The 139,569-nt window shown below is 50.3% G+C and overlaps 6 protein-coding genes, 1 long non-coding RNA gene and 2 other non-coding genes across 20 annotated transcripts in view; 2 read left to right on the forward strand and 7 right to left on the reverse strand.

Annotated features, from left to right (window-relative positions):
• Positions 1-5,936: 5,936 nt before the first annotated feature.
• Positions 5,937-23,084, reverse strand: GMEB1 (glucocorticoid modulatory element binding protein 1). Of its 4 annotated transcripts, none has more exons than XM_050932510.1 (11): positions 22,973-23,084; positions 19,410-19,574; positions 17,595-17,677; positions 16,443-16,567; positions 13,048-13,151; positions 12,414-12,571; positions 10,923-11,051; positions 9,934-10,071; positions 9,203-9,325; positions 7,469-8,136; positions 5,937-7,311 (listed from the first exon to the last, which is right to left on the reverse strand). In XM_050932510.1, exons 2-11 carry the CDS (start codon positions 19,535-19,537, stop codon positions 6,808-6,810), a joined length of 2,160 nt encoding a protein of 719 aa, XP_050788467.1. In that variant the 5' UTR covers positions 19,538-19,574; positions 22,973-23,084; the 3' UTR covers positions 5,937-6,807. The 4 variants fall into 4 exon arrangements, with proteins under 4 accessions (XP_050788467.1, XP_050788466.1, XP_050788469.1 ...); XM_050932509.1 differs by having other exon boundaries at positions 17,595-17,707; XM_050932512.1 differs by lacking the exon at positions 5,937-7,311 and having other exon boundaries at positions 7,355-8,136.
• An 8,588-nt stretch (positions 23,085-31,672) lies between these two features.
• On the forward strand, positions 31,673-96,493 carry LOC127039201 (discoidin, CUB and LCCL domain-containing protein 1-like). 3 transcript variants are annotated; one of them, XM_050932513.1, is made up of 15 exons: positions 31,673-31,768; positions 46,812-47,033; positions 67,253-67,384; positions 72,682-72,733; positions 73,978-74,050; positions 74,703-74,836; positions 77,037-77,074; positions 77,870-78,064; positions 80,661-80,782; positions 84,761-84,929; positions 85,810-85,902; positions 87,608-87,698; positions 89,194-89,231; positions 91,247-91,369; positions 95,508-96,493. In XM_050932513.1, exons 1-15 carry the CDS (start codon positions 31,681-31,683, stop codon positions 96,002-96,004), a joined length of 2,067 nt encoding a protein of 688 aa, XP_050788470.1. In that variant the 5' UTR covers positions 31,673-31,680; the 3' UTR covers positions 96,005-96,493. The 3 variants fall into 3 exon arrangements, with proteins under 3 accessions (XP_050788470.1, XP_050788471.1, XP_050788472.1); XM_050932514.1 differs by lacking the exon at positions 91,247-91,369; XM_050932515.1 differs by lacking the exon at positions 67,253-67,384.
• A 3,305-nt stretch (positions 96,494-99,798) lies between these two features.
• On the reverse strand, positions 99,799-102,463 carry LOC127039216 (uncharacterized). The gene is made up of 2 exons (XR_007770922.1): positions 102,364-102,463; positions 99,799-100,383 (listed from the first exon to the last, which is right to left on the reverse strand). It is a non-coding gene; the product is annotated as an uncharacterized LOC127039216 (long non-coding RNA).
• Positions 102,063-102,204, reverse strand: LOC127039311 (U11 spliceosomal RNA). The gene has a single exon (XR_007770941.1). It is a non-coding gene; the product is annotated as a U11 spliceosomal RNA (small nuclear RNA).
• A 1,278-nt stretch (positions 102,464-103,741) lies between the features above and the next one.
• Positions 103,742-114,663, forward strand: TAF12 (TATA-box binding protein associated factor 12). 5 transcript variants are annotated; one of them, XM_050932536.1, is made up of 7 exons: positions 103,742-103,884; positions 106,466-106,548; positions 109,134-109,385; positions 111,066-111,143; positions 111,550-111,664; positions 112,295-112,383; positions 114,189-114,663. In XM_050932536.1, the coding sequence occupies exons 2-7, from the start codon at positions 106,480-106,482 to the stop codon at positions 114,222-114,224; spliced, it is 639 nt and encodes a 212-aa protein (XP_050788493.1). In that variant the 5' UTR covers positions 103,742-103,884; positions 106,466-106,479; the 3' UTR covers positions 114,225-114,663. The 5 variants fall into 5 exon arrangements, with proteins under 5 accessions (XP_050788493.1, XP_050788489.1, XP_050788490.1 ...); XM_050932532.1 differs by lacking the exon at positions 106,466-106,548 and adding an exon at positions 105,853-106,242 and having other exon boundaries at positions 103,760-103,884; XM_050932533.1 differs by lacking the exon at positions 106,466-106,548 and having other exon boundaries at positions 103,760-103,884.
• A 2,689-nt stretch (positions 114,664-117,352) lies between these two features.
• On the reverse strand, positions 117,353-121,094 carry LOC127039211 (ras-related protein Rab-39B-like). Its single transcript, XM_050932531.1, has 2 exons — positions 120,880-121,094; positions 117,353-117,785 (listed from the first exon to the last, which is right to left on the reverse strand). The coding sequence occupies exons 1-2, from the start codon at positions 121,092-121,094 to the stop codon at positions 117,353-117,355; spliced, it is 648 nt and encodes a 215-aa protein (XP_050788488.1).
• Positions 121,095-125,935: 4,841 nt separating this feature from the next.
• Positions 125,936-131,200, reverse strand: RAB42 (RAB42, member RAS oncogene family). Its single transcript, XM_050932530.1, has 2 exons — positions 130,853-131,200; positions 125,936-128,350 (listed from the first exon to the last, which is right to left on the reverse strand). Exons 1-2 carry the CDS (start codon positions 131,098-131,100, stop codon positions 127,927-127,929), a joined length of 672 nt encoding a protein of 223 aa, XP_050788487.1. The 5' UTR covers positions 131,101-131,200; the 3' UTR covers positions 125,936-127,926.
• A 6,658-nt stretch (positions 131,201-137,858) lies between these two features.
• TRNAU1AP (tRNA selenocysteine 1 associated protein 1) overlaps positions 137,859-139,569 on the reverse strand; it is a 25,337-nt gene continuing 23,626 nt past the window's right edge. For all 3 annotated transcript variants that reach the window (XM_050932527.1, XM_050932526.1, XM_050932529.1), the window contains 2 exons: positions 139,090-139,225; positions 137,859-138,230 (listed from right to left, as the gene is read on the reverse strand). The gene's annotated coding sequence lies outside the window, so the exon portion shown is untranslated. The remainder of the gene's footprint in view (positions 138,231-139,089; positions 139,226-139,569) is intronic.
• On the reverse strand, positions 138,354-138,426 carry LOC127039313 (small nucleolar RNA SNORD99). Its single transcript, XR_007770943.1, has one exon. It is a non-coding gene; the product is annotated as a small nucleolar RNA SNORD99 (small nucleolar RNA).

Genomic DNA, 139,569 nt, shown 5'->3' on the forward strand with positions numbered 1-139,569 from the left:
TTACTAGCCTGAGGTCTTGGCACTGCCAGTTGCCACCTATTCTTCCCCATATGCAGCGGTGTGTACTGTAATCTGTGATGCTGCTGGAAGGAGCTGAAGATTTGCCAGCCATTCCCCTACAGTGGCATACCATTTGGAACCGTCACTTGGACCTTCAAAAGTTCCCTACGTTAAACAATCAAGGGACGGGAAAAGTGGAGGGGGCGCTGTACAGTTGCAATAATTAAATGTGAGGCCATGCGCTAACTTCACCAGCATGCAGTTTTCAGCATTAAAGGTGGACACAGGCCATTAACAGGCTGGATTTCCATCACAGCAGGACCCTGACCCAGGCTGCAGTGTTAAACCCACGTCGTGGTCAGGCTGATCTCATCCCGTTTTAGTGTTTCATGGCAGTATCTGCACACAGCCCTGCTACTTCAGGCTTTTGCCAGTGATCACTGGCTGCCCCTCCACCCCACTGCCTGCCAGTCCTGTCTGCTTTTCTATATGAATGATAAGATTTGGGCCCAGCTGCCCTGCTAAACCCTACTGCCGCTGTTCCTACTTCCCATTCAAATGGGGAGCACTGTAGCTCACAGTGATGCTGGGCAGCTCCAAATCCACCCCCCCGTCATGCCTCAACTCACTCTGCTTACCACTCACTTGTTCTAGTTCCCAGTAATGTCAGTGGAAGCTTTTGCCATTGAATGCAGTGGTAATGCAGCAGGCCCCATTCTCCACTGGATTTAGATCTGGTAAAAACAAGGCTTTAGGCTGGTAAACTGATAGGCCCGCTTCACAGAAGAGAACTTTAGAGTAGCTAGAAAGGTCTCGGGGGAGCACTGTTCTGTGGTTTTCCCTTGTGTGATGCAGTGTCATGGAAGAGCAGTTAATTCCCTGCAGAGAAACAAATCCAGAGACCCTAGGCTCAGAATAGCTCTGAAGTGAGCATCCCAAGTGCACACAGCAGGTCAGACACAACCTTTTATAACAAACCCATAATATGCCTGTCACAATGATCCAGCACCACACCATCCGAAGAGCTGACTGGCCAAGGGAAGCTAGACACAATGGATCTTGAGGAGGTTTCAAACTTTGTTGAGAAGGGAGCAAAGCTTGCCTGGGTCCAGCTCCTTGACCTAGCAGAGCAGATGCTGGTCTTCCTGGGTGGGGCTTCAGGACTGGAGCACAGTATGGCCTAGCCTGGCCTCTCCTCATTGGCCACCTTCCAAAAGAATGGCTGTCACCTTAGTCACCAATTTTCCATCCCAAGCCCTGGGTGGGGGAAAGGGAATTTTTTTTTGAACAATCTGAAAGTCAGAAAGGTCCCTGGTGTGAGCAGCGATCTACATCCAGCTGTTCTCCCATGGAGGCAGAGAATTCTGGGAAAAAGGACCTAAGTCCACCTCTCAAAGCCAATGGTGGTCTGCCTGCACTTTCCCAGAGGAGAAGGGGAAATTCAGTAAAGACTCCTGGACAGGAAAGGGTCTATAGAAGGGGGAAAAAGCAGTATGAGAGAGAAAGGAAATGTGACAGATATTGCAACAGCATGCAGTACATTTGGAGTCTATATGGTATTACATTTACGAATGGTTTATAGAATCATAGGGATGGAAGGGACCTCCAGAAGTCAACTCAGCCCCTGCACTGAGGCAGGACCAAATAAACCTAGACCATCCTTGAAGAAGAGCTCTGTGTAAGATTAAAATTTTGTTTTCCACACCAACAAAAGTTGGTCCAATAGAAGATATTACCTCACCCACCTTCTCTCTAGACCATCCCTGACAGGTGTTTGTCCAACATGTTCTTAAAAACCTGCAATGAAGAAGATTCCACAACCTCCCAGAAGCTTGTTCCAAAGCTTAATTACCATTATAGTAAGAAAGTTTTTCTAGTATCTAATCTAAACCTCCCTTGCTGCAGATTAAGCCCCTTGCTTCTTGTCCCGCCTTCAGCAAACAGTGAACAATTGATCACTGTTCTCTTTATAGCAGCCCTTAACATAGCTGAAGACTATCAAGTCCCCCACTCATTCTTCTTTTCTCCAGACTAGACATTCTGGTTTTTTAAAACATTTCCTCATAGGGCTGGATTTCTAAACCTTTTATCACTTTCTGTTGCTCTCCTCTGGACTCTCTCCAGTTTGTCCACATCCTTCCTAAAGTGTGATGCTCAGAACTGGACAGTTCTCCAGCTGAAGCCTCACCAGTGCCGAGTAAAGCTGAACTGTTATCTCCCATGTCTTACATACAACACTCCTGTTAATGCACCCTGGAATATTAGCCTTTTTTTGCAGCTGCATCACGTTGATGACTCACATTCAATTTGAGATCCACTACAACCCCCAGTGTCTCTTTCAGCAGTACTACCACATAGACAGTTAGTCCTCATTTTGTTATTATGCATTTGATTTTTCCTTCTTAAGTGTAGTACTTTGCACTTGGTCTGAATTCAACAAAATGAAATTCAGCGAAGACAACTCTCCAATTTGTCAAGCTAATTTTGAATTCTAATCCTGGCCTCCAAAGTGCTTTCAGCCCCTCTCAGCTTGGAGTCATCTGCAAATTTTATAAGCATGCCCTCTACTCCATTATCCAAATCATTAATGAAAATATTGAAGAGTGCTGGACCCAGGACTGACCCCTGCAGGACCCCCACTAGATATGCACTCCCCGTTTGATACCTTTATGGTCTTTCAACCACTTCTGCACCCACGCTATAGTAATTCTTTCTAGACCACATTTTCCTAGTTTGCTTATGAGAATGGGAAACCAAGATATGTCATGGCTACTTTTTCTCCTCTAGCCCCCAGGCCAGTAACTCTGTCAAAGAGGAAAATTAGGTTGGTTTGGCATGATTTATTCTTGAAAAATCCATGCTGGCTATTCCTTCTAACTCCATTATCCCCTAGGTTCTTACAAATTGATTAATAGTTTGTTCCAGTATCTGTCCAGGTATTGAACTTAGGCTGACCGGTCTACGATTCCCCAGGTTCTCTTAGTTCCCCTTTTTTAAAGACAGGTTCTATGTTTGCCCTTCTCTAGTCCTCTGGGACCTCATCTGTCCTCCAGGAGTTCTCAAAAATAATTGCTAATGGTTCCAAGATGGCTTCAGCTAGTTCCTGAAGTACCCTAGAATTGATTTCACCAGGACCTGTTTACTTTAATACATTTAACTTATCTCAATATTTTTAACCTGTTCTTTCCCTATGTTAGCTTGCATTCCTTCCCCGTTGTTGTTAATATTTATTGAGTATCTGGTCACCATTAATCTTTTCAGATAAGACTGAAGCAAAATAGACATTGAATGCCTCAGCCTTCTTGATGTCATCAGTTATTAGCTCTCCTTCCCCTAAGTTTATGGACCTTATTCTGTAGCGCTCACTCCTTCTTTTCCTTAGAATCATGAAATCTATCATTTCATGATCACTTTCACCCAAATTACCTTCCACCTTCAGATTCACTACCAATTCCTTCCTCGAATCGAGTCTAAAATGGCTGTCTCCCTAGGGACTTCCTCCATTTTCAGAAACAAAAAGTTGTCCCAAATACATTCCAATAAGTTATTGGAAATTTTGTGTTTTGTGGTATTATTTTTTTCCAACAGATGTTTGAGTAGTTAAAGTTCTCCATTACCACCAGGTCTTGTGTTTTGGATATTTCTGTTATTTGTTCTAGAAATTCCTCATCCACTTCCTTGTCTTCCTGATTTGATGGTCTGTAGTAGACCCCTACCATGTGGTCATCCCTATATTTTTTTAAGCTCTTATCTTTACCTAGAGTCTTTTAATTGGTTTGCCTCCCACCTCCTTCTAGACCTCAGAACAAATGCAGATATTTTGATGTATAATGCAACACCTCCTTCCTTTCTCATTGCCTGTGCTTCCTGATCAAGCTCTACCGCTCTATACCAATCTTCCAGTCATGAGACTTATCCCACCACGTTCTGTGATGCCAATTAACTCACAATTTAGCATATGTACTAAAACTTCCAGTTCTTCCTGTTTATTCCCCATACTATTTGCATTTTTGCACAGATAGCCAAGATGTTGAGCAGATTCCACCCCCGATTTCCCTCTTATTACTCCTAGGATCCTATTGTAATCTTCCAGGCTACCCGCAACATCTAGCTCTCTCTTCACGTTTTCTTTTTTATGCTTACCTGTGGGCTTTTTCTGTATCACTGTGGGCCAGGAATTGTATGGATGGGAGTGAGAGGTTCCCATGGTTCCTCCAGGAACTAAAAACTGGTGATGGGAGGCTGATTAAGGCTGATAGCTGCAACTGTACATAACTGCAGAGAACCACCATGCCCTGGGGTAGTTTGTATGGACTGGTTGAAAGGGGGGTTTCCAGAGGCCAACAGACAAAGGAAGGGCTTTGGGTATAATAAGGCTGAGTTTAAACTGGCACAACAGGACCTTATTGTTGATTCAGAAAACAGACAGGAGCTTTTGTCTTGGGGGTGGGGGGCACATCTTGCACTTAGGGCGGAAGAATCCCATGCACTGCTACAGACTAGGGAACGAATGGCTAGGCAGCAGTTCTGCAGACCTAGGGGTTACAGTGGACGAGAAGCTGGATATGAGTCAATAGTTGTTGCCAAGAAGGCTAATGACATTTTGGGCTGTATAAGTAGGGGCATTGCCAGCAGATCGAGGGATGTGATCATTCCCCTCTATTTGACATGGGTGAGGCCTCATCTGGAGAACTGTGTCCAGTTTTGGGCCCCCCACTACAAGAAAGATGTGGAAAAATTGGAAAGAGTCCAGCAGGGGGCAACAAAAATGATTAGGGGGCTGGAGCACATGACTTATGAGGAGAGGCTGAGGGAACTGGGATCATTTAGCCTGGAGAAGAATGAGGAGGGATTTGATAGCTGCTTTCAACTACCTGAAAGGGGGTTCGATGGATCTAGGCTGTTCTTAGTGGTACCAGATGACAGAACAAGGAGCAATGGTCTCAAGTTGTAGTGGGGGAAGTCTAGGTTGGATATTAGGAAAAACTTTTTCACTAGGAAGGTGGTGAAGCACTGGAATGGGTTACCTAGGGAGGTGGTGGAATCTCCTTCCTTGGAGGTTTTTAAGGTCAGGCTTGACAAAGCCCTGGCTAGGATGATTTAGTTGGGGATGGGTCCTGCTTTGAGCAGGGGGTTGGACTAGATGACCTCCTGAGGTCCCTTCCAACCCTGATATTCTATGATTCTATCTTCTTGCAGAAGGATTGGAAGGATTTTGGCTTGCTAGAGCCCAATAAATGGAGCGATGAGCTCTGGTGAGATTTTAGCATGTGGTTAGGAACTTTGAGGCTTTTTTATCTGTTTTCTCTGCAATTCTTTCTCCCTCACAATAAATGTATTTGGTTTTGTGAAGGCTGGCTATTAACTGGTATACACTGTTGTAGCCCCTGGGGAAAGATTAATCACGGGCGCTGGATACTGGTCAGCACTACTGCTGGGAAAAACACACAGAAGTGCAGACCGACTTCAAGTCTAAACCCCCAGATATGGAGGAAGAGAGACTGGATCTCTGCCCGAGAGAGGTAATAGCTGGGAAGCGTGAAACCTTTAAGACTCAAGAGGCAGAGGTGTGGGGTTAACCCTGAAACTGTGACAAGATGATCTAGTGGTTAAAGCTGTGGTCTGGGACTCAAGAGATGTGGGTTCAATTCAGGGCTTTGGAGCTGTGCCCCGGTTCCACCCCAGCTCCAGGCAAAAACCTGCAGCTCCACTGCTCCAGAGCTGCTCTGCGCTCCAGCTCCGGGATCCGCTCAAAGCCCTGGTTCAATTACCAGCTCTGCCTAAGAACACCTGTGCACACAGGGGCACGTCAAAGGGCCCATTCTCCCTGCCTTGCACCTTGCGTTATTTATATCCGTGCCAAGTGGATATAAAATGCTACCAACCCAGAATGGTAGTATCACACACCCCCCTTTACCCACTGACAAGCTACAGTCGAGTGGAAAATCAGGCCTTTAATGTCTGTCTCTTAATAAATAATATTTCCTTTCTCCCTTCCTTTGTTTACAGTGTAAGTGCTATATTCATGGACTATTTCCTATGTGCAGGCGCAGTGCCTGGCAAAACAGGGCCCCAATCTGGATTGAGGTGCTATTAAAATACAAACAACAAATTCACCGGTCGTCCTTCCCATTAATAATCTAGATGCATTTAAATTTTTCCTTTTAATGCAAAAAAAAAATTTTTTTTTAAATAAAATAACCACACACCTCCTCCTCCCCCCACTCCGGGTCTATTTCTGTTGTTACTGTTTTGCTTAAAATATTTCAACCAAGCAGATTTCCCCCAGCCCTCCCAATTCCCCATAATTCAACAGTTGAACTAAAAATAGATTCCCTCCTTGCCTTCCTCGCCCCACAAAGAAACAAAAGAGCCCCCCCACTAAAGAAGTGGCTGGGGGGGAATGCTGAGGCAGTCACAACGCTAAAATAATATGCCTGTTCTAATCCTGCAAATAGATTAAGGGAAAAAAAGAAAATAACTCACACACCAACATGTAGCAACTAGCAAGTACAGTTTCCAGCGTGCAGCATAAACAGATGGGGCTCCTGCCCCGTGGAGTCCAGCTCTCCCAGGAAGCAACAGCACAACACACGCTTTATATATCCAGGAGGTCAGCGCTATGCTAAAGGGAGGGCTGTGTTTTTACCAGTGCATTGATTCTTCTCCTTTATGCACCAGGCTTAAGCGAGCAGTGTCTTGTAACAGTGTCCTGCGGCAAAGAAACTTACAAGGCCTGGGAGGGAGAAGACCAGGAAGGGAAGAAGCAGGATTTGGGTGACAGAACCCAAAAGCAGCTTAAGCACTTTAGCAGCCAACAGATCTGGAAAGGGGAAGGGAGAGCAAAGCAAAACAAAACAAAACAAAACAAAAAAAACCACAGGGTGTGGGAAAGGGGACAATGAACACTACAGTCAGGGTTGCTGCTTCCTTGCCAAAAGCAAAATACCAGCATAGTTGATAATGAGGAGTTGGACAGAATTCTCTTCCCTGGGAAAAAATAAAAATGAGGTACCTGTTTCCCCCAAAGCAATAATCAACCCCTTCCAGCAGTAAGATCAGTGCTCCAGTGACTGGCCAGAGAGTCTCTCTCAAATAAAATAGTCCTAGCAATGACCAGGCCTGGGCATAAACAAGAATATGGACTGTATCACTGTGCACGCTCAGGAAGGAGAGGTGCTCTCCTCTTCTGGTCTGCAGAATCACTCCTCCTTCCTCCCTGCAGAAATGGTTGATTTTGTCCATCACTCCACAGAGATGGAGCCTTTTCTTGGGCCTCTCCGTGTTTCTCCAGCTTTTTCCGTTTTTGGACTGTAAAAATGAAAAAGATCCACGGCAATGAACAGGATGACTGTCAAAATAAAAAAGTTTTACCAAAAAAAACAAAAAAAACCCCAACAACCCATCCCACCAATGAGATTTGCCTTCCTTGCTAATCCTCCAAGACAACAATCTCTACATTGTGCACCTGGTGCTGATGGTCCTCAACCTCTGCCATCACTTTCTCCTCTGTCCTCAGCTCAGTTTCCAGAATCACAGCTTTGCCCTCTGATTCCTCAGTCTCTGCTTCAGGATCTGGTGCTGGGTCTATCTCTATGATGGTCTGTCCATCTTCTGAGGTGCCCTCAACAGCTTGGATGGTAGAGGTCAGGCCAGACTCCATGGCCACCAGTTCCACAGGGTTCACCACTGTGGCCACGTTAGCCAGGCCACCGCTGTCCTGCATCGCAGCTGAGCTCAGCAGGGCCAAGCTCGAGGACGGATGAAGGGTTACAGTGTCAGATGAACTGGACTTGGAGGAAGACACCACGGTGGCATATCGGAAGAGCTGTGAGGATGGCAAGGTGTGGAGAGTCACTGGGCTGGATCCCTGGCTGATGGTTGCCACCGGAATGTTGCCCACTGAGAACTGCTGTCCCATAGGGGCAATGGCAATGGGTGAGATGACTGTGAACTGAGGCTGCTGGACGGGGGTGGAGGGACTCAAGACTGTGGCTGAGGCTGGGCGCTGCAGACGAGGTCTCTTAGGGGGTTTTGGAGCACTGACTGGCATCAGCACCACGTTCTGGATCGTCTGAGACTTTATCTTCTGATCCCTGGCGAGCTTCTTCTGCTCCTCCAGCTGGCGTTCCAGGTCTGCAAGAAGAATTACAATGCAGCATATTCAGATAAATCTTGAGTCACTGAAAACAGAGGGAGATCCTAAAAGGGACTCCATAGAATCAGCAACATCTGGTGCCACATATTATTTATTTTGCAGTGAGGCATCTCAGATGTCCAATCAGGTGTTTCTCCTCAATCCACTTCGGACAAAACTTTGTTCAAGACCAGGGCCGGACTGACTATGGCCCTGCAGCTTCAGCAACCATTCACACCTGTGCAGAGTGAAGGCAGAACATTCCCTTTCTGATCTGGTAGCTTTTTACACCCACACTGCATTTGTGTAAATGGCTGCACAAGGTGCAACGCAATGGAGAATTAAGGACCAAGGTCCTTGGGATTCCCCTTGTCTCCTCATTCTGGAGTGGTTATCTACCTCTACTTATCTGCTCACAGCCTTGTTTTCACTGCCGAGAAGATGGGTGCCATTGCTGCACATGCCTGTTCCAGCTAGGAGAGACCGCGGCAGCAAGTGCCATCTCCTGAGCTCAGCTGGGTGCCATCTCAGGATGGATGGCATTCATGAGCTGTCGCATGGACTGGGAGTCCCAAGGCCACTCCCGAAGCTGGGTCTCCAGCACAAACAGAGCTCAGATAAGGATCTTTGGGGGATATAACTGAAAATAAGAAGAGGAAGCATCAGCCATAGTGGAGCAGATCAGAAGTCCAGCAAGGCCAGTATCCTTCCCTCAGCAGAGGGCATACCTAATATTAAACACTCCCTAACACCCTGGCCAACGGTTCATTGCTACACAAGGGACTTTGGGGGATTCCTACCTGATCCCTAGAATGGATGGAGATTCAAGTGCACGTGTTTCATGAGCTAGAATGTCAATAATTTGCAGTGAAACGGGATAACACACCAGTTGCATGCTGGTGTATGGAAAAAAAGGCAAATTTAGGTTTTAAATAAAGGGAGCAACATATTGCTTTGCATTTGTTCAATGTCAAATAGGAAAATGCACGAGTCACATCAGCTCTAGAGAGCTGTGATGGGACACCAGGTTTCACTAACAAAGAATTTCCCAGGCATTGACCATACCTGCTAAAGTATAAAGAAACTGCTCTTCTCCCTGCTCTGTTTGGCTTTTCCTGTTGTCCAAAACTTTCTTGACTGTGTCCATCAAGCCAAAAGTGTGGGCCACATTATTCAGGACTGCAGCATCTGCAAGGAAACGCCACATGTGTGAGTGCTTAAAATTCCTTAGACAGCCTGAGCTTCCACTCAAGGAGCCAGACAGGTGAGATTTATTTATTTATGCCTAAAATCCTCTAGTGCTGTCTGTTAAAAGTTCTTAATTTTTCCAGAGTGCAATTCCAGGAGTGCTGGCTGGGGAGGGCATTCTCACCCCCATGGACATCCAATGATGGAAAAACTCTGTTTGGACCAAAATAAATAAAACAAAGACCCGGCGCTCAAGCAGCTCTGAATAGCTGCAAATTAAAGCATCATCTCTATATGCAAATATGCTGTTAGACCACCCCCTACAATTTTTCTGCCCATAATGTTCGCAGTGTCATTAGTGCTTCAGCAATAATGAAGGTTGCACAAGTTTTTCCATTACATACGACTTTCTGAAACTGTCATCCATCTGCCTAAAGGCGAATGAAAAAGACCAAAACAAAACATGGGTGTAAGTAAAAAGAGGATTTGACGCCAGGAGAGGATTTTGTGAGTAGGAAAGGGCCAATTTTCCTTTCCTGTCTCTGACCATAGCCACTTTTTCAGTAATCCTTTAATATCAACACAGAGGCTGCTGGCCTCCCACCCACCTGTGATCTGGAAGGGAGACTGGCCGAGCCTCTGCTGGACACCTTTCAGCACCTCTTCTATCTCTTTCTGGATGTTGCAGACGACCTCTTCCATCAGCCCCACGTCGGCTATTCCTTTCCAGAACATCAGCGTGTCCTCTGGCACAGGAAGAGACAGGAGGGAGAAGAATTCGACACGTACAAGCATTTGGCATTTTCCCGCAAGGCTACATTAAAACCGTTCCAAGAGCAGCGCGCTGTCATGCAGCAGTAACTTTGGAAGCCGGCTTCTAATCTGGCCATCAGGGCGGACATGACATGCAAAAAACAGAAACAAACAAACAAAAAATGGATCTGGGAAGTAAACATCACTAGTGAGGACTTTCATACAGCTTACGACTTTAAGAGCAGTACTTCACTACCTCTGCCTGACTGCACAAGATACAGAGTCTATGGTCTTCACCTGCTGGCCTGGGAAACTCTGCCTAAGCTTCTGGACAGGTAGGAGGAGGGCCAGTGAAGCACCTGTAACAATAGTGCAGGGAGAAAGTGGATGGCTCAGAGAACTGGTAATAAGCTATGGAGGGCTTTGCCTTTGCGTCAGTAGTTTGAATCCAGCCATGCCCAATAGGGACTGAATGTGAAGTTGTTCACTGGCCTGTGGAAAATGAGTGGGTGGCCTCTGCCCAGTTTCTGGTAGGCTGGTGTCTATTTCATAAAGAAAGAGTCACCATATTGTAACAGGCACTAACTGACCTGCTTGGTCATCTCAGCAGAGAGGCCAAGGACTGAATGGGCTTTAGAGACTGAACTCACCCTTACTTACAGTAGGGGGCACCATGTGTGTTTGCAGGGGAGAGGGGAAACTTGCACGACTGCTGCCTATGTCATACCTGTTCTGAGGACATTAGTCTCCCAGGCTGTATATCTGGAACCTTTCATCAGCCTTAAATTCACTCAGAAAATTTGGATGGGTGGTGGAGAATAGCCTAAAGACAGTATGAACTTACCCGAAATCTCCTCTGTGTCCTTCTTGATGCCCTCCTCAGTGGCCATGGTGACAGCAGCTGTCAGAGCAGAGTTCCATTCAATCCCTTCCTCCATGCTCTCCTCGGACAATGCGATTTGGGTGATGCTCCCTGCAAAAGGATCCAGAAATGGAGGCTTCAGCTCTCTCGACAGCATCAGGAATTTCATGCTCCAATCAGCAGTTTTACTTTCCACTCCCCCAGTGTTTTTCACTCTCTGTCAGGCTATTTGTATCTATAAACCAAACTAGCAAAAAGCAGATGTTGTTTGTCATCAGTGGAACCATATCTATGAAATGCACTAGAGTTTGGGGATGGAAAGCCGCTCCCTGTCCAAACAGTTAAACAGAGACCCATCCTGGTGTAAAAGTAGCAGAAGGGATCAGAATAAAGGAGGAAACTTAAGGAGCAAATTGGTCAGTCATTCCCCTGCCTTGTCACATTGGGATCAGAGCACTGGTCTATCCCGACTGGCATCATACCTCACACACTGGCTGTCACTTCGGACTTAGAGGAAAGTAACCTAACCAATTGTATGATAATGTACAAGGGGAGGAAATCTTCTTCCTGACTTCTGCAAAAGATTGGCTTATGTCCCGAAGTATGAGATTTGATCAGCCTTATTTCAGCACTCATAGTTAAAATGCTGTTGGTCATTCAAAGTCTCCACCCAGAGTAATTGCTTCGTTGACTTTCTAAACAACATTAAACTTGGAAGTACTTTTGTTTTTCATTTTTATTCTGAGTAGCAGCCTGAAATGGCAGCACCACTGCAGAAGCCATGCATCATGTATGTAATTGGTACCAAACGCCAAGGTGTAGGGTTACCAACTACTGCATCTAGAAAACAGGACAAACTGGTAAGGCTGCAGGTGGAAATACGCTGCCAGAAGTAGAAGTGGGAGCCAGATCCCGGCTGGCTGGGGTTTTAATATTCCATTTGTTTATTTTTCAGAGTAAAAAAAACCCACCAGAAATCCAATATACTCCCTTTCACATGACCGTCTACTAGGCCTGCAAACAGGACATGCGTCAGGAAAACCACTGCAAGCAGGTGTCTTTCAACTGTTTTTTCATGAGCTCTTTTGTGTTCCACACCCAAGTACTTTAGAACAGAGATTGCCAAAGAGGTCAGTTACCAGCAGTTTTCCGTTGGGTCCCAAAGCACCACCAGTGAATTGCTGGCTGCTCGCCAGCCCATGTACAGTTCATTGCTAGATCCCACTGATCCCCACTTCCAGCCAATACAACAGGAAGCTTCACCCCTCCCAGGAATCTTTTGAAACACCTTGGGTGCAAGTAAAAAGTAATCTGAGATGTGGGACTGCAAAATGAGAAAGGTGGTGGTGCACTGCACTAGGACATTGCACACAGAAAACAAACAGAGACAACTGGACAGTCTCAGGGACCAGGAGGCAGGAGGGAAGTGCTACAGGGTAACACACGGCATTTCTAGCTGGCTTTGTCCCCTACCATCAGCTGATGTGGGCGTCTGCACCACACTTGTCTGCTGCCCTGGCACCGGTGCTCTGGCACTGCTGATCAGGAGATCAAATTTGGTGCTTCGACAGGTGTTGGTGCAAACCTTGTCGTGCTGGTAGAAGTCGATTTGCCCAGAGTCCATCATCTTCCTGTGCACAGAATGGAGAGAGAACTATGCAATGAACTCAGCTTGGGGAACAAGAAACCCGTGTGCCCCCATGACTCCCCCACAAGATCTTAACTGAAAAACAGTGCCCCTCATTGCTCCATTCCCCAACTTTGTATACACAGTTCTGGCCCTGTGACAGTACCCTTATACCCCATTAAATACTATACAACCCTACCTGTATATGTTCACCACATAATCTCTGGGACGTAAGGTGAAATCCTGGTGCCAGTGACAAAACTCCCATTGACTTCAAATGGGGCCAGGATTTCACCCTAAAGGTCCTGCAAGCTGCTGGCCATCCATATTATAAGTGATTTGCTGTTCCATCCACTTTTTCTTGATAAGAGATTTGACAGGCATGTATTGAAGACACAGAGGCAGATGAAATGTCTGCATAGGATTCTATCGTTGCACTGAGGAAGTGCTGAAGCTGGCTACCATGGTGGACAGTCATACCTCAACATGATTCCTCCAAGGCGAATGGCTCTCTTCCAGTCCTTCAGGGTAGACTTGCCAGCCAAATGAACAAAGTGCTTAGGGCTGATCAACTGGTCATTAAACTAAAAAACACAACAACAACAAAGAATTCAGCCAGGCAGAGGACAGATCAACAAAACCAGGAGGGAACGTTACTTTACATTAGGACACTCCACAACCAGAAACCATTGGTCAGTTCTTCTAGCCCAATATCCTGTCTCTAGCAGTAGCTTCAGCTGAAGGAGACTGCCACCTCCCAATAATGTACTTAACCAGCAGTGCAACAGTGGGTGGCTATTGGGAGCGGTTCCTTCCTGAACCCCTTCCTGGAGATCATTTTACACCCTGAAGCATGTGATTTGATACAAATGTAGAAGAAAATCCAGCACATTTACGGGGATGTTCTGACTTCTCAGCAGGTGGCCCAAACAGATCAAGCCCAAAGCACTTTCCCGAGCACTTTTCAATGCTGCCTTAAAGGTAGTTTTACAGTCCATGAACAATATTCCTACCATAAACAGGTGCAATTACTTTTAAAGCCGGTGGTAGTTGCTCCCATTTACTCATAGATTCACAGATTCCATGGCCAGAATGGACCAGTGTGATCATCCAGTTTGACTTCCTGTCTAACGCAGGCCACAGAACTTCCCCAAAATAATTCCTAGAGCAGAGCTTTTAGAAAAACATCCAATCTTGATTTCAAAAAAATTGACAGTGATGAAGAATCCACCATGACCTTTGGTAAATTGCTCCAATGGCTAATTACCCTCACTGTTAAACATTTACACCTTATTTCCACTACGAATTTGTCTAGCTTCAACTTCCAGCCATTGGATCATGTTAGACCTTCCTCTGCGAGACTGAACAACATAACCTTTCATACCAAAATCAGAGAACTCAGATGCGCTGACATACACCTTGGGCTAACTCACTGGCTTTTCTGGGTTGCATGCAACAAAGAATTCGGTTTGGCATATGCTGCATGGTAATAAGACCTGTCCTTGCTCCCACTGAAGTCACTGGAAGTGCTACCATTGAATTCAATGACACAGCATTAGGTTAATAACTAACAATATATTTGAGAGATGAACCACAACCAAAGCTCCATAAACAAACTTCAGATGCAGATATAGGTTTAGATCTGAGTTTGCAGCAGAAATCTCAATCTGTAGTGGCCTGTATCAGAACAACAAACCTAAACACCTGGAACTTTGGAAAAGTTTACACCCCAAGTTCAAGAACATTTAGATTTGGATCTACCTGTAATAAAGATCCAAACCAACTTGGATCTGGATTCAGAGTCTGGAATCAGAGGACTTGCCTCTCTTTAAAATTAAGGTATCTATTCAACATGCAAATTAAAACACTAAAATGGTCAGTGTAAATAAAACCTGATTTAATCGTTTGTTTGACTTTTAGCCCATCTTCTCACCTTCATCCTCCTAGTTATAAAGTGATGAGTGCTTTAAAAGGAATGTTTAAAAAAATAACCCTTTTGGCCACCCTTAAATCATACTTCTAATCCTTTAACTCCCTTAATTAAATACATGGCAGTTTAAAGTGATGCACACATCTTATATACACTAGGCTGAATTAGCTCTATGTGTCAAATGACACTGTACCATCTGTGTGGCGTGAGCATTTTGCTTGGGAAATACCCTCAACTTTACCTCGCACCAATAACTGAGACATGCCCTCCTAAAAGCCAAGCAGTAAAACACTGAAGCCACAAAGTGCACATCAGCTGCAGGAACCAAGAAGCTCTGCACTCATCGTTTCTGGCCTGCAGGATTTGCGTGAACATACAGACGCGCACACTGGCATTAACCTCAATAGCTTATCACATTGCCAGCTGGGGGACCCGACAGCAGGGTTCCCTTTCCCCAGCCAGCATGTCAGGAATGGAATGCTTGCGGGGGGCTTGCACTACTTCAGGAATATTCCCCAATGATAGGTGTGACCCTAAGAACCCTTCAAAGCCAAGCGGCAAAGGGTCCACTGTTGTGTAACAGCAACTCCTATCAGACCTGACAACCTTACTATACCTAACACACGGCTGTCATAGTATGTATCCCAAAAGGGTCATGGAGGTGTCTAATAAAAGCTTATAACATACTGAGCCTCATAAGCACTGTGAGATGTATGTACTGATCATATTTAAGGAGTTGTGTATATGTACCTAAAATACATTTTAGAGCCTTTGTCCCAGGCAGTGTTGACACACAGGTTTTGCCAGACAAAAGGGTGTGTATTCACCTATCTGCCTAGGTTCATATGTAGATTAAGCCAAGACAATGGATGCATGTTTTGCACATGGACAAGGATATGAAGGCAACTTGGAGCCAGTACACCAGGAAAGCAACCACAGGGGTTGTCCTGATTCCGGAGCAAAAAAACAATGAATTTTGGGAAATATAAGGAGAGGCAAAAAAGCATTTTGTTATCCATTCACTAAGGAAAACCCCTGGCAGAGAGGGCTTCATGAATATTTGCATCCTGGTTCGTCTTAAAACTAGCTAGCGCTGCAAAAGACTGACCCACTGGGGGGAAATCGACTTGATTATATAGAAAAGGGAACCATTAACAAGAGTAGACCCAGACTGCGTTTTATTATTTTGTTTTATATGTAATTAGTTCTGTTTCGATTATCCTTACTATCTTCTAAATCTCAGCCTTTGATAACACACTGACTTTTTTCTCTAAAAATATATCTCAGTGCTGTGATGTTATATTGGAGCTGATCCACAGCTGACTCAAACTGGTGTGAGTCCTGTTCCTCTGGGGCCAGATTACCTGGTATTTTCTGTGAGTATCCATAGGCAGGGGCTTTATACTACAGGACATGGTTTCAGAGGGGCTCAGATACACCTCTTGTTAACCTGCAAGGCAAAGTGAGGGCTGGCAGAGCCTGAGGAGATTGTTTGGGCGGCTAACAGACTCTTGGTATCAAGGAGCTGATGCCCACTTAAGTACTAGCAAGTCTCTCTCACACACACAGTCCTGCGCACCCCTAGAAACCATCACAACATGGCTCTAAGGGAATGTGATGGAAGAAAAGAAAGAAAAAGCAGGACTTTAAACAGGGATCTATAGCGACTCAGAAAGAAAATGGGGCTGAGAACCCTCCACCCTGAGATTCTCCCTGAAAATCTGCTCATAGTCTTGCCTCTGACAGAGACAAAAACAACTCCCATGTTTGTGGCCCTGCATGCTGCCTAAGCAAATTTAACAAACTCCAGTGTGGAGAGACAGATGAAATTGAGAGAGAGAGAGAAAAAAAATACCCTGGAAGAAAGAAGATGACCTGCCACAGTCTCAGCTTCAGAGAGGGGATCTGCCAAGGCAATCGGGCTACTCTATAGCAAACAAGTTACCTTGACACACTTGACGTTAATTCCTGGACAGACAAACTTCTTCCAGAGGAGAATGGCTTTGCTCTCCCCACAGGTGATGGGGTAGGCAATCTCAATTTCCTCGTTGGTTTCAATGGTGCTGGGGTCTGCAGGCAGAAGCATGGATAACATGAGATTTTCATTATTGGGAGCTCAAACCACAAAGGCAGAAGTGTGAACGTCCAGTTTTGTCAGTAGGACACTTCCTAATTCAGCAATACACCTCTTATCCTTCCCAGCCCCATAAAGCCATTGCAGCTAAAGGGTCAATTTTCCTGCAGCAGGTGACTTCCTTCTAAATGGCAACACCCAATATCTATGTTTTTCTTTAGCAGAATCTTTTTGAAGCGATCACCAATGCTAGCAAAATGCATCCAACGCAAGCACTAAGAAAGAGCACTAAGGGTCAATAAGTAGAACCACATCCTGTCATGTGGGAAATCTCAGTTTAAATTTAAGACATAGGAGAATGTTCTGCTCTAGTGTCTAAGCAGTGGATCTCTGCTCCAAAAGCCTGTTCTGTGCAGGTGCTGATCTTCTCCTAACGTCAATGGGAGATCCACACACAGAGAAGGGGCAGAATACTAGAGTCAAGATCCATTGTGTGATTCTGAGAGAACTTCCCTCAGGCTCTTGCTCCGTGGGCTGGCAGGGAGCACTGCAGAGCCAGCATGCTCAGCTCATTCTATGTAACCCAAACCCATAACCTGTATCAATGCATACAAAGCAAGAAGCCAGCTGTTTGACAGGGACTGGCGTGGATGTGCAAACAGTTACTGCTGGATTCCCTGCTCGCACAAACACTGTACAACTGCTGTTCTGGTACACAGACACTAGCACCTGTGTATCAAGAAGGCCTCCAAGGTGAATTCCTGGCTCCACTGAAACCAATGCAAGTTTTGCCATTGACTTCACTGGAGCCAGGATTTCACCCCCAGTATCTAGAGTCCTAGTGTCCTAGCACTGGTGATCCAGGTAGGAACACCCCAAGACAATGCACTCCACGTCCTGGGGAAACAACATCCCCAACTGCCGATCCCAGTAGTGAGAGAATCCCAGTGTATTAAAGGTGTAAACCAAACTGTAAGTAATTCTGCAGGAGACATGTTTATGCCCACACAAAGAGAAACTTACCAATCCCTTCTTCTAGTTTGTGTATGGTATGTGTTTCTACAGCCACCACAGCGGCACTGGTCTCAGAGCCCTCTTCGTAAATCCTGTTGTAAAAGTGTCCATCGATAAACAAACTATATAAATCACGGAAAAATTAAGATTCATAGCACAGGGTTAAAAACCTCATTTCATTTTTTGCTTACTTGTCCCTTAGGGACAAAATCTTTTGTTTTACAAACTTTTTTTTTGGGGGGGGGGAGAGGCGGGAAAGGGAAAGGGGGGAGGAGTTCAGCTATAAAAACTGAGTAATAGTCACCACGGATTGAAACATGCATAGCTGTTACCAATGCTACGCTCCCCACCCCCGCACTGCTCCACCAGTAAAACTGTAAATTCTCTGCTTTACGTTTGTACTGCAAATTTGCCTACCACCTCAGATATACATGTGGCATTTTGCATCACTGTATATCCTCCTTGTGATCACAGACCGAAAGATTCAGTTGTCATGCCGACAGGCAAAGGGACAGAGTTATTTGTTTATAAATCTGCACTTTTCATGTTATGAGTTTTATGCACGTAAAATCCCAGTTCATGTTGAACAAATGTGTTTCGCAATATATTTATTGATTAAAAGGCATGTAACTGGTGGAAGTCATCTAGCCCTAGAAAAAGACTGCCAATGCAGGGTACCATAATACACTGCCAACATTTAGCACCCTGGCTTTATTATATTTCACAGTAGGGGATGCCAAAGCAGGAACAGATGTTTGTGTATGTCGATATAGTTACATTATCACATAGGTGATGGTTTCCATGTGATCAGCTGCACTTATCATGCCCCTTTGCCTGGCTCAACTGCATGCAGCTCATTAATCTATCTCCCCAGGCGTTGTTTTAACATTCATACCCCTGAGCAGCCATTAAAAAAAAACCAACGAACTACTAGGGAACGTGGAATTCCTCTGTCCTATAATTACACTGGCCCAAAGCTCAGATACCATAGTGGTGGGCCCAGTATGTGACCCCAAATAGAACAAACTAAAATAGAAGAAGCAGTATTTAGTCCTCGAACAATGACAAGTTTAAGGTCTAATATCTCATGACCCATTAGAGCTAGAAGCAAAAGTATTATAACTTTTTATTTTAAACACAACATAAATTAATCTGTGGAACTCATGGCTACAAGACATCCAATCTGAGAGCTGAGCAGGATTCAAAAAAGGATCAGACATCTATATATGGCTAATGAGAAAATCCAATTACACAGGATAGGATTACAAAATAAGGGATATAGACCATCATGATTCATGGCATAAACCAATCTCTGCTTGGGGTTAGGAAAAGGCTTCCCCTAAGGACAGGCTATTTGGGAATTGCACATTATGGAGATTTCTTGTACCTTCTGCTGAAATATTTGGTACTAACCATTGTTACACAGGATACTGGAGTAGATCTGACCACAAATCTGATCCAGTATGGCAATTCCTAACCATTGCAAAGGAGAGGGATTCTCAGCTTCACTCCGACACACCCAGGGCTTGCTTCGAGCTTGGGAATTCCCAAGATATTGAATCTTAAAGTCACTACCTTACTATGGATGTGAACTACTTTAGGTCATTGTTAGAGGTTAACATTTTAATCAGTTATAATTTCTCTTTTCCTCTAAGGCTTGCAGAACAGAATCAAAGTATAACCCTTTCAGGCATGCTGAAAATGGACATGCCTTGGATCAGATACATGAGATTAGCCACATTGCAAACATAGCCCCTTCCCACACCCATGCACCCACATGCGTGTCAATATTCTAGAATAGGCAAAGCTACATGGATCACTCACCCTTGCTGCACTGGCTGTAGCTGTAGTATCACTTGGGTTTTGGTATCTTCCGGGTTCTCCCCTTCATTTCCTTCGCTTGGTACAACCACCACATCCCCCACAGGGACGCTCACTTCGGCATTTGCCATTTCTCACATGCAGTCAAAGGGCTGGGTGGCCAGTGTGCTGTAGCAGACAAGCAGAGGCAGCTATTTACCCTGGTCTCAGGGGAAGAACAAGAATGCTCTACGGTGTCAAAATGGATGAGCAACTGTCGCCAGCAGTCCTGCCGCAGTTAACAACACGATATTGGACTAGTGGGAGCTGAGACGCTTACAGAAGAACGATTCTCAATCTCTGAGCAGGTGAAGGGGAGCACTAGTTGTTGATAAAACTCCATGCTGCAGAAGCAAACTGAAGTGCAACAGCTGCCATGAAAGAGAAGGGGATATTGGGCTTCTGATGATGGGCATATATAAGCCAGAGAGCGTACCTCTCAGCTTGCAGAGCAGGCAGTTGAGACCATATAGATCTGGTATCAGTGAAACACAAAAAACACGCAACTCCACAGTACCATATTCACAAACATTTTAACAGCAGACAGAATGCAGAGTGGAATTACCTGTACAGTGTAGTTTAAGAACTAAACACTGCAAAATCAGTGCCAGCCAGGTGAGTGTCATCACTAACCCACATGCTTGGCCTTGGCAGCAGACATGAGTGTGCTGGGAGATGAGTTTCTAAGATGAGGCTAATTTCCTCCTTTCCTTAGTTGCAAGATTTCTAGCAGGCATTCTGATGCCATAATCTTTTATTGCCAGACAAATGCATCAGCCAGATCTTTCCCCGCTGCATGCAAGCACAAAATGTAAGACTGTGATCTTAGCGCCAAAGATGAGTTGAGGGGACTAAAGGTCTTCAGAGTGTTTTACTGAAAGCACCTTGAGTATTTGTTGTGCTTTGCTGGAATATTCTCTAGTGCTCACACGGAAAAATACACATGTAATTTTATTACTGGAGGAGTTAATTGCTCTTTTTTATTATCCTTGCCTAAAAAGCATGGAGATGGGATAACACGTTATGTAATTTGTTTGAAGTAATCCAGGCTCCAGTCCAAGATTGTTCTCCTTGGTTTTAAAACCCTCCACAGATTTGCACCAGTCTGTCTCAGAAACCATGTCTATTTCTCTACCTCATCTTGTCTAGCTGGCCTCCTCTCAGCTCTTCTCCAGTCTCACTGTCCTTGACATGACAGCCTTCTCCTCTGCACCTCCTGCCATCTGGAATAGCCTCCATGTATGTGTACAGAGAGCCCAGGTTTACATTATTGGGTTGCTGGAGGCATTGTTCTCAGTGGCAGATCTCCAGCTGTGGCAGACCTTGCTAGATGAGATCAGGCTGAGTCTAAGCCTGATTCTGTTTAGGACCAAATGTAAGGCATAGCTTACCAAGAAAACCTTTGCTTATGCGCTGACCTAAAAAGAAGCACACAACCCTGCTTCAGACAGCTAGACTAGTTATCCTGGTTCAGATATGCAGTGTGTTTTGGGACCAATCAGAACATGGCAGAGAAGTGACCCGGAAGGAAGCAAGGAATAGAAACACGATATGGCCAATGGACAAGTGGCCCAGTAAGGTTGTAGCTGCATGGGATGCACAACTCAGAATTGCTCAAGCAGAATATGGCAGGATCTAGCTATCAAATCAGTTCTCCTTTGTTTTCAATATTTCCTTGGCTTAGGTGGGTCTTGTCCATGTCTAGAGGGAATAAGATCTGCAGTCTCTGTCAGAGGGAACTCTGGGAGCTTCATAGCATATCAAAGCACCTAGTGTCAGATGTTACCAGGAAGATGAATCACTTGGGCTCAGACAAATCTGCTGTGAAGTCTCCTGAGATAGCTGAGTTCAGTTGCTTCTGGACTTGGCCTATGTACAATTGAACTGCATCTGCAGTCCCCATTCAGCACTGTAAATGCCCTAGGACTGGCAGAGTCCTATACGTGATATTTGTTCTCCCGCAACTTGTGTGCCTGAAACACAGGCAGATTTGGTCCCATGGGAACAATACAACTCTCTGTAGTTCACTTACTATACATCAGAGGCTGTATATTCTCGGGTCCAATGTTTAGTGGCATCTAGGGTTGGATTTATGAAACTCAGCACAACATGCCCTCATTAAGTGTTCACACATCCCACTGCAGTCAAGGTCACAGTATTAGAAAAGTCTCATCCTTCACCCCTCCATATGGAGGTGCACAAGCCCTAAAATATTCACCTTTCAGTAGTCAGGCGTTGGAGGGTGAGACCCCACACTCCTTTCATTTTTTGGCTGTTAAGATAACATGGTGCAAGATCCTTCACCTGTGCTGGGTAGGGAGGACATACTCACACTTTTTATCCCCAGTCAGGGTCCCAGAACATGAGACTAGTCACCTTCTCAGCATCAGGACAACACCGGACTCAACCCACCCAGCGAAACACCACTCATCCATCTGTAGTCAAGGTCATAAAGGTAACACCCATGTCTGGGATGAACAGAGCGCTGCATTCACCCACTATACACATACCTTTCACTCTCCAGTCTGGTGTAACCACCAGGGATTCAAAAGGCCCAACCCCCCCACCTTCCCCAAGGCCTCAATAATCTAAACACACAGGTGGTCTGAGGATACCCAGCCCCCTTCACACCTGCACAGCCAGTAGACAACAGGCACATGGCTGTCCCCAAAAACTACCTTCACACTGAAGATCAGATGGGGCAAGCCTCCACCGTAACAACCCCTTACCTGGCTGTCAGGAACTCAGAGAGCATGAGACCCTCCCTCCACCCCGTGTCCCCATCATCCCATAGGGACTGGAGAAAGTGGGATGCCACCTTCAGAGTCAGGTGTCCAAAAGGCCGAGCTGCACTGACCCCTAGTCAGCGGGAGGGGGGGGGGCACTCTATGGCATGCTGGCTGGGAAGGAGAAGCAGAAGGTATTAGCCAGCCATACACAGCCCAGATTTCCTCTTCACCCTGTGTAGTAACAGAGAGGGGGCAGGAGCTTTCTCAGGACTGCCCCACCCACCCCACGGCTAGTGGGGTAGGGCTCAGGCAGCACAAACTCCCTCCCCCCCGTGTGGCCTTGGAGAAGTGAGTGGGGAGGGCACGTGCCAGAGGGCACCAGCTCCCCCCCCAGGTCAGAAAGGGTCAGAGGTCACCAACCCCCTTTACCGACGCGACTCCCGGGGGGAGAAGACCCAAGTCCTCCCCGCCCCACGGGGTGGTCGGGGCCCAGCGCCCCCCGCCCTCCTGTGCCCCCGCGCAGGGCCAGGGGCGGGGCTCCCCTGGGGAGGGGGTGTGGCCTCCCCTCCTCCCGCCCCTCGCTCCAGGCAGGCGGGCGGGCGCCGAGCGGACGCAGCCACTCAGCCCCCCTTCCCCCCCCCCCGCGGCGGCGCGACGTCCCTCTCCCGGCGGCGGCACGTACGGCGGCGGCGCGCTCTGGGGCTTCCCCTCCCCCTGCGGCCGAACCCCCGCTCCCGCACTCCGCGTCCGGGCCTGGCCCCTCCCGGCTCCCGTAGCGCGGCGCCTGCCGTCCCTTACCGTCTCCGAACGGCCGAGTCAGAGGCTGGGGGAGGGGAGGAATGAGCATGCGCAGCAGGCGCGCTCGCGACAGCACTCGGTCGCCAGCACTTCCGGCCGCCGCCTGCCTTAAAGGGGCCGCGGACCATTTACTCCTGTCTACTGCCTAGGCCGGCTGTGCTGTGCTCTGGGGCTGTGGTGCCGCCCCCCCTTCCTCGAAAGGCGCCGGGTCCCCGGGGTGCTGTCCCCTCCAGCTCGGGCCCTGGGCATAGCTCGGGGGGCAGCGCGGCCGGCCCCCTGGGCCGTCAGCTGGGACCCCTGCCTGTGGGGGGGCCACCCTCACCCCACACCTTGCCCCAGGGTGATCACGTGGGAACCGTGCCGGGGGGGGCACCTCCTGGGGGGCCACCCTCACCCCCCACTTGCCCTAGAGCGATCACGTGGGAACCGTGCCGGGGGGGGCACCTCCTGGGGGGCCACCCTCACCCCACACCTTGCCCCAGGGTGATCACGTGGGAACCGTGCCGGGGGGGGCACCTCCTGGGGGGCCACCCTCACCCCCCACTTGCCCTAGAGCGATCACGTGGGAACCCTGCCTGGGAGGGGGGCCACCCTTACCCCACTCCTTGCCCCTAGAGTGATAACGTGGGACCCCTGTCGGGGTGCAGCTCCCCCGGGGCCACCCTCACCCCACACCTTGCCTCTAGGGTGATCACGTGGAACTCTACCTTGGGGGGCCCACTGTCACCCCACACCTTGCCCCTAGGATAATCACGTGGGACCCTGCCTGGGGGGGTGCAGCTCTCCTGGGGCCACCCTCACCCCACACCTTGCCCCTAGGGTGATCACATGGGACCCCTGCCTGGGGGGGGCACCTCCTGGGGGGCCACCCTCACCACCCACCTTGCCCTAGAGCGATCACATGGGAACCCTGCCTGGGGGAGCCACCCTTACCCCACACCTTGCCCCTAGAGTGATCACATGGGACCTCTGTCTGGGTGGGCCACCTTCACCCCCTACCTTGCCCCTAGGGTGATCATATGGGACCCCTGTCGGGGGGGGGCACCCTCACCCCACACCTTGCCTCTAGGACGATCATGTGGGAACCCTGCCTTGGGGCTTCATTCCATCCCTCCATGGGGTCATCCCCATCATCCTGGGGGTCACCCACACCTGAGATCTGTCTTGCCTCTAGGGGGATGGCCTGGGACCCCTGCCCTAGGAAGGCATCAGGGAGGCTGTGAGCAAAGATGCTGCCCTCCTGTTCTCCTCAGCAGAGCATCTCCCCTTCCCTTTCCCCGCCATGTGACTCTGCACGCATGGGTTGCTGGTTCAAGGGCTCTCAGGGAGAGGGTGGGGAGGAAGCAGGTGTCAGCATGACACTGGCCTAGTGCCCATGTGCTCAGCCAGCCTGCACTTGTAGGGGGTTCAGACACCAAAACAGGTGTTGTCCATGGGGATGTCCTCACTATGGCCAACCTGTTCCTCTAAGGCTTTTGGCTTGAGACTCTGGCTTCCCAGGGATTTCTCAGGGCTGCCACTCAAACTCATCATTGCAACCATCTGAGAGTGGCACTGAATGAAGGATGAGGGCAGAGGTCCCATAGGCCTTGGAGAAGTAGCTCTGGTCTGGATTCGCCTCGGGCTGGGAATTAATTGTTTTCCTTGTTTAAAAATAATTAACATGTCTTATCTGTTCTTTAGTCACATTCCCACCCACCAGGAAAACAAACTGGGGTGGAAGACTGCTCAGGTGAGAGCCAGTTATCCAACGTGGGCAGCTCTGCCCCTCGCTCTGCCATGTCTGCTGTCTGGCCAGTCTCCCACCGGCCCATAGGACTATAAGAAGGGGATCCTGGCTATTCTGCCTAAATGCGGGCTTTAGATGAGGACAAGAGGCTCAGATGAATGTGGAAGAAGATGGGAGCCACACAGACTGCAGTTTCACGCAGTCCAGGCATACTTCCTTTCAGCCTTTATATAATTGCGGGCAGGGCCACCCCTACATGGTTTGCTGCTTTAAGCAGCTGAGAAAAAAAAATTGCCTGAGTGACGGATCAAATACACCCACCAACTGGTCAGCTGCACCATGTGGCCACCTCCCTAGATGTTGATTTGGCATCCTAACCCTGCCCTGGGGTAAAGGTGCCAGCATGCAATGCTCCATCTAGGTAGCCTTGGGTTGGCTCCATGTTCCAGCCCAAAATACTTCATCTTGATCCAGGTGCCATCCACTCCGATCAAGATAAACCTTAAGTCTCTGTAGCCTCACCTCACCCCTGCTCCTTGGAATCAAGGAGAATTGCACACTAGGACTTTGGGATTTGTGGCCTGGGCCGAGGCCACTGAAATCATGTCCACACTAGGAAATTACCCCTTTGCTGTTGAGTCTCAATCACACGTTCAGTAACTGCTGCAAATGGTTCATCCCAGTCTGTACTAGCAGTTCAGCTGTTTTCCATTTAAGGAGACCCACTGCTGAGCAGTTTTCAGCCCTGGCTCGATTTCCTAACACACACCGGACTTTTGCATGAGCTGGAGGGTTGCATGCTAGGATTTGTAGCCTTTGTACTTAAGCCTTTCGAATCACGATGGGGAGCATTGCGTGCTGGGCCCCAGAGGCTCTGTGGGCTGCTCCATTTGATGCAAACAGGGCATAGATGTCGGCCTAATGGCTGGTTGCCGCCGCAGACTTCCACTTAGCTAACGTTTGGGCCAGATACCATCAGGGCCGGCTCCAGGTTTTCTGCCGCCCCAAGCAGCAAAAAAAAAAGAAAAAAAACCTGCGGCAGCACAATCGTGCCGCTCCATTCTGGCAGCAATTCACTGGCGAGTCCTTCGCTCCGAGAGGGACTGAGGGACCCGCCGCCGAATTGCCGCCGAAGACCAGGACGTGCTGCCCCCATAGCGGCCGGAGGGCTGCCTCTTGGTATTGGACGCCCTAAGCACCTGCTTCTTTAGCTGGTGCCGGGAGCCGGCCCTGGATACTATTTCCTTATATATTAAGGCATTAATGACCCCTCCCAGAAGAATATGCCTGTTTCATGTTTGGGAGACAGCTGAGCATAGGCTTGATTAGAAACAGGAGCCTAATAACACTTCACATTTCTATGACGCCTTTTCTCCCAAAGCATCTCATCAGCCATGTACAGCACAACTGAAATGCAGCTACCTTTGGGGTGGAGAGCAGTAGCCGCCTGTCTCAGAGCACCCTGCCTGACAGCGAGAGGGCCTCCTGCTCTTACGAGAAGCACCGTCACCCACTCCTTATTGCTTGCACAGAGCAGAAAAGACCTTAGGTTGTAAGGTCTCATCTGAAAGAGCCACATGCAGCAAGCGGCACAGAGCCTGATGTGGGCAAGGATAAAGGGCTGAGTCAACCTGCCCAGCGTTGCCCAGGAGTTTAAGAGTTTCAGAACCGGAGCTGAGTCTTCCAATTCCAGAAGGAAAGATGTAGATCAGGGGCCTGCCCACACACCCCAAATATGCTGAGATTTTGGCCCAAGATTGGGTTCAGTAAGGAATGACAAGACATGAGGTTGGAAGGCCTGTTTTTAAAAACACCCAATGTATGGAAATGAGGCTTGGAAGTATGCAAGGCCCTGACATGGATTTCATAGCACACAGCAGACCTGGTTCTCCTTTCAGGCCAGTGTAAATCAGGAGTGTTTTAGAGCCAGGTTTTCAAAACAGCTCCTTTAGGCACCCAGCTAAGGCCTGGTCCACACTACAGCGTTAAATCGATTTAACACTGTACCCGTCCACACTACAAGGCACTTAAAATCGATTTTAAGGGGTCTTAAAATCGATTTCTGTACTCCTGCTCAACGAGAGGAGTAACCCTAAAATCGATATTACTATATCGATTTAGGGTTAGTGTGGTCGGAAATCGAAGTTATTGGTCCCATTCTTTTACTGAGCTACCCAGAATGCACCGCTCCGGAAATCGATGGTAGCCTGGGACCATGGACGCACACCACCGAAGTAATGTGCCCTAGTGTGGACGCGTAAAATCGATTTTATAAAATCTTTTATAAAATCAATTTTATTAATTTCGATTTTACTCTGTAGTGTGGACGTGGCCTAAGTGGGGATGTTTCTAAAGGCGCACTCTGCAGATGGGTGGTTGAGCACTTTTGAAAATCTGGCCCAGAACTGAAGTCAGTAGCTGTGGTAGCTTCTGCTTGTTGCACCAATATCCTTCAGCCCCGTCCTTGAGAGACTGGGTTTCCCGGCCAGCATGAAGTGGACAGAATGGCTCTGTGCCAGGGCCTCTTGCAGCCCCTAGTGTGGGCGTTGGCGTGTCAGGGGAGGGGGGGTGACTGGAGTGCCTTGGGCTCTGACTAGTCTCAGCTGCCTGTGGCACAGAGGACTCTGGGTCCCTGAGGCTGCTCTAATTTACCCCTTGAAGCAGGCAGGGTCTGGCCTGGCCCAGAACACTAGCAGGTGCAAAGTTAATTTAAAGAGCATCCAGGTGCATCTCAGCCAACATCAGAATCAAGCCCTCTTGTCTTTTAATCCCCTCACAGCCCTTCTCACTCAGCAAGAAGAGAAAACACAGTAATACCAACCTGCTCCACACTGTCAGCATTTATACACCCAGCATCCGACCCCCAGCTTGGACAAAGAAAACCCTGTGAACGTTAGTTTCACTTTGCTCATGCTTGTCTTCAAGTTCAGACAGGGGCTCAGTGCTGCCCCTTCTGGGTTGCAGACACCGCAGGGGCAGGTTTATTTGCTTTAAACCCCTTGTTTCAACTGGATCCTACATGTGTTTACAAATATCATGGGAAACCTTTGCTGAGTGGGTTTGTGGTTTGACAAACTCTAAGACTTGAGTGCAACCTTCTCTTTGATTTTGCGTTGTGTCGCCTCCTTTCGGTGGAGGTGTCGCACATGGTAAAGGCCAGTGCCACACCCTCGGGCCCAGGCAGGCTCTGCAAGCCAGTACATTTGTACCAACTTACCTATGTCAGCGTCAAACTTATCCTGACCACACGATGGCGCCAAGGGGCATCCGTGCCAATGTGTGTCGCACTCATGCCAAGCGTCTGCGGAAGATGTAAAGAAGCCTGCAGTGAATCGCAAATTAACAAGAGCTGCTGCTTCAATAGGCATCAGGCACTAAATGTTCAATCAGAAAGGGTTTCCCTGGAACCTGACTGCCCCACTTCTGATTATTGTTATTTTACAGTGATGGATATAGAGGCATTTATTCTGATTGATATTTTACTGTCTGCTCCTTTGTGCTATCATGTCCCCATGGGTGGATCAGCAAACCGAGGCAGAGGCAGGTTAAAATGAGACACAGAGGAAGAAATTCAGAGGACTGGTGCCTCACTTCGCCCTCCATCGGGACTGTACTAGGGAAGGGCCGTAGGTGAATCAGTTGTGCAGATACCTGCGCTGACCCTGCGTAGGACAAAGGAGATGGCTGGTCAAGGGAGGGGCTGCCCAATCCTCGTTTACATAGATTCAGAGACACCCACCCGGCTCCTGGCACAGAAGCGGAGCCGCAGGAGAGGGGCAGGGCTGTGTGGCGGGTGGTGAATTTCAGTTTACTGTTACAGCACACACATTCTCTTCCGCTGCAGCAATTACTTGGGTTTATGAGGGTGATGTGCATTTTACCCATTATGCACCCACGGAAAATCTAGAAACAAAACCCAGGAGTCCCTGAAGCAGCAAATAACTGGAATCTGCTAGTTGGTTACTGGGATAAACGCTGACTGAAGGGGACGCACGCCAGTAGTGCATTTGTTATTCATTCGTCTAAGTAATGTGCAAGCAGTAATCCCTGCTGTAGGACCAGCCCAGGGCCACACTGTACCACTGACCCCCACCCCGGTGGAGTTTCCATTGACACAAAGTTGGGTTCTAGAGCCCTAGCTGTGCCACAGACTCTGTGTGTGACCTCAGGCAAGTCACTCGGCCAGTGACTTTGGGTGCCCAATCTGAGACTCTTTAGGCCTGGTTTTCATAGACACTGAGCACCCACTGTTCCTAGTTACCTTAAAATAAGTGTGGGTGCTCAGCAACTCTGAAACCCAGGTTCAAGGGGTCTCAGACGCAGCTCCCAAAACCAGAACTATCCTGCACGAGTGGAAACTTTTCCCCATAGTGCCTTGTTCAAGGCCACATAGCGAATTGTAGAGCCAGGATCCAAATTCAGAGCTGCCTGGCTCCCAATCCTGACACAGTCTCATCTGACGGTGGTGAGAACACTCTTTCCATTCTGCTAATATTCACTAGGAGGATGTTAAACAGAAATGACTACAGTTAGACTTTCTAAAATCAGCAGGTAAATGGTCATGGTAACCAGGAAATCTGCCCCCCTCAGCCAGAGCCAGGTTGGGGAGTGCTGCGCTGGCAGCTGTGGGGAGCCTGGGTCCCTCCACCTGCCAACGGCTGCCCACACTCTCTCTTCGACCAGGCTCTGGCAGGGAGATGCCTCAGAGCCTCAGCCTGGCCATGGTAAGTAGAGCCCTGCAAATCCGTGGATAGCCGCAGACAATTTTTGCAGATCGTGGATCAGATGTGGAGACACATTTTTGTATCTGTGCAGGGCTCTACAGAGAAGAGCCACCAGAATGATTAAAGAATGAGAAAACCTGCCTCATAGTGATAGACTCGAAGATCTCAGTCTATTTAACTTACCAAAGAGAAGGTTAAGGGATGGATTGTTCACAGTCTAGAAGTGTCTACACAGGGAATGAATATTTTATAATGGGCTCTTCAATCTAGTGCACAAAGGTATAAAACATCCAACGGCTGACAGCTGACATTAGACAAATTCAGACTGGAAGTAATTCATCCATTTCTAACGGTGAGAATAACTAACAATTAGAACAATTTACCCAGGGTCAAGGTGGATTCTCCATCACTGACCATTTTTAAATCAAGATGGGCTGTTTTTCTAAAAGATCTGCTGGAGGAATTACTGTGGGAGGCTCTCTGGCCTGCGTTATACAGGAGGTCAGATAGAGGATCACACTGGTCCCTACTGGGCTTGGAATCTGCTCCTTCCTCCAGGCCATGGTGTCTCTGGGTTCTCAGGACAAATTTTCTGGTGGCCTCAGAGTGCGGCCACCAACTCTTACTGGTGGCCGCTCTCACACATTCCCCTAAAATACTTACTTAGCTTTAGGAAAAACAAATAAATATGCACATAGACACGTACAAATCCTTGTAATTTATTTATTGCTAGCTAGTAAGTAAGTCTGTGTGAAAAATGATATTAACAAACATACAAGTATCACTTTTCACAGCAGACTTACTCAGCCCTGGCAAGCCTGGGGGCAAATCAAACCCTGGATAGGGATCCAGGGGAGGTGGTCAGAGCCCAAAGCCCCCACGATCAGAGCCCAAAGCCCCCACGATCAGAGCCCAAAGCCCCTACCCCAGGGCTGAAGCCCAAAGCCTCATTCCCACTGCCCCAGGGAAGGTGGGGAACTCACTGGCTGCCTGCTCCTCCAGCATTGTGCCCCACGTGTCTCTAGAGGGGAACAGGGCCCAACCCCTGCTGGGGGTTGCATCCAGGAACAACAGGAAGGAAGAGAGGGTAGGGCCACTACTTTGCCCCAACCCCAATCACTGTCCAGGCAGTTGTGGACACAAGAAAAACTCGTGACGGCCGTCAAATGCGGTCACAGGGGGTGCATTTAAAAAACACTTAATACCATCATGTAAATATTGTTTGGTAGAGATGCTCCCCCATCCCATCCCGGATTTCTGTTCACGTTTGGGGGCTTCTAGATGGAGCGGGTGTGGGGGGGAGGAAGGGGTGTCCCACTCTTATAGAGATAGTGGTTTCAGTTGTGACCTTTGGGTGCAGATCCTGGTTTGGATTCTGATCCTCTCCCAAAGCTGGGGGGAGAGATCGGTTTGGGGAAGGGACCCCTCTCCTTTCAAACTCCATCACTGATGGGCTGCTCTCCTGCTGCAGTTCTCAACCTTTCCCGGCTACTATCCCCATTTCCTTACTCAGAGGCCTGAGTCCCTCCTAACCCTGTCTCGCAGCCCCCAGGGGTAATGGCTCCTCTGGTGAGAAACACTGATCTAGGTAAAAAGAACATGGAGTCCTTGTGGCACCTTAGAGACTAACACATTTGGGCATAAGCTTTCATGGGCTAGAACCCACTTCATCGGATGCATGCAGTGGCAAACACAGTCGGAAGATATACATAAATGTGCTAGTCTCTAAAGTGCCCCAAGGACTCCTCCTTCTTTTTGCTGACACAGACTAACACGGCTGCCACTCACAACCCTGATCTAGGTGTGTGGGTGTGGGAGACACCTCCGGGTGTCCCTGGCGGAGACCCACTGCTCTAGGGTGCAGGTATCTGAGGTTTCTGCCTGACTTTACAGCCCAGCCTGGCAGATCGCCGCCTCCCCCTCCTCACCAGCCGCTCTGGACTCGCTCCCACGTCCCACTCCCCGCGTGACGCGTTCCGGCGCTGGCAGAGCCGAGCTCCCGCACCTGCCCCGGCCCCTGCCCGCCCCTTCGCCCCGCTTCCATAATAGGGCACGGCCGGGGAGAGCCCGGGACCCGCTCTCCGCTGATTGGCAGCGGGGACAGGCCTGTGGCCAGGGCCGGGCCGGCGCCGGCAGCCAATGGCCCAGGAGGGGCGGGGAGACTCCCGCGCGCCGGGATGCAGCGGCCCGGGGCGCTGCAGCGCTGCGGGGCCGGAGTCACTCCGGGCCGGGCTGCTGCTGCGGCTGCCGCTGCGATGCGCTCCCGGCTGCGGGCGCCGCTGCTGCTCCAGCTGTTCCAGCTGCTGCGGCCGCTGGACGTGTCGCCGGCCGGCGCCCAGAGCGGTGAGTCCCCGCGCGGGGTGGGGGGAGAGAAGTTCCCGGCTGCCGAGGAAAAGTTTGCGAGTGGCAGGCGGGGTGGGGCGAAGCGTCCCCCGCCAGGGGCAGCTGGGTCCGGGCTCTGCCCAGCAAGAGCGGTGGAGCGGGGCCGGGATCGCAGAGCCCCCTTCGGGCTAAAGGGGGAGAGCCCACTCCCCGTATCGGACCCATAGCGGCAGGGAAATGCACCGGGTCTGCTGCACGGAATAGCCCTCCCTCCCGCCAGCTGCTTCCACTGCCCTGGCTCCGCGCTGGGCTCCGTGGGGCCACCCGCAACATAACTATAACGTGCGCGCTATTGCCTCTTTTAAAGCGCCTGCGGGAATCAAATGGGTGGCCAGTCCACGCTGGACTGTCACAGGCAGGTAGGCTGACAGCTGATCGCCCCCGTGGGTGCGGAGCACCCCCTATTTTTTTCCCTTGGGTGCTCCAGCTCCGGAGCACCCATGGAGTCAGCGTCTCTGATGTAGAGTGTGCTTTTTCCAGGCGAATCACCCCAATCTTTGGCATGGCGGGTCTCCTTGTATCTGCACTGTTTGGAAACTGATTCACTAACAAAATCTGGTTTCCAGGGATAGCTGTGTTAGCCTGTATCAGCAAAAACACAGAGGAGTCCTTGTGGCACCTTAGAGACTAACACATTTATTTGGGCATAAGCTTTTGCTGGGCTAAAACCCACTTCATCAGATGCATGGAGTGAAAAATACAAAAAGCCATATAACTATTACAGCACATGGAAAGGATGGGAGTTGCCTTACCAAGTGGGGGGTCATTGCTGATGAGGCAAAACCCAGTAAGCTGTGAATTTCAGTGGATCGTAACTGTTACCCCACAGACGTGTGCGCTTGTGCCTGTGTATATGTGTGAGGTATTTGGAGTAGGAGGTCAGAGTACCCGTCTCTGGCTTTTGCATGATTGTTCCTCCAAAACTCTCCCATTGGCGTCAAGGGGAGTTTTGGCAGCTCATGCTGAAGTCCATAGTGTGTGTGTTGCTGTCCATTTTCATGCACATAGAGGACTTGACTGGCTGTTTATACGCTGGTTGCGTATTAATGCCTCTTTCTCAGTCTACATTGATTGGTTTTTAAGATGTGGATATTTCCAGAGGCTCCTCGGTGTGTTGTATGAATGAAAAGTTACAGAACACAGGTTCTCAAACTGGGGGTCAGGACCCCTCAGGGGGTCGCGAAGGTATTACATGGGGAGGTTATGAGCTGTCAGCCTTCCCACCCCAAACCCTGCTTTGCCTCCAGCATTTGTAATGGTGTTAAATATATAAATAAGTGTTTTTAATTTATAAGGGGGGTGGCACTCAGAGGCTTGCTATGCAAAAGGGGTCACCAGTACAAAAGTTTGAAAAGCACTGCTATAGAAGGACACATAGGAATGAAACATGTGACCAATATGTATACCCCATAGTGACTGAGTTGTACAGCAGAAGTTGACCAGATTCAGGCTTGGTCTACCCTTGAAACATACCAGCCTAGTTCTATCAGTCAGTGGCGTGAACACCCTCCCCCCCCCCCCCCCGGTCCCTTGCCATCATAGCTATGCTGAGAAAGTGCCCAGTGCAGACGCAGGTCTGCCGATTTGGCACAGCAGTTGTTGTTCAGGGGGGCAGTGTTCCTATATCAACAGAAAAATTCCTTCTGTCGGTGCATGCCTTGTCTACACTGGGGTGTATCCGGCACAGCTCTTCAGTGTAGACATAGCTTAAGGGTATGGCTACACTTGCAGCCATACAGCGCTGCTGCGGGAGCACTCCCGCGGCAGTGCTTTGAAGTGTGTTTTTTCACACCCCTAAGCGAGAAAGTTGCAGTGCTATAAAGCACCAGTGTAGCCAAAACCTAAGTGTTTCACGGCCCCTTCAGATGGGATCAACCTTCAAAGCCCAGGTACCAGGCCTCGCACTCTCCTCATTCTGCCACCTCCTAAAACCTCACTTCTTCGGAAACTGCGCAAAAGACATCAACACACGCAAGGGAAGCAAAGCGCAAAGTGAACACCCTCCCTGGACCTCCCAGCGTGTCCTGTCTCCTCGGGGGTTGTCTCTTGGATAGCACGTTCCTTGGGGCAGGGACCAGCTCAGCTTTGCGGCTTATACGGCCCGAGCACGTTGTCAAAGCTTCATTCAATGCAGGAAGTGGTTGTGAAGGGTTTTGAGAGCTGCAAGGCAGAGGAGGAGTAGAGCGTAAATGCCATGGGGAACAGTCTGCCAGGTGGCCCTGTAACCCTTCCCTAAAAGGGGAACAAGTGTAACCCACTGGTGAGTGTGCTGCAGAGTGTGTTGTGCCGACCCACTGAGGAGACGAGTCTGTTGCAGCCGCGCGGCAGGCGCTTTTGCTCCGTGTGTGTTCATGGCTCCCCGGTTCGATCCCAAGGGTGCCGGCCAACTTGGTGGCTGTTGCATAACCCCTTTTCTGTTCCCCTTAGCACCCTCCGACTGATCTTGTGAGCAGCTGCTCCTTGCTTGTGGGCCTGATCCGGTGATGTACTGAGTGCTTCCCAACTCACACTAAGTCTTCGAGGGGTGCTGAGCATCTTTCAGGCTAGATCCTCCTGTGAATCCTCCTGCTGTCATGGGTAAGGGTTTTCAGGGTCTGGCCTGGCACTGGTAGGCATGGGTGCCCATCTGCTCCAGTCAATGGCTCAGAGCCTGCTCCAAAGCTCATAGAAGTCAGTGAGAGGCTTTCCATTGGCATGGATCAGGCCCTCCATTCCCTTTGAAGGCCACACGGTTACATAGAAAGGAGCAGCATAAAAGCTGGGTGGCTTCTTTTTTCTGCGGGAGGGGAACTGATTTAGCTTAGCCAAATAACAAGAGAGTTCATGAGACTTAGCATTTCTATACTCAGATAATTAAACCACGGCAACTGTCAATTATTCCAGTCCGAATCTCAAGTCAGGGGCTGTCATGATGTTACTATAAGAAGCCAGTGGGGACACCGGGAGCAGGCTGGATGGAATGGTGGGAAAACACAAGTGTGAAGGAAACGTGTAAGAGAGAAATGAATGAATTAGCTAGAAAATGTGCTTTTCTGCCCCCTCCACTGGACAGATGAAATGATCTCTTCCCCCAGCCCCAATCTCTTACCCTTTCAGGTCCCTACCGTGAAAGCTCATCAGTATCAAACAGCGATATCCCCTCCTCACATATACTGCGTGCGCTGCAGCTGCTCAGTGCTGCTATCTGCTCTTTTAGACTGGGCATCCCGCATTACACATCAATACCTTGTAGTAAAACGGTATCATCTCTGACCCTAGGGCCTCGGAGACGCAAGATGTGGATCTTGCAGACTTTGCTATGGAGCCATGACTGTGGACTGGTAGTGTTATGAGGCCTGATTCTGAATTCAGCGCTAGGAGGATATATACAGCTTATGGTTAACAGCTGGGCAAATCTTAGAGGTTCCAGTTCGCAGCGATTCGTACAAATCCTTTTCCCCCTGTTTGCATCAGTTCACATATGCTTTGCTGACTGTTGAGTTTGGGAGTTGGATGAGCCCAAAAATACTTCCAGTGAAATTCATCTGGTAACTGTGTGAAGCGAGTGAATTTTATGTGATTTCACGCCTACAACCATGCTGATAACAATTTGCACTTTATAGTATTTCTCATTCATAGATATTAAAGCCCTTCACATAAATGGGTATCCTCATCTCATTTTGCAGAGGGGGAAAGTTAGAGAAGGATGGCGACTTGCCCAAGGTTGCACAGAGGATCGGTAGCAGAGGTGGGACGAAAACTCAGGTCTCCTGACTCTGTGCTGTGATCAGTTCACTAGACCGCAGCTTGGTCTCCCATAATCATGAAAAGGTTTGCAAATTTCGTTTAGACTGGTTGGAGTTTGGTATGAAACACATGAGCCAAGCAGGAGATTTCGGCTGTCCATGGCATTTGTGCATGGATTAAGGGTAGAGATCGGCAAGCAATAGATTTTTAGGTTCACCATCAATTCAAAAAAAATCAAGGAAGGCAGGGAAATTAGTTTTGGGATGAACCAACATTTTGCAAAACTTCTGTTCCGCTGAAAAGTCAAAACCAAAAACTCACTTGTGGTCAAATGACACATTCGGTTAACACGCAGAGCATTTTAAGACAGTTTTGACAGGTTTAAAAATAAATTAAAGGACATTTTTAAACAAAAACTCATTTCAAACCAAAAAATGGAAAATTTTAGAAAATGTTAAAATGAAATTTCAATTTTGGGGTATTCCCCCTCCCCACGCCAAACAGTTTGGTGAAATTGACATAAAGTTGCAAAATAGTTCAGGGTCTCCACACCTGCTTTTTTTGTTTGTTTTGTTTTTGGCCAAAACCAGTTTGCCCAGCACTAGTTAAGAGTACGCTGTAGTCCTCTGAACAGGATCAGATTAAGGGAACAGGGCATTTTCTCTTGTAGATTTCCATATAAATTGCATTTGATTTTCTTTTTTAAAGCTGTAAGCTGATTTCAGGGTTAAATATTTGTGGCGCTAACTGATTCCTAGAAAGGAAGCCTTTGGAAGTAAATAAATTAGACATTAACCTATTGATACACATACACACACCGAGGCAATAGACATCTAGCATTGGCCTTACAGAATGCAAGTGCTGCCTGGTTTTGATGCTGTAGCTTGGAACCAAAAGGAAGTGAGATGCAGTGTTGTGTTTTGTCTTTCCTGCATCCTGTAGCAAATATCCTGGCAGGAATCTGCTGAACACTATGAAAGCATTTTCCTGCTGAATATACCCAGGAAGATGCAAGTGTGCCGGGAAAACAAGAAAGTTCAGTTAGAGTTTTTTACATATCAGGAAAAAATAACCCCCAGACCGTGGGAATCGGGATTCTGCAGAAACTGGGAATTCTGCCGGCTTCCTCCATAGCTCCACAGCTTTTGCAGTTTGGGAAGGTATGAGACAGGATCATCAGGGGTGTTGCAGGCAGGTCCTGCAGGTGGGAAGTTGGGGGTGCACATGTTCCTTATGAAAAGGCGGGCTTGCAAGAAGGTTTGACAGGAGCTGGGAAAGTTGGATCCCTTGTATGAATCCTTGGGTGGGAGCCCCCATGGAAGGGGGAAAGGATGAAGATGACTGGATGCTTTGAAAGACTATTGCTCCTTTCTTTTGTTGGATAACAGCTGATGGACTCTTTTCACTGGCTTGCTCCCTTGCAAACCCCAAGAGGCTGATCAAGAAAATTTGCATTCCAGAGGCAGCAGGTAAATGATTAAGCTCTGGTCACCGGGATACAAAGAGCCTTTCCCGCAAATTCCCTCTTTGTGAGGAGAAGAACGTTTGTGTCATTTCTAGTGACCCACTTACAGCAGGAAACAAGGAGCCGAGGTACCAGCACAACAAGGGCACTGGGATATACTCCCCCGCTGAGGCTGCCAGTCCCCAACCTACCCCACCAATATCCATTCATCCCTAACCTGTAGACATAAGAGAAGAGTTCAGTCTCCAGGGCCCATTTGGACTGTGGTCTCTCTGTCACTCTGTGGCAGTGGGTTTGTGTGATGCGGACACTCTCTCTCTAAGAATTGGGTTGAAACCCACCAAACTCATGTCAGTGATGAGCTCTTGTGAAAGCTTTCACTCCTGGCTAACAGTGGCTGCATCTGGTGTCTTATAGGGGAAGAGTAATGGCTTATGAGCCTGTCTCCTGAGCCATCTAGTCCCCGAGAATTCAGATACTGCTGAGCCCAGGCCGTGGTGGGGATGCTGGTGCTGCTCGAGGGGCCCGAGCTGCTGGACAGGAAGCAGCATGGCAAGCGGGTGCTGAACAACCCTGACTCCGACCTGCTGCCCAGCCCCAGCCACTGGCTGTTGGCCCCAAGCATGCTGTGGCCCCCGGGCTGCCCAATCTGGACACCACAGGCCAGGTGCCGCCAGTGAGTAGAGCCCTGCATGGTTGTATCTGCATCTGATCCACTATCCGCAAAAATGGTCCGTGGATATGCAGAGCTCTACCCATTGTGCTAGGAGCTGTACATACACATAGAGAGATGCAGCCCCTGCAAAGAGCTCATGGTCTAAACAGACAAAGAGCAGGACAAGAAACAGAGGGATAGGAAGATGAAGGGACTTACCCAAGGTCACTGAGCAGGTCCGTAGTAGAACCAGGAACAGAAAGCTGGTCTCCCAACTCCCCCAGTTTAGTGTTCTTTTCACTAGCCCGCACCAGTGAAAGGGAAGGGAACTAACTAGCTGTTCAAAGGGGAAGGGCTATTCATGATCGCTGTTCAGCAGCGTTCTCCCTGCTCCAGTTACAACAGGCCCGGAGCCCCAAGGAGAGTGGGGTGTAATTAATCAGCAGGGCTCCACAGGCACCAAGTGTTAAATGCCTTATTAGTTTTCATTTTTCAATTATCAGACACCCGATAGCATCTTCATAAGCAGCAGAGTCCTGAAATTAAATCCCTGGCCACAGGTGTGGAGCTCGGCTTATCTCTGGCATGTGTGCTTAGCATGTGCATTAGGGAGGGTTTGGGTGTTTTTACAGAGGGCTTCATTTCCCAGGCCAATCTCCTCTTGGCCCTCTCTCTCCATCTTCCTCTGAGCTGCAGCAGCAGGATCTTCAGGGGGCAGAGGCGGAGAGGGAGGGGTGATGGCAGCTCTTCTAACTCCATACCTCCATCTCCCATCCCACCACTGCTCTTCCAAAAGCAACCCTGCACCTCTGAAGCCAAGCCAGACAAGGGAGAAACTCCCCCCAGATTAGGAGCTGCCTACTCTGCTGTCTGAACATGGGCAGCAAAGGGGAAGCCGGATCCCTGGCTTAAGGCAAAGCGAGGGCTCCGTGGTTCCATTCCTAAATCTGCCACTGACTTGCTCTAGGACACGGAGCTGCAGTCCATAGGGCGTCCCTGGTATCTGAGGAGGGCCTGGTTAAGGGGATGAAAAAAGTGTGAAGTTGCTTCCCCTTGGCCTGTCTCTGGTCTTCTGCTGAAGTGGGTTTGTTCAACCACTGACAGCCAGGTCCTCTCCAACACCGGTGAATCCCCATTAGCCTGTTCTGACTTCTCCAAGCCAGTGGCTGGGCAGCCCCCACACGGTGCCCACAAACTGGACATCTCTTGCCACCGTTCCTTTGCAGTCTCTCGCCCCCCCCGCATTCTCTTTATTGGATTATAAAGACGCTCCAGGCATTTTGCTCTGGAACAAAAATGCTTCCTGCCATGGGAGTTGGAAGGCAGCAGATAACACAGCCACAGCGGCGCACGGCCAGAATCTACACAGCACGCTTTGGATATACTTCGGCATCATGCTGGCCAAGCAGATTACCCTCGCCTGCTCCCTGAGTCTTGATTAAACTCTAACCTTATGACATTAATCCCATTCGTCTGCGTCTTCAATCTGTGCAGCAGGTCAGCAATTCCCGAAAGTGCCATGCTCCCCGTCAGGAGAAAATTACATTGATTTTTTTTCCAGTTAACTCAAAAAGAAATTGACGGGATGACCTGACAGCTGAGGTTGGGAATGGACCAGGGAGACTTTCCCGTTTAGGGCACTGGGTCTGATTCAGCCTAGTTCCAGTTATAACTAACTCCCTGGTAACATTTCCACCCCCTAAATCAGGTGTAGGCAACCTATGGCACGTCTGCCGAAGGCGGCACATGAACTAATTTTCAGTGGCACTCACACTGCCTGGGTCCTGGCCACCAGTCCGGGGGCTCTTTGCATTTTAATTTAATTTTAAATGAAGCTTCTTAAACATTTTAAAAACCTTATTTACTTTACATACAACAATAGTTTAGTTGTATATTATAGACTTATAGAGACCTTCTAAAAACATTAAAATGTATAGGACTGGCACGTGAAACCTTAAATCGGAGTGAATAAATGAAGACTTGGCACAGCACTTCTGAAAGGTTGCCGACCCCTGCCCTAAATAAAGGGGTGATGGAGGTCACCTCCCTTGCGCTGATGGAATTGTTACCCCCACTCCCTCCCCAAACCTCTGGCTTCCGTTAAGCCCTCCTTGCTAGAGAGGACTTTCCCATACAAATATCAGGTGGGTGGTGGGAATGTCACCGCACCTCCTGCTTTTCCCCCTTATCCAGAAATCTACTGCTGAGAAGCAAATTCCGTGCCGCCGAATTGGCCAAGAGTGCACCAAATAGCAGACAGGAAGAGACTGGCTGGCCACCACCCTGCACCATGTGCTAATCTGTGACATCTGATCAGCATGGGTGTAGAGCGCTGCTCAATCAGAAAGCATTGGTGGTAGCGACTTACCCCTCTGAGCACAGGTGTCGGTGGTGACGCAGGGTGCAACGCAGAGGGGAATCGGGCCCAGTGATTGAGATTTGCAAAGCCCACGAGGGGATTCAGTGACCCCCACTTGCTGGCAAATGGGGGTCATGTGGGGACATCCCGCCATTGGCTTTGAAAAGTTCAACCAATGTTTCTCCTGGGGAAGCATCAAAGTTAAGGGCTACCCTCTCTGTGGTCCAACAAAAACAACCACTCTAGGCTCTTGGCTCCCCAGCTTTCACCCCTCTTGGACGGGGACCCGCGTCTCTCCCTCTGCACTGGGATTTTTCCAGGCTTCACAGCTCCCTGCCTGCACTGTGATATCCGCAGCAAGCCAGACTGCCTAAAAGGCCTGCATCTTCATTCTGCTTTCTCCAAAGGCAATGACCAGGTAATTGCCCAGAGCTCTATGTTACCCCACACCTCTTTCTAAGCAAGCACATTTATTCTTAAGGTAAAAGCATGACAGAGAAGACATATACAAACAATCAAAGAAACGACATGCATGCTAATAAGCTTACCAGAGATCATGCCCAACTGCAGCCTTAAGCTCTGGCAGGTGTCAGTCCTTCCAACCCTTCCCTAAGGATGTGGGACCCTCTTGGACAGAAGGATCTGTCCATTTCCTGCATCAAAAAGAAGGCCCAGCATCAGTTTAAACTCAGGCTGTTCATCCAAAAGTCCTTTCTTTGTCCATTGGTCTCTGGAGAATCCAGTCTGAACCAATATATGCCGGTCTTTCCAGGTGAAGGTGCCTCCGTAGCAGTGTTAGAACCTGAGTGAAATTGTCTGCATTACCCCACACTGTACTTCCTCCCACATGGAATTACAGATAAGCCCCAGCCCACAATGATCCACCATCTTAATACAGTGAGCTCTCCCAAAGATAGTGCAGGAAATTGCCAGATCTGTCACTGTAGGATTCCCCCACAGTGCCCCTTCACTGCAAAACAGGCCAGCTGACTTGATCAGCAATGCAGCTTGAGTCAGATCCTCAGGCAATGTAAATCAGTGCAGCCCTGCCGACGACGTCAGGAGAGTTGTACTGGCTAACACCTGTCAAGGATCTGGCCCAGGATTTTTTTTTTTTTTGGTGTAAATGTAGCCAGCAAAGCACAAGCTCCTGGAGGAGTCTGCCTGGGGATGCTGCCTTTGCCCTTGGGTGGGGCGAGAGCATTTTAAACTGGATTCCTCAGTTCCTCACCCGCCTTGCTCTGCATTATGCACACCCCTGGCATCCATCCGGGGCATTTCAAAGGCTAAGGGGGGAGATGGCCATTTTGGAGGAGCCCCTGGTTAAAGCGCTGGCAGTGCCTTGCGGGACTGGACGTGGCCAGCAGTTGTTCCCGTCTGGCAGCCGTTCACAGGCTTCTGTGAAAGGAGATGGTGGTATGAGCTCAGCGCCTCATGGGGAGGAGTCCATCTCACACAAACCAGTGTCACTGGTGCTGCCTCACAGAGAGGGACTCAATGAATTATGGAGGAGGCTGAACACTGCCTAGCGATTGCCGGCCTAGCGACCTGGGGGCTCATCAACCAGGCAGGAGGAGAGAGCTTGCCTCTTGTAACAGTCCAGACTTTCCCTGTTCTGTGGGGAAATCAGGGACTTTGCTCCAAATTCACTGTAAACCTCTGCAAGCTATTTTTTCCTAAGGGAAAACACACCCCTTTCCTCCTCTGTCCCTGGGATCGACAGGTAGGGCCTGCTTCTAGCTGCTGTGGGAATCCACTCCGGGCATCTGAGCTTGGAGTAGTGGCATTGACTCCCCCAGAATTGATGGTATTCGCCTGGCTTGCTCTACCAGGGAAGTGCCAGGTTTGAAGAGATCGGCGTGACTCCTGATTTATGCCATGTAGGCTGACCACCTGGGTTGGATGGAAATAAGGGACAACACTTTCTTTTAAGGGACATTTTAGGGAAACACTATTTCCTTTAGCATATCATGGATTTTTCTCACATTTCTATACGTTTCCACTGTCCTCTAGTGTACAGTGCAATTGTTGTAAGCTTCAGCTAATGTTTAAAAATGGTCAAGGGACACCATTTAAAATAAGGGACAGGTGGTCACCCTAAGATGAATCAATGAAATAAGGGACAGGTGTGTCACCCGAACTCCATGACACTAGAATCAAGCCCTACGTCTGCTTGTGAATGCAGTGCTGTCCAGAACAGAGCTGTCCACTCCTCTCCCTCTGGCCAGCCTCCTTCGCAGCAGGATGGTGTTGTGAGGGCTGCCGGAGGTCGCCCCGGACCACGGGAGCTTCCTGCTTTGGCATTCCAGAGCCGAGTGCGTGCCGATGTGCGAAGAATAATAGTTTGGCCTCCCACAAGCAGCTCTTGCGGGAAGGTTTTTCTTAAGCTGTGCGCGCTGGGGTCTCATCTCCTTGCGAGAGGCTGAGAAAAGCTAAGGGAACAGCAAGCGAGCAAAGGGACGCCTTCAATGTCTCCGTTTTGTCCTGCTGCCAATAGATGGGGATGGTTGGTTATGGTTGCAGCTGCTTTCATTTGAAATGCAGGCTGCACAATAGCTGACAAGCAAGAGAAGGGACCTAATTGATATTTGGCCACACAGTGGCTCCTCTGTTAAAGGCTTTGCCCCAGCCAGCGTGTGCTATAGCAACTCCGGACCATGGGCTGCCAAGGGGGTGGCTGGCAAAACTGGGGGCTTTATGGGGCTGAAAAGCATGTGTGCTGGCGGGGACAGCAGCCTGGCTCATGAGCTCCCAGCAGCCTCAGCGTTATCGGAAATAAACAACGAACCCGTTTGCGCGAGGATAATGGAGTCTTTTCTCCTCCTGATCAGAAGCACTTGATTTGTACCCACCCAAAGAATGAGCTCCAGAGACCACACTCAGCCTCTATTGGCCAGGACCAGTCTGTGATTGATGAAAAGACCCGCCCCGAATAGAACATCTTGGCAGAACCCTGGTCACCTCCCTCCTTCTTCAAGTTTTGCTTTTAAGGGGCACCGTCAATTTAGTGTAAGCCCCAAATTGTTTATTTCATTGTTTATTTCCTCTTTTTAAAGGGACAAGGACCTGAGCCAAAGTCCCCTGAAATCAATGGAAAGACTTCGAGTGACTTTGGATCAGGCCGTGAAAGTGAATATGAAGAGTGGTTTTTCCTGCTGTGGGCTTTTAGACATGGTTATTATTTAAACCAAATCAAGTTTTTTCTCCCTACATGGAAGCATTTCTCTGTCGGGGTGGGAAACCAGGCAAGCACAACAGCTTGGTAGTGCAGGAGACCCAGAAAGTGAAACTGACCAGTAAGGGGGAGAGAAAGTGATCAGTCTGGTTTCATTGGGCCAAACTCAGTTTGCAAAGATCAAGGGGGAGCCAACTTGCTTTCTCTGATAGGGTTGTTAACGTTCTCCTATGCCCATGGTATCTCTTCTGTGATCAGTGGCTGGTGGCAGAGCTGTAATGTATGAAGGGATAGAATTCCTAATTTTGGTTAACCACATGTCAGTGCTGCCAGAGAGAAAGCTGGAAGGAGGAAGGGCAGTGTGGTTTTAAGTTTTTCAGGCAGCGGCAAAAACAAACAGCTGCCAGGCCCAGCTTTATCATTGTATCACAGTAGCAGCGACAGGCACCAATCAAAATTAGCGCCCCACTGTGCTCGGTGCTGTATGTACACAGAGCGAGAGCCAGGCCCTGCCCTGGAGAATTTACAAAGGGGGGACAAGAAACAGAGGCACAGAGCAGTGAAGTGGCTGGCCAGCCATAGGCACTGACTTCCCCACTTTCCCATGGGTGCTCGACCCCCCCCTGCCTCCAGCCCCAATCCCATTCCAACCCCGTCCCCAAAGTCCCCGCCCCAACGCCACCCCCTCCCTGCCAATATTCCAACTTCTTCCCCAAATCTCCGGCCCCACCTTCTCCTCTGAGTGCCACGTGTTCCCGTTCCCTCCTGCAGTGTGCTAACGCTGCCAAACAGCTGTTTGGCGGCCACTGGGTGGGAAGTGCTGAGAGGTAGGCGGAGGAGCAGGGATGCAGCACACTCAGGAGGGGAGGAGGGGGGGGTGAGGGGAGCTTGGCTGCTGGTGGTTGCAGAGCACCCACTAATTTTTCCCTGTGGGTGCTCCAGCCCCGGAGCACCCACAGAGTCGGCGCCTATGTGGCCAGCAGCTCATTGGGACAGCCAGGAACTGGCCCCAGTGTCCTGACTCCCAGTTGTGTGCCCTCTCCTTTAGATCACATGCCAAGCCTAAGTGACTTCTTTTCACTGTGTATTATTTGCATTGCAATAGGCCCCAGAGGCCCCCAACCAATACCAGGGCCCCATTGTGCTGGACACGGTACAGACAAGGAGTGAGAGACAGTCCCTGCCTCGAAGAGCTCACAGTCTTACTAGACAAGGCAGACAAAGGGTGGGTGGGGAAACGGGCAGAGAGAAGTGAATAGCTCTAAAAATCTCGCCCTAAGTGACTTACCTAAAGCCGCACAGGGACTCTGGGATGGAGTTTAGGGCCCTCGAGTCCCAGCCCTGCCCCAGTCCCTTAGCTATAAGATCATCCAGCTTTTTTATCTCATCCATGGCTGGCCACAGGGGAGAACTGAAAAATCTGGGATTTTAAGGCTTGCTGGTCCCCGCACTCTAGTTCCCAAGATGTTTCTTGGCCCTATGGCCTGAAAAATTACCCAGAAAAGGATGTTTAATGAGGAAAATATTTTAAGTGACTCTAGAGAATGGTGGGAGTTGGGAGTTCAATGAGCGTTCGCTTTCCAGCTGGTCTAATCCAGACCCCTCTCCGTAGTCCTCCTCTGTTTTACGCAGTGGGCCTGATTCTTCACTCTGTTACTCGTCTTTAGAGCCAGTGAACTCCATTAAATTCAACGGCTGAGACAGAGGGGATGTCCATTGGTTTCAGGGGAGTTAGGCTGGGGTGTAATACTGGAGTAATGTGGCGGTGAATTGGTCCAAATGACACCCGTGCAGCTGCAGTGCTGAGATCTCGGGGACTCCTCCTTTCACTTACACTGGTGGAAATCAGGACTAGCTCTGCTGAAGTCATTGAGTGTAAATGAAACAAGAGGGGAATCAGAGGCTGAGTCTCAGGCCAAACGCCTGAGGTTAGGCAAGTATGGTCCCACCCCAAAGAAGGCTGCATTTCCATAGCAACCGAAGTTTGTAGTGTACTTTTGGGTGAAAGGTATGGGAGAAGGGGCAGTGCAGTTTAGTGGACTAGGAGTCAGGAGAGACTGGTTCTATTCCTGCCTCTGCCAGGCAAATCACTTTGCTTCTCCTTGCCTCAGTTCCCCCCCCCCCATCCTTTGTCTATCACAAGGGTAGCCAACCTATGGCACGCGGGCTGAAGGCAGCATGCGAACTGACTTTCAGTGGCACTCACACTGCGGGTCCTGGCCACCAGTCCGGGGGGGCTCTGCATTTGAATTTAATTTTAAATGAAGCTTCTTAAACATTTTAAAAACCTTATTTACTTTACATACAACAATAGTTTAGTTATACATTATATAGACTTATAGAAAGAGACCTTCTAAAAACGTTAAACTGTATCACTGGCACAATTCTATATTAAAACCTATTGGGAAAACAGCAGATGCAATGGTCTCACACGTGTGGTGAGAAATGAAGCAATACATTGTCTTTTGGAACAAGAAATAACATTTGTAGGCAACCCACTGATTAGAGAGACACGCGTCCAAATAGATATGGCAGTAGTGAGGTCACTGGATTGTTTTCTCATCCACACACATTGGTTTCCAATGACTTTTTTTTTAAGCTGATTTTAAAAGCCCTGAAATCTGTAGCTGAACGATCTGAAGAGGAGAAAGGTAGATGACACTTTTGCTTGTATTCCTTAGAGCCCGTCTACCTGTAGGCCATTTCTACACGACCACTTATGCCAGCAAAACTTATGTCGCTCAGGGGTGTGGGAAAAAACACCCATGGAGCGACATATATTTTGCCGGCATAAGTGGTACGTGCCCAGCGCTGTGTCAGTGGGGAGCTCTCTCCTGTCAGCAGTGAGCAGCATATGAGTGACCTTCCAGCCACTCGCCTGCATTGGTACAGCCATGCTGGGTAAGCTTGCTAGTGGAGACATGGCCTAAGTACCTTTTCCAGGCCTGAAGAAGATCTGTGTGGAGCTCGGAAGCTTGTCTCACTCATCAACAGAAGTCCATTAAAAGATATTTCCTCCCCCACCTTGTCTCTCTAATCCCCTGGGACCCACACAGCTGCAACAACTCTGCATATGAGCTACTGTGGGCTATTTCCCTGTGTAGACGAGTCCTTAGAGGTTAGGGGTTATTAATAATTCTAAGAAATCATACAGATTTTGATCTTTTGTAGCACCTTCCACCAAAGCTACCAGAGCACATTACAGACACTGCTGAATTGATGCTGCCAACAGTCCTGCCAGACTGGGGGATGTTACTACCCCCATTTTGCAGGTGGGAAAACTGAGACATGGACAAATTAAGACCAGCATTTTCCCCTACTTTTTCAAAAACGATGAGGAGTCCTTGGGGCACCTTAGAGACTCTTAGTGATGTAGAGACTCTTAGTCTCTAAGGTGCCCCAAGGACTCCTCGTTGTTTTTGCTGATACAGACTAACACAGCTACCCCTCTGAAACCCCACTCTGGGTGCTCCTTGACTCTGAGGGGTCAGTTAGTGCCTGGACCGCAGGGGCCATTTCTGGTTGAGCTGCATCATGGCCGATGTATCAGCTGAGAGAGGCACTTGCGCTGCTGGTGTCTGAAATGCGTCCGGCCGCCTCTCACCCTGCCTCCTTGTGTTCCAGGGGACGGATGTGGTCACACCGTGCTGACGCCTCACAGTGGGACGCTGACCTCCAAGAACTACCCTGGCACGTATCCCAATCACACAGCCTGCGAGTGGAGGATCCAGGCAGCCGAAGGGAGCTCTCTCCTCCTGGCCTTCGGGGACATGGACATCGAATCCTCCCAACGCTGCACGTCCAGCTTCTTGCTGCTCTCATCCCCTTCCGATGGCACCAGCCGCGGTAAGGACTTCCCTGGCACAGCTTTCGCCGCACAGGCAGAGGCAACCACCAAAGCACGACATTGCAGGGGGTACGGGGGGGATTTTTCCCTGCCTCCCTCAGTGGGCATAGAGCGCCGCAGGCGAAGTGTAACCATTGCAGTACCAGGGAGGGCTGGGTTTGGGTAGACCACGCACCCCCTTGCATGCCCAGAGCACAGCGTCAGCAGGGATCTGTGCAGGGAGCAGGACTGGATGGAGAGGCGTGTGGGGGTGGGCCAGGGATCTTGTGTTGTGTGGACCCCTTGGCTGCAAGCAGCACAGCTGGAGGAGAACTGGAAGCCCTTAGGGGTGAGTTAGCCCCCACAGGGGAGAATCACAGTGTTATGCTGGGCTGCCTGGGCTGCAGCCTGCTCTCCAGGTTCTTGATCCATTATTATAGTGTATCAGGGTGCTCGGTGCTGGGCAAACAGGGAGGGAGACCCAGTCCCTGTCCCACCAGCTCCCAACGCCACCTGTTCATTTCAAGGGGGTTCTGCCTGAGCAGGTGTTTGGCAAGATGCCAAACTCCAGGGGGCTCAGCGCCCGATACTCCGCTAGGGTACGGCCAGTCCTGCTCCCAGCAGCCCAGCTCAGAGAACCCTTGTTGCGATCCGCACTGAGCCACCAGCTTTGTCCAAAGGAATCACCCAGGCTCGGGGTGGAGCCCATGGACTGAAAGAGTGTTGCCCTCTGGTGCCCCTTCTCCATTGACCCTGGCCAGAACTCCCAGCAGGTGATGCAGGACCGGCGCTAGGGATTTGAGCGCCCTAGGCGGCCGGCAATTTTGGCGCCCCGCGCACTGGTCCCGTGGCTCCGGTGGAGCTGCCGCAGTGGTGCCTGCGGAGGGTCCGGTGCTCCGTGGCTCTGGTGGAGCTGCCGCAGTCGTGCCTGCGGGAGGTCCAGCGGAGCCACTCGAGGAGCCGACCGTCTGCAGGCAGGACTGTGGCGGCTCCACCGGAGCCGTGGACCAGCAGACCCTCCGCAGGCACCACTGTGGCAGCTCCACTGGAGCTGCCTGCCACCCCGTCCGGCAAAAAGGCGCCCACCAATTATTCTGGCGCCCTAGGCGATTGCCTAGGCTGCCTAAATGGTAGCGCCAGCCCTGAGGTGATGGCTTGGGACAGGCACCCAGTGACACACGGAGTATGGACTCACGGGCTGTGGCTTGACTTCTGAACCCCACCAGCCGGTGCTGTTCTGCCAGTTCTGCTGCCTTTTGGTGTTCACATGCCCCCAGTGGGACCGAGGCATCTCCAGCTTCCAAACTAAAGCGCGCAGCCCTGCAGCCTCTGGCCACGATCCAGCAATCAAAGGCCTGAGCTACCAGGTCTCAAGTCTGCAACTGGGAACAGACCCCTCCCCAGCCCAGTGGGGCTCAGATCCGACTGAAGCATTGTAACCAGGGTTACGCAAAATCCTAGATAAGCAGAAGCTCAAGAAAATTTTTTTACAGAGGAGCTATATGGGATGTGGGGGGGTCATGACAGAGGGGAAAGGATGCAGGGATGGGAACAGATGTGTCCGTAAATTAATTAACTTTGCTGAGAAATTGCCCAAATATTGCAAGGATTTTCGAGGGGAGAGTCAATGGATGTAAGAGGGATTTGACCAGCCAGGCAGAGCAGCGGCTGCCTGCAGAGAAATCCTTGTGGAGGGAGGGAGAAACAACCTTTAGAAATCTCTGCCAGGGGGATGTCTGTCTTCCCAGAATCCGATCACTCACGCAACAGGCTGCCCAGGCCATAGGAGGGGGAGGCGAGCAGCCCCCAGCCAAGAGGAAACGGAGCTAACCGCGGAGTGGCACAGCCTGAAGCAGGAAGGGAATTGCCCGACAAAGAGGCACAGAGTGACAAGCAGCCAGGAAGCTCAGTGCACAGCGAAGAGAGGGCCCCATTGTGCTCAGTCAAAGGGACACAGGAGAGGGTCACTGCAGAGAAATCAAATGTATCTCTGAATAACCATAGAAATTGGAGACGGAAAATGCCTATTAAATCACTGAGTCCATCCCCCAGGGCCGGGACTGTTCCTACAGTCTATTCTCTAGGGCTCCCCCCACTCCCAGTGTATTTAGCCCTGTCGGGGAGAGTTCAGAGGAAGGACAAATCCCCGGGATGGTATTTTACTCAATATTTGGTAGCCAGTAATTCAGGCTCCCTTGTTAGGGCTTGGGGCCCAGTCTTCCACTGGGGGAAATCAAGGCAGCTTCATTGGCCTCCATGGAACTGCTCCAGTTTACCCCAGGAGAGAATGCGACCCATCGGCTTTGCTGTCCCAGCTCACACCACCCTTCGTGCAACCCCCACAGTGACCTTGACGGCAGCTGTGAGGTTGGATGTGGGGGATCTGGCGCCGAGTTTAGCAGCCCAGTGTTGGAGCTGCGCTGTGCAGGCTGCTACAGCTCCGTTGATGTGTAGACTCCATGGGGTTGGATAGAAGGAGCCCTGCAGCAGTAGATATTTTGGCCTTGCCCCGCCTCCCCCCGGCCCACGCAACACCACGGGATGCACCCCACGTACGTGGTCCTCACTTCACGCGTCCATCTCCTCCATCGCCTCGTGCGGGGGCCACATACTGCTCCCCTGCCTGGAGAGGGACTGGAGATGCCTGTTCGTACTGGCAGCTCCCCACTTTTGCAGGGGTCATTAACGCTGAGCTGCATTTTGTGCGATTCGGACGCTCCTGGCGCTGGAGCTCCTTGCTGGGAAGTGCCATGAACACAGCAGCTCCTGCCGTGGGATGAAGCTTCCCCCAGTGGAAGGCTGGACCCCAAGCCCTAACAAGGGAGCCTGAATTACTGGCTACCAAATATTGAGTAAAATACCATCCCAAGGATTTGTCCTTCCTCTGAACTCTCCCCGACAGGTTAGTCCCAGGGCCTGCACATGAAATCCCTCTAAGCCAGGGGCGGGCAAACTTTGTGGCCTGAGGAACGCATTGGGTTTCGTAAATTGAATGGAGGGCCAGTTGGGGAGGGGGTTGTGGCCCGGCCCCCACCTATCTGTCCCCACTCCTGGGACTCCTGCCCCATCCAACCCCTCCATTCCCTGACAGCCCCTCTGAGACCCCTGCTCACAGCCCTCCACTCCCTGTCCCCTGACCGCCCCCAGATCCCCACCACCCCATCCAACCTCTCCTCTCATTCCTGATGGACACCACCACCCCAGCCCCTGCCCCATCCAACCACCCCTTCTCCCTGTCCCCTGACTGCCCCCAGATCCCCACCGCCCCATCCAACCATCCCTTCTCCCTGTCTCCTGACCGCCCCCAGATCCCTGCCGCCCCATCCATCCCCTCCTCTCATTCCTGATGGACCCCAACCCCGGACCCCTGCCCCCTGCCCCATCCAACCCCCACTCCTTCCTGACTGCCCCAGGGACCCCCATTCAACCCCCTGTTTCCCTCCCGCCCCCTAGGCACACCCCTGACCAGCACCCCGAACTCTCCTGCCTCTATCCAACCCCCCTGCTCACTTACAGCCAGGACATGCTGCCGCTGCCACGCAGCACAGAGACCGGGTCAGGCCCTGGCTCTGCAGCTGCACTGCCCCAGAGCTCGCAGCCCAGAGCATTGCTGGCGGCACAGTGAGCTGAGGCTGCAGGAGAGGCGGGACAGCAGGGGAACGGCCGGGGACGAGCCTCCTGCGCCAGGAGCTCGGGGGCTGGGCAGGACGGGCCCGCGGGCCGTAGGTTGCCCACCTCTGCTCTAAGCCATTAGTGTTTCCAAGGCAAAGAAGAAGCAGGGGGGGATGGGGTGGGGGGTGACCCCCTTTCAGCCCTTTCTCCAGCCCAGAGGAGCAAAGCAGGGCACAAACTCCACTTCTCTCCCCTGGCAGGTCACCTTTGCCGCTCCGTTTCTCTTGGCAGGCGCAGTTCACTCTGTGTGAACTGCTGAGTAAATGTTTAGGAGCCAGAACCACATGTGGCTGCCAAGGGCCCCGTTGCTGCTAAAAGAGTCCATTCCGCCTGGGTTCTTTCCTACTCCGACGTACCCCAGCCTGCGCTTAAAGCCGCCCCGGGTGCCCCAGGGCTCTGCAGAGCTCCCGGCGTTACTGGGCACGGCCCACGTGGGAGTTAAAGCTTTACCTCCCCTGGCTTTGACTCTTTTCAAAACCCCTTGTGTTCGGTCTCCTCCACCCTCACCCCTCCGAGTACTTCTGCGCCCTCCCATGCCTAGTATCGGAGCACCTTCCAGTCCTGAATGGCTTCTCCTCAGCGCTGCGCCTAGGGCAATGCGATCATCCCCATTGCCCAGAGGGGGCATCGAGAGGTTAAGTAACTAACTCAAGGCCACGCAGGGAATCTGTAGCAGAGTGGGGATTGTGCCCAGGTCTCCCAAGTCCCAGACTCGTGACCTGACTGTCAGGGCCAGCCTGCTCTCCTCATTGAAAGGGCAATAGTACCAGGGTGTGAGAGTAGGCAGGATGGTTCAGTGGTTAGGGGACTAGACTATGACTTGGAGCCCTTGCTCTTCCATAGGCTTTTTGTGTGACCTGGGCCAAGTGTCTCTGGGCCTCGGTTTGCCATCTGTGCAATGGGGCGAGTAATACTGCCCTGCCGGTAGGAGGGTAAATACATTGAAGACAGTGAGGTTCACAGCTACTAGGGTAACAGAGCCATATAAGTACCATAAAAAGAATAGGAGTAGTTGTGTCACCTTAGAGACAGACTTCAAGCTCAGTGCCCTTTTAGGCACCAAAATAAGAGCCAGATTTTCAAGTGCTCCCACTGTGACACTTAAGGGCCGATTTTAAGTGGAGCTCCACACCCGACATGCTGTAAACCTGGCCCGTGATGTACTCAGGGAGCTGGGGATCATCACTTCCCAGCCCGCACATTTGTACAGAGGACGTGGTGATAATGAAAATACAAAAAGCACATTTCAAAGAAGTGCTCTTCTCATGCTGTGTGTGATTGGCCAGTGGAACTCCCTGCCACTAGATCTCACCAAAGCCAAGAATGGGGAGCAGAAATGTGAAATCCACAGCTGCCTTCGAAAGACAAACAGCGTGTACCAGGTGTAAACCCTGCTGCTTCAGGGCAAAGCCAGTCATCAGTGGCTCGAGGTTGGGGAGCGTTTTCTGCTCTGGGTAGGTTATTTCTTAACTGTCCATTATGAGGTTTTTCCCTACCTGTCCTAAGTGAGTATAAAGCTGACCGGGGCAGGTGCACTCAGATTGCCCAGATGTAAATGACGACACACAGTGCAGTGCAAGGGGACAGTCAGCCCCACAAGGCCCTGGTTTCGAGAGCACCAAATTCCAGCACGAGAGGAAGGCGCAAGCTTCTCTTTAAGGTTGGTGGGCTAGATTCATGGCCCTGGGCCAGGCTGCTTTGAGCACCAGCCAGTGGGCATTCCTCTGATGAAGGGGGGATTCGCCTGGTGGCATGGATGCAGCTGTAAGCTGCATACCCCACTGCCACCAGCACAGGGCCATGCCAGAAGGAGAGCAGGGCTGGAGCCCGCTGTGCTCCAGCAATCCCCAGCCTTTGCAACGGGCCTCGGGGCCATTGCAGGCGGCCATGAGTTAAAGCAGCTGCGTGGCCCCCACTGATTGGGAGAGCAAAGAGGTGGCAGAAAGTCACACATGCTGTCCCCCAGCTACAAGGGCAGCAGACTGCATGCAGCCAAGGGCGGCTCTGACCATGGATTCTCACACTCACAGCAGCAGGAGGAAGACAGATTTATTTGTTTTAAACCATTGGCGAGATCTTGCCATTTTCCTGACATTTCACAGGCTGTTTGTAACAGCCCTGGGATGGAGCCTCCCTGGGCTCCAGTGTCATCCCCCCTCCTCCCCCCGCCTATATATGGTAACAAATCAGGGAGCCATTTGCTGCATGTGGGTTGTGGCCGGTATATTTTTAATGCATCTTGCAAGGCCTGATCTACCCGACAAAAGGGATGGGGCCACAGGGCAGCGATCACTCTCCAAGGGCCTCTCTCTCGAGTGGGTGGGGGAGTGCCGGGGGTGGGGGGTGTGCTCCGCTGGACATGGGTGTTTCTATCTGTTGATAATATCTTGAAATGGAATTTGGTCTCCTTTGTGATACTTTTAAAAATTCCCTTTCTTTCATGCATGTGCACATTGGTTTGTTATTGTAGGGTTGCTCACGAGCCTTGAGGCTGCACCACGCTGCGGTTTGTTATTGTTGGGTTGCTCACAAGCCTTGAGGCTGCACCAAGCTGCAGTTTGTTATTGTAGGGTTGCTCAGGAACGCTGGGTTACAGTCACTGGTTTCCTCTAAATAGAGCTGGAGAGGCACTAATTTACACCAACAAAGAATTTGGCCCAGTAGGTCAACTTGTGACCGGTGCAGTCTTTCCACTGAAGCCATTTTTGGGCTATAAGAGTGTAAGTTTCGCTTGGATTTTTTTGCCCATATAGCTTACCCCACACTGGCTCTTGTTCCTGACTGGCACAAACACTATAAACAGATCCTTGCTCCCAGGCTGGGACTTTTGTGCCAAGTTTTAGCCTGGAGCAAAGCTTTCCTGGCTGCATGTTGTGTTCAGCGGGTTGCAGAGGGTTTCTGATTGTGGAAGATCTGCTGGAGCTGGGGCTCGGAGCGGCAGGATGCGTGCTGCTGGGACAGGAGAGCAGCTTCTGGCTCCAGTCTCCTTAGCATGGTTGGGTTTTGTTTGCTGTGGGAAATTACACAGCTGGCAAACTCCACACAGCTGAGGCAAGCGGTGTGGAATGAGAGATTTCACGCCGCTGTGCTCCGGTCCCGGGTAGCAGCTGGTCTTTGCAAGAGTCATGACACCAACAGCAGGGCAAGCTAGGCTCCAACTTGGGTTGTCCCACGGGCTAGAGAAGATCTAGCTGAGTCAGCCTTCCCCACCGCTAGTGCTGAATCATCCTCCAGCATGGCAAGTCCCAAAGGGAGGTAGCCTCTTCTGCAGATGGAGAGCAACCCGAATCCATCTCTGGCTAGGTCGTTAAGGTGGTCTGGTTGGATATTCAGTTTATGTCTGTCACTGGCCAGCTTATCCCACCACCAAAGCTCTTGGCGACCACATGATCACTGGCCATAGAGGGACATTCCTTGGTGAACTCACTTAGCAATTCATTGGGCTCCCACCTGAATAATCCCAACTTTCCTCAACGCCGAGCTCCTACACTGGATGATCTCCAAGGAGCATCAGCACATTACCTTTCTGGTAGAAAGTCCAGCTGGAGAGAGAATGCCACAGTGTGCTGTGGGGGGCAGGTTTGAGAGAATGGGAGGGAGTGATCCATCAGTAGATCTTACTCACCATCCGCAGATAACCACTGCCAGGAGGGCCAGGGTTTTCCTTAGAGCTCAGCATCCGGCAGCCCCCATTGGGAACCGTCTAGCAGATCTGAAGAGTGTAATCACTCGTGGGAGAGATGGGAGCTGTGGTGTCCTGGATTCCTTTGGACATCTGGGCCCACACAATGAAGAACAGACCAGAGAGAGCCCCTCCAATGATCCTGCTTCCGGCTGACCAGCCTGCCAGCCAGAGCACTCCAGATCTTAAAGCTGTGTAACACTGACAGACCCTGGTCATCGGCGGGCGGGATCGAACCTGGGGCCTCCGGAGCTAAATGCATGAGCCTCAAGCCATGTGGCCCCTAGCTCAGGCTGTAGACGCCTTTATCTATAAGTGGTCTTGGTGCCACGAGAGGGAACAGAACATCACACCCAGGAGGTGTGTGGGTTACAGCCGCAGTAGCCACTGCTGCTGCCATTCCTAAAGCTCCACCGGCCTCCTTTTCTGTTCTCAGCCCAGCCCGCACTCTGGTGCTGCCACACAAGGTGGTCCAAGGGGCTCTGCATAGGAGGCAGCTAACGCTACATCTCAGGCGAGTTCCCAGACATTGTGTGTGGCTGTAGATTCCAGTAAGAGGGCTGCCACGTGACTGTCTCTTCATAAGAATAACAGCCAACCCCATTTCCCCTTGGCCAGAGGAAGGGATGGGGGTGAGGAAGCCGGGGGAGTTGACAACTCTTGCTTGACTCCTGAGCAATGTTTCTGTGCTGAGGGAGGATTAGCAGTTTGTCTGCCCGGCCACTGCAAGCACCAGAAATAGTTTATTTAGAATTGGTCCATGCTTGCTGCGCCAGCCATTCATCCTGGAGCGTGCGGGAGACGTGCATCCCCACCCGCCTCCTGGACGTATACCCACACTCAGACATACACCCCCCCTCACTTGCACACACGCGTGCGCACACACACGCGCATACACACACTGCCCCAGAAGGTTCAGAGTTAGGTACAACTAATACAAACGTGGTGCTGCTAGAGAAATACAGAGCAAGGGCCAAAGGCTGCAGCCCCAGGGACAGGAGTGGCATCACCGAGACCTGAATGATTTGGCCCCAAGAGTTGGCGCTTAGATTGCAAAGCAGATAGAGACGGGCAGGGCTCAGAAGGACCCGAGAGTGGCGCCTAGAGCTTTACCTCTAGCACCTGGCCATGCTGCATGAAAGGAAGTTGTACAGCTGACGAGGGCAGGGCCTGATTTTCAAAGGGGCTGAGGCTGAACATCAGGGATAGAAGCTGGGAGGCCTCACCCGAAGCCTGAGCTGCTGCCACTTGAACTAAGGGATTCACAGGCGCCGACTTGTGAGTGCTCCCGGAGCTGGTAGCCAAGCTCCCCCCTCCTTGCCTCCTTCCCCACCCCTTCCTTCCCAGCGCTTGCCACTCCCCAGCCACCTGACAGCTGTTTGGCGGTGCTTTGGACTTTCTGGGAGGGCAGGGGAGGAGGTGGAGAAGAGGCGGGGCAGGGACTTTGGGGAAGGAAGGGGTGGAATGAGGGCGGGGTGAGGGCCATGCTGGGGCAGGAAGAGGCAGTGCAGGTGCAAGGCCAGGGCCAGGGAGGAGGTGTCGAGCACCCACCGGGCAGAGGGGAAGTTGGCGCCTATGCAGGGATTAGCTTCTGTCTAGCTACTAGCAGTAGTAGACTCTTCTCCTACCTGTGTACCAGCCACTAGAGGGGGACAACATACGGAGCCAATGAACTCCCATTGGCTTGGGCAGGAGCTGGGGGCACTCAGCACCTGGCAGGATTTGGGCCCTGATTCATGCATTTTGATACTCTCATACATCCCAGCGTGCTGGAGCAGGCCCAGAAATCACTGTTGTTATCGCTCACTGTGAACTGTAGAGGGTTAAACTCAATAGTCTGCTCCCTTCCTCTGCAGGCACAGCTGGGAGGGCCCCTCGGGGCTCAGCGGATTGGGAAGTTCTGTGGAAAAGTTGGTTTCAAGTGGGAGAGGGGCCGAGGACAGGACAAGGTCAGTGTTGTGGTTGGAAGAGGGGCTTCCAGTCCCTCCCGCTGCTGTGCTCACTGGCACTGTCCTTGGGAAAACAAGCCTCTTGGAAGTGCTGTTTGAGCAGGATGAGGATGTGGGATTCACTCACTCTGACTCAGATGTCGCTTCTGGCTAGTGATCGGCACCACTTTGGATGAATCACAGCAATATATACATAACAAGCCAGACCTCAGCCCAACTCCAACCGCTGCACCATAGCAGGGCAGGCAGCACATCCAGGAGAAATGGGCAAGGCTAGAAGGTCCCTATAGCTCGCAATCCCCTGCTGCTGGAAGAGACCTGGGGCCATGAGCACCCCACTAAATTAGAGCAGCCTTAAGGCTGCTCTGATTTATGCTCGTGGTCTGAGTCCTTATAGTTTGACTCCTGGATCTGGGGGCTGCAAAGGTGACCGAAAGCCCCTCTGTCCCCATCCCATCTCTGGTGTTGTGCTCAGTGCAGCTTGGCTAGACTGGACATGTTTTGTGACATGTTGCCGTGTGAGTGGAGTCTAAGCCACAAACGCCCCCAAAGCTTGAAGGATGTAGGTAGTGTACAACCTGAGCTGGTTGAAGGATTGGGCCCTCTGATGTTTAGTGATTATAACAGTTGTTCCTGGGGTCTATTCCTAGCTCTTGCACTGACTCGTTTGGGGCAAATCACTGCTCTGCTCTGTGCCTCAGTTTCTCCAGCTGCATAACTGGGAAGATAATATTCACCTGTGTCCTGGAAGGGCTGCGGAAAGTCACTAGTTACTACAGCAACCGGCTCGATAGAGCAACGATTCTCAAACTTTTGTACTGGTGACTCCTTTTGCATAGCAAGCCTCTGAGTGCGACCACCCTTATAAATTAAAAACACTTTTAAAAATATATTTAACACCATTATAAATGCTAGAGGCAAAGCAGGGTTTGGGCTGGAAGCTGACAGCTTGTGACACCCCCTGTAATAACCTTGCGACCCCCTGAGGGGTCCCGACCCCCAGTTTGAGAACCCTTGCTATAGAGAGAGAAAACCATAAGATAGACAGGTCCCTGATTAATGTTGGCAGAGCCGTTTGTGATCCTGCCAGAAGACATGCTATAATAGCCATGCTAAATGTTACTGTTCTTGTATGTCACAAACCCCAATCTAGCTACAGTGCCCTCCTGGCCCCGGCTCGACACACAAAGTGCTTAGTGCTAGCTTTGGGCAGGGTTAAACTTCCTGGGTCTGATTTACTGACCCCGCGGTCATGACCTTGCCAGTTGCTTGTTGCAGCAGAACAGAATGTAACGCAGGAGAGAGCAGGGGACGTTAGCTGACTCTGCTGCATTGACAGCCTGGAGGGAGCAGCCCTGTGTATTGGGGCAGCTTGGAGTTTCTAGCCTGAATCGGCACATACCAAACACGTCAGTAATCTGGTACAGCATGTGTCATATGCCGCCATCTGGCTGTAATACAGGGCTGGCCGAACGGTGGAGGAGAGGGGAATCTTTCCTTAGACAGGCCCTCCCCCCCCCATTCACAGAAAGCACAGCTGAAGGCTCCTCTCTCGCCTTGGGACACAAGGTCTTAATGATGCACAAATTTGGGTTGACTCATCTGTAGCCTGGGAGGGCTTAGGGGGAGGGGAAGGTTACAGGATTCCTTTCTATCCCACCCACGGGCTTTTAATCAGAATTCCTCCCCTGTCTGTGGGGGGCTGAACTTTGATCTCTTCCCCCAGTAAACTGGAAATCCAAATCCATCCCAGGTGCAGATCCATTGAGTCGGACTGACTTGTCTCAGGGTTTTCCTTCCGCAGTACAGGTCTGGTTTCAGAGGTGCTGAGCACCTGCCGCTCCCATTGATTTCAGGTGTGGTTCTTGGTGCTCAGTACTTCTGCCAATCAGACTTCTGCTCTGGCACCGTCCACCACCACCGTCTGGCACTGCGAAGTGCTAAGCTCTGTGGACTTCAGGGGGAGGGGCCCAGAGACGCTGATTGGACTTACGCTGGCTCATTAGGTCTCTATGTCAGGCATCCCTAACATTGGCATCCCACCCCCAGGCCACATCACGTCACGCCCGTCCGCGTAGACGGGGCAGGGTGGTTCCCTGCAATGCGTTGGCCAATGCACGGTCCTGAGGTTTAAGCAATGGCACTTGCACCTGCTACCCAATAACAGCCTGTTCCACAGTCTACCAGCTCACACCTTTAGGACACTTTGTTTGATGGGCAGCCTAGGTTTTCCTTCTTGTTGGGTCCTTTTCCCAGCCTCATCCCTGTAGTATCTAAGCATCTTCCAGTCCTGCATTAAGCGACAGGACTAACTTCTGTCTCGCGCGTGGTTCATTCTCTCTCTCATGGATTAGCCACTGGGCCAAAAGGGGCCACCCCCAGGGGCCCTGGCCAATCGGGCGCCCCCACGCCCCAAACCCTGCTCCCCGGCAGGAGTGCTGAGGAGGGCAGGGGGGAACAACAGGTAGAAGGGGTAAGGAAGGGCCCTCCACTTGCTCTGGCCTAGTGCCCACAAAACCATCATCCGTCTCTGGTCCCCAGGGGGAGACTCATGTCTGCAATGGAGGCTTTTGGGTGACATTTATATCGACATGCTGCCGTGTGTGTTAGCAAAGGCAGGGTGCAGAAGCACGTCCAGCACCTGGAGTGGGAGGTTTGTGATGGCCCTTCGTTCTGGTGGGTGTTCATTCCACAACCTCAGACCACTGCCCCAGAGAGCTCGGTCTCCTGCCTGGAGGAGCTTTCTGGTAAAAAGTCCCCTTGGTCCTTAGAAGCAGAGCTGTCAAACCACAATCCCCATCCTGGAACTTCAGCCTCTTCTAGACATGCTGGGCCCAGGCACCATGAAGACAGGAGCAGAGACCTTCCGCTTTGGTATCGGACAGGGAGCCAGTGCAGAGAGCAAAGGCCGGGTCTGATGTGCAGGCAGGAGCCAGTGTTGCAGAGGAGACACGCCGCAGTGGTCTGTACTAGTTGGTGTTTCCCCAGGGGCTGATGGCTGCCAGCCCAACTAACTGCATTGCTGTAGTCTACCCAGGGGGTGACGAAGGCCTGTATAATCAAAGCCAGGTCATCATCCAGCAAGATGGGACGGAGTCTGCTAGCCAACCAGAGAGGCTGGAAAGCATTGCTCAGGGATACTGCTAGGCGAGAACTTAGCATTGGCGAGGAATCCAGCAGCACTTCTACAGCCTGAACAGACCAACGGTGCATGTGTCCCTTGCTCACTGGAGTCCCTTTGGCCTGCCCTAAATTCTTATAAACAGCTACCATAAATCCTGGGTAGACTACTGGCATTGTGCTGATACAATGACTCCCCACACACACTCTACAGGGCACCAGCAGGAACTGAACCTAGAACAGATGTCTACCACTTGAGCTAAAGTGGTAACTATTAGCTGGTAGCAGTAGTAGGCTCTTATCTTCCTGTGAGGAGACCAGCCACTAGCGGAGCAAGAAGTAACACAGTGAACCAGTGGGTTACAATACGTGGTGCTCTCTCTGTTTGCGTGGGGAACAGAGGTGCAGACACAGATTATTTGCAGCGTGGCTGGTTCTGCTAACAGTGCTGGGGAGCTGTGCATTAGCCTCTTGTATCCCTGACCGCTGTGGCTGGGGAGACGGAAGCAATAACTCAACAGGACTTTTTGTTCTCAACCCCCCCATCCCCACCCTCCCAGTGTGGTTTCAAAATCCAAACACTGTTGCCACTGAGGCATGTGACACTTGGCAGCTTTCAGCAGGAAAGCAGAGCCTGGGAGAAGAGAGTCAGGTGGGCAGAGAGGGTGTTGAAATCCATTTGGAAGGGACAGCTATGGGGCACGAGAGGGGATGGGGGGTATGTGCTCTGGAATTGGAGCATTGGAGGCTGCTGGAGAAGAAGAGAGGTTATGAGAAGCCATTGGTGATCTTAGTGCTCAGAGCATCTGTCTCCTTTGGGGATGGAGTCCCTGAAAGGTGACCCACAAAGGAATCAGCATTGGAGTTGGGGTCACTTTTTTTTTTTTCTTCTTCTCTGCGATGTATAAAGCAGGCCTGGAAGATTTTCAGGGTCTCATTTCTTCCCCGCTGGGACACAGGCTACACGCTATGTTGTGTCACCAACGCTTTTCAGGCCCGACACAGTACTGTTGTTATGCCTTCTCCTTGACATCATTACTTGTTTTACTTTGAATAGCAACCAACCCAGTGCTGTGACTGAAAGAAGAGTGTTTGCCAAACCCTCTGTTGTATTAACAAGTTGCAGGCGTTGTCCCTTGAAAGGAGCAAGAAACCTGAGTAACTTCTGGGAGTGTTGCAGGAGAGGGCTGGATGCCACAGAGAGATGTCTCTGGGGAACTTAAGCGCACTGCAGATTGCCTGCAAGGCCAGGTGAAGACTGGCAGAGTCTCGAGGAGTTTGCCGATGAGGAAGGCAGGCTGGCATGGCAGGGAGCTGACACACACTCGAATCTCCAACAAAGCTCCTCTCTTGCTGAGGCAGAGACGGAACACAGTGGCTCAAAGTTCTGGGTGTCCTGAACAGCATGTTACCCCCGCCCTGCCTCCATTCCCTTTGCTTGATATATTAAATTCCAATCTTAGCTGCCCTGTGGGACTCCGTGGTGACCGCAGAACTCATCAAATGACAACATCACAAGAGCCAGCATAGAAGAAGCTGAGCAATTTGGAGGGGAAGGGATTTTTAGCCAGATTGTTTAAAACTTTGGGCCAGATCCTCACCTGATGTAAAATTAATAGAACTCTGACTTCAGTGGTGCCCCCCTCATTCCCATCCCCTCAGGACACGTCCCATAGTTTGTTTCAGTTAGTACTTATTTAACTCAAATGCCTAATCAACTCTCCGGAGTAAGGAATTCTTTGTTCAACACTGACACCATTTCATTTACAATGCACGTTCTCAGTGTAAACATCCCTGAGACATCCAGCAAGTTCTCCAGCACAACCAGGCTTGACACAAGCACATTTTAACAAAAAATCCCTCTCAAGTTGCCTTTAAATGAGCTATTATGAATAGCTTCTTTGAGGTAAGGACAAAGGCTTGTGGACCTCATGGAGAAGAGTGGCGATCTTGGAAGGAGTGGGAAAATAAATGCCGTCCTCATTGAACAGATAGGGAAGCTGAGGCACAAAGAGGGGACGTGACTTGCACAAGCTCCCACAGTGAATCAGTGTTAGAGCTTGGAATAGAACCCAGGAGTCCTGACTCAACCCCTTGTGCTGTCCTTAAGCGTATTCTTCCTCTTTTGTCCTTCCTGTTGTCCTCAGTGCTATAAGGGCCAACGCCTGGAACGAGCACCGCTGTTTGAGTGGTGCGCCGTTCCATGCTGAAGGACCCTCTGTCCACGTGAGCGCTGCCAGGGTTTGTTGAAGTGCCCAGGCAGCACATCGCAGAGAATTCCTCCAACCATTCCTGGAACAGTTCCCGAGTGTCTCTTGCAGTGTTGTAGCAAGTTGCATGTGTTGTAGCTGGTTTGGTTCCCAAGGCGGGTGAGGGAATAGCTTTTATTGGACCAACCTCTGTTGGTGGGAGAGACCAGCTTTCGTGCTTACACAGAGCTCTTCTTAAACACAGCGAGAGGGGGAAGATACAGCAGGAAGTGACCAATCAGGCTACAGAGAGAGAGTCAGGTGCTTTGGTTTAAATTTGTCTTGCTTCCCCTGGGCTTCAACCTTTCATCAGCGGAGGAGATATGCAAATGGAGTTAAAAATTATCTAGCCACAGAAAACTTATCGCCAGTTACACAGGCTGTGAAGAGAACCACCCTTCGCATTCCACTGGGCCCTCCAACCACTTTCTAAATGTGAACTAAGCCGTGTCCACCACTGAGCAATATTAATCTCCCTCTTTTATAGATGGGGAAACTGAGGCACAGAGCAGTAAAGTGACTTATACAAGGTCACTGTCCACTGTAATGGGTTTGAACCAGAACAGACCCTGATCTGAACAGCTTGGACCCACCTCTATTTTTAAGCCTGGATCACCTTTCCTGGCTCTTTACTCAGCATTAAGTAGTTCTGTCAGAGTCCCACTAACCTCCCTTTTAGAGAATAACGTCTCATTTTTGGACCCCTCCCCCGTGTGGGAAGTGGCTGCCAGCTTTATGGTTCCCTTTCATCATCTGCAAAGCCTCTCAGATCGCCTCAAATTCACCACGTTCTCCACGGACCTGCCCAGCCTTTCCTCCAGACTTCAGCCCAGATCCTTAGCTAGCGAAAGTGAAGTCACTGGAGCTGGGCCCACTTACACCTGCTGTGGCTCTGACCCTCGCTATTTAAACTGGCTCCGTGGTTAGTCTCCTGAAGCTGTTATTAGCAATCCAGGAGAGGCCAGGGATTTAAAATGCAAGGGATGGATCTTTGACCTCTCCTTTGCACCAGTCCAGCAGCATAAAGGAGATTTAAAGTAACGCCTGATCTATATAGGAATCTGCAGCTGGTGCAGAGATTGCTTTGGTTTCCTGGTGTTGGAGGTGTTACAGGTTGGGCTGGGGTTAGGGAGGGGGCCAGAGTATGATGTGCTCCATGAGCCCTGGCCAGCAAAACACCCACCTGTGAGAGTTAGAGCAGCCACGAGGCTGCTCCAACTTGCCCTGAGTGCGGCTTGGCCCCCAGCAGTCTCAAGGATCAGAGGAGAGGTGGGAAAGTGGCAGAAAGCCACCTGTGCTTTTACCCCCACTCACTGCAATGAGGCAGGGTGCTCGGGCCAGTCTTGAGATCTGGGCCTAAGATTTTTATCAGGGCGCTGTCACTTCAAAAGGTTTTGTGCATTATCAGCACATTGGAGGCTCTTGCGGGAAGCAAGCCCAGAAGGCAGAACAGGAGAGTCCTGCATGAGCGTGGGCTGGACCGCGACGGAAAGGCAATATTTAAACAAACTCTCTATAATGGGCCCGATTCTGCTCTGCTCTTGCACTGCAGTGAATCAAGAACCACTCACCGAGCTAAACAGAGTTACTCTGGTGGAAAGACTGTGTGAGGTCAGAGTCAAGCCCAGGGACTTCCGCAGAGCCACTCCTGGTTCACGCTCCTGCCTGGCGGCCGGGAGAGGAGAACGGGGCCCTGTGTTGTGCTTGTCACTGAACACAGGGCTGGGACAAGTTGGGGGAGTGACATTCTCCATCTGCAGACCAGGGGCAGGGCAGGCTGGGGCAGGAGAAGCCTGCACAAACGCCCTGCCACGGGGCCACCTCTACCCTGCCCTTGGGAGACCATCCCTAGAGGTCAGAGGGAGTTCATGGACCATGGCACGCTGCTAGTCCTGAGGCTCCATGCATTTCTGGACAGTGCCCAGACACCACTGTGACGGGTGATACAATAGATATGGGCAGATACAATAAAGCAGAATGACCCATCCAGCCCCTGGCCTCTACCAAGACTTTGCAAAAAGAAGTGAAGGGAAGAACAGAGCCGGTGGTTTGAGGATGTGGGAACCTGCCCTATTAGGTACCAAAGGGACAGGACAGATTCTTCCCATAGGGTTTTAATCAGAGAGACGTACTGGCAAATTCACTGGGATTAAATGGTTCAAAGCCTGAAGGGTTTATTTGCTGGATCTGGTTTGTCCAAAGAGGAAGGTGGGAACAGGGAGCCTAAACAGATGCCCCCTTAGTCTTGTCGCCATCCTCCAGGGCCGTCAGACAAATTAACAGCCACTGGCTGTGCTTGCATTTGTGAGGTGGACTTTCCTTCCAGTGAAGAAGGGTAGTTTACACTGGGGCAGCCTAGCCAATGCGTGTCTCCATCCAGTACGTGGAGCGAGCGATTCCGGCTGCCTGATAAGAGCAGAGGGTTAGGATCGCCTGTCTCCCGATCCCCAGACATGACGTAATTAAGAAGAGGCCCTCATTAGAAATTATTCTGGGAACGCTGTGGGAGTCTTCTCCTGCCGCTGCCTTGCATACCAGAAGCCCGAAGGAGTGCAGATATTTTTCCGGCTCTGGGAGCGAGCAGGCCCCAAGCTGCTTGGAGAGAGATCTGGAACCTGCCATTCTCCTGGCCTGGTTAGATGGCCTGGGAGCTGGCCTGAGTCAGCGCACACTTGGAAGGGATTGCCGGTGCAAGGCATTTTCCCCACTGATGCAGAACTCAGTGGCACCAGCCATTGAGCTTAGAGACGGGGAGGCTCCAGCCAGGTCAGAAGCAAAGTGAATTTGGGGTCTTCTGTTTAGTTCAGGACAGAGGTGACAAACTCCTGCTCTGCGGGTCCAGCCCCCTTGCCATGTTGACCTCCCCCCGATTCAAATTATGCCCAGTTTAAGGTTTCAGTTAAAAATAAAGGGGCCAGATCTTCAGCAGGTGTCAACCAGTCTAGTTTCACTGATGTCAAAGCAGCTACACTGCTGATTTACACTAGCTCAGGGTCTGGCTCTAAATTTCTAGCCCTTATGGTTGTGAAGGAAAGTGCACTGTGTAAGGCAGTGGATCTCAATCTGGGGTACATGTAGCCTTGAGGGTACGCAGAGCTCTTCCAGGGGGTACATCAACTCATCTAGAGATTTGTCTTGTTTTTCAACAAGCTACATAAAAAAGCACTAGCAAAGTCAGTGCAAACTAAAATTTCATACAGAACCATTTGTTTATACTGCTCTATATGCTATACGCTGAAATGTAAGTACAATATTTATATGCCAATTCACTTATTTTATAATTATATGGTAAAAATGAGAAAGTCAGCGATGTGTCAGTAATAGTGTGGCTGTGACACTTCTGTATTTTATGTCCAATTTTGTAAACAAGTAGTTTAAATGGAGGTGAAACTTGGGGTATGCAAGACAAATCAGTCTCCTGAAAGGGGTACAGTTGAAAGGAACCATCTATACCCCAAAGGAAGGTGTATGTGTAGCAAGAATTGTTAGGCATAGCCACACTGGCTTTAATCTAGCACATAACAATTAGCAGTGTAGATGCAATTGGACAGACTAAGCCTTGGCCAGCACCCAAGTACCCACCCAGAGTCCCTGGTGGGCTTGTCCGAGGTAGTAACGTTCACTAGCCACTCTAGTCTTCTCTGCTATTGTTACCCACACTAGCTGGATTAAAGCTGAAGCGGCCGTATCTACCAGCAGTACAACTATCCCTGGTGTAAACGTACTCTTGGCTTGAAACGAGAGTTCAGTGAGAGGTGTAAACACTCCTTTCCTCTCAGTAGGGCATGAGGTCCCTCAAACAACACAGGCCACAGCCTAGAATCTCCATAGTTTGCATTGTCCTTCTCCATAGGATGTGTTCTCCCATCCTGCCCCAGGCCCCACCTCAGTGTCACATGAGAAATTGGCAGTGTAGGGCCATTGATATCCTTCGTACGGTGCTTCTGCTCTGGGGGGGATTCTCCCCAACCCCTTGTGGTACATTTACAGGCCCTAGGCTGCCAGGAGCAGCACCATCCTAAACTGCTTAGCACTCCTGTGCACTGTTAAACAGCTGCTATCTTCCACTCCAGAGGTGGCTGCACTTCAGTGGTGGGCAAAGTGATTCCTGGACATAAGCACCACACGAAGCCCTCTGGGATCCTACAGGAGCAAAGGTCCTATCACTAGTGATACTGTTATTGCTGCGCATGGGCAAGAAGGAGCCTTCACTTCCAGCTGACGTGCGGCTGCAGCAGGGTGCCCCTGAGTAGGGCAGGGAGAAGCAGCATTGTATGTGACTCACAGCACCCTCTGTGGTCTGTGATGCTGAAGGACTCTAAAATGAGACAGCGGGTTTGATTGAATCTGGCAGCTCCATTTTGTCCAGGATCCAGGGTCTGACAGTAGCCAAGCACCAGCTGCTGCAGAGGAAGGTGTAAGACCTGTTCAGTCTCTCAGCAGAAGGGGCCTTGAGGATGGAGTGGGGTGAAAAGTGGATGTAGGGTGGGGGAACGGGGTGCATAGGGTGCCCTACGATAATCTGTAGCAGAGATGACTCTGCTGGGTGTCTGCTCGCTTTGCTGCTGGGCTTGGCCGGCCCTTCGGAAGCAGACTCAGCGCTGCAGAAAGCATCTGGCCATCTGGGCCAGTTTGTATTGCTCAGCAGTGACACTGCAGCCTGCCTCCCACGCGGAGAGCGAGACAGCATTTCCCCACTGGATGTGGGAAGCGTCCTGCAGGAGAGACATTCTTCTAGAGTGTGTCCTGGCTGAAATCAGCCAGTCGGTCTTTTTGTTAAGGGCTCATCCCTGCTCCCACTCAACTCCAGGGGAGATCTGTGATGGTCTTTGGGGCAGCAGAATTGGGTCTGAAGTACAGGGAATAGGGACCAGCTTGGCAGGGATCTTTGGGGAGGTGCTATGGGTACTTGGAGCCTTTGCAGAGCAGTTGTAACAACAGATCTGCTCTCCTCATACCGGTTACTCCAGCCCTGAGCTGAAATGCCAGGAGAAAATCTGTGGCTGCTTCGGAACACCTCTAAATCCTTCCCTCTTCTACTCTTTAGCTGCCGGTGACACATACCCACCCCTTGCTCCCCTCCAGTCCCGCTGCCAAAATAATCTGTTCCTTTCACCTGGACCACGTCATTGTCCTCTGCCTCCCACGCATTGTCTGCATCACCTGCACTGCTCCCTTTCCTGTTTGCATCTCTCTTCTCATTTCTTCTCGCTTGCTTTGCCCAGCCCCACCTGTAGGCCAGTTTCCTTCACCCACTCTGTTGCCTTCTCCTCCCCTGCTTGGAGAACCTTCCTCTCTCCTCTTGCATAGCTGTGGCTACATCTGATGTGGGCCCCATTATATCCGCCCTCCCCCAAAAGGTTGGAGTGGTGGGTGCAGGCTGGTGATTCAGATTTTGGCTCGTGGATGTTGGTGATGGGGAGGCGAAGCAGACACCTGACGGATCATGGTCAAAACAGGGGCAGCAGCCCCTGGTCTCTGCCCATCTCTCCTGTTAGCACTAGTGGAGAAGAAAATTCCCCCATGTTTCTGTGTATGTCACTCAGGAGCCTCTTCTCCCTCAACAGGTCCATACTGCGGGAATTCAAACCCCACGCCTCTGGTGATTAACTCCAGCTCAGTGACCATCCAGTTCAACAGCACCACTCACCGCTCAGGGCGCGGCTTCCTGCTCTCCTACGCTACCAGCCAGCACCCAGGTACAAGACACCCTGCAGCCACAGGATGGGGTGAAGCTGGTCCTGGGGAGCAGGGGAAGGGACTGGACACAAGTTGCACAGCAAAGATCTAGCCCCCTCTCCGTAGGGTCAGAAGGCGCCCAGCCAGGAGTCCATGCTGCCAGATCCTCTCCCCCCACCCACCAGCATACCACCCAGCCCAGCCCAGCTCTGGGTGGATGTTCCTGGCAAAGCTGGGGTGGGTCGGCCAAGAGGATCCCTCACTGCATCTATGCTCTAGTCCTTCTCCTGAGCGGGATAATCAGGGACAAAGGACTCAGAGGTCCACAAATGATACTGTCTCCCTATCCACAGGGCATTCGTGTTGCTGTTACAACCACATTTGGGCTGACAAATGGATCCAAAACTGTTCCCCACCCCTCCTTGTTCAGACTTGCCAGCAAATCAAAAATCCCCCTATTCACACAGCCCCCCACAGACACATGCATGCTGAGCCTGTGATGGAGCTGTGCAAGTCATTCCGGGTTCATGCCAATTAACCCTTTATACCACCACCCCCGCCCCCACCATCATGACTTCTGTATCCACCACACACGTTACAGAAAAAAAATATTGCAGAGATCTCACTTAAAGAGCTTTGCGAAATGATCTTGGACTACACATCAATTTCCACCCTCAAAGCCAGGTGTCAGTTATCATCCATTAAACAGGGCGGGGTTCAGAGGGAGAGAACAGTTACAGTAAACAGACTTCTACACAAAAGGATGTTCAGTCACTTTTCTAGACACAATAATGTGACAATTTAAAAATATGGAACTTCAGGGCCTCCCAGGGCTAAAACTGAGTGCTGTGGCCCCATGCGAATCTCCCCTTTTGAATCCTTTCTGATGGTACTGTGACAGATTTCCCCCGCATAAGATGCCACCTGATGTACTGGGATACCGTTGAGCCTGCCTGTTCTGCCAGCCTGGGACCCCTTTAACTTGTCTTGCTGAGCCTCCTCCAGCACAGACACAGGCAGGGCCACACCCAGCTGCAGTACAGCACGGAGATCAGCTCTGGGAAGACTCAGCTAACGGGACTTGCCCCAGCTCTCAGGTGCCCACCTCCCTTGGAGTATAATATGAAATCTACCTCCTCCCTCAGTGTGGAGGAAGGTATGCACAGCCTCTTCCTCCCACCCCCCAATTATGAATTGCACAAACTGGGTTATATTAAAATAAATGTTTTTCTTGTTTAATAATAAAAGGTCGATTTTAAGTGAATATAAGAGATAACAGACAGAAAAAAGGAGATTACTAAGCAAATAAAACCAAACACGCAGACTAAACTTGTTTCACTAAAGAAAGTGGTTACAAATATTAATTTCTCACCCTAAATCTTGAATTTAGGCAGGATGCAGAGTTTCTGTAGCTCTGAGGTCCCGTTATTTTTCTTACAGACTAGACCCGTGTCTCAGTCTGGACTCACCCCTGCCTTTCCCTTCAGGTCGGTTTCTTTGTCCCTTCAGGTACGTTCAACAGTCTTCTTGGGTAGGCCAAAGAGGAGAGTCTCATTTGTCTTCCTCCCCACCCTTAAGTAAGATTTACACAAGGCAGGAATCCTTTGATTCCCAAATTTGATCTCTCTTCCCTTTCAGTGGAAAATTACAAGAAATCCAAGATAATGTTCAGTATCAGGTGACAAGACCACCTGACCTGGTAGTGTCACAGTTAACATCCCAGGACACGGAGAGAGATTAGTATCTTCACAGTCTTGTTCCTCCTCCTAATGGCCCATCAAATCTGATGGCCTGTCCCAGGGGTAGGCAACCTATGACACGGGTGCATTTTCAGTGGCGCTCACACTGCCAAGGTCCTGGCCACCGGTCCAGGGGGCTCTGCATTTTAAATGAAGCTTCTTAAACATTTTAAAAGCCTTATTTACTTTACATACAATAGTTTAGTTATATATTATAGACCTATAGAAAGAAACCTTCTAAAAATGTTAAATTGTATTACTGGCATGCGAAACCTTAAATTGGAGTGAATAAATGAAGACTCGGTACACCACTTCTGAAAGGTTGCCAACCCCTCCTCGGGTGGGTGTCTTCCCAATACATACCCAGTTGTAATTGTTACATAGTCCATATTCCTAACTTAGATACAGGAATGATACATGTGTACAAATTGAATAATCACATTCAGTAAGTCATAACCTTTCCAATGACACCTTACATGAGCCATCTCAGTTATGAAAATATGCTTATGATATGGTTATGACATAAGGAATATAGACCAGAATGTCACAGATACAAAACTCCCCAGTCCCAGCACTGCAGGGCTGTGACAGACCTTAAACCTGGCTCAGGACTGACTCTCACCCAGCCTGGCCTTGAGCCAGTGTAATTTGGAGGGGGCAGGGGTGGAGAAATGGGGGAAGGGGGGGGAATTCCACATTTAAGAGAGGAGGAAACATGTCTGCAGTAGGTGAATTTAAAACTCCAGTTGGGATCTGTTAACTGCTAGGTGGTTTGCACTTTATCACATGGATAATGCCATACAAAATACCACTGGAAGAGGGGACTCACCACTGGCATGCCCCCACCTGGTGTAGCTGGCTCTCCACTCCTGGCGCCCCAGCAGACAGCCACTCCGGCCCTGCGGTGGGCTGCTTCCTGTGACTCAATCCTCCAACCAGGTCACCTTTCCCGCCCCCCCCTCTTCCAGGGGGACAGAAAGTCCCACAAATAAATAGTTCAATAAACTTGTGTCAGCAGCCCCTGACTCTGGGCCCCGGGTCTCAGGGCTTCCAATAGTCCTTATCCCTTGTAGTTTCCTCTAGAGGGGCTGCAGTCAAGGTCTGCTCCTGCTGCTCCCTTGCTGCTTCCCAGGGTTTCTTCCAACCTGGGCCTGCCTTCAGGCCCTTTTCCTCAGCCCCTTTCTGGGCTCCAGACGAGTCCTGTCCAGCTCATGTAGCAAGCAGTTCCTCCCAGGTCCTGCCCTTTTATCCAGGCTCCCTGCCGGGGTTCACTCCTTGCCTTTGGTTTCACCAGATCTCTCCTGGCCTGGTGTCAGTGTTTCCATCTCAGGAGTGGATCCCAAGAGGGGTTCTTCTCCTGGGCTGAGCAGAGGGACTTCCTCCCTACCCTCAGTCTCTGTGCTGAGCTCCTCCCTTTACAGAGACCCAGCTGAGCCTGATAAGCAATTGGTTCACCCACCCTCCAGGTGCCATCCTGTGGCCTAATTAAGCCTTCAGCCTCCCTTTAACCATTTGGCTGCCAGTGGAGGGGCCGTAAGAGGGGCCCACCCCATCACAACCACATATATGGTGGTGTTATCCAGGTGATTATTCACTTTTGACCACCTCCCCTGCACTTGCCCACTGGTCCATCTCCCTGGGACTTCTATTCTACTATCCCAGACCTTAACAGCCTCAAACAGCTGCTGTAAAAACACCCGAGTCACAGAAAAATCTCCTTCCCTTCCCAGATATGGAATTTGCCCCAAAAAACATCACAACTGTCCCAGGCAGGGCCAGGATCGCCCACTAGAGAGCAGTAAAACCAGTGTTTACAGGATTTTCTGTGCCCCAGGGATTCTCCAGATTTTGCACAGAGTGCAGGGATTGTCTCCTGGATGTTTCCAAATGGGACACCCACCTCCCCTTCCATTCACACGCAGGCAAGTCGCTTCCCCTCCCTTCGGGGATCTCAGACTTGCCGGCTGCTTCCGTGGCAAAGTCAGTTTAGGAAAATACTGAACGGCTCCATCTCTCCAGGCCATTTAGTAGCCGGAAGTAAGGAAGGCAGTGCCATGTAACCAGACAACCCATCAGGAAATGCCCCCCAGTCTGCCAGTGGCCTATGGAACCCACCCCTCCCCTCCCCTCCCCCCCCCCCCCGAACTTTTGCTGTAACCTAGGGAGCGTGTGCAGAATCCAGCAGGTGGGGTGTGGTGACAAGGTCTTATCAGCTGTCATTTGGGATGCTGAGCATGATTCATGCCTTTGTCACTTGTGAATAATGCAGCCATCCCAAAGTCAGTGCTGGCTAATCCTTTCTACCTTGCCACACTCTGTGGATTTGATGTGTGTGAGTGTGTAGGTGTGTGCGTATGGTGTACACATACACATAGAGTGCCTGATTCTTATGTACACTAAAGCCCCTAAGCTCCATGCTGACAGCATAAAGGGGCTGTAAAGTGGGCACCGAGAATCTGTGCTCTCACTTCACGACCCCTCTCGTGCTGCCCTTAGTGGTGCGACGGGGCCTTAGTGCAAAGGAGATTCGGGGCCCTACATTCTGACCCTTCCAGACATGCAGCTGGCGTTGGATCCGGAGGGACTTGCACATCAGAGTACACCACAAACATCCATGAGTCACCTTCTGTTTTCCTCCGTCCTCTGTGGTTTCTGGAGGAATGGTGAGAGTGGGTGGGTTGGGCCGGGCTGCTGGGAATCCACCGACATTGGATTGCGGTGTGTAATTTCCTTTAGAAGAGCCAAAGAATAACAGCTTGGGTATCCCTGTGGCTTCCCTAGGGAATACGCCCCAGTTCCTTGCATTATTCAGCATGGTCCCATTTGTAAGCTAGCAGTTTGGCTGCTAAACATTGCCAATACCTGTGGAAGTCAGTGTCCACTGATGGTTAGAGCAGGGCCTCCCTTCTAGCTCCAGCTCTGCCACAGATTAGCTGTGTGAGTTTTGGTCAGTCACCGATCGGTGCCTCAGCTTCCCCATCTCTAATATGGAAATAATGATACTCACCCGAGGGGTTATGAGGCTTGATTCATTTTTCATTTGAGGAAACACTTTTGATGGGAGTGAGGCACGTAAGAACCTTTGAGGATTTGGGCCTGAGCAATCACTGAACGCCACATACAGAGCCCCTGTCGTGGACCCAGACAGGTGCTGTACAAAGATAGAACCAAATTGCCGCCCCAGAGAGCTGACAGTAGGCAGATAAACTCCAGCCTAAGGTGGCCGAAGCTGAGACCATTTTGAAGTCAATGGGAAGTTAGAACATGGCCCTTTGTGAATGACTGTTGGGGTGATAATGGTGGTATAACACCGTGGGTGTAACGTGGGCAGGGTGCAGCACAGGCCACTGTGAGAGCATGCTGAGCAAGAGGGGTTTATAATACAAAGAAAGGCTTTATTGATGAGAGTGAATCTGCTGTCGCTCAGACAAGTGTAAATCAAGAGTGACTCACTGCACTGCACTCCCTAGAATCGCATCAGTGTCAAGCTGGTGTCTCTGAGAAACAAACAGCAAAGCAGTCTGCCTCTGGGTATGTGAGATGGGAGAGGCCACTGGAATTCTCTGTCTGTCTTTTAGATCTGATTTCCTGTTTGGATAAGGGGACCCATTACCATCAGGAACAAATCAGGTGAGCGGTTTCCGACGGGGAGTCTATTATCTGAGAATAAACCAAACCCATCCACAGAGTAACTCCACTGACATCAGGCACGGGACATCTGGAGAATGTGCCAATTTGCACCGATGTAACTGCACTGATGCGCTTACACTGATGCAAATTTCTATGATATGGATAGCCCCTAAGAAGCCAGATTCCGGAGTTCTCTGCCACTGACTCACTGAATGGCCTTGGGCAAGTCACATCCCCGGTCTGTGCCTCAGTTTCCCCCCTAAATTGGAGTAGTATCTGCCTCCCAGGGGGATTGTCAGGCTTTGTAATCACTGGTTATAAAGCACTATGAGATCATCCAATAAAAGGTGCCATTAGTGCAGATTATTCATGGTTATTAGCCACCCACCCGTGGATTCATTGCACAGGTGAATCATTTGTAGTAATTTATCTGACAAGTGTCACCTCCTTTCCTGTTCACAAGCTGCCCTTGAACTGATCATGCTTTCCTCCAATTATTGTTTGTTGGAGATGCTCTGCCAAAAAATAGCTGCCAATAATTCTCTATCTGCAGCTCTTTTGTGAGCAGCCCATTGTGGGTGTATTTGATATTCAGAACCCAAACTCCTTTGGATTGGATGCACGGGTCCCATGCTATCCTTTCTGTGACCTAATGGGAAGAGTGTAACAGAGTCAGGTTTCTGGTGCGAAGACTCACAATTACAACTTCACCATTCGCTTTCTAGGAACAGTCCATTGACATTCACTCGGGCGGTGCCCGTTCCTGCCGGGGAACTTGATCATTAGGATGTTTGCGGGGAGTGAGCCCCAATTGGCACCAACAGATTAAAAGCCCATTGGTTTGAATGGAATTTGAGGGGAAATAGTTTGTGGGTTTGGCCCAGCTCTTTCCAGGACCAGAGGATGCTGCTCATGGGATAAATCTGATGGGTCTCTGACTTGACTTCCCCATGTACATCACACAATCCACCACCATGCTCCCCCTTCCTGGTAGCCTCAGTGAACTGGGCAAGAATTACACCGAATATCTCAGAGGCTGGTTGGACAAACTTGCACTGCTCTGTCTGTTCTGAGCATAGAGGGCTGGTCCAGCAACTTCCATCAGATCCGACTTTGCTAAATGAAAATAACGGGAGAGGAATAAATCTCCAGGCCCCAGGGTCATCGGGGATGAAGGGAAGCCCAGCTGCGCTGGAGAAGAGCTGAGAACCTCATCTAGGGTTCTCTTTTGTCCTGTGTTTCAGCGTTTTCTGCCCGGCGGGCTGCAAGGGAGTCACGGGTGACATATGGGGAAACGCGAAGCAGGGCTACCGAGACGTGAGTACCAACCTCAGTGCTCCTTGGAAAGTGACCGGCCCTGAGCGGCAGCTGTAGGGGAAGTGAGTCCCCTTTCCAAGGGAGAGGGGCCATGTCACAGGGGCCGCCATGGGCACGGCTGCCTTAATCCGTCTCTTGTTGGCAGTCTCAGCAGGGAGGCCAAGAGTTGAACGGGCTCCTGGAAGGTGAATTCCCCAGGGTCCTCTAGGTCAAGCCCATTGGTAGGGGCAATGTGGGACAGCATGGCCATGCTGGGTCTGATCCATGGGCACACAGTGCTCTGCGGAGTCCAAGGCTGCTGTTTCCACCACTCTTTGCGCCACAGCAAAATTCACTTCAAAAAATAAAGGGCCTGATCCTGGTCTCGCTCCAGCGCAGCTACTCCCGATGGTACCAGTGTGAGATCAGAATTGGGCCAAAGTCTTCACAAAGCAGAAATCACAGTCTGTGTGAGCCAAACTCTGGTCTTGTCAATCTGGAAAAGCTCCCCCAAAATCAGTACTGTCACTTTGGGTTTACACCACTGTGAGTGAGGCCAGATGCTCTCTGTCCCATGGAATTGCCCCATTCTGGATTGGAGCCCAGGCTGGGCGTTCTTATAGGGGTTTTCTCTCTACCTCCCTTTCATTTGCCGCTTCCATGCCTCCTCCAGACCTCAGTTCTCTGCAAGGCGGCCATCCACGCTGGAGTGATCTTGGATGAGCTGGGAGGGCAGCTGACTCTGTCTCGGGAGAAAGGGATCACGCTCTATGAATCAGCCTTCGCCAATGGACTCCACTCAAAAAGGTGAGTAGCCAACACACTTGATGGCTGGGCCGACCTCCCGTGGGGTCCGTACCCCTGCAAAGGATGATAGGCCCAAATCCTTGGACTGCAATGGAATTAGGTTGATTTATACCAGCCCGAGACCTGGACCGCTGTTTTTAGCGGGACAACGTGTAGCTCAAAATCAGAGAGGACCAAATCATGCAATGTTTACTCAAGCAAAAGTCCGTTGAAATTTTACCTGAGTGACGGCTGCAGAATTTGGCCCGTATTTTCTTTTCAAGAGCCGATGAATGGGGCATCGGAGAGGCTCTGGGAGACCTGGGTTCTGTTTCCAGCTCTGATACTGACCTGCAAGTCGCTTACGCCCAGATTTTGAAAGGTCTTCAGGAGTTACTGCGTTCAATGTTGCAATATCTAACCAATTTAGGAGCCCATCTCCCAATGGGATTCAGGCACCTAACCAGAGACGTGCACAGGAAAAAAAATGTCCACTTTTGGAGGGGCGCTTTCTGTGCCCCACAGCTGGAGGAGCTGGCTCTCCCCCTTCCTCCCCATCCCACCGCAGCCGGAGGAGCTGGCTCTCCTCCCCTCCCGCACTGCCCCGGGGTGGTGGAGCAGGCTCTCCTCCTCCTGCCCCTCCTACAGCCAGAGGAGCTGGATCTCTCCCCACTGCAGCCCCAGGGCCAGAGGAGCTGTCACCTCCTGCCCTAGCCAGGCCGGAGGAACTCACTCTCCCTGCCCCAGCCCTAGAGGAGTTCTGTGACCCCACTGATTGGGGGGGTGCCCCTGCTTCTCCTTCCCCCACCCTCTGCACATGTCCCTGCACCTGACTCAGCTAGGCAGAGCACCATGGCGTGCAGCAACGCTTAAAGACCTTTAAAAACCTGGGCCCTTATCTCTCTGGGTGGCTGTTTCCCGAGCTGTAATGAGACTTGTCCAATTCATGGGGTGGGTGAGACTCAATATGTTCATGAATGTTTGTAAAGCCCTTTGAGCTCCTTAGATGAAAAGGGCCATAGAAATGCAGATCATTAGTAATCAGGGAATAGAAGCCAATTCTGATTTAATTCCAACAATACAATCTAGCTGCTTCTTTACTGAGACAGTGACTTGCATCAGCAGCGTTCTGTCAATCTCATCTTGCCAGCAGCCCTGCTTGACCAGTCTGGCAGCTGGCCTGTACAGGGCCAAACCGCCCTATGTCTGATGCAGAGCGCGTGGTCGGCGTGTGGGGCCTGGTCCACACTACACAGTTAAATCGATTTAAACAGCGTTAAATCGATTTAACTCTGTACCCGTCCACACTACAAGGCACTTTAAATCAATTTTAAGGGCTCTTAAAATTGATTTCTGTACTCCTCCCCAACGAGAGGAGTAACCCTAAAATCGATATTGCTATATCGATTTAGGGTTAGTGTGGACGGAAATCGAAGTTATTGGTCTCATTCCTTTAATGTAGCTACCCAGAGTGCACCGCTCCGGAAATCGATGGTAGCCTAGGACCATGGACGCACACCACCGAATTAATGTGCCCTAGTGTGGACACATAAAATCGATTTTATAATATCGGTTTTATAAAACCGGTTTTAGTAATTTCGATTTTATGCTGTAGTGTAGACGTAGCCTCTAATGAGGAACCGGTCTTGCTTTCTAGGGAGTTAGATGTGGTGCTGTCCGCAGCAGCAGCCAAACTGTAATCAGCAATGGCTGAGGTTGTGGGGGTCGGGAGCGTTTGACATCGGGGCAGAGGTCGTAATCAGAGAGTAGATGTAACGCCATTGAATTGGGGAGCAGCACCCATTTACACCCACTCTGATTTTTGCCAAGGGTGTCAAACATGGTTTCGTTTCCATCAGCTCAAGGTGTCACAACAGGGAAAATGTGGGGCTCTGTGATGGTTATTCCTTCTTGCATGTGGCCTGGTTCTCCTCTTGCTCGTACAGGTGTGAATCAGGAGTGACTCCGCTGAAATCAGTGAATGTAACAGTCAGGAAGGAGAGTGAAGCCTGACAACTGAATTTTGCTCTGAATTACACTGGGGCAAATTTGGGGTAACTCTACTGACTTGGGGGAAGTTACTCCAGATTCACACTGATGTAACTTACCACGGCATTGACCTCAGTGGAGTTACATCTGAGCTACACCAGCGTGAGATCAGAATCAGGCCATCTCTGTCTGCCTGTTTTGTAATGCTTTCCACTCATTTTTCTTTAAACAGGGGGTCCTTATCTGAAAAGCGCCTCATTTTTCACAAAGGTACGTCCTTTTCCATTTCTCCTAGAATAAGCCCAACCTGGCTGCCGGCGAAATCAGTAGCAAAGCTCCCGGCAGCTTCAGTGGAAATAAGGGGAGATTCCCCGAGGTGGATTCTCCTCTCACTTACACCGGAATAAATCAGAATGAACTCCAGCCAACGAGCCAGCTCTTCAGCTGACGTACAGCCGCTCCCTTGCAGTTGAGGGACCTATTCCAATTTACTCCAGTGGAGCACCTGGCCCAGCAGAGCTACGTCAGGTTAAAAGGGAGGTGGAGAGGTGGGCCATCAGGCAGGTGCAAGTGTAATGCACGGTTTGTGATGACCCTGCACTGTGGGCTGCGCTCTGCCAGCCGCGCTGACCTTTGGCTGCAGGCGATGAGCGAACAGCTTGACAGAGAGGCTCCCAGCTGGGGAAGATGAATGGGCTAAACCCAGCCCTGCTGCTGCATGGAAATGAAGCCCTGCTACCCCTCTGCTAAGTAGGGCAAGCTTTGTCACGAGGGATGAGGATCAAAGGAGGAGACGGCAAGAGAAAGGCAGCTACCGTCAGGGGCTAATGCTGAGTCAGGTGGAGCTGCCGGCTGTTTGCTGGGGCTGCACCGTACACTAGCCTGGGCCACAGACAGAGGAATTTTTCATTAAGACCCATCAGACTCCCCCAGCACATTCCCTTTGTGGCTGAGCCACTGTGGCATAGAGGCCCCCCCTCGCTGTGCCCAGCCCCCACCGCCCCATGACCTCCCGCCTCGGCCAGTTCTTTCGCTTGCCTTTCAATTTTACACCTCCTTTTCCAGCCTGTGACCATGCCCTCGAAATAGCCGTCTTCAACGCCTCCTCCTCCTGGCACGAGGTGAACGCCATGGGGCAGTACACGCCCTGGACAGCGGAGCAGGCGGCGTTCAGCGCCCACGGGAGCTCGTGGGCTGCCGATCCCAGCTCAGGGACCGAATGGCTGGAGATCGATCTGGGCGGAAGGAAGAACATCACAGGTCAGTAAGTATCTCTTCCTCTAGGACTGTACTACCGCAGACAGGAGCAGCTCCTCAGCTGTGTAAACCAGCTCAGCCCCAGTCACTCCAGTGGAGCGACGTCTGTTTAAGGTCAGATCCTCAGCTCTGGAAGCTGGCGTAGCTCCGCTGACTTCACTGAAGCTCTGTCAATGTAGGGGTGTAAATCACTGTAGCCCCATTGCTTCCATGTAGCTGTGGCAGTTTACAGCCTTTCCCGTGAGTCTCAGCGAAGTCCCTCCAGAATCTGTCTCACAGTCATATCATGGGCCTCATCCTGAGCCCACTAGCACCGGAGTAAATCAGGAGTAACTCCACTGACGCACAGGGCGGTTGAACTCCCTAGGAGAATCGAGCTCCATGTGCCTTTGATGGACTATTCAGAGCTAGAGCCTCAGATGGTGTAAATCGGTGTCGCTCCCTTTACTTCAGCAGAGCTAAGCTGATTGACACCAGCTGAGGACCTGGCACACGTGTGCTGCTGGCCTGAGGCCTTGTCAAATAGTCCTGTAGCCTCAGACCCCTCCCACTTCCTACTCTGTGCCCGGTGCAGCAGCTGTGAGGGTCATAGAAGTGGAGGGGAGTCAGTGGGCATTGGACCAGGCCCAAGCGAGCAGATGTAAATGCTGTTCAGTGGGTGTGTGCAAATGAGCCATCTGGATTGGGGTGGGAGTGACAGAGGCAGGTCCGAGGTCAGTTAAAGCGGGCGGAGAGGATCTGCTGCACTGAACCCCTCAGTGAAGAACCCGCGTCTCCTCGTGCCAGGTTTGTACTGCCGCCGTCGATGGGGTTCCTGCCGATTCACACTGGCATCAGCGAGAGCAGAATCAGCCCCAGTTCCTTGTCCAGCCACGGCTCTCGGGCTGCTCCCTTGGTTGTCACATGCAGCTGGGCTCAGAGGGATGTGGTAACTCACTCCACCCTCCAGGCACCAGAACGCTGCTTCTTGGGAAATCTTCGCTCATCTTCCTTCTTCCATTGTCCCAGCTTTCCCGCCCCCTGCGCCAGGAGATATGATTGAGGATAGATTTGGGGTGGTCTCTGGCCAAGTGGCAGCCCACAGCCTGGGGGTACCCACATTTCTGGGGTGCAGGCGCTTTTCACATAAGGACTCCCTGTTTAAAGGAAAAGAAATGGACAGCATTATAAAAAGTTATAGGGAGAGACTGGGTTTGATTCTGATCTCATACTGGTGTAAACCAGGCAAAACCAATGGACTCATGCTGGATTAAGTGACCCTGGTGTAAATCTGGAAAAAAATCACTGAAGTCAGTGGCGCCGCTCCAGATTTGCTCCATTTAACAGGGAGCAGAATGAGATCCTTCCCCTTTCGTCCCTTCTAGATCCCTCCCGACCAACACATTTTCCTCCCCAGGGGGCTGTTGGCCTCGTGTGCACAGGGTCACAGACCATATGATTCCTCTCTCTAGCCCTCTCATTCACTCTGGCCTTTTCTCCTTTTTCACTGTCTCCCTTTTTTCACTCTTGATTTTTGACTCCTTTCTCTCTCTCTCTCTTTTCTGGTTTCAGAGTAGCAGCCGTGTTAGTCTGTATCTTTTCTCCCCCTCCCCACCTCTCTCCCCCCACTGTCTCAGGGGTAGGACTGGCCACCTCGGGGCTGAACAAGTTAATGTTTTGCTTGTGCATCAGCGGCCAGCAGATGCCCTTTGTTTCGAGAGCCCTGACCAAAATTGGGGCTTTTGTGTGGCGGGCCCAGAATGCCTGTGTTAATTGGAAGGAGGAAAATGGAGGCATTGTGAGGCGGGTGGCTGGAGGCTGAGTGGAATGCAGGCCGGGAGTGCAGTTGAGGGGTTATCTGTTCATCTCAGGCGGGGTGAGAGGAGCCAGTTTCCACAGAGGTTAGACATTCACACCCGGCGGCATCTCAGCAGTTTGCAGCGGGAGATGCTGGAAAGCAGGTGGGGGGAACAGAAAGGAGGGATTCAGACAAGAAAGGAAAAGGAGCTGAGACGTGGGGCAATGGCAGGTTCTTATGAAATTCCTAGCAGGAGACAACTGGAGGGAGAGAGAGAACCTAATAATGACTAGGCACCTCACTGGGTCTTCTCTTCAGGGGCTCTCAAGCGATCCATTAATTCCCCTCCACACATACCCTTCAGGCAGTATCATTGCCCATTTTGCAGATGGGGAAACTGAGGCACAGAGGGGGACATCACGCAGTGAGTCACTGGCTAGAACTCTTGATGCCCAGACCCGTGCTCTTGCTTCTGTCTGGGAAGGAACCCAGGAGTCTTGTTTTCCTGTTCCAACCACTATATAACAAGAGCCGCAGTACCAAAGATATGGGGGGATTCTGCCATTAAAGCCAGGTCGTTGCCTGGTGTCAAGGGCCAAATTCCAACACCTGCTTAGGGCAGTGGGAGTCTGTCCATTGACGTCAATGGGAGTTGGATCAGACCCACCCTCCGGGCAGGATCTCTGCCCCATAAGTCTATGTCTCTATCAGACACCAACCCCAAGACTATTTCAAGACCCCAACCGCCAATGGCTGCCTTCACATGAGTCCGACATCCTGTTCCGGGGTTACCATTTCCTGATTTCATTGTACGTGTTCCAGGAATTATCACCAAGGGATCCTCAGATAGATACAACTTCTACGTGAAATCCTACCAGGTTTTCTCCAGCAGAGATGGGAAGAATTGGAAAGCCTACAGATCCAGCAGCGGGCAGGAGGAGACGGTGAGACTGTGTGGCCTGACAAAAGGAGGTCAGGTGGTGGCGAGAGCAGAGAGCATGGTGGGAATTCTACACAGGGAAATTTTACTGAATCTTTCTAAAATTAGCCTGTTGACTTGGTCTGGTTGCAGAACTTGCAACAGGAGCTGAGGTATTTCTCTCTGGAGTCAGGATACAGATGCTTAGAAATAGATTCTGGTCTCTGTTATTCCACTGTAAAACTGGAGTAACTCCACAGCATTAAATCAGTGGAGCTGTGGCCTTCCACTGGTGTAACACAGATCAGAGTCTGGCCTTTGGAGATGCTTTTCTTTACTATAGTTCTTAAACATTAATTAAGCCTCTCTACACCTCCTGGTAGCCAGGTCAGTGTTGTAAGCAATTGCTGCTGTTAGGACTTTATAGCTGTCTTATCCGGCATATCACAGCCACTTGGAATTTAACAATGACAGCAAGGACAGAACTGGATTTTCCTGCTCCAAAAAGCACATCCCCCTATCTCCTGAGCTGAAGAAGAATCCCTTTTGGTTGTTAGGAGTACGGGGACTATGACCTATGGTTTGGATTCCATGCAGCGGAAGGCAGTGGTGCACATACACACTAGCCCATTCCTTACAGTTATGTCCATTTTACAGATGCAGAGGTACAAAGAGATTAAGTGTTTTGCCCAAGGTCCCACAACAGGTCAGTAGCAGAGCTGAGGCTAGAATCCAGGCATCCGAAACGACATTGCCTCCCAGTTACTGAGGTGTAACATTTGCATGAAATTAAAATTTGAGGGGATTGGGGGGAAGCAAAAACAGGGAAGAAAAATTGACATTACAATGCATACAAAGCCCTGAGAGTGCCTTAAAGAGAACATGGCTTTAAAATAAAGTGTTCCAAGAGTCTCCTGTCTCTGGGCTGTGTTTCCTTCTCGAGCTGATTGGGAAAGGAACACCCCTCCCCCCCACCCCCGACGTGAAAAATGTAGACAGCAATGTTGGTTTGCAAATTTTCATCAACATTTTTCTTTGACATTTTTCAGGGCGAGGGGTAACTTTTGAAACCCCAGAACTGAAATTTTCCCATGAAAACTTGAAGAGTTCCTGTTTTGTTCTGCTTTGTTCCAAAAACTGACTTCTTCATGAAAATGTCCATGTAGTCAGAAAAGCCAAAAAACATTTTCAAGCAGCTCCGTTCTCTTCCCGTCACTTGCCTGCCTGTCTATTTCTATGTAGGCACCCGCCTCCCCGACACACATATAGGTCTAAATCCCTAGCAAAGCCCCTCCCCCACCAGCACATAAGGAGAGACACCTGCACAGAGTCACTTTGGGGGAGGGAACTGTCCTCCCCCATTATGTGAGCATATATAGAAGAGAAGGATCCATCCCAAAGCATCTGGGTCCTTTCCCTCCACCCGCTACCCCATATAGATCCCAAAGTATAGGGTTAAAGAATAGATCCTAGCAGAGGAAGTGAGAGGGGAAGGCAGGGGAGAAAAGGGCATTTTCAGCTGAGATCTGACATGAGATGGGGAGTGGTTACACAGGAAGGCTGCTCTTGGTGGCAAGAGCTGCAGAGGAGACAGCTCCTGCACCAAGGACGGTGAGATCATAGAATCATAGACTATCAGAGTTGGAAGGGCCTCAGGAGGTATCTAGTCCAACCCCCTGCTCAAAGCAGGACCAATTCCCAACTAAATCATCCCAGCCAGGGCTTTGTCAAGCCTGACCTTAAAAACCTCTAAGGAAGGAGATTCCATCACCTCCCTAGGTAACCCATTCCAGTGCTTCACCACCCTCCTAGTGAAAAAGTTTTTCCTAATATCCAACCTAAACCTCCCCCACCGCAACTTGAGACCATTGCTCCTTGTTCTGTCATCTGGTACCACTGAGAACAGTCTAGATCCATCCTCTTTGGAACCCCCCTTCAGGTAGTTGAAAGCAGCTATCAAATCCCCCCTCACTCTTCTCTTCTGCAGACTAAATAATCCCAGTTCCCTCAGCCTCTCCTCATAAGTCATGTGCTCCAACCTCCTAATCATTTTTGTTGCCCTCTGCTGGATTCTCTCCAATTTTTCCACATCCTTCTTGTAGTGTGGGGCCCAAAACTGGACCCAGTACTCCAGATGAGGCCCCACCAATGCCAAATAGAGGGGTATGATCACGTCCCTCCATCTGCTGGCAGTGCTCCTACTTATACAGCCCAAAATGCCATTAGCCTTCTTGGCAACAAGGGCACACTGTTGACTCATATCCAGCTTCTCATCCACTGTAACTCCTAGGTCCTTTTCTGCAGAACTGCTGCCTAGCCACTCAGTCCCTAGTCTGTAGCTGTGCATGGGATTCTTCCATCCTAAGTGCAGGACTCTGCACTTGTCCTTGACCCTCATCAGATTTCTTTCGGCCCAATCCTCTAATTTGTCTAGGTCCCTCTGTATCCTATCCCTACCCTCCAGCGTATCTACCACTCCTCCCAGTTTAGTGTCATCTGCAAACTTGCTGAGGGTGGATTCCATGCCATCCTCCAGATCATTAATGAAGTTATTGAACAAAACCAGCCCCAGGACTGACCCTTGGGACACTCCGCTTGATACTGGCTGCCAACTAGACATGGAGCCAATCATCACTATCTGTGTAGCCAGCTTTCTATCCATCTTATAGTCCATTCATTCAGCCCATATTTCTTTAACTTGCCAGCAAGAATACTGTGGGAGACTGTATCAAAAGCTTTGCTAAAGTCAAGGAATAACACATCCACTGCTTTCCCTCATCCACAGACCCAGTTATCTCCTCATAGAAGGCAATTAGGTTAGTCAGGCATGACTTGCCCTTAGTGAATCCATGCTGACTGTTCCTGATCACTTTCCTCTCCTCTAAGTGCATCAGAATTGATTCCTTGAGGACCTGCTCCATGATTTTTCCAGGGACTGAGGTGAGGCTGACTGGCCTGTAGTTCTCTGGATCCTCCTCCTTCCCTTTTTTAAAGAAGGGCACTACATTAGCCTTTTTCCTGTCATCCGGGACCTCCCTCGATCGCCAGGAGTTTTCAAAGATAATGGCCAATGGCTCTGCAATCACATCCGCCAGCTCCTTTAGCTCCCTCGGATGCAGGGCATCCGGCCCCATGGACTTGTGCTCGTCCAGCTTTTCTAAATAGTCCTGAACCACTTCTTTCTCCACAGAGTGCTGGTCACCTCCTCCCCATGCTGTGCTGCCCAGTGCAGCAGTCTGGGAGCTGACCTGGTTCGTGAAGACAGAGGCAAAAAAAGCATTGAGTACATTAGCTTTTTCCACATCCTTTGTTACTAGGTTGCCTCCCATGTTCAGTAAGGGGCCCACACTTTCCTTGACCTTCTTCTTGTTGCTAACATACCTGTTAAAAACCCTTCTTATTACCCTTAACATCTGTTGCTAGCTGCAACTCCGTGTGATTTGGCCTTCCTGATTTCACTCCTGCATGCCTGAGCAATATTTTTATGCTTCTCCCTGGTCATTTCCACTTCTTGTAAGCTTCTTTTTTTGTGTTTAAGATCAGCAAGGATTTCAGTGTTAAGCCAAGCTGGTTGCCTGCCATATTTACTATTCTTTCTGCACATCGCAATGGTTTGTTCCTGCAGCCTCAATAAGGATTATTTAAAATACAGCCAGCTCTCCTGGAGGGAGTAGAGGGAGGTGGGTTGTGGGCGAGATAAGGAAGTGGCCGAAGAACAGACCAGATCCTGGGTTGAATTCTGCTCTTGTCACCCCCGTGTAAACCTGCCATGACTCCACTGACTGCAGTGGTGCTAATGTGGATCAATGCTGATATGACAGCTCAGAGGCTGGCCCAAGGCAGGTGGTTTTAAAGTGGTTCCACCAGTGTCCAGGGAGGCGTTGCTCGAGGATGGGAACGATGGGCTCAGACAGCTGGGGGGGGGGGGCAGGAGGTGACGCTTTGCATGACCCTGCTCTGCTTTACTGACCCCCCCGCTATCTTCCTCTCATTCATTCCCCAGGTCTTTGAGGGAAACACTGACAGCCTCCAAGAGGTCTCCAACACGTTCATCCCCCCCATCCTGGCCCGCTACCTCCGCATCGTGCCCCGGAGTTGGAACCAGAGGATCGCCCTGAAGGTGGCACTGCAAGGCTGCCAAGTGGCTCGTCTGAAAGCGCCCCGGCCCTACGGTGAGAGGCTCCGCTGTGGCCGATTGGGAGCAGAGGGGGCTGCCCAGTCAGACTGAGAGGTGGTTACCACTAGCCAGCGACAGTGTCCTCCAGCATGGACCCAGGTTGGCGTCATTGCTGCATGGCTCTCGGGTGCAGGTGGCTGTCCTCCTCTCCAGTGGCTCCCTGGGCACTGAGGAGATGAGCCTGAATCCCAAGACTGCTCTGCATCCGTTAGCTAAGGATTAAAGTGCCCGCTTTGCAGCCAGGGCTGAGGCAGATGAAGATGAATTTCATACAAGGGACGGAGCCAAGCGGCAGCTGTCTCTGCTTGTGCTGTGCTTCTCTCTTGTAAGCTAAGCAGGGTTGTGCTGCCTCATGTCTCAATTGGGAGACTTACACAGAGTGTGCAGAGGGGTTGAAAGTGAGCCACTCCCCCAGGTAAGGGCTGGGCTCCTTTCCATGTGTCCATTAAAGATCCTAAGGCACGTTAGCCTGGCTAGATCCTCCTTAGCTAGTGCATCCTGCCACTCTAAATTCCTCCTGCAGTTTCAACTGGATTTTCTTTCCTTCCTGTCCTCAACTGCTGTGTTGCTTTACAGCAAAGTGTTATACAAGCTGCCTTCCACTCCAGAGGTAGCTGCATAGCAGCAGAGGGATGAAAAGCACCGTATACAACAAAGAGTGTTGCCATGGAGTCAGATAGTGTTACCATCAGCTTGGAACAATCAGGCTTCCGCTGGAAAACAGCCACTTTTGCTCCCTCTGTCCTGCCCTGTGCTGCTGTCTAGGGAGCAGGGCAGGTTCAGGTGGACACAGGCCAGATTCTTTGCTGGAGAGGATTCTTTGTTGGATTGTTCATTACTTGCTAATGGTGCTTATTAAACTGTGCGGTTTGCAGTACCCAGTGCCCCAAAGGAGGTTCCCATCCTGACCAGCATCCCCACCGATCACACCCCGATCCCTGGAGTCGCCATAAATCCAGAGAAAGCAGGTACGTGCAGCTCAGAGCAGAGGGATAGCACGGCCTAGTGGTCCAAGCTGGGGGGAAGACTTTTATCTTCAACTTTGCCACTCACTCACTGTGCGATTCTGAGAAAGTCAGTCATTTCAGGACCAATTTTTAAAACTTACTTACGTGAACCAGTAAACAGGCAACCCTGGGATGAATCTGGCCATGCAAATCCAGGATGTGCAAACCCAAGGGGCCAGTTAGACCTGTGGTCAGCTACTGGCTTGTGCAGACACCTGATCTGTGCATACTACAGAGGCAGTTGTACATGCAAATTAGGCTCCTGATTGCACATGCAAGTTAGCTTATGCAATTGGATATACATTTTTTAAACAGGTCATGGTGTTAACCTTTGTGCCTCAGTTTCCCCACCCAGAATGTGGGGATGATAATGCTCTCTTGACAGTGGAGCCATGCAGAAGAAAGAAATTTTCAAAGCACAGCTTGACGTCCAACTCCCCCTGTGCAATCAGTGGGAATTGGATCCCTACCTCCCCTCTGTTCCTTTTAGAATCCCCCCTCATTAAGTAGCATGTATTGAGCACTTCGAGGCTACAGGCTCATACCCAAACTTCTGTGGCACTGCTACTGCTGCATCCCCATGAGAGCAGGATTAGTCCCTTATGGCGCTATCAGCATCTATTATTTGGTCTTGTTTCCGACCGTGATATGTCTTCTCACCCATGGCCTGGAACTCCTGCAAAGTTAGGCAGGGATGTGGATGGGAGGTGGGGGCCGCTTGACTCACCTGGGAGGGAAAGGGATGGACTGAAATGAGTTGGAGGAACTCTGAGCATGATCCAGTGCCCTTGTGCTGCATCACTTCAGCTTGACCCAGCAAAACTCCGTCCCATTCAGTGCAGTGATGCCAGAGCAAACCAGCAGTGACGTAGCTGGGAATCAGGCCCTTTTTATTTCAATAAGGAAGACCTGTCCAAATTCTGCTTGCAGTAATAGTGGTATCAATCTGGAGTGACTCCGCATTTACACAGGTGCAGCTGAGGTCGGGTTAAAGCAAGGGGGGGAAGTGATGGAGAATTCAGCTTCTCTTCCCCTGCTAAAGCAGCAGGGATCTCCCCTTCCCCTTTTCAGCTAGTGCAGTAGGAGCTACCCCTCCCCTTTCAATCTCCTTTAACCAGAATTTGGCCTCTTGAGTTTAGTTTGCAAGCTGTTCGCCTGCCTATTGATTGCAAAAATGCAGGGGAACATGTGGTGACCTGAAGCCTGTTTCACGAGGTCTGTATTGTCATCAAAAGGAGAAGGATTAAATAACAGAGCTTTTTTAAAAAAAATCCTGCCACTATTAAAAGTTTTCAGGAATTTTTCTCTGTGGTTTTGGTCAATCTGCCTTTCTAAAAATACAGTCCAGGGTTGTGATTCTTGACAGGTCTAATCGGCACTCATGCCCCTGAAACCAGTCGAGTCACAGTGGGGTAAATCAGGAGTCACTGACCTGCACCCAATGGAGTGACACGGACATAGAAGCAAAAAATCAGATCCTGTATTTTCCTTTACCTACTAGGCTTCTGTTGGGAGTCAGGGCTGCAATGGCACAGCTTGGACCCTCTGTAACAGGGGTCTGGAACCGTGCATCCTCAGTGGGGTGGGGTATAACCAGCTCCCCCTGACACTAGGAGGGAGGGAGGGACAAAGGAGCCCTTTGCTGAGTCCCTGCTTCCTTCCCCAGGCTCCATGTTACTGGTGATGCTGCTGATCGGGGGCTTTGTGCTGCTCTCGTCTGGCCTCTTGCTGCTGGCTCTCCTCTGCTGTAAGAAGAGGTGGGTAACACCCTTCCTGCCCTCTCCCCCCTCCCTTTTTCCCTCCATCATCGCCCAGCACCCCCTGCAGAGGCTCCCAGAGCAGGGTGCTCTCCCCTGGTATCAGACTTGTCCCTCACCAAGGACAGCAGGGGCAGAGTTTCTCCTGAAACAGAACCTACTCCTGACAGAAGCCAGGGCTGGGCATACAGGCTGTGGGGTCAGCACTCCCCAAGGCTGGGCTGGCACCAGGCAGTCCTCACTGAACATGCCTCGGAGAGACCCAGCCACACCAGGAGGCAGCCCACCCTTTGCAAAGCTCAGTGCCAACCTTCTGGAGCCCCAAAGCCTGCACCGAAGGTAAAAGTCCCCAGCTGTAATGGTTGCTGGGACTTGTGCTCCTGAGCCCTGGTAGCCAGTGTGCTAGATGCACAAGCCGCTCACCAGCATCCCCCTACTGGGGCTCTGTGGGCTTCAGTGACTCACACCCCCAGCCCCTAAATGAGGGGTTCCTCACAGTACCTCTGCTCTGGGCCTGAATCACGATCCTCATCTCATCGATGGGGGATACTGACGCTCAGCGAGGCAAAGTGAGCTACTCACAGCCACAGACCAGTGAGAGAGCGAAGAATAGGACCCAGGAGTCCTGGCTCCTGCCAGAGGCGGATTAGGGGTTTGTGGGGCCCTGGCTAGAACAAGTGGGGGCCCTTCCCCACTCCTTCTGCCTGCAGTACCCCCTGCTCACCTGGCGCTCCTGCTGGGGAGTGGGTCAGGGTGCGGGGGTGCCCATGTTTCTCCCCCCCTAGTTGGCTGGGGGCCCTGGGCACAGGCCCTATTGGCCCAGTGGCTAATCCGCCACTGGCTCCCACTGCCCTGCGCTCACCACTACGCCATGCAGTTGCATTCACACCTGCGCCTCTGGATTCTCCCATTTCTCCTCCCTTCACAATGGCAGCAACAGTATTTGCACAGATGCCCAAAGCCAAGCTGGCCCTCTGCATCCTGCACTGCTGCCCTGGGCACCTCTCAACTGGTAACCACGGGGCAAAAGCAAAGCTGATCCACAGCTAGTGAATTCACTGGGGTTTGAGCGGTATGTTCAGGTGAACCCTGACTCCTTGGGCTCCAGGGCTTATGTTGCACGATGTTGCAGGTGCGGAACTGCTGGCTTCAGCCTTCCAGTGCTCACAAGCTCTGCAGGAACAGATCAGGAGCTTGGTGCTCTCTGGTGAGCTTAGGAGCTCTGTACCCCTGAAGCGCACGCTTAACCAGGCCCCTGAGATTTGGGGTGTCCCCTGAGACCCTGGAGTAACTGAGAGTTCCAATTATGTGAGACCCTGGGAAGTTGTGCATGAACAATGCTCTGCATTAGCCTGCAAAGATAGATTCTGCCTTGGGCTAGTTTGGAGCAAATGGGCTTCCTCACTAGCACCTGCACCAGGCGCTGGCTTCATGGGTGCTCAGACTGTGCGGTGCTGCTGTGGACTTGCCTTGTTTCCTCTCTCTCTTTTGGCAGGAAGACAGCAGCTGAGCTGAACTGCAGCCTCATGAAAGGTAAGTGCCCCCTGAAGCACAGGATTGGAGTAACCAGGTGGGATGGTAGCCATCTGGCAAACTTCCCCGGGCTTCCCTGAGAGTCAGGAAGGGCTGGACTCCGAGAGTGGGTTATTTCCACATTAGCAGCAAAATGAGTCACTCTGGGTTAGCGTTTCTTAGTCTGTCCTGTTGGCATGCTCCTCAGCAGACAGATCAGCAAAAGCGAAGCAGCGCTTCCCAAGCCCCTCTGAGCTCAGACCCTCAGCCGGGCTGCTCCTCGCTTAAGGGGGATATTGCATAGGCTCCGTGGGAGGCATTTCACTCCCCCACAAATGCATAAAAGCCACAATGTTCAGATGCAGCTGCTCATTCTGGGTGTCCCCTTTGAGCCACCCTGGCCCAGATAAAAGGTATTTAGGCACCTAACTCCCCTTTAAATCAACAGGAGAGGCACCTAAATACCTTGGAGGATCTGAGTCCTTGGTCCCTATTTTCAGAGCTATTGAGCACCCACAACTCCTTCTGACTTAAGCTGGGGTCATAGGTTCTAGCTCTCCATCTTAGGTGCTTACAATGTCCCCCCATCTCAGCATCTTCCACTCTTCATTGTATTTATCCTCAGATACCCCTGGGAGGCAGGGCAGTGCTGGTATCCCTGTTGGGCAGATGGGGAACTGAGGCACAGAGCACAGCTAAGGGAGGTGCCCAGGATCATACAGGAAATCTATGGCAGAGCAAGGACTCAAACGCAGGTCTTGCACAGCCTAGGCTGGCAAGCTAACCACTCGGCCAGCCTCCTCCTCAGTCCTGAGGTGTCTCATGTTGGGCACCACAATGACAGATGTTGGCCTAAATATTTGATTACAAGCTTGTGACGGAGCTCTTGTCGAAACCCTCCTCCCCCACCCAGGTGTCACTCACACCCACTTCTCCGCCAGCACTGATATTGCTGGGGATTATCTGGGGGACGGGCAGGTGCCTTTCCTGGCACATGGCTGCTTTGTGTCACAGACAATGAGCGCCACATGAATTCACCTGCCTCCACGGAGCCTGATTCCTCACTGCCTCCTACGCGATTTACACCTCTGCAGAGAGCGTCCTGCTCGAGTGGTGGGCTATGCTCATTCTGCATGAGGGGAAAGGCACAGGGCAGGGGAGAGCAGCTCGAAGGCTGAAGTGTCCGCCCTTAGCTGCCTTCCCGTCCCTGGTCTCTTACTATTTCCACATGGGAGTTGTCTCTATTGGAAAAGCTGCTCTGACATAAACAGCTGCATTTAAAAATCCACCTGGGAACACTGGCGCAAGGGCTGCACAGCCAGCTAGTTGTGGCAAACCAGGCTGTAATTCTTCATGCACTAGTGTGACCCTGGGACCAACTGGCAGAGGGTGTAAGGGGTACACGGGGCGCCTTATGGGTTCCATTGTGTGCTTTGACACACTGCTGTTAGCAAGCAGCAGGCCAGAGCCCTGAACAGTCCCCCGGGGGTTGCCACACACTAAGTCCCCATGTGGAAAACCCCACACACACTGCCTGAATGCAAGGCAGTGTTGCCTAGTGCATAAAACCAAGAGACCTAGGTTCTATTCCTGGCTTTGCCATCGGCCTGGTGGGTGAACCCATTTCCCCTCTCTGCCTCAGTTTCTCCATCTGTAAAATGGCATTAGTGATACTGGGCTCCTTTGTGTATGGCCCTTCGATTGCTACTGCTTTAAAGTGCCCTGTAAGGGCGAGGTATTGGTATTAAACCAAGTTAGCGTATAGAATCCAGGAGTCCTGACACCCAGGCCTATCCTTCCTCCAGGTACTTTGCTGACCCCCTTTTGCTCTTCTATGGCCTGGTTTGAGAAGTGGCCTCTAATTTTGCACCCACTAGTTTTCTGGGCCACCCAACTACCAGAACTCCTCTGCAGTCTGTTTCCCTGCTTGCCAGCCCTAACGCTGCAGCTGCACCGTGCACGGGCCCAGCCTTAGGGAAGACAAGAAAAGCCACCCGACTAATAGAGGCTTGGGGGGGTTCCACCTCTCTCCTTAGGGTACCCGAAATTGGAATCTAGCCAGGTGTGCGCCAGCGAGAGCCTGCAACCGGCCAGCTCTGAACTGACCTCATTCCCTATGGCTGGGACCCCGGTCGAGCTCAGGGGCGCTCATTCGCCAGGTAACGGGGAGCTGGGTGTTCCATTCGAGCATGGGGGCCACTCACAGAGAGCATCGCCTACCCCTCCCTTACCCCTGCTCCCTGGCTCAGGATTGTTCCCTGCAGCGTGTTCTCCAAGGCATCGTCCACGCCAGTTTTCAAATAACTCGAGCAATAGGATTTCCTTGAGAGATGATTGGACAGTCCAAGAATGCTCAGCCTCCAGAAATAGGACCTGTTTTATCAGAATCAGTCTGATCAGGCCAAACTAGACCCACAAAGATTCCCAGGAGAGCCCTCACCCCCACACATTAGCACCAGCATGTTTGCGCTGATGTACCAACCCCTCTCCCTAAGCGTGGAGCAAGGCAGGCCACTTTGACGATCTGTGGCACCTTTTATTCAAGGATCCCTCAGCACTTTACAAATGCTAACAGCTTCACCTCCCAAGGGTATCAGTATCCCCACTTTACAGCTGGGGAAACTGAGACCCGACAAAGTGAAGTGATTTGGCCAAAGTCATTCAACAGATCAGTGGCCATGCTGAAAACAGAACCCAGGAGTCCTAGTTCCCTCCTGCTCTAACCACTAGACAATGCTCCCTCCTGCTGCCAGGAACAGAACTCGAGTGTGACTCCCATTCTCTTGGGCAAGAGCAGCCCTAGGTGTTTTGCTGACCAAGGCAGAAAACATCCCCCACACCCACCCCCAGAGCAGCAAAAAAAGTCAAGTGCTACAGAGCCCCCTGGAACTTGGCACCCAAGTCAGCTGCCATGCTTGCCCGCCCCTCAGACCCAGCCCTGCTCCTGCACTAGCACCTATCACCAGCCTCCATGGTCTGCTACCTAGACACATGCACCACCCAAGAATGGAACTTGCGACCCAGCAAACAGAAAAGACGGGTGCACAGACAATGCAATGCGGCACCTGCCAGCAGAGGGCGCTGGTACTACCTACACCAGCCAGCCCAGCTCAGCCATAGGGCTCAGGAAAGACCCGCTGCACAGTCACAGACAGCAGTGAACTGGCTAACTGTGTTCACTAGAGGGCGGGAGGGGCGAGGGGGAAATCTCTGCCGTTGACACAGGAGCCTGCCGTGCCAATGAGGGGGAACCTCTATAGCGCATCTCCCGGAGGGTGCATGCCCTAAGCCACTGCCTGGGATAGAGAGGCCTCTCCTGGCATGGGCTGAGAGTGGGCAGCCTTGGGGACAGAGAACTGAAGCGGATGATATTGCCATGCAGGGCTTCTGTGGCCACCCTCCCAGCAGCTTCCCTGGTGGGGAAGGGCTGGGGCTTGACAGCCCTGGAGACCAAAGATCTCTGTTTACCCCCAGTTCTCACCTCCCCCGTGATCTCCCTGCCAACCCTGATCTGGAAGAACCAGCTGGGCAGGAAAGGATGGAGTTCAGTCTCCATGGCCAGTTAGCCCTGCCCTCCCCTCCCCCCCACCAACAGCCAGGGGGCCATTTGAGGTGGTGGATTCTCCAGCGTGGGCTGCTGCTTGCTGCAGCCTGGGCCGAGATCCATTAAACTCACTCCCCCGCCATGGCCACGGGTGCTCTGGGCCAGATTCCATTCAGCCTAGTGCTGAAAAGACTCCAGCTCCCATTGTCACTGCTGGCAGCTCCCGAGCCAGAGCAGGCCAGATGCCTGAGCCAGGCTCCATTGGTCAGGTCTCACTGAAACAACCCAGCGCAGCTGCAAAGAACAGCTCCTGTCTCTCTCTCTCTCTCTCCCTGGAAACCTTGGCCTAGCATCCTCTCAGCCCTTGGCACAAGCCTACCCAGGACATGTTTGTAACCCAGGCCCCACTCCCAGCGCCCGATCGGGTCTCTCTGCCCTTCTGTTGTCCTGCCTGTGTGTGCATGCTGTGCTCTGCCTGTCTCTGCATGTTCCAGGACTTGCCTCTCCTGTGGATTTGCCCTAATTTCAGCTGGCCATTGGAGTCGCTGCATAGGCACGCGCCCTTCCTGCAGACAGGCACTGGCACTGATCGCCCGCCCAGCAGGCAGAGCCCGATCCAAAGGGAGGGTTTTCCTCTCTACATGAGGGGATCACACCCAGTGCTGCTACCCTGGCACCTGTACCTGGAGCAAACCCTAGCTGCAGGCAGGGCTGGGCCCAGCTCCTCCAAGGTATATAGTGCCTAGCTCCCATTGATTTCAGTGGGATTGTGGCACTCGTTACAGCTGAGGAGCTGGGCCCCACATGCTGCAGCGATGGGGTGGGTTAAGATCTTAGATCTCTCTGGGTTAGGTTCCTCCCTGCATTGGAGCTCAGCTCAGTGTATGGATTGGAGGGTGGGGGGCAGCTTTATACCACCACCTTGGCCCCTTCTTCCCCATTCTGGGTCAGCTCAGGATTACCTCAGCCATCAGTACAGGTCCCAGCAGCCCTTCCTCATGCCAGCTGCCAAGAGTGCCAGCAGCTTGGTGTAGACAGGAACATTTCCCCAACACCTCCTTCTGCCCTGCCAAGGGCGTTGTCAGCAGCTGCCCTGCCTCTGCTGGGGGACCCCTCTCTGTCAGGGGCTTCTTTGGGGTCCCCACTGGTGCCTTGATAGTTACCTGACATACATTAACATAGGGGCTATAAAGGAGCTGCAGGTAGGTAGGTGGCAGAGGAAGGGCGTCCAAGCAAACTCACCAACCAGGCAGTATTACCGCAAATTCACCTCAGTCCCCACAGCCCGTATCAGCTGTTTGGTGCTGCAACAGTGGGTCTTGTCTCATGATTCTGGCCCTCTGGCCAGGCCCCTCATGATCTCACCCCTTCTTGGGCAGTAAAGAGTCCCACAGGCCAGTATCAGATTAACAGCCCCAGCCTGGGCTCTGTAGTCCTTGTGTCCTTTACCTCAGGGAGGCTTTCCTCCTCCTGTGCTAGGAGAGTAGGGAACCCCAGACCCACACTCACCGCTGGGTTCCAGATCAGAGCCCCAGAGGAAGTGGCTGGAATCAGCCCTTTACTGCTTCCTTGCCCAGCTCCTACCACAGGCCATTTCTCAGACTCAGCTTCTGGGATCCTCTCCTCTTGGAGGTCAGGATTCTCAGACATCTTCTCTCCCATCTGTTGCTGAAGGACCTGACAGTCACCCTTGCTATATTCAGGGCCAATCCCAGACTCTACAGCCACGCTCCGCTCAGTCCTATTGCCACTAGCCACCCTGGTTCTCCTCAGCTGGATCAAATCCTTAATTACCTGCCAGTCTCCTCTCTGGGTGTCACAATGGGCTAATTGGCTTCTCCAGCTCCCTTTAATACTATCACTGCTGGAGTAGGGTTTATACATCCCATCACGGAGTCTCTTCCTCTCGTCTCTGTCTACCTGGCTGTGTCTTTCTCTCAGTTTTCAACCAAAATGAAGTGGGGGGAGGAGCATAACCCGGTTTTATCCCAGCTGATGTCCTCCCCTGAATGGCTCATTTCTTCCTCGGGGAGCCCAGGCTCAGCAGGTGGGTTTGTTTACCCAGACATTTGTTCAGGGCAGGGCTTCCCATTGTCCAGATGTGAAGCTAACCAGGGAGGGAAGATGCCCGTCAATTACCATCACAGGGGAGGGAGTTGCTTCCCTCCCTGCACAGGGGGGCTGAGACATTTGGCTCATGGACTTCCCATCTTCAAAGGTTGTGATGGAAGAACAAGGTGCTGGCCTGGAGGGGGAGGGGAAATGGGCCTCAGTCCAGCAGCAAACATCTGGACACTTGAGCAGCTGATAACAGTGCCATCCGTACAAAGGAACCTGTCAGCTGGAAACAGGGCAAGGATCTGGAGCCCTGAGTGTACTGTTGGTGATGTCTGGGCATCTCGCCAGCATCTGCACCAGCTGGTGAAAGCCTGGCAGAGAGAGCAATCGGCTGCTTTGCTGAGGGTGGATCAGCTACAGGGAGTTGCAATGATTCCCAATCCGGGTAGGAGTTTGGCCAGGGCTGGCAGAAAGAGGTCCCTGGTCCCTCACAGCAGAGGGGAAGCTGGGGGGTGAGGCCTGAAGGAACAAGTCTCGCCCCTCTCCTCCCCCAGCTCTGGCAGCTGGATTCCCAAAAAGCCAGTGATGGAATCCTTTCCAGGCTCAGGCTGGCCAATCTGTGCCCATTGCATGGGACCAGCTGGCTCAGGGGCTCGGGTGCCTTTCTAAGGGCTTGTGCTGCTTTTCCTTTGCAGAATACGCTGAGCCCGATGTGGTCCAGGTGAGCCCCAGCAGTCAGACAGCCCCATCCACCTTCAAACCCGCCCTGGACGAAGGCTACACGCTCCCGCTGGTAGTGAACCACTATGACGTGCCGGGCAAGTACCACGAGTATGCAGAGCCTCTGCCCCCCGAGCCCGAGTATGCCACCCCCTTCACGGAGCAGGCCCTGGAGGCTGCAGGAGCTGCTGCCAAGAACACCTGTGTCAAAGTAGTCCCCACCACCCAAGGCCGGGCAGGGTCCCTGATGTCCCCTGGGATCCTGCCACAGTATGACTTCCCAACTCAGCAGCTTGGTGAGACACCGAACAGCACAAGAGGGGAGGGATCCCACCAAGCCAGCATCGTGTACAGAGAGCCCCAGACTGAGCGGACTTCCACCCCGTGGGGTGATGTCACCACCTCCCCAGAAGGGCACTGCTTACAGCTCCGAGACTTCCCTCTCGCTCACATTTACCACGAACCTTTGTGAGGCTGTGGAAAGGGGATTCACATCAGACACACGCCAGGCAGCTGGAGAAGGGCGTCTGGCTGCACTGGGGAATCTGCTCTGGGCCTACAGAGCAAGAAGCACCAGCCCTATCTATCATCAGCAAAGGGAAATGAAATAGCCATAGGGTCTATAGCACTGATCTGTGTCGAAGAAGCTGATCCTTCTAACTGCCTGATTAGTTTGTTTTGTTTGAGTTGTTTTTTTCCCTTGAACTTAATAGATACCCCAGATCATCTTCACCTCCCTTTTGGATTCGCAGGGACAGTGTCAGGCTCAATGATCATATATAAATATAAATATATATACATATATCTCCTTTACCTGTTAACTATTACTGTTTTCTTAATAACCATCGTTTATACTGTGCCATGGACTATACAGAAAGTGAAAGAGCGCCCCCTGCTGCCCTATGAGCTCTCTAACGCCTCCCTCTGGTATTAAAACTTGAATGGAATTTTACAAACCTCATCAACTTGTCAGCACCAAGGCTGTTGGTTTGTTTGTTCTTCTGCCTTTCGTGGTGAAAGCAGGCAGGTCAGTTTCATGTTTTGTTTCTAGTCGGTTTCAGTTCGTGTTTGTCTCCCGTCACTGGCAGATAGGTACCTTGCCAGCGCAAGGTAGTGGGGAGTGTTTAAATCCCAAAACAAAGGCTGCTCTTCCTTGAAGTATAAAATTAAATTCAGGAAAATATGTACAGATTAATTAGGGCTTTTAAAATGTTTTTTTAAAAACCCAAAAACTATGTTTTTACACCTGTGCTTCACCGACCGGGGGCTCAGTCTAGCAAACAGCGATGTTATGCAGGCAAATCACATTACTCACCTGTGCAGTCCTGTCGGTTTTAAGGAGTGAAATTACTTAAATATCTTTCTGCAGACATACATGTAAGTGCTTGGCACCTAAATACCTTTGAAGATCTGGAACTAAGTCGCTCTTTTAAATCAGCTATGAAGCGACAGGTATTCTGCACATGCATGGTAGGACACGTCAGGGGAAGCTGGAATCAAGAGCAGAGGAATCGCAATTCTATGCTCTCTCCTATATCGGCTTCTTTGCTGATCAAGCAGGCAATGCTTGTAATGGGATAAGAGGACACTGGTTGAAAAGGGTGGTGGCTACTCATTTCTATCTGTTAGAGAATTGCACCTGTTTCCTGTGATCTTGCTACCTCTGCCCCTGGAACAAGCACTTCATCTGAGATCCTTGGAAAGGGACAAAGCTGCAGGGCAATCCTAGACAGTAACGCCAGTGCCAAGACAGCTCTGAGGACGGGAAGCTTGGTGCTCTTCTTAAGCAAGTACCACTGCAGGCCCAGTTCCATGGTGTTGCTCGGGGACAGTAATGTTTTCCAGGGGGAATTTGATCGATAACTGTGTTTCTCTAACAGCAGCCATATGGATGGAAAAGACCCATTTTGCATTGTCAGAAATGCTCATTCTTGGCTGACCCCATCCTTCCAGCATCTCTGGCTGTCAATTCCTCCAGTGGATGGGGAATGGAGCCTCAAATCTGGGTCCTGTGCTCCCAAGGAGAGAAGAATGAACAATAGTAATAATCACACCTAGCTCTTCTAATAGTGCTTTTCATTAGTAGCTCTCAAAGCACTTTACAAATGAGGGCAGTATCCTTATCCCCATTTTATAGATGGGGAGACTGAGGCACAGAGTGGGCATTGACTTGTCCAGAGTCACCCAGCAAAGCAGCAGCAGAGCCAAGAAAAACACTCAGGTCTCCTGGGTCCTAGTTCAGTGCCCTATCCACTAGGCCAGTGGTTCTCAAACTGGGGACCATGGTCCAAACCCCTGGGGGTCTGCGAGAGTACTGATCAACCGCTGATCAACTCCTTCCCCTCCCTCCCAGTGCCAACTGCACACCGCAGAACAGCTGTTCAGCAGCATGCAGGAGTGCTGGGAGGGAGTGAGCGGAGCAGGACAGGGCGTGCTTGGGGGAGGGGGCAGAAAGAGGCGGGGAAGTGGAGGGGCAGAGTTGGAGTGGGGGCAGGAAGAGGTGTGGAGGGTGGACCTTGGGGAAGAGGTGGAGTGGGGGCAGGGCCTGGGGCTGAGCAGGGGTTGAGTACCCTCCCCCAGGGAAAATTAGAAGCTGGCTTCGGGGTCCTTGAAAATTTTTAAATCAAAATCGGGGTCCTCGGGTTGCCAAAGTTTGAGAACCACTGCACTAGGCCATTCTCCTCCACCCATTGTCTGCACTCACCCTGTACAGAACCACATGTGTACATGCCTCCAGAGATGCACACACCCTCATACACAGATTGCTGTGCAGCCTTTCCTATACGCACTCCCCCATTGATTCCGAAATACTGCCGTAGAGGCACGCACAGCTCCTGGCAGTACCTCACAGCATGGATAAAGCCCTGTTGCTTTGGCAGCACCCCAGGACCATTAGGGGGTTCTTTAATATTCAATACATGGATTCCAAGCATCTCAGGGTGTGTGTGTCTAGTTGCCTTCTGCTGCAGATCCATCTGGCACAGCACTCCTCACGCACATGCACAGAATGATGCAGCAAGTCCAGGCTCTGCAAGACTCCTGTGTGAGAGACTCTTAGCAAGTTCAATACTATGGCATAGGAGGAGCCCCCTTGTGGTATTTGAAGCCCCATGACCATCCCCAAGTCTTTGCCTAGCCCGTTTACTTTCAGTGTGGGAAACAGCCATCTTCCCCACAGCGCTGTGATGCTTGGCGCTTGAGAGGCAGAGCCACTGGCGCTGCTCCGGCTCCCATTATAATCAACAGAAATACTCCCACTGACTACAGTGGGGTTTGGACTGGGTACTAAGTAAATGCCAGTATTGTAGCTCCCCAGGTTTGAGTGATGCTGCTCTGGAGGCCTCACCTGAGGGTTCGTGTGTCACAGTATCTGGATCTCCCCAAAGGGCAATTGACTGATTCCAAATAAAAGCCCCATTCATCTAATTGCCCGGCTCCAGTCCCTTGAAGATGAATGGGCCATATCCTTGGCTGGTGGAAATCCACATTGCTCGGTGGAGTGATGCTGCTTCACACTAGTGGAAGGTCGGATCTGAATGGATCAGTCAGAGCTAGGTATTTCCATTTGGAAACCTTCTCCTCCCCAATGGTCCAGTTAGGTTTGTGCCTTTTACCTTGCTACATTGTTTGACTGAGACACAAGTGACGTTCCTGTGGTTTAGCCATGAAGTTCAGATGGGATTAATCCATGGCCTTTTCATTGCACGGTACATGTTCAAAGCACTGTATGAGCATTCATTCCTTAATCTTTGCAACACTCCGGGCGAAAGCTAGGAATCATTATTCCTGTTTTACATGTGGGGAAACTGAGGCACAGGGAGGCAAAGTGAATTCCCCACGCTCACTCAGCGACTAGAGAACTAGGGATAGAACTCAGTTGTTCCTGTTTCCTGTCTGTTCATTCCTCTGGATTACATTGCATCCCAAGAACTCACAAACTCCTGATGCCCAGACCTTTGTATTACAACTAGACCTCCTATACTTCCACCCAGGAGGGCAGAAAGGTGGGAGGCAACAGCCAGCCATTTCACAGCTCCTCCCTCTTGGCTACAAAATGTGCTGGGTTTCAGGATCCATGCACTTGGCTACAATGACTTTCTTCCTAGTGCTCCCACCCAAAGCCATCAGCATTCGTGGCCTGCAGAGGTGGGTTACTGTGGGCATCGTGTGATCACTTCCCATAAATCTGGGAATAAAAGTTATTTGGACTAGCAGGAAAACATGTCTAAATGTTTGGGTTTTTTTAAAATCAGTTTTCAACCAAAATGAAGGTTTTTGGTTCAGCCAAAATTTTTCAGGTTTTTGTCAAAAACCTGAACCTTTTTTATTTTTCAGTTTGGGGGCTCTTTCTTTCTTTCTTTCTCAGTGGAAACAAGGGATGGTTAAAGGAAGGACAAAGGGGAAACAACAACAAAAAACAGAAAAACAAAAGTGTTTTGGTTGTTGAAGACTGGAAAAACATTCAGTTTTGTTTCAGCCAAAACCAAAAACAACTTAACCGAAAACTGCTGGCGTGATATCCTGTCTTCATTGAAGTGAATGGCAAAACTCCCATTGACATCCGTGGCAAAACTTTGTGAACAATATCAGAGAACCAAGTACCCTGGAAATTTCACAATCTGAATGTTTCACAAGCAGAGCAAATCCAGTATTCCCTGGGAAATGTTTGCATGTCTCTAACATAAACTCCTCTCTCCCAAGAACACATTGACAGGGTCCTGGAGCATCATTAGGCAGTGCACAGTTCCTCATAGCAGGATGTTTCTGCTGGGCTAGTTTCTGTATCCAGTCAGTCCCTCAGCACACTAGACACATGCTTGTCCTTGTCATTTGCACTTTGTGCCATTTCAACTGTGTGGGAGACATTTAATATTTTAAAGACTCATATTTGAAAGAGAAAATCTTCACAGAATCTATCCATCCCCATACACCCCCTTAGCTATCTAATCATCCATCCCCATACACTCCCCTAGCTATCTATCCATTCATCCAGCCCCATACACTCCCCTTAGCTATCTATCCATCTAATCCTCACAGACATCCTTTATTTATCTAATCTATCTATGACAAAACTCAGTACACTTGGCTACATACACACATACAGACAGAGAATAAATACATTAATAAACCATAGTACTGTGCCTAGCATGATGTCTGCGTTAGTCTTCACTGGGAGGTGGGCTAAGCCCCTGTTCTTGATAACCAAAATTAATCTGGAATGATCCCAGCACCCACCGGCAACCTATCCACCCCTTCTCTCTGATTCAAACACTGCCAGCCACAAGATCACTTTCAGGAACAATATTTTGCAGACTGCAGCAAGATTTGGGGAAATCTGATTTTTACCCTTGTGCGGTGGGTGTGGGGGGCTAAACTCAAGCAGGGAAAGCAACTTTAATTTAACTTGGCTAGATGGCCCTCTGTTAAAATAACTGCAAGCATACAAATAGATTCATAGACTCTAGGACTGGAAGGGACCTCAAGAGGTCATCGAGTCCAGTCCCCTGCCCTCATGGCAGGACCAAATACTGTCTAGACCATCCCTGATAGACATTTATCTAACCTACTCTTAAATATCTCCAGAGATGGAGATTCCACAACCTTCCTAGGCAATTTATTCCAGTGTTTAACTACCCTGACAGGAACTTTTTCCTAATGTCCAACCTAAATCTCCCTTGCTGCAGTTTAAGCCCATTGCTTCTTGTTTTATCCTTAGAGGCTAAGGTGAACAAGTTTTCTCCCTCCTCCTGATGACACCCTTTTAGATACCTGAAAACTGCTATCATGTCCCCTCTCAGTCTTCTCTTTTCCAAACTAAACAAACCCAATTCTTTCAGCCTTCCTTCGTAGGTCATGTTCTCAAGACCTTTAATCATTCTTGTTGCTCTTCTCTGGACCCTCTCCAATTTCTCCACATCTTTCTTGAAATGCGGTGCCCAGAAATGGTGTCTTGCTTCTTTCCCCCCCCCCCACATAATTAATGCTTCAATATAATCTAACTGCAGAAAGGGATAAATAATGCATCATTAAGTATTTAGCAAACAGCAGGGCCAAACGCAGAAAAACAGAGCGAGGGGATGAGAAATTGTACATATTCTGTTCTAGGAAGTTAATAATTATATAAAGCAAATGAAATTCTACAGGATAAACATACTTCCTGTCTGGGAAATTATGAAAGACTTCAAAGCAAGGGGGACGACAATATTTGTATTTGGAGTAGAAATAATTCTCAGAACTAGGCATTTAGAAATGTAGTTCAAGTATTACTTCACACACACACACACACCCTCTTAGTGGGAAGGGCAACAGCCTGTGAGCAGTTAGTCATACCCTAGAGAGAAGCAAACAGTCCCATTTAAACTACAAGGACTTGTGGAAACACAGTTCAAGGTACAGAAAATCCCTTCCCCTGCACACTATTTGCGTTCTCAGTTACAAGACAGGCAGAAACACTTAAAACGTAACCAGCTAATTTTAACGCAGCCTTCAGCACAGCTTTCCAAACTCATTCTGATTTTAACCACGAAGATCGGGGCGCCAGAACCAACGATTACCAGCTGCCCCAGGAGCAAAAATTGTGCTTCCGAAATCTCTTGATGTCGATTCCGCACGAGGCAGGGTGAGGCCGCAGCCGCCCCACTCCATGTACCATACACAGCAGAAGCCCTTTTTAACGAACAACAGGCTGCCCCGCCTCCCCAGTGTGTGACTACGCTTTATGGGTCAGGGCGAGATGCCGGTCGGCCCCTTCAGAAAAGCGGTTTGTCATATCCCACAACGACCTCCATTTAGTCCCATCGCGGCTTTTTCTTTTACTTTATTGTACTTTACCCAGAAATCGTTCTAATGTGCGCACAATAGCGGGCCGGCAGGAGATGCAAATAAGGCGCATGGAACGCTGGGATTCCACCATAGACCAGGCAGAGCGGGGCGGGGCCAGGGTGAGGGGAAGGCGGAGAATCCACAGCAGCTTCCAAACAAAGTAAAATCGTCAGCCAAGCGCCAGGCTGCTGCAGCCCCTGGGGAAGGGGCAGGAACTAGCAAAGGAGAGATTGGGGGGTGCAGAAAGTAGCAGTTAGAAGTAGGCAGCTGGTTTGAACCACAGACCGCTTGATCTGCTGGCAAATGTGTTACCAGTGAGCTATACCCCCCGCCCCCACACATAAAGCCTGCTCACCTCCTGCAAGGCTCTGCAACTGTGACTGGCTCCTGTGTCTTGCTTTCTCCCCCAGCATCTTTCTCGCCATGCAGCTGAAGAACTGAGGCTTTTTTTACCCACAAAAGCTTATGCCCAAATAAATCTGTTAGTCTTTAAGGTGCCACCGGACTCCTTGTTGTTTTTGTGGCTACAGACTAACACGGCTCCCCCCCCCAATACTTCCTCTCCCCATCTCTCTTGCGCTTGGCCAGCTGTCTCTCGTCTTGCCCCCCTCAAGCTCTCCAGCGCCTTTCTTCGCTTTCTGTTGGCTACCTGCACGGATGAGACAAGTGGAGCACAACATGAACACAGCCAGGCTATAAGCTGCTGTCCCAAGCTCTGACCCCCACCAGCTCAATGTAAACCGAATTCGGGCCCAGCTCTGCCCAACACCTCTTTGCCCACCCCCGCCCCGTAATTCGCCTTTTTTCTGCTTAACATTTCATAATGAGTCGCTATTATTCACCGCGCCATAGGAATGTGTCATAGGCTAGCACCCAGGCGGGGCATTCACAGACCTGCCCCCCCCCCCGGTGCTCGGCGCTGTACATGGCTCTAGCGCCCCTGCAGTCTAAGCGGCCGCCGCATCCTGAGCCATCTCATTGGCTGCGTCCAACCCTTCATTAAACACCCAACGAACCCCCCTTTCTCGCGGGACCGAGACCTGACCTGACCCCCCCTTCGCCCCCGGGTGGCTGTTACCCGCACGCGGGACGGCTGCGGGGCCCAGGGGAGCGGGACCCCCAGCGGGATTCACGGTGGGGGCGCGAAGGGGCGTCCGAGAGGACGGGCGGCTGCGCAAGGGCAGATGGGGAACCCGTTGCGTTGCCATGGAAACACCTCCGGCCTGGGGGAGTTTGCGCAGAGGTCGAGGGGGGGCCCTGGGCATGCGCAGTCGATGACGGGCAGCAACTAGCAGAGGCGCCCTCTCGGGGTGGGAAGTTGACGCATGCGCCTTTTGGGACGCTTGCTCGTTGTGCGCATGCCCAGCGTCGTTTCCGTGCCCGCTGTGCCAGGCTGGGCGCGGGGTGAGTGTTTCCGGGCGGCGCCGGAAGGAGGCTCCCGCAGGAGGGTCCGGGCGAGCCGCGCAGAGCCGGCAGCAGCTCAGCCGGGGGATCCGGCCGCGGAACATGGGGCGATAGGCGGGGGCGCCGGTGAGTGCGGCCCCCCCGGGGGCGAGTCTGCTCGGGGGGAGCAGCCGCCCCAGCGGGGTCAGGGGCTCCCCCCGCTCCCAGGCAGGACCCCAGCGGGGTCAAGGGCTCCCCCCGCTCCCAGGCAGGACCCCAGCGGGGGGTCAGGGGCTCCCCCCGCTCCCAGGCAGGACCCCAGCGGGGTCAGGGGCTCCCCCCGCTCCCAGGCAGGACCCCAGCGGGGGTCAGGGGCTCCCCCCGCTCCCAGGCAGGACCCCAGCGGGGTCAGGGGCTCCCCCCGCTCCCAGGCAGGACCCCAGCGGGGGGTCAGGGGCTCCCCCCGCTCCCAGGCAGGACCCCAGCGGGGGTCAGGGGCTCCCCGTGCTCCCAGGCAGGACCCCAGCGGGGGTCAGGGGCTCCCCCCGCTCCCAGGCAGGACCCCAGCGGGGGGTTCAGGGCTCCCCCCGCTCCCAGGCAGGACCCCAGCGGGGGGTTCAGGGCTCCCCCCGCTCCCAGGCAGGACCCCAGCGGGGGGTTCAGGGCTCCCCCCGCTCCCAGGCAGGACCCCAGCGGGGGGTTCAGAGCTCCCCCCGCTCCCAGGCAGGACCCCAGCGGGGGGTTCAGAGCTCCCCCCGCTCCCAGGCAGGACCCCAGCGGGGGGTTCAGAGCTCCCCCCGCTCCCAGGCAGGACCCCAGCGGGGGGTTCAGGGCTCCCCCCGCCTTGTGCTCCCAGGCAGGACCCCAGCGGGGGGTTCAGGGGTCCCCCCGCCTTGGGCTCCCAGGTGGGCTAAGCCTTAGGAGACTCTAGGGAGCGGTCCTGCTCTCCTGGCATCACCAGAGAGGCACCTCCAGCATGGGGAGTTGGGGGTGGGGGTGAATCTCCAGCATCCCCTTGCAGAGCCTGGGCTGCATGAACTGGGAGTGAAACGCCATGGGGATGACACCAACTTTAAGTCATTGCTGGAGGAGTCTATTCCAGCCCAGCAGGGCGCCCTTCTTCCCTGTCTAGGTGGGTACAGTGCAGCCAAGAGCCAGGGGATGTCAGGGATACCAAATCTTTCATTCATCCTGGGGTAGATAGACCAGACAGCACGTGTGAAAAATCGGGACTGTCCCTATAAACCCGGGACATCTGGTCACCCTATCCTGGGGTCCTAAATTCAAATGCCATGCAAAATAAAGTTAGACTGCACTTCACATCTTCAATCCAAACTCTAGCTCTTAAACGCCTTAGAGGGAAAAATAGCAGAAGGACAAGCTCTAAGGCTAAAAAGTTGGTTTCAAATGAGATTTGATGATAGATGGCAGATCCATTTAATTGCCCAATGACTTCCTACAGTTTAAGTGAAAAATCACTTCAGTTGTGGTGTACTGGAGTTTATAAAGTGAAAGAGAAAGCTCTGAACTCTTACCGTATGACTGGAACATCTGTAAGCTCCCGTGGAGTATTCAGTTGTTCGTGCAATGAAAAACTACTTCAGACAGTGGGTACAACTATATTTTAGGAGAAACTGAAATTTCCCTCTGCGTTCTCACATTTAGAAAATGTATGCATGTTCCTTTTCCATGCATATCATTGGAGATGCCATATTATATTTTTGGTAGCTAAGAGAAAAACTTGAAGTGAAAGGGAAGTATGCTTTAAAAAAAAATCTCTAAAGGGGAAAAATGGCCTACTCTGTCCAAAGTGACACATGTTGAATAAACAAATACTTAGACCATGTTAAATCCTGCAGTGTTTTGTTTAGAAGACTTTGGACCTGGAAATGTGAAGTAAAAACATATTTTTAGAACCCCGCAAATCTGAGGATATCAGTGGACCATGTTTGCGGAAGGGATGACCAGACTTGACTGTCCTGATATTTCTAAATTAAAAAGCAAGCTATTAAGAAAACTCTTTAAGCTTTTATCCATCATAAAGAAGCCAAAAAGAAAGTACATCCAAATTTCCTAAAAAATCCATTGCAGATTACTTTTAACTTCTCTGTACAGATTTCTTTGCTTCATGTCTTTTCTTCCTGGAAATGGGAGCTGGAAGCACTCTGATGAATGATTCGACAAGTTACCTTGTTGTGTAGACTTGCATCTTCTAGTCTAATGCTGCAGTAGTCATACTTACTCAGTTGCAATACAGATTACTCAGGTGCCAGTGGCATCAGTACAAGCCATGGGGCATAGTCCTGCTGTGGAAGAAAGCTGTTGTTGCAAAAATCTGTACTCTAGTGCCCTCTACTCCAGTACCAACTTGCCCTGTTCTTAAACTTTTAACCTAAAAACAAAGATTTGATGTGAACATAGACTTCCCTTCACCCTGGAGGATCCTGTGAAATACCTTGCCACTTCAGAAGACAAGATATGCTAGCTTCACAATTACTATTTAAAGTAAAGCTTCATATTAAACGCCCAGAAAAATTACATCTAATCATTTTAATAAGGACAAGGCATACCTGTGTTCTGGTGCATATTGTTGTCTGAAGCTTGTTTCCTTTTGATCTTCCTATGACATGGTAGGTGACATGCAAAACAACTGGTATCTTTGTGGGAATGAGAAGTATGTAGCACAGTAGGAGGGGAGACTAGGTTAACACTGGCTATTTACTTACAGGAAACTTTTGGAAAATGGCCTCTCCATTCACTGGGCCCACAGCAGTTGCTGATGTAATTAAAGATCTAGACACTCAGATAGCTGTGAGTAAATTGCTTGAGCTTGCCATGAAGTGGCATGTAGGACTTGAAGTTGAAACCTATGCATCCACATCTTGTTTGTGTTCTGATGACTTGATTATGCCCAAAGGTTGAAATTAGAGGTGAGGGTAGAAATTGCTGTGCATTAATATAGTGCTTTTTGCCCAAGGATTTCAAAGCATTTCACATCTTCTGACCCCTCCATGGTAGGTAAGATTTCCTACTTTGTAAACTGAGGCATGGGGCTAAGTGACTGGCCCAAGATCACCCAGTGAGCCAGTGTCAGAAGCAGGAATCATGGAATCCTTTTGTCTGCTTCTTGCAGTATGCTCTAGGGGCCTTGCACCAGAAATGCCAACTAAGAGCTTATAGGGCTCTGTACGATTGAAGAACATCCCAAGGCATGAACATAGGGATTTTGCATTATTTTAAAATCTGTTAACATTGGGCTAGAAGTTGATATCAGAGTTACGTGAAGTAACTTGCATTTAGGTTTGTTTTTTTAAAAGAAAAAGATACATAATATATTTGCAGTGGTGCATGACTTTGAGCATTGGAATGAAACACTAAAATATCAACTGGCTAAGCATTCTTGTGTGATTTTTTTCTGTGTGAATTAATACAAACTAACAAAGAATTTAATGCAGTTATAGGGGAAAATCACATTTTCTACAAAAGGTAGAAAATATTATTTCCCTTCATTTATATATAAATGTTCTTGATCTGTTTTGTTTTTGTTTTTTCCTGGTAGCCTGTTTTCAGCTTGCATCACTTGTGTCACTGTGAGAAGAGACATTTCCAAAGGGTGCTGTTTTGTAGAAAAGTTTGAGGAAAACTGCAGTATAAGAGAATTTGAGACCCCAAAATCTAATTAGGGGGGAAAAATCACTTAAAACAAAAGTCAGAAATACAAAAATTGTCATCACAACCAGTTTTATGTTCAGACACGGAAAATGCATTTGCCTCAATGCACAGGCAATAAGATTTTTCAGAGTTAATACAGGCTGCTATTAAAGTTTTCACTTAAAAGTCACTTCACAGCTTAATATCTGTCCTTTCAAATAGTGAGATGCATTTTCTATGTAACCACCTACTTATTGGCTGAACTATCAGCAAAATAGTGGCAGAAGTAGGAATCCCATTGACAACTGCATTCATTGAACTGAGATAGTAGAACAGTGAAAGACTTGTAAAAAAGCATCTGAAATCTCTTACTCTGATAGTTCAGACAATTTAATAAATATTTGTGTATTAGTACTCATCACTGCAGTTTTCCTTTACCGTTGTTGGTGATAACTGAAGAACACAAGTTTGGACAGAGCCATGCTATTATGGAGCTGTGGGCCACAGATCTGACTGCAAGGAAGCCAAGTGGTGGGTCTGTAGTAGTGTGCTAGGAAGAGTAGATGTCTCAAGGTTCTACACCTTATTTACTAACCTAGGTTGCCCGTTTGGATTCGGTCCAAAGGTTATCTGGTATTTAGTGGCCTATGACATGAGTTAGTCTGAGAATCTTATGGCTAATCTGGAAAGAGCAGGCCGTTAGTTAGGCGTATGAAATTAGTCCTGGCCTTTGCTTGACAGTCCACTAAATTCCATGTTGTGCAGCTGAAAGCCTCAACTGAAGTGAGGAATCAAGTAAATCAATGGAATTAGAAGCAAAGGAGGGTTTTCTACTGTCATGTCACTTTTGGAGACCTGGCTTAATGCTGACAAGATTTATAGGTGAAATTGAATTCTAGGGCTTACGCCAACCTTTCAATATCTGTTCTCATTGCAAAACTGCCCTGCTATTGGAAATATCTTGGTTTGGGAATAATTACCAGTCAGACTTGAAATGCATTGTGGGTGTTGTGTGGCAGATGCTAGAACTGTGCCTTCCTGCTCTGTGTTAGGTACTAACCAGTGCAGCTACATAAGGAGCTTGTACTCAGCTTTCCCCTCTTCCCAACTAAGTAGATGTCTGAAATGTAAAAATGGAGAGTCTCATATGGTGATAGTGCCTAGAGACCCCAGTCATAGACCAGGCCCCGCTGTACATAGAATGAAAAGGCAGTCCCTGCCGTGAGGAGTTTATAATCTGATTTTTTCCTCTTTAGTGAAATCTTCCCAACTATACCTCAGGAGGTTGTCATTAATTTGCCAGTAGGAGTAAGTATGGAGACCTCCAAAGAGGCACAGGTGGAGAAGAGGGAAAACACCTTTTGCAGTTTGGAGGATTCCGGCCTGGGTTGAATTTTGGTGTTAGACTGGAAGAGGGAATGCAACGTTCTCAGGATATACTCAGGCTGGCTCAGTCAGACTTCACACCCATCATCGGTTTGCCATTCAGTGAAATCTGTGCAACCATAATGCCTTCCCTTAAAGTTTTATTTTTAATGTACAAAATTATTTTCCTTTTCCCACCCACGTCCTTCCTCCTCTCAAAGTGTCTTTAGATGTATCAGATTAAGTTGAAAGCCTCCAGGCACTGCCTATGGGATATAGTCTTAGTACAGATAGTGAGAGAGAGCTTAGGGAGTGAAATCCAATCTCTGAATTCGCACCTTTACCCCATTGTTAATTTTGGTGTTCCTTTCCTTCTCCAGCTGATTGGTCTGGGTCCTCACAACCACAAAAAGAAGCAGGATCTTGACAAGCTGTATGATTTAAAGACTAAAGCCCAGCAGATTATGAACCAGTTTGGCCCATCTACCTTGATCAACCTATCCAGTTTCTCCTCGATAAAGCCAGAACGAGCCAACACGCCACCACAGAGCTCCATGGCAAACAGTACTACTGTGGCAAAGATGCCAGGGACTCCTAGTGGAGGGGGACGCCTAAGTCCTGAAAGCAACCAGGTAATTTCACTTGAGATCTTGGGCAAGCAGGGAGTTGTTCAGGCCCTCTCATAGTTTGATTACTCTCCCTTAAATGACCTGGAAATATTTTACATTAATTAAACTGATCAGTTGAGTACCCACAGTTCACCCAGCACTACACAGAGATTCGGTTCCTCCTTCTGTTGACCTTACAATCTGAATCAGACACAGGCTGTATAGATCAGCTGCAGGTTGCATCTAGTCTCCTAGTGATGCACATCAGGGAGAGATCAGAAAATCCCATTCAAAGTGTGGCTTGTATGAAAAACAAAATACTGACTACAATGAAAATCTGTCTTCCAATGCTGTAGGTCATCATAACAAGTGTAGGGCAGTGTGCTAGATTCCCCTCCCCAGCCTCCCTGAAATAGCTCAAAACAGTCAAAAGGTCAGTTTAAACCTGGCTTCTAAAGTCAGATTGCTGGCTCCAACCTACTGTGTGTGTAGATAACCTATAGCTGCTCGGGACAATGAGGAAGCAGCACCACAGTCAAACAGCTGCCATTTTACGCATATAACGCAACACTTGTTTTCAGTTTTTAACGCACACACAATGATTGGATGCATTCTGGCAACAAAATGGGACATATTCCAAAAAAGGAAGGTATCTGATTTCAGTCGTCTTCAACACCATGCCTTCCTCTGCAGAGATATCCCTCATCCCGTGCAGTCCCATTCTTGTGGCAATGCTGGGGCTGGAATGTAGGTTTTTGCTTCACTTCAGAAGAACCAAGAGAGAAGCTGAGATGGAAAGAAGGTCGTACTTCCCTGGAGGGGAGTGGCTTAACAGCATAATCATGTCTGAACTCCCTAATCTTGTGGGAATCACAGATCAGATCCCAGTAGCTTTGACTTAGCCTTTCATTCTACCCTGGGAAACAGACTGACTGCCGCACAGTTTGTGTGTAGATTTTCTGGTGCTTTTTAAACTCAGGCTTTGTGGACATTCAGCTCCTTGGCACTTCTCAAAAGAGAAGAGGTTTGCCTCAGTGTCATTGAACCAAATGTATCTAGTTTATCTTGTAAGACTTTTGGGACAGGGTGATAACTGTCCCTCTATATCCTGCAACAATCAGCGTGCTGCTGATGCTCAATAACTAATAAAATCCTCCCTCTCTTCCTTGCTGTTGTGCAGCATGTTCTGTGCTGATTGTCTCCTGTCCTCCGCCTAGCTGTGGTGTATGTATCTTGTTTGAAGCACTTCTGAATGACAGGCACCATAGAAATGTAAAATATTATCTTTCGCCCATAATATAACCCTGCAGTTAGTGAAATTATCCTTGTACTTAGAGTCCACCCTTCAAGAGTTCTCATTACGCAATTGTTTTCTCTTGTCAGCACACTTTAATCAACAGTATTTTGCTATGAAAGAGATGGTAGCAAATGTTGTCTCACGTGAGAGGACGGCCCTATTCACTATTCCGGCCCATTGGCCATTGCTTTGTTTGCAGCTGCCAAGTAGGTCTGAGAATGCCTAGTTATTGCCCAGTGTTTATCTGTGCCGTTCCATTTTGTCAGTACTGTGTATAGCCTGGACATTTGATTACAGTTTTGGAGGCAGTTTGAGTGAATTTTTTTAATTATTTTTTGCTGCTGTGCTGTGTATTGCCAGTCAGATTGCTAATGCAGTGTGGAAAATCATCCCCCTTTTCCCCTCAGGTTTTAACCAAGAAGAAGTTGCAGGACCTGGTGCGAGAGGTGGATCCCAATGAGCAGCTGGATGAGGATGTGGAGGAGGTAGGCCGTGTGTGACAACCTGTACCAGTAAAATGGGACATGCAGAGCCAATCCAGAGCTGTCATAGCCCCTTACCCAGTACAGGGAGGATTGGTTCATACTATTGTGCTCTGTATACAAGCTCTGTACACAAGCTCTGGTCAGCATCGGACATAGTGCTGAAGGTCCATATACATTGCTGGTGCTCAGAGGTATTTATTCTAATTTACCAACCAGTCTCTTGCTGGTGACTCTCCCAGACGTCCCAGGGGATTTTCTGTAGGGTGTGGTCAGACTGTTTTCAGCAAGCGGTGGCTCCTGAGGGCTGAATTTCATAGTGGTCACTACATTGACTGTAACAGTTATCCAAAAAATAATGTGAAGGGGTTTGAGGTGCTGCTTTCTTCAACCCCCTACTCCCCCACAGATGCTGTTGCAGATCGCTGATGATTTCATTGAGAGCGTGGTGACAGCTGCCTGCCAGCTCGCCCGGCATCGCAAATCAAACACTCTGGAAGTGAAGGACGTCCAGCTGCATCTCGGTAAAAGATTTGTATCTTGTCAGTGAGGAGACAGAACTGAGGGATAGAACTACCTGAAAAGGGATTGACCGTGCTAGGCCTTGGGGTAGGGATCTGGATACACACTACACAACTAGGGTAAACCCTGAATAGGGACATTTGAGGGAAATAGTCGAACTGAAATGTGTGGAAGCAGAGACATGGAAGCTTGAGCCTAGGGTGGCTGTCTAGGCGTCATGCTGGGAATCAGGGACAAGTTGAATGTTTCTCTTCCTCCAAACTCTCCTATTCCTATGCATGGTTATGCCATTTTGTACAATTCTGCAACCTGGATTGTAAGATCTCTGGTGTAGGGGCAGTTTATAATAGGTGTATATAGTATCTAGCCCAACAGGAGCCTGACTCAAGTCCTTAGATGCAAGCACAGTACAAACAATAAATAACCTTTAAATGCCTTTAGTCACTGGAGTCTGGATTCCCCAGCATCCCCATTTCTCATGAAATATCTGCAGACCTGGCACCAGGAGGGTTCACTGAATAGTTCTTACTATATTTCTAACTAGTTCTTATTGTTCTGGTACGTTGAGGGCTTCCCTGTGTTGGGCATTGTGCACAGCTTTCTTAGGCAGTGATCTGTGCTTTCTGTTCCAGAGCGCCAGTGGAACATGTGGATCCCAGGTTTTGGTTCTGAAGAAATCCGGCCATACAAAAAAGCCTGCACTACAGAAGCTCACAAACAGGTGAGGAGCCCCTTGTGAATGCACTAAAAGCCAAATGTAGGGGGGTCAATACAAGCAGAGTCCTTGTCCAACTCCCGCCACACGTGCCAGGGCTGCTCTTGCTCATCTCCATTCTTGTATTGCGACCAAGAAAGAAGGGAATCCTGATGAGTGTGTGGAGCTTGGATATTCTTTTAGACTCCCCCTGCAGTGTGTTCCCAGGGCTGCGACAATCTAAGCCAGGGAGGTTCCTGGCTGCTGCTAGGTTCTCGCTTCTAACTGGTGGCCACACCCTTCAAGCTGTGGAAGAGACTCAGTTGTTGGGAGACTCCATAGGAGACACTGCTAGTTTGTCATACTGGCTCCCTGCACAGTGGACCTTGCAGTTAGTGATGACAGTGCTGGAGAGCAATTCTCACCTAGCCTCTGACGCTCCAAGGAGGAGCCCAAAACAACCCTTCATCCACAGGCAGTTAAGCGGTCAGGGAGAAGGCACTCAGTTCAGGAGCCAAAACACAACCATGACCATGAGACAATGCTGCATGACTGGTTTTTCATGGTCCTTTCTGCATGGAGCCAACATACATGTGAATAGCCAGGGAGCTCTCTCTCCAGAAGAGTTTAAAAATCCATGCTGACTGGAGGGAATCCCTGTCTGTAAAACTGCAGGAGTCCAGGGATACCGTTTGCATACTATGATCAAGAGTGACTAGGACTACAAGTCTCGCTGTTTGTTAAACACTGCATTAAAATGTATGGCTGATGGCTCTGTCAGCTAATGGCAGCAGCCATGCGTGTATTTAACAGTGACCCAGGTCTTACTGAGCTACTGCAGGACAGCTGCAGAGTCCTTTCCACTGGAAACAAACGGTTACCCTACAGCGTTGCAGCAAGTGACTTGTCGCCATTGTATATAGGGGCAGCTGAAAATTGTTTCCTCTCCGACCTTAAATATCTGGCTGGGGCTCCTCTTGGAAGAGCACTTGTGCTTGTCCTGGAATTTCAGCTGTTAGTTACTGGTTCAGTACTGGTTTCTGCCTTGCTTCTAGTTTGGAAGTTACTGGAGTTTAAGTCAAAGGCCAAAGCCATCAATAAAAATCTCTACACCCGTGAAACACCCCAGCATGGTAATGTGACAGCTCCATTTCTGACACCGGGGATAAAATGCTGTGCCGGTGTGGACGGAGAGCCTTAATGTGGATTTTGATTCAGTGCACAATGCAAGTAAAATATTTAAAATGTGCTAATGACTGAGTGAAATTAGGGTTAAGGTAGAATCACCAAACGGAAATGACGACTGCGGACAGAATTTCTCCCAAAGAGAGAAGCACACTCTCTGAAAAACATTGTTTTCTTTTTTTAAACATTCTGCCTATGGATCTATCCAAGCTAAGATTCAGATAGACTTAAAGAACCATGTTTAAACACAGGTCGGGCTAATTCATGGTAGAACGTTGCCTACAGGCATGTACAAGTCTGAGAAGGATCCAGGCTGGAACATTTCTCAGCATGGCTTATAATTTGGCCTCTCCCACAAGTTAGAGAAATCAAGTTACAAATGGATTTAGCTAGAGCCCATCTTAACTGTTAAAATGTGGTTCCCAAAGTGTTTAAAGGCCACTGTAGACAGGACTTGTGTCTGTAGTTCTTGATACATCACGAGTGTTCACCAGACCTTACTTTCAACATATGTTATTGTATAAGCAACCTGTTGTGGACCCTGTGTTTCTTCAATCTCATTCCTATATAGCCATGTTCCCAGCTTGATTTGGAAATAACCATGTTCCAGACTCTCAGTTCCCTGTATTTTCCCTTTATCATTTCAGAGGATGGCACTGATCCGCAAAACAACCAAGAAATAACCCCTAGGAATAGCAGGGAGACAACTGCGTTTTGGGATATCTGCCTCTAAGCTGAAGCCTCCATGACACCATCCATGGGATATTTTTTTTAATGCTTTACAGAGAAGCATATATTTTTTATTAACAGTGCAGCAATATCTATGACTTTGAGGAGATCGGCCAAAAACCATTATATGCCCCCCTTCCCCAGCCCCCCATCAGAGCACATTGTATCTTGAAACAAAGACTTTATTTGTGACCTTTAAAGTGGTTTATTGTATAAGTGATTGATTGTCCAAGGAACAGAGCATTTTGGTCTTGTTTGGGACAGTATTAGAAGCATCTGTAGAGGTTTTCGTTTTTCCTTCTTCCCTCCTGCCAGTTCAAGTACTTTGTAATGTCAGTGTTTATATAAATACTTGCATTTGTTTTACATTAATAAAGAAATTATTAATCTAAAGATGGGCATAGTCTCGTGCTTCTGCAAATTTAAAACTATAGGCAGTAGGAGAGAGGGGCTGCTTGCTGCAGGGGTGTTCAAAGGACATGCCAGGTTTAGGTTCAAAATGGAGGGGATTGCTCTTGCACTGGTAAGGGACAACACAGGCCATTTTGCCTCTAAGCCAGTTGAAATCCGGCCGAGGTGAGTAGTGACCACAAGTCCTATCATCTTTTGGCTGTTTGGCCTATTTGAAATAAACTAATGGTATCTGTCCAGTTCCTAGTGCACAAAGGTTTGCATTAAGACCGACTGGAGCCCTGGCTGACAGTTGCAGCAGAGAGGCCAAAGACTTGGTGAGTCATGGAGACCGGACTTCCTTCTGGCTCCCTGCAGATCAGGGATGGTGAGATGGAAGCATGTGCTATTCCATGGCCAAATGGAAGTCTTCAGTCTCCAGGGCTGTCAGCTGAGCACATTTCACCAGCACATAACTCACTTTAAAACTGTTCAGAAAAGAAATTGAAGCTTAGGCCACAAATTTGACCCTAGTAACTCTGCTAATCAGGTGGGAAAGGTTCTTCAAATTGCAAACAGGAAAGGTAAGGGGTGTTCCTAAATCTGTACCTCTTGAGTTTTGGGTCGACAGGGATGAAATTCAAAGCTGCCCCCAAAGGCTTTGAAATATACACATGGTCCTAAAATGAGCTTTCCAAACTAAAGGCTGCACCGCAGATAAAATCCAGACTTCTTATCTGGTTGGCCCACTTGTTACCTGGGGCTCTTTGAATCCAAAGCTCTTGGTAACTTTTACTCTGTGCGAAGTGGTGTCAGGAAATAAATCAGTGGAGACACAGCCGTTTGACCGATCGATGGCTGGCACAAACAGGACAACACGAGTGCTTTCACTTAAAGCTAAACTTTACTTAATCTCCAGCACTTACACACGTCCTCAACCGGTTAGTAAAACACCCCCAACCCTCAATAATTACCGAAGCTGAGTGTGGTTTTCAAGTGGCACTGTGACAGGCTTCCGCTGGCCAAACTTCCATCTGCCAGTGGGGACCCCAAGGTGCCTCCAGAGGAAGCGTTCCTGAAGAGCCCCTTCTGAGAAGTCCAGCTACCTCAAACCTGTTCCCTTTATTTATGCATTAATAATACAATGGTATATCCCATAAAGAGGGGATTTTGCAAGAATCCTGCTGAGATTGGTTAACTTCATAAGTTCAGTGCTAGTGCCTGAACAGTTCCTGACAGCATAGGCAGTGTCCAGAGTGTCCTAAATTGCCATTCTGATACCTGACAGGGTTCTTCCAAAATGGGGATTCGCACTCCTAAGTGTGAATGTCGTCCATTCGCTGCGCTCATCTAATACTTAGTCTTTCCACTAAGACTGCCATTGTAGGGGCCAGTTGTAGAGATGGTTCTTTATGATGTGGTTTAAAACAGTGGATCCCAAACTTCATTGGTTCATGTACCACTTTCTTAAAAAATTGTTGTGAAGTGAACGAATGGAACATCATGTTTGGGTACCACAGTCTGGTCTGGAAACTGGTTGGAGACCTGCCCAATTAATTGCTTATAGTGGTCACCTAAAAAGCCAACAGATCCTAGTTTAAAAAAAAATGCCATCAGCACGGTCTAGATTCTAACCAGTAACCTGGAGGTGAAAGTTACCCTGTAGAGATGGTTCTTTATGATGTGGTTTAAAACAGTGGATCCCAAACTTCATTGGTTCATGTACCACTTTCTTAAAAAATTGTTGTGAAGTGAACGAATGGAACATCATGTTTGGGTACCACAGTCTGGTCTGGTTCTGTCTTGAAGGCATTTCAGTATCTTGCGTAGTCACAAGAACACAGCCTGTGGATATAGCCAGTCCTGTTGGCCTAAAACCAGATTGCTAAATCTAAGTGTTAGGCCTGAGAGGGAAGCTGCTTTGCCCACATAGTGACTGTTTTCATATTAGAAACTTCCAGCCTTGTTCCTAGGCTGTGTCCTTTCAAGCGAAGGGGAAGTCCAGTGACATGAGGGATGTGGTGGCAGAACAACCTGCAGCAAAACACCCCTTACTGTTAACTTGCGGGTTTTAACATGAGGAGCTGCATTGATGAGAATGGGAGATGGTGGGGGTGCTTCATAGGCTGTTGCTGCGTGGCTCTGCAGACTCCGAGCTGAACATCAGGGCTGGGAAGTGCTTCACAACCAGGATGGCTGGAAGAATGTTTCGTCTGTAGAAAATGCAGCGTCCATGGAGATTCTAAATCCTCCGAATCTGCAGGTACCTCCTGAGTCTAGTGTCGCTGTTTATGCCACTTGGGCGACACTTGGCATTTTCATTGGCATGTTTATTGTTCTAACTTTTTAATGCTAAAGGCAACCAGAAATACGAATAAAATGTATTTAACTTTGCATCCAAGTATAAATTCCAGTCATTTCCAGTGCCTAGACCACTTGATTCCTATTTGGAATCTCCTCCAAGCACAGAGGGTGCTGTGTAATCCCGCAGCATTTGGACATGAGTGGATGGAAACATTACCTGTTCCAATTCCGTTTGTTGCCTTCGATGGGAGAGGTTAACGGGAACTACTAGCCTGTTAGGAGAGGCTATTGTGACTGTCCTTGCATATAGTATTGCCCGGCAGCCAGGTCTCATACGGGAAGGTGGGTGATGATAGCCCACTCTGGCTTCTTAGTCTACAATGTCAGGCTAGCATGAGCACTTCTTCTTCTTCTCTTGTTTTCCCAGGTTCTGTACTTTGGGCTCCTCTGTGGGTGGCAGTCTGCTTTTCACCCCATCCCAATCCTTGTTTGGGCTCAGCATCCCGGCCTTCACAGCTTCATAGATCTCCAAGGTCAGCAGCTGGAAGGCATCATCCACGTTGCTGTTGCTTTTAGCGGATGTCTCTATGTACTTTGCCCCCAGTGAAGAAGCAAGCTTCTCGGCCTCCTTTCGCTCAACCTGGCGCTGTGGCACCAGGTCACTCTTGTGCCCAACCAGCACAAAGACCACATGAAAAGGTTTCACTGTCTCTGTCATCTCCCGATGCCACTCCTTGATGCTCTCAAAGGATGCTTGGTTGGTCAGGTCAAACATCAGCACTGCCCCTGCGGAGTTGCGGTAGTAAGAGCGAGTCACTGACCTAAGACACGAGGAGGGAATGGCATGAGACTGCATTCTCTTATTGCTTTCCTAAGATCTTTATGGCACAGAGGCAGCACAGGCTGCCTTGTGGAACTGCTTGGAAAAATGTTTTTCTGCAGAAAATTTCAGCTTTTTGGTGGAATATCAAAAACCAAAACTTCACTTCAGAATGGCACTGTACTGCCTCATGGGAGTTGTAGTTCAGGTGCCTTATTCTGACTAGATTACATCTCCCATGATGCACCACTTTTCTCTATGGTACTGAGAAGTGATGTGTCCCGTAAGAATCTCTGGTCATGGTGCATCATGGGAGAGGTAGTCTGTGTAAAGAGCCCAGAGAGGAGAATGGAAGTCCTGTGAGATGGTTGGGTGCCATTTTGAATGAAAATTGAGTTTGGGACAATCATTTTTTTTTGACTAAATGTTCTGAGGAAAGCTACTTCTCGTGTCAAAACAGACAAACAACAAAAAACCCTGCCTCCCATGGAAAACTTTTTTTGTTTTTGTTTTTTTGTCAAAATGGTTTTGATGGAATTTTTTTAACTAGCCCTAATGCCTAAATATATCATCTGTCTATGGTACATGTTCAACCAGATTCATGCCACAGGTGTGACTCTTAGCTGAGCCAGTTGCTTGGTTGATGATCGTATCAGTTTATGCTCCCATATCAGTACATGTTAGGACAGCTATCCCATTGGACTTTGGCAGAGGGCAGAATGTCCTGAGGACCCCTTGACCAGTAGCAGGTAGAGCAATGGATATTGGGATGCCCTGTACGCCTGAGAGCTGGCTGAGCTGGTTACTCCAAGCCAGTCTCCTGCAGTCACTGTGCTAGCTTATGCTGCTGGTGGCAGAGAATTAACCATGTGGGGTGTGAACAAAGCATGTTTACAACCAGTCTGGGTTCGAACTAGAACAGGTCTTTGGAAAACTCGCCTGCTGTTGCCCAGCCATCTGTCTGGCCCCACCTGCCGTGGCAACAGCACAGGCATTTTCACCTTTGTGTTGTGTCTGCCTGCTCCGAACACAGAGGTATTAAACAGCTGAGCCCTGTCTGTGCTAATGCTCCCACTCTTGGGAAATTCCTGGAAACCTGCTGCCCGTGTCACTAACTGGTTACAAACTGGCCAAACCTCGAGTGTAAATGAGACTTCCGAAGCCCCTTTTCTCCTACATCTCGGGGCTGACCCAGGTGCTTCAGGTGTGCCCAGCCAGTTCCTTTCAACGGGGGTGTGGCTGGTCAATAATTAGCCCCGTTAGCTTAGGAAGCAGAAAACTCTGTACCTGACCGCCTGAGGTGCTGGACTAAAAAGGGCCTTGGGTCTGGACTAGATAGCTAGTCTCAGTCCACTCCCTAGGGACATGGGTCTCCTTTCACTTACACTGGGTGTAAATCAGAAGGATCAGTGGAGTTACACTGATGTCAAGCCAGAGCAAGAGCAAGGAGAATCAGGCTTTGATGCCTGTATCCCCCCTGGCCTGGCAGTCTCAGCCACAGAGCTGGAACTTCCCTCTCACCTGGGAGGTGGTTGCTAACCCCTTGCCTTCCTTCCTTCCTCAGAACGTGGGGTGCATCCTGCTCCCATTGAAGCCAATGGAGGGGGGAAGGGAAGGGCTCAAATAGTAACATTCAGACCCCGCCCCAGCATGGATCCCAGAGGTCCTGCCCTTGGGCATGGGGGGCTGAGTAGGTGCCCACAGTGGTGTTAGCTGGAAAGTTCTTCACACCCAGTGTGTGACTCCCCCTGACAGTGCCCCAGCCCAGGTGCGAAGCCCCGTTGTATAGCAGTAGTTCTCAGTACTATTTCTCTGATAATAATTAAGGGCTGGATCTCCGCTCCCTGCCACTCTGCACCTCTCTTCTGGGCAATGGAGCCAGTGTTTGCTGGGGAACCCCATGAGTTTCCCCTGCCATACCCTAGCAGGGCGATGACACATGCACCAAGAGCTGGGGAGGAAGGGAGTCCCTGAAGTGAGGCCTTTAAACTCCCCCAGCGCTCTAAAGAGCCCCATGCAGCAGTATTTGAGCATAGCTGCAGGCACTTTACATGTGTAAATGGATCCAGCCCAGAGGAAATGAGCTTAAGGGTGGAGCTTTCTGTCCCATTCCCAGGGGTTAGGATGCCCCATGGACTAAACTGCTCTCCTGCACGGCACCAGCTGTCCCCTTTGCTGCCTGTCTCAGCAGAGAGGCCATGGAGAGTTGGAGAGACTATCTAGGATCCCTCCAATTGTACTAGAGCAGTGGTCCCCAAACTTTTCAGGGTTGTGCCCCCTCTTACCGCTGTCAGTGTGTCCCCCCGCAGGAGCCGGGCTGGGAACAGGGCTGCGGCTCCCCGGGTGGGGTGGAGATGGACATGGACAAGGATACGGAGGCCGAGGCTGGGGCCACAGCTGGGAGCATGGCTGGGGCTGGGGCAGGGCCGCCCAGAATGGGGGGGTTCAAGTGGGGCAATTTGCCCGGGCCCCACAGGGGCCCTGCAAGTCCTGGCCGAGAATTCCTTTCCACTCACCTAGCAGCGGTCCGGGTCTTCGGCGGCAGGGGGCTCTTCAGTCAGTTCACTGAAGATGCGGAGCGAGTGAAAGACCCAAAGACGACGACTTGGAGCGCCACCTGCTTTGCCCCAGGCCCCCTGAATCCTCTGGGCGGCCCTGGGCTGGGGCCAGGAATGGAGTTGCGGTCAGGGGCCGAGGCTGGGGGCAGGGCTGGGCAGAGCGGGGGCTGAGTGGTGCTCCCTCCCTGCCCCCATGAGGAGCTGGCCCGGGCCCCACTGCAACCCCCTGAATGTTCCTCCGCACCCTCCCAATTTGGGGACCACTGGGCTAGAGACACAACAGCAAGGGGCAGCATGGGAGAAGTTAACCAAGCCATGGCCCATGATTTTCCCCCTCCAAGGCCTTTAGTTTCCAGGCCTGTTAACCAAGCCCCTTTCCTCAGCATTGCTGATGCAAGAAAACAGCCTGCACTCGAGCCTGGAGTTTCCTGCACCTGTATTAATCCCCATTGCAGCTTTCAAGCTCCCTTCATTGGCTTTGGCTCTGTCCTGTCCACACGCTTACACGTACGTCTAACCCTCCCCTGGCAAACCCACCTGAATCGCTCCTGTCCAGCTGTGTCCCAGAACTGCAGCTTGATTCGGAGCCCGGGCTCCAACTCCACAAACTGGACGTAGAAATCCACCCCCACCGTCTGGTTGATGGAGTCGAGGAAGGCGCCCTCGGTGTAACGCTTCAGCAGGGACGACTTTCCCACCGTCGAATCCCCCAGCATGATAATGCGGAACTGGTAGTGCCAGAGCGAATCCATCCGGAGTATCCCAGCGGGACAAGGCAACCTGCGAGCCACAAGAAGCCTGGAGCTGAGCGTCTGCAGACCGGAGAGTGAACTCCTATGCCGTTGCCAGTTGGGACTTGCTGGAAGTGGAGCGAGATGGTTCCAGCTGAGAGCTGCTCTAGCTCATGTCCAGGCAGGCAGCTGCCACCCCTCCCACTGAGTGTGCAGTGTTTATAGAAGAAGGCAGAGAGAATGTATTGCTCCTACATTTGGCCGTCAGGACTATCTCTCCGCTCAGTAACACTGGGTCCTGTGTGTCAGAGGAAAGGAACGAGCAAAACAGATGCAAAACATTGGGATGAGGAAGCATCTCCTTGGCACTAGGTTAGATTTAAGAAGATAAGATTATGTTTAGGGGCCTTGTAACTAGTGAGGTCTGGGCATCAGGTGACTTTGGGTTCTACTCCAGGCCCTGCCACTTTCTGTCTCTGGGCAAGTTCATTGCACCTTGGTTTTCCCTTCTGTGAAATACAGATGATGGTACTGATCTCACGGGGCAGTGGGAGGCACAGAGCTTGTCTACTGTCCTGGGGAGCTATTCCAGAATAGCCGTTCCTGATTAACACTATGTGTGGACACGGCTGCCAAGAGAGGGGTGCAAAAGGGGCAGTTCATCCCAGATCTCCCATCTAAGAGGGCCTCCAAACCCATGGAGTATGAGTGGGCAGCAGTGTGACCGGGTGCAATGGGGTGTGAATGCCACTTCAGCTTGGCCTAGCCATGGGGATACTTAGTAACGCTGTGCCCCAGGTCCTACACCACTATCTCAAATTTGGCCCAGCCATGATGAAGTGGTGGCTGGGCAGTGCTGTGGTCCTGTGTGTCGGGTCACAACACCCAGAACGGGGAGCTGGGCCTGGCCCCATGGGACAGGCACTGTCTCTATGGGGTGAGTGCAGGGTGGATTCACTGGCTAATCACCACCACTTTGGCCCCCTGGGGAAGGGTGGGAGACCTCTGTGTCAGATATTGCCCTGGGCCCCCCAAAACCTACACATGTCCCTGTATGTAGACACACTTATTCCAGAATAACAGTGTCCACACACAGGATTAATCAGGAATAGTTAATCTGGTTTAAATCCACACCTTACTTTATTCCAGATTATAGACAAACCCTGAGTCCAAATTTAAAGGTTTTGAGCTCTTTGGCTGGAAGGCCCTAGAGATGGACTACGATTTAGTACGGTATTATAGAGAAGATTTAAAAGACTTTCACATTCACTTAATAGGATTCACTTTTAAAGGCAGTTTCTTCCCTATCCAGCTACAGCCAAGCTGGGCATGAGCCGAGCCTCTGGGATAAGCAGAGATCTGGTGTCAGAGCCACTGGTTTCCCTTGGGAGAATGTTTAAGCAACAAGACACGACAGGGCATGTATTGTGTTGTGTTGTGTTCATTCATGCCTTGTGCACGCTGACGCCAAAGACCAAGCGTTGATATTGCAACTGGGCGTGAAGTAATGCAGGACATGCTTGGTGCCTGGGTGGCTGATTGGGCCTGCATAATACTTGTATTTGAATCAATACAATCAGCTCCCAGCTTCACTCGATTCTGAGCCCAGGTTCACCCACAGATTTGAAAACATCAGTCCAGGCTGCAGTGACAGACTCTTCCTTACTGCCTCACTGGTGTCAAGCAGACGTAACCCACACCTAAGCCATGTGGTGGCGCTATTCCCTCTCCTGCCAGTGGTGTCTGGCCCACACATGTACAAGTTGATGCCTCTCTTATAAGTTTAACAGAACAGAGCCTTTTAGCACAGGCAGTAGCAGCTCATGGGTTAAGACGCAGCGTCCATAGGTTCAATTCCTGAAGCTGCCAATCCACCAAGCAGCAAGATGTTCTACAAACCGAATCAAAAATGGTCTGTTGGTTAAACTCCCCTGTTACATCATGTCCTGCTGTGGCAGCTGACAGGGTGAGGAGGAAGCACCATTTGTCCCCATGTGGCTCCACAGAAGTTCCACCCCAAAGGGGGTGGGATTTGGGAAAGGGCCCCTCCCAGGCTCGTGATGAGAGCACTGTGAGAACTTGAAGAGACTAGATTAGGTAAATCCTGCCCAGTTTGGCCTGGTGTACACCGGGGGGGAGGGGGGTCGATGTAAGATACGCAACTTCAGCTAGGGGAATAGCATCGCTGAAGTCAACTTATCTTACCTCCCGTCCTCCCGGCGCAGGATCAACGGCCGCGGCTCTCCCTGTCGACTCCGCTACCGCCGCTCGTCCTAGTGGCATTCCGGAGTCGACGGGAGCGCGTTCGGGGATCAAGAACAAGACATGATATATCGATCCCCGATAAATCGATCGCTACCCGCCAATCCAGTGGGTAGTCTGGACGTACCCTTTGATTCTAGAGCAGGGGTCGGCAGCCTTTCAGAAGTGCTGTGCCGAGTCTTCATTTATTCACTCTAATTTAAGGTTTCGTGTGCCGGTCATACATTTTAATGTTTTTTAGAAGGTCTCTACAAGTCTATATATTATATAACTAAACTAGTGTTGTATTGTAAAATAAAGGTTTTCAAAATATTTAAGAAGCTTCATTTAAAATTAAATTAAAATGTTGGTCTTATGCCGCCGGCCCGCCAGTATCCCAGACCAGCAGCGGGCTGAGCGGCTCAGCCCACTGCTGCTCAGGAGTTCCATCCGCCAGCTCCTGCCAGCTGGCATCCCGGCTGCCGGACCCGCTCAGCCCACGGCTGGTCTGGGGTCCTGGCCCTGCCCACATACAGTGGGTACCTACCTTCTCCCTGGTTCTGGCCCGTTCTCTTCCTCTCTCTGCACTGAGCTGAGGGTGGGAGTGGACCGAGCACAGGGCTGGGGGTGAAGGGTCCGGCCAGGAGCTAGAATGGGGGAGGGGGCTCAGGGTTAGGGCAGGAGGTTTGGGTGTGGGGGCACTCACATAGTCAGCTCTCATTTGGTGTGAGGGGAGCAGGTGAGAACGTGAGTGGGCGTGCAGGAGCTCCCGTTTGGTGCTCAGGATGGGGGTGGGGATGTGCAGGGTGCATGGGATGTGGGGGGGGGGGCTGGGAATGTGGGGGGTGCAAGAGCCAGGGCAGAGGGCTGGGGGCATGTGAGGGGGGGTGCAAGTGTCAGGGTAGGGGGGCTGGGTATGTGTGGGGGTGCCAGAGTCAGGGCTGGGGTCACGGGAGGGAGTGAAGGAGTCAGAGGGCAGGGTGGTACAGGGCTCAGGGAAGGGGCCTGTGGGGGAGGGGGGGCTGCAGGGCTCAGGGCACAGGGTTGTGGGGGAGGAGGGGTCAGGGCTCAATGACTGCCCCCCCCAAACCCCCAACTCCCCCCGCTCTTTGTCCCAACTACTCCATCCTGGGACCCAACCCCCTATCTAAGCCTCCCTGCCCCTTGTCCCCTGACTGCCCCCCTAGGACTCTACCCCCTACCTGTCCCCTGACTGCCCCAACCCTTATCCACACTCCCACTCCCAGATAGAGCCCCGGGACTCCCATGCCTATCTAATCGCTCCCCGCCCCCTGACAGGACCCCCAGAACTCTGGACCCATTCAACCCCTCCAGCTCCCTGCCTGCCCCAACCCCTCTCCACACCCCTGCCTCGACAGCCCCCCCGAACTCCCAACCCCCCCAGCTCCTTGTGCCTTCACCATCCCCTCCAGAGACCCCCCCTCACCCTAACTGCCCCCCAAGACCCTCCTTGCTCCCTGTCCTGACTGCCCTGACCCCTATCCGTCTCCCACCCCCTAACAGACCCCAGGGACTCCCATGCCCCATCCATCCCCTCCCACTCCCTGACTGCCCCCTCCAGAGACCCCACCCCTAACCACCCCCCCATCCAACCCACTCTGCTCCCTGTCTGCCCCCAACCCTTATCCAAGCCCCGGCCCCGGCCCCCTTACCATGAGGCTCCGGCTCACGCGGAGTTTTGTCGCTGCCGCACGCGCGCAGCCCCGCCCCGCCCTGCCCCTAAGAGCGCTGCGCGCGAGGCGGCGGGACTCCGGATGAGCGAGGAGCCGTTTTCCCTCCCCAGGGAGCCAAACGCTGCCCCGCGGGAGCGCGCAGCCCCAACCCCCCCAGAGCGCTGTGGGCGCGGCGGCAGGACTCATGGGGAAGGCGGAGGAGGGGCGGGCGGCTTGCTGCGCTCCGTCCGGCGCTCCAGCCCAGGAGCGCGGACCCTGCAGCTTGCCGCGTCGGCAGGATTTTTAATGGCACGCTGGGGTCCCGGCAGGCCCCAGCGTGCCATTAAAAATTGGCCCGTGTGCCATCGGTTGCTGACCCCTGTTGTAGAGTTTCACAGAGCGCAAGGGCAGCAGGGGCCACTATTACTGTCTAGTCTGATCACCAGTATAACACAGACCCTAGGACTCCCCTGAATTAACAGTGTCTGACAGTCCCCACACAATTACCTCCCTATCGCCAGTGACACATTAACCAGGCAAACTCATGTGATCACTGCAGAACTGAAACACTAATGGGCCCAGATACCGCAGTGGTGGCTTTATAAGAAATGTGACAGCTAGACTAGGTACAATAGAAAAAAAGAGCCGACAGATTAGCTCAGTGGTTCTCAACCAGAGGCCCGGGTACCCCTGGGTATACACAGAGCTCTTCCAGGGGGTACATAAACTCTCTAAATAGTTGCCTAGTTTTACAACAGGCTACATTAAAAAGTCCTAGCGAAGTCAGTACAAACTAAAATTTCATAGAATGACTTGTTTATATTGCTCTATATACTATACACCGAAATGTAAGTACAGTGTTTATATTCCAATTGATTTATTTTATAATTATAATGGTAACATGAGAAAGTCAGCAATTTTTCAGTAATAGTGAGGCTGTGACACTTTTGTATTTTTATGTTTGATTCTGTAAGCAAGTCGTTTTTGAGTGAGGTGAAACTTGGGGGTACGCCAGACAAATCAGACTCCTGAAAGGGGTACAACAGTCTAGACAAGCTGAGAGCCACTGGATTATTTTATCCCAGGAAAGAACTGTTAATTTAAACTGAAAGTTTAAAACTACTTTAAGGGGGATAAAGTGCAGCCTAGTGAGTAGGGAAGGTGGCCCAGGCATCAGGACTCCTGACTTTGCCACTCTTCTGAGCAAGTCACTTGACTTTACTGTGCCTCAGTTTGCCCAGTTATAAAATGAACGTAATATTTCCACCCTTCACAGGAGGGGGTGAGGCCTCATTAGTTAAAAACTGTTGACGGTGTTAAGATCCTCAGGTAAAATGGAGCCACGGAAGTGCAGCGCATCAGCAGAAGGCCTTTTGCTGCATAAGCTGGCACAGTTTTCTCCCATCCTAACCCCCAGTCTTGAAGGAAGCACCAAATCATACAAAGGAAATGATTTATTTGTAATGAAGAATCCATACAAGCTGGAGACGTGAGTACCAGGGTTGCACTAGTCTATAGGTAGCACAGCTTCACACCCACAAACAATAACAGACACCTGCAAATACACTGGCGTTAAATCCTGGTGCTACATAGTCAGCGAGAGTTTTCCTATGGGCCAGGATTTTAGGGAGTTTAATGCCAGCTTGATTTTCGACAGATGCAGCATGCCTGGCTAGAGAGGAACAGAACTGGGATTTTTCTAACTAGATGCAAGATGGTACCCATAATGTCACTCTTGTTTAGATCCAGGCTATGCCATTGAAATCTATGGCATTGTAGAGGGATACGGGAGGGGTGAATCTGTCCCTGGGAGTTTACCATAGCAATTTTTAAGTGTTCAAATGCAGTCAAGCCATAAGACTGAGCATAGGAGCATGATCACCGAGGGTGTGTGGCCAACTGGATAGGACACCTGTGGGACAGTCAGGAGACATAGTTTCTTTTCCTAGCTCTGCCTATGAGCTTGGACCAGTCACATCCTTGCTCTATGCCTCAGTTTCCCCTCTTACCCCTTTATCTATTTAAATTGCAAGCCCCTTTGGGCAGGGACCGTCTCTTACTATATGTTGGTATAGCACATGGTAGAATGGGGCCCCAACCTTGGTGGAATACTAATAATGTACTTCTAAGGCCTCCTCAGTCTAGACCAAATAGCATAGGGTTACGCTAGAAACGGAGCAATTTATTCCACAATTAATGAATGAATTAAAAGAGTGCCTAAGCATGAGACTGCCCCTTTTCAAAGGGGTGACTCTCACCCCTCTGCACTGAGGACTGCAACTGAATTCCACCCTCTGGAAACATCTAATCGGCTTCCTCATATCCTGAGAATTCTTCCACTCACCATGTTCCTTAGGCACCCAAAATCAGGCCACGATGGTTTCTTTGTAAAGCTGAAGTCTCTGAGATGTTTCAATAAAGCAAGGAGTTTTGGATTTGATCCCTTGTAATGCAGTACCACTCCGGGGACCCTACTAAGGATCAAGGCCCCATTGACTGGCTCAATTGTTCGATGTATTTGATGCATTCTCATGTATGTTTTAAGAGCTGCACTCCTAGATACCTAAAGATTTTCCTAGTCCTAAAATTCAGTTAAAAAAAATTAAAAAGTTTTAGAGCCAGTGCTGCAGCGTATTAAAAGGGATTTATTTCCCCTGCTAAGAACCAAGGGAATGCCTCTAGTGTTCTCTGGATTCCCTGTTCTCCACCTAAAGGGGGCAGTAGTGCACTTTTTACTATTCTGATGGAATGCATCTACTGTGGGTGAAAGCAAGTCCTGGAGGTTTTTATTTTCCCTAGAGATAAACTGAACTCCCGTCCCCCTGAACCTCCAACCGTACATCTCAGGCCCATCTCTAATTTATTTATGAATCGGCTCATCCAGTCCCTCCTCCACCAATTCGATCCCCTACGCCAGGTCCTAGTCCCTAACTTCTGGGTTAACACTGGCATTTTTCTTGCGGTTTTCGCCTCTTCTTCTGGGGGTTGCAGGTTTTCTTGTGAATCACCTTCACCCCGTCCCAGCCTTCCTGAAGATCAATCTCCTTGTTCTTCAGAGCCTCATAGATGGTGTTGGTCAACGTCTCAAAGGCCAAGTCTACATTGGTGTTGCTTTTGGCAGATGTTTCCATGAAACCGATGCCCAGGGAGGCTGCCAGCCCCTCTGCCTCTTCGGTGGAGATTTTGCAGTCTGATTTCAAGTCACTTTTGTGACCAATCAGGAGGAAGATGACCTTCTCCATAATCTGGATGCTGGCCACTTCATGGTACCACTCAATGATGTGCTCGAAGGACTTACGGTTGGTCATGTCGAACACCAGCAGCACTCCTACAGCGTTCCGATAGAAGGATCTGGTGATGCATCTGGGAACACAAATGTAACAACTCAGTGAGCCCTTAACTTTGCTTCTCACCTGCAAATTCCATCCAGGAACTAGGGCTGGTCTTCTAAGGCCCCGCTGGCTTTTACTCACTTTGGACCATGTGTCACCTTGAACCCCACACACAGCTGGTGCCCTGTCCTACTTTGCTGATTGATGACATAAACATTGGGTTTGGGAGAGGTTCCCCACCCCCATCCCATTACCTTTTACATTAGAAATTCAGGTCTTGCCTCTTTTTTTATTTTCCTGGAAGACTCTATGGACAACTAGAGACTAAACTGTGGCCCCAGGCCTGCACCTCAGAGGTATTTGGGTACCTAGTTCCCATTTAGTTCAGTAGGAGTTAGGCACCTAAATACCTTTAAGGATCTGGGCCCCAGAGATGGCAAAGAAATAAATCCTGACGAATTAATCAGGGAAGTGATTTTTAGTCAAAAGTCTTGAAACTCTTTTTATTGTTAACATCTATTTGACTCAAATGTATTGTACACACTAAAGAGAAAAACACTTTTTGTTAAAGATTAAATGTCTTCATCCCTTGAGTAAGGGCTGAGAAACCTTCCAATCCACCTTTCTAGTGCTCCACAGAGCCCTTCAGTAGAACCAGGGAAGACAAGACATGAGGGTCCTGACACTTCTAATGTAAAACACAAGCAGGAAAGAAATGTTTTAGGCTTTCTTCAGACATCATACAAAGACAAATAAGGGCAGATCCCCACTATTTCATCCATCTTTAAGGACCTATATTAAGAGTTTTTCTTCTGGGAGCAGGGCTATCAAAGACTGGCCTTATGGCTTGGCTTCTCTCCTATGATACAGCAAAGCGGCCAAGAAGTCAACATCACTGGCTATGTGAGTGAGGAGTCTCCTTGCACAAGAGGAATCCCTGGGTTATGCAAGACTGATGTAGTAGCTCTGTATTGCTGCCCCGCCCAGTCCTCAGCATGGCCAGGAAAAGGAAGCCATTGTTGCAGTGCCTGTGGTCCCTGGCTGGAGTAATTTAGAGCAGCCCTGAAACATCTCTAAATTGTGCCAAGAGCCGAATCACCCTGACTGGCTCCTGGATCAGGGAACTGCAGAGCTGGCATAAAACCACCTTTGCACCCCACACTTGGACCCAAGTCAAGCGCAGCTCATGTAGACCTTAGAGGCTGGGCTAGGGAGGCATGCTCTAGATTTTAAAACCACACTCCTCACTGTGTTATGGGAGAGCTTGACTAGTGAGGGTTTTCAAGGCCTCTGGTCCAGGGGAGTTAGGCACCTAAATAGGCCCCTATCCTAGGCCCTCCACTAGTTGTTTTATGCTGCATTGGTGTGCTCCATGGAGCGTGTGTGCCATGGGGTGGGGTGTGCCTGGAGTTCAGTGCTAGTTGCTCATTCATTCCTTAGAGGCAATGTCCTCCCATGACCAGAAACTGCAGCGCATAGTAGCGTCATAACTAATATTCACTGCAGCTGTAGCTCCCCAAAGAAGAGTTGATTTCAGTGGGACTGTTTGCAGCGGTAAGAGCTGTTCACCTGCGTAGATCTGCCAGGTCAGGCCCATAACTAGTTATGCCACCTTCAGCCGCTCTTATCTCAACACCCCCCCAACAAACAAGCCTTTCAGCTGATTGGATCCTTTTTCACACACAGAAGAATTGTTTCTCCAGCCTGCAGGAATCACTGAACAAAACCATCCACTCCCCCACACAGCCACCCACAGATCACAACAATAGCAAATCCTGCCTTCTAGACTCCAAGATTCCCCTGTGCTGTAAACTTCATCCACTCTCCTTCCCGCTGCTCTTTCTCCATAAGAAAGCCACGTTCCCAGTAAAAAATGAGTGGGGGGTTACTGGCAGTCAAATAATTGCTGGAATTGACCCTAAGTATAAAAAAAAACTCAAGTTCTCCTATTGCAATGCAAGCATCTCTCACCCGGGCCTCTCAGTGCAAACACACAAGCGTGACTGGGTGACTTCATCATGCACATGATCATGCTACAGCATGACATTGACAAAGCTGTAAAGAAAAGAAAACTGGAAACAAAACCCTTTTTAAAAACAAAACCACCACCCTTGCTCAGGCCATCGGGTGCAGGAAAGAGAAAGCACCAGATCAGGGATGATGTGTGTGTGTTGGGGGTGAAGGAAACCGGTTTGGAGCTGGTGAGCTGGGTCCCCAGTTATGGGTACGTGTGTCCAGTCTGGGGGGCAGGCAGGCACGGGAGGTGGAGGGTTCTCGGTGTGACTCTCACTCTCTGAAGGGATCTGGTCTCTGCGGACTGGATCTCTGTGGTAGATGGGTACGTCTCAGGGATTTCTAAGATTCTTATCTCAGGGCTGTGCCAATGCTAGGACAATTATAACCCTGGGTGGGTGTGCGTGAGTGACTGGAGGGTGGGAATGTGACTCTGGGTGGGAGTGTCTGAGCCCGCAGGGTAAGTGCACTGGATGCTTGGTGTGAAATGGGGCAAGCTGGGTCTCTGGTCCCTCCTCACCTGAATCTCTCCTGGCCGGCCGTGTCCCAAAGCTGCAGCTTCACCTTGATGCCCGGAGGCAGCTCCATCATCTTGCTGTAGAATTCCACGCCCACGGTGGGGCAGGGAGCCGGGCTGAAGGACCCCTCGGCATAGCGCCTTAGCAGGGAGGACTTGCCCACGGTGGAATCCCCTAGGAGGATGATCCGGAACTGGTAGTGCCAGTTGCCATTCAGGTGAGAGACCGGAGGGGGTGGCACCGGCTCCATTCCAAGGAGGGGCAGAGGGACTGGGGCTTGGGGGCACTGGAGCAGCCTTTGAATTAAGATATGGATTCCCCAGAGGAAGCCTTGGGTGAATTGGCCTGGAGGAGGTTACAAACCCAGATTCTGGCCTGGAATGACAGGAGAGAGAGACAAAGGAGAGAGAATTTAACCAGAGGTCTCCACCCTCATCTCATTTACCTCCTCCCACCCCACCCTACTGGAGTCCCCTTTGGGAGCAAAGTTCTGCTATGGGGACAGAGACACTCCCGCATTCCCTTTCCCAGCCTCAGTCCCTATCATCTACCCCCACCCCCAGCCAATAAACAGAAAACTCCTCTGTATCAGATTACCGTCAAGCTCCCAGGAGAGGTGGGGGAGATGCAATTCTAGGAATGTAGCAGTTGCCAGATCTGATCAGACCTGGGGTCCATCTAACCCAGTGTCCTGTCTCTGACAGTGTCCACCACCTGCTGCTTAAAAGGTAGGTGCAAGAAACTCCACAGTGGACAGTTATACCCACAGGAGTTTCTTCCTGACCACAGACAGGTACTGGTTGGTTTATGCCGTGAGACCCATGAGGGTTTATATACCCTCTGCAATGTTTTGTCCAGCCTAATCATAGAATCAATCTCAGGGTTGGAAGGGACCTCAGGAGGTCATCTAGTCCAACACCCTGCTCAAAGCAGGACCAATTCCCTAATGTTGCCTTAGACACTCTAGATAGATGTATTCTTCTTGGGATCTTTCTTTACCTCTTGGGCTAGTCAGTTCCACAGTGTCTCAATTATCCAAATGAATTGAAAGAACACTCCTTGATCTGCATTTGAATGGAGACCCATTCACTCCCATTCACAGGCACTGACAGTCCATGTGGCAACTACAGCAATTACTTATAGGGGAAAGTAAGGTTAGGAAAGAGCTTGGTTTCCTGGTATTCAGTAATGGAAGAACCGTGACCATGTGCCTAGCCAGCTCTCCACAGACCGCCTGCAAGGGCCCCGTGGAGCCCAGTTTGAGAGCTCAGTGTCCGGCAGGAAGCCCAGCAGTGGAAGGATAATGGTCAGTTGGGATTGGTAGTGAGGTTTGCATTACTCTGTACTGACTCCCGGCTGTGTCTTCACTAGGCTTTCCCCCCGGCCCCCTGAACATTTCCCCGGTTGCTATCACCAGTGCAACTCCACTGCTAGCAGCAATGGGGGGAACTGAAGTGTAGACAGGGAGCTGCTCAGAGCTAGTCCACATGGGATGGACCATTGGAATCATCTAGTCAGACAACGTGTCAGATACAGGCCAGCCGCCCCAAGCCCAATCCCATCCGAGCACCTGGATCTGTATTCAAGTCGCACCTGTGCTGCTGTTTTTAGGCGCTAGTTTGGGAAATCAAACCATGAACACTCTTCCTGGAAGGCTGCAATGTATCGCTTATTGCAGAGACTCCAGAAATCTAACACACCCCAGCCAAATACAGAGTGACACAGCAGGCTGCCCCCTAAGGCAGTGAGGCACAACTCACCCCAACTTGCTCCAGGCGGCTTTTGATGCAGATCCCATGCTACCCTCAGAGCCCCCTAACCTGCAAGCAGGAGCAGAAAGGCCCTTCGGATTTAAAGTGACAGCTTGTCATTTCAGCACAGTTCTCAATACACGACATGACATCCTGGATCCGTTTAAGTCAAAGGGACCTTGAGGCATCAACAGGTTCAGCCTCTGGCTTCATTCTCCATCGGGGTTGAAAACAGTTTGGCCTCTAGTCCACGCAAGCAAGCTCGATCCCTGGAGGATCTCTCCATTAATGTGACAGCTTGGCCCTGTCTATCCAGGCAGCTCCATTGTTTGCCCCCAGGATCAGAAGGGACAGAGAGACTCATTAAGAGGGAATTTTCCTAATGCACACAGGGTCCTTGACTTAATTAGGAAAGAGATTATCTGTGAAGAAAATCCAAACACATGGAGCAAAGCAAAGAATGAATCAAATGAACTGATTCAATTGTCTCCAGATAAAAGAGTTCTGAAGACTCTGCAAACAACAGCAGCCTGCTCATTGCCAGGGGTGGGGACAGGGGGAAGGCATGGAGGCCTCCTTGGTTATCTGTCCCCTCCACCCGATGGATCTGGGTAATAAAACATCTTCCTGGGCTAAACGACAGGAGTCAGAGTCAGGAAAGGAAAAAAGTGAGACGGTGGAACAAGGATGTGAACTAATTGAAATGAACGCACTTTGCCTCTGCTCGCCACAGTGGCCGGGTTTTCAAAAGTGCTGAGCACAACAATGCACTGAGGAATTCGCTGAAATCAATGGGAAGTCGATGCTTAAATAACTTTGCAGATCTGAGCCGGCTCTCTTTTGAAAGACTGGCCTCTGACTGGGTGGGTGCTGAACATTTTTGAATAGGTAATCTAATCTAATCTTATCTATCTATCCCCATACACTCATCATCTAATCTAATCTATCAATCAAATTTTAGGGTTTTATCCTGCTGATCATCCCCCTAGAATCTGAGTCTTCCACATTAAAATAGTAATAGTACAGTTACTAGTCTCTTGCGCTGCACCCTGCTTGAGGCAAGGTTGGATTTTGGAGGGGGCCTAGCAGAAGGTGATGGGGGACAGCAAGGAGCTGGGAATAGAAGGGGTTGTTTTGGTGGAAAGGCTTTCTCAAAGAGGAAGGTTTTGCAGCAGTTCCTAATGGTCAGATGCTGGGGGCGCCTGACCCCCTCTGGAAGTTCATTCCATTGCCGGAGCTGCTCACCTGAGAATGCCTTGTCCCTATCTCTCACATGCTTCATCATCTGGCCCCTTGTTTCGTTTGAAGGGAAGATGAGGAGAGGAGATATTTCACCAGCTGCAAAATTTAGGGCTGTCAAGGGCAGTCCAACCTGATACCAGTCATGTCGCTCTCTTGCATGTTGTTGGCTATGAAACTTCCAGCCTGACTCAGGGGCATGGCTCAGGGGAGCTTTGACTTTGAGCTCAGAGGGGATCCACACACGCTAGACCCCAAGGTGACCAAACAAATTTAGTGAATTCCTAAGGCACTAGAAGAGTCATTGCTTCAAATCCCCCTCAGACCCATAGCAAGTAAGGCCACATCTGCACTTAAAACTGTTGCTGCTATAGCAATGTTGGTTGGGATGTGATTTTTTTTAATAACATTTTTATACCAGTAAAAGCCCCAGTGAGGACACAGTTATATTGACCAAATGGCCCTTTTGCTGGCATCAGAGAGTCACCGGGAGATGCTCTGAACTACTCTCTATGAAGCCAGGCAGGACTCTGTGAGTAGCCTGTCTCCTGGGCAAGAAGCTTAAGCAGCTTCGACCTTCCTGGGTCTGACCTCGGAGCAGTCAGCCTCCTCTTCCACACCGTGCGCTTCCCGCAGCGAAGCCGCACAGGCGGGGCTCCTGGGAAAGCCAGAGGATCCTGCACCCCAACTCCACAGTCAGACGTGACTCTCAACCAGCTGGTAAAACAGAAGGTTTAGTAGTCGACAGGACACAGTGTAGAACAGAGCTTGCTCTTACAGACATCAGTGACTTTCAGCCAAGTCCATCTTGGGAATCCTAGACCAGATGCCCTGGATTCCCCCTGTTCCAGTCCCTACCACGCAGACTGCCAACCTCCCGCTACCTGACCTCTGACATCCCCCTTGATGCTCCTCCTCCTTCTCTTTGTCTCCTTCTGGGCAAAAGGTGTCACCTGGTTGCATCCCCCGTCCTGGGACTCAGGTTATATAGGTGCAAATAGCTGGGCAGTCTCACCACCAAGTCCCACCACCTAAGTATTCGTGCAGTCCACAGGGAAACGAAGGTACACACAGTATTAGTATAGAACAGGAAGATTCACTTGCAACATAACAAGATGAATAAACCCCACTTCCTCACAGCGGCTACACCTTATTTTGTTCAGGGAACTGATATAATCTATGCTGGCAAAAGCACTGCTTTGCAATATATGCTGCATCTCCCCTCTGTGGCAAACCATTTCTAGTACAGACCAGGCCTAAGGCTGAAGTGGATACATTTGGCACTGAAGTTTGTAGGAGTGGCACCCAACTTACGCCAGGGCTGTCCTGAGTGCTAGAAGTTGCTTCCATCTGGTATGAGCTGTGGGCTCTCCAGCATGTTCCTCTTAAACAAGTGTTCCAGGCTCACAAACATCTCTGAGGCGGCTAACCAGCCGCCCCCGCAGGCAGTGGCAATGGAGAGGTAGCTATGTACTAAGTGAGCCATGGAGACTACGCTCCCCGTCTCACGGTGGTGGGAAATCTGCCCTGCTACTGCTGTAGCTTATCTGCAGATAAGGGATTTCAGTCTTCAGGGCTGGCACCCTCTCCTTCTGGCATTGGCCAAGGCACCCCCTCCAATCAGTCCAGCAAGTTAGATGGGGGGCATCCCCTTGGACTGTGGGGCTTTTTTCCCCCTATTCCCTTGTCTGTTCATGTACCCATTCTCTGAGCAGCACCCACTGACTCCAGGCTCCTACTCAGATCATTGGGCACTGTCTGGGGTTCTCTGCTCAGTGTCACCCTCTGGATCCTTTATGTGACCCTATGACTTGCACCCCTATCCCTATTGTTCATAATCAGTTTAGTTCTGGGCTCTTCTGCGGCCCCTCCCTTAGCTGAGTGGGTGGCCTTCTATAGCCACCACCCAACAGGTTGGCCCCAGCATGGGCAGTAAGGAATTCATGTTAAATGCTCTCAGTCCCCCAGGTTTAACTGCAGAAAGGGACAGGGTACAAAGGAGGGGAACAGACAGGGTTACTTTCCTGTATGTCGGTTTGCAGCTCTCCCCTTTCTGCACCTTGGGAGCAAGAAGGATGGAGCTGGGGGCAGAGCACTTCATGAAGCATCTGTAATAGACGCTGTTCTGTCTCCACACCAGCTTCCTGTCACCTGATAGCATCAGGAGCAGTTCCTTTACTACAAAGGTCTTTGCAACTAGGGAAGGCTGAGCAAAAGGCTGACAATGCTGGACACAGGCCGCTCCTTCAAGCACAGCATGGGAGGGGGAAGGTTTCCTGGGGCAGCAGTTCTTATGCAACAGATCAACCTTTCCTTTCCTCACTCCAGCTGAGGCTCTCAAAGCACTTTGCAGACCTCAATAAGTCAACACACCTGCCTAGGAAATAATATTGTTAAATCTTTATCCATTTTATAGAGATGGTAGCAGGGGCCACCCAATGAGACATGGCAGAAATGGGAAGTGAATGCAAGTCTCCTGTTGGAGGCCCATTCGCCCTCTTTAGCCACAACCCGATCTTTTACCATTTGATATTTCTAGGCTGAGATTTTTTTGCAGCAAATGGATGCCTGAATCTAGGCTTCCAAATCCATCTTTAGGCATCTAAATGGCTTCACTCTGAGTACCAGTCAGCAAAGGGAGGCAAACATGGTCTCCCAGCTGCTTTCAGGGGAGGGAGAATAGCAGCTCTCACACCTATGCTTATGGGGCTGGGGGGGGAATACAGCCCTCCCCCATCCCCCTCACTTCCTGGGGTGGGAAATGCTGATTCCACCTACTCTTTTAGGATGGAAACTGCCTCAGCAGCATTTTCAGGGAAGAAACACAACCTCAGCCCCAGGCTTGCTGCAAGGGGCAGGTGCCCCCCATCTCCAGAATTGTAATGAGGGGAGGGGAGGGAAGGAAAGGAAAATGTGTCTCCTCATGCTTTTGGGGGAAGTGTGTGTGAAATCCTTCCCACCCAGTTTAGGTGTTGAGGGAAAATGCAGCCCACACCCACATTGACAGGGTTGGGAAAGGTGGTAAGTGGCCCCCACCCATTTCAGGCTTTTACAAACAGAATATACAACTGGGGTGAAGATCTGTGGTGGGTGAGGGTTACCTGCTGATGGACTAAATTTCCCATCTATCATCTTATCCAAGGGTTCTATTCTGCTGCCCATCACCAGTGCATCTGAGCATGTAAAATCAATAGCAACAGTGAAGTCCCTATTAACCTGCAGCACCCTGTGTGACAACTGACAGTTGCCTTCTTCCCCATTCTCATTTCAATGTACCTGCTACTGAAGGGTCACTAGTTTGCAAAGACAAATCATCACTTAGGCCTTGTCTACACTACAGCTGCTACAATGGCAGTTACAGTGCTGCAGCTGTAACTGTACTGTGCTGTGCTTTCAGTTCTGCCACTGCTCTGAGTCTCCATCCCTGTCTTACATGGATTTTCAATTCAGACAGTGGATGGAAACCCACTCACCCGTTACCACCACAGCCACCTACAAGGTCAGGAAAACCTTAACGCACTTATTTTGACTGTCTACTGTTCAGAGTACTCTTGTTAATCTGGGAACATGTACTTTTACACGCCTAGCTTACACAGACCTTTTCTTCATTAGATCTCAACATGCTTAAAAAAAAAAAGAATATTGTAGCTTGGGAAATAGAGGCACAGAAGCATAGTGATTTTCCCAGCTCATGCTTTCTCAGTCTGCTGGTCAGCACCCAAAACTGGGTCACCAGAATGTATCAAATGTTTCATAGCTCAGTGGTTTGAGCATTGGCCTGCTGAACCCAGGGTTGTGAGTTCAATCCTTGAGGAGGCCACTTAGAGATCTGGGGCAAAATCAGTACTTGGTCCTGCTAGTGAAGAAAGGAGGCTGGACTCAATGACCCTTTGGGGTCCCTTTCAGTTCTATGAGGTATCTCCATATATTATTAGAGCAGAGAACAGAAAAATCAGACCATAGGCGACTCAATTTAATTACCAACTGAAATTATGAACAGAAAAGTCTGAGGCAAAAGTTTGACTGCTGCATTTATTATTTCCTGATGTTTTATTTCCAGATTCCCTACACAGGTGAGTTTTTACTAAGAACACAAGCTCTGGAAAGGACAGTCCTTGTGTTGTGTACTTATACAGATGCAGCTGAACCTGTAAACAATTTCTCATGATGTGAATAGTATGAGATGATTTTCATACGCAAGAGAAGGGATGGGCCCTGCCCTGTAGAGCTTGCAGCCTAAGGACAGGCAGACCGAGGTAAGAAAATTCCTTTTCCCTGTGCAGGACAATGTTCTCTTTAGGAAGCAGAAACATTGCGTTTAAGAGGGACTGAAAGTTGGAGGGGACAGTCCAGTCCCAGCTCAAGTTTCTCAGCTCTGTTCCACTTTCATCTGGAAATAAAATAAAAACAGATAGGTAGCTATGGGATGAAGCTTGTAGCCAGACTCCCTGCTAGACCCAACTCACCAGGTAGTGATTTTTAACAGAACAGGTGGGCTCTGTTTATGATGGGTGCCTGGCCTCAGCCCCATATCCGCAGGATTCATCCAACAGTCACCATTTAAAAAGGAGTCATCACTGACCAGGCAGAGTCAAGCAGAGGTCTGTCTGTGGCTGTACATTGAGAGGCTAACAGGCAGTGTTGGTGTAGTTTCTGCAAAAACCAAGCTAGTCACAGGGTGACATTTCTAGCTCTTATGGTTGCAGAGAAAAAAAAACCCCACCTCCCCAGTGCCAGAGCCTTCTCTATGCAATTTAAGTATAGCTGGTAAAAAGGGTCTTCTGGAACATTGTAAAGCAGCCACCAGTGCTCTGAGTAGAGCAGTCCTACTCCCTGAGATATGGGGCCAGATCCTCAGCTGGTGGAAACTCGAGTTTTACATGAATGTCAATAGTGCTAAGCTGATTTACATCAGCTGAGGATTTGTCCTATGGCTTGCAGGACTGCAACCTGGAATCTGTCTACAGATGCAGTTAATTTCAGAAGTCCTTGTACAGTTCAGATGGTGACCGTTAAGGTCATTTAAGATGCCAGAAGCCCCAGGGACATCAGCCCCAGGAGGCAAGTTAACGATCAAGGTTTTTGAAGCTGTTGCCATTTCATATATGGGGTGCATGCACGTCATGTTTTAATACCAGTTCAGAGTCAAATCAGATGCAGAACAGATTCCATTGAGTTAGTTGTCAGGGTTGGCAAACATGAGAATTACTAGCTCAGTGGCTCTTCAGCTCAGTTATTTGGAAGCTTACTTTGCCCATCCATGGGTCTTTCCGGAGTTCCAGCCCCTTGGGAGACACCATCATGTTCCACTAGGTGGCAAGACTTCCTAGCCAGTCCATTAGCTCGCCTTGGCAGCATCAGCTTCTTTCACTTAGCAAGAGATTCCTGCAAAAGGCAAAAATGGAACTGCAATTAGATCAGAAGTGCACAGGCCTTTATGTACAGAAGAATGCACCAAATCAGCACGAATGCAGCCAAAACACCAGCACCTCCAAAATTCAAAGAGGAGAGGGGGAAGCATGATCTAACGATCCCTTCTCGCCTTAATTTATTAGCACGTTCCAAAAGAAAGTTGCATTGAGCAGTTTAAGATATTTACCTATAGCTCCCCCCCACCCCCGAAACGATACAGATTTACATTTCGCCCAGGGCTTTGCAGATACATTGCTGTGTTCCAAGCCAGCCCCTCTCAGTGCAGGGCTGTTCTGGCAGAGAGAATGAGACCAACT

Source organism: Gopherus flavomarginatus, chromosome 22 (assembly GCF_025201925.1).
Source record: "Gopherus flavomarginatus isolate rGopFla2 chromosome 22, rGopFla2.mat.asm, whole genome shotgun sequence".
Lineage (NCBI taxonomy): Eukaryota > Metazoa > Chordata > Testudines > Testudinidae > Gopherus > Gopherus flavomarginatus.

Excerpts from the sequence above, each read along its gene's own strand:
- TAF12 (XM_050932536.1), top strand. The coding sequence starts at position 106,480 with ATGGCCTCTCCATTCACTGGGCCCACAGCAGTTGCTGATGTAATTAAA. Across the intron at positions 111,144-111,549 it reads TGGATGAGGATGTGGAGGAG|ATGCTGTTGCAGATCGCTGA; the intron begins GTAGGCCGTGTG and ends ACTCCCCCACAG. Across the intron at positions 112,384-114,188 it reads CTACAGAAGCTCACAAACAG|AGGATGGCACTGATCCGCAA; the intron begins GTGAGGAGCCCC and ends TTATCATTTCAG.
- LOC127039201 (XM_050932513.1), top strand. The coding sequence starts at position 31,681 with ATGCGCTCCCGGCTGCGGGCGCCGCTGCTGCTCCAGCTGTTCCAGCTG. Across the intron at positions 77,075-77,869 it reads GCGCCTCATTTTTCACAAAG|CCTGTGACCATGCCCTCGAA; the intron begins GTACGTCCTTTT and ends CTCCTTTTCCAG. Across the intron at positions 85,903-87,607 it reads CATAAATCCAGAGAAAGCAG|GCTCCATGTTACTGGTGATG; the intron begins GTACGTGCAGCT and ends TTCCTTCCCCAG.
- RAB42 (XM_050932530.1), bottom strand. The coding sequence starts at position 131,100 with ATGGAGCCGGTGCCACCCCCTCCGGTCTCTCACCTGAATGGCAACTGG. Across the intron at positions 128,351-130,852 it reads GCCGGCCAGGAGAGATTCAG|ATGCATCACCAGATCCTTCT; the intron begins GTGAGGAGGGAC and ends TTGTGTTCCCAG.
- LOC127039211 (XM_050932531.1), bottom strand. The coding sequence starts at position 121,094 with ATGGATTCGCTCTGGCACTACCAGTTCCGCATTATCATGCTGGGGGAT. Across the intron at positions 117,786-120,879 it reads GCTGGACAGGAGCGATTCAG|GTCAGTGACTCGCTCTTACT; the intron begins GTGGGTTTGCCA and ends CTCGTGTCTTAG.
- GMEB1 (XM_050932509.1), bottom strand. The coding sequence starts at position 19,537 with ATGGCAAATGCCGAAGTGAGCGTCCCTGTGGGGGATGTGGTGGTTGTA. Across the intron at positions 10,072-10,922 it reads GGACACAGAGGAGATTTCGG|AGGACACGCTGATGTTCTGG; the intron begins GTAAGTTCATAC and ends TTCCTGTGCCAG. Across the intron at positions 9,326-9,933 it reads GTCTCCCTTCCAGATCACAG|ATGCTGCAGTCCTGAATAAT; the intron begins GTGGGTGGGAGG and ends GTTTCCTTGCAG.